This window comes from Diospyros lotus, chromosome 13 (assembly GCF_014633365.1).
Source record: "Diospyros lotus cultivar Yz01 chromosome 13, ASM1463336v1, whole genome shotgun sequence".
Classification (NCBI taxonomy): domain Eukaryota; kingdom Viridiplantae; phylum Streptophyta; class Magnoliopsida; order Ericales; family Ebenaceae; genus Diospyros; species Diospyros lotus.
The window spans coordinates 27,303,531-27,447,709 of NC_068350.1; the positions used below are offsets into that span (position 1 = coordinate 27,303,531).

Below are 144,179 nucleotides of genomic sequence, written 5' to 3' on the forward strand. Positions count from 1 at the left end.
GTTGTTCCATCTCTTCGAGGAGTGCGAAGTAAATCAAGTGAAGGATCATGAACGAGGAAACAAAGCATGCAACGGAAGCGTTTTAAAATCAAAAACGTTCCTCGTATTGATAAGAATCTAGGAGACTTACTTTTGCGGCGGATTACCGGACGGAATGGAGCGATGGGAGTTTCTTCGCGTTGTGGAGACGACGGCTGTCCTGCTAGCCTTCGACTTCGTCGCATCAGAACTCAAATGCACCCTTTCGATCTTCCGGAGTATGACTCGAACTCGTGGCCTTTCTTCGGTGAAGAAGAATGAAAAACGACTTAGATGAAAAAACAACTAAAGAGAGATATATATAGGGAGAACCCTAGGGTTAAAACCCTAGTGGGCCAAACCCTAATGGGCCAAGATCTTTTAATTAATTTTCTAATTGGGTTAGCCCAATTAATTAATTAAAAACCCTAATGAACTATTATTTTATTCTAGCCCAATGGACCATTCTGAATAAAATAATTCTCTCTCAATGTGATTCATCCAACAAGCCAAATGTATTAAAAAATACATGAGTTACATCGAGCTACCCCGGGGACCAAAAGACAAATTATTCACGGCTACTAAAATGACCAAAATATCCCTGCTACCTAGTAGCTATATTTTGTCATTCTAAGTGTTCCAATTATCACCATATGGTAACACTGACCCCACGAATAATTTTGCATATGCCATGTCTTTGACCTACTAGTGTAATGACGAAAATACCCCTCTGCGTAACACCCATCATTTAGAAAGGAATAATGTACTAACACCTTTCTAAATGACTTCTACCATCCTTAGATCACTAGTCCAATAATCCGTGACTACTCGAATGTACTTGCTTATCACTGGGAGCTACCCAGAAGCACACACTCTTAAGTCACGTTCCCAGGGCCCTGGATTATTCGATTATTCTTGGACAATCACAAGGGGGTGAATCACAGAAACTATCTTGTATTAGTCTGTCTTAGCTAATTAGAAACCATACTCCCAACTCAAAAGGATATTGATCTTTGACAGACCTCACCTACAATGAATCTAAGAATATAGCTCTAGGTTCACTAGACCACCAACTAATACTCAAGTATTAGAGTACTCGTCCACGTAGTAGCAGTGATAGACTAGCTCCATGATAATTAGTACTTTGTCATTAGCTTCTATCACAGGTCCACTCTACGCATTCCAAATGCGCTTGTACAATTAGAGTAAACGGACTGTTTACTGGCTAAGGCAAGCCATCCTCTATTAGGATCTATTGCACAATGATCTTATCATGATAGAATGCCCAGTTCTATCAAAAGATCAAGAGTTATATTTTCTTGCTTATTAAGTACCCATGATTCATGCTTAACTGTGAAGAACGACCCATCACATGAATCACTTACTTAATAGCATGGACACCTTTCCAACAATTAAATGCAAATAATATATGTGCCATAAACTGAATAAAAGAAACATCATTACCATAAATTAAACAAAACGTGTCTTTAGGGCATACATTTCCAACATCAAGTCCTGCGGAGCCAGAACTCTCACACCGATGCCCTAGCTCGTTTGGCGTCAGTTGGAGATGCAGATTCATTGGGGGCCATCCCCATAGAGTTTCTAACAACACCGAGCACAGAAGGGAAAACTGAGACGTTGACAATTGAGCTAAGGCCAGATTCATGGATGAAGCCAATCATTGACTATTTGCAAAGAGGGCAGTTGCCAAGCGACAAGCTAGAGGTACGACGTACTTGAGCCCGGGCGGCCAGATATTGTATTTGCGATGATGTACTATACAAGCGAGGGTTCTCAGTCCCATTACTTAGATGCATCGACGAGCCTGATTGCCAAGTGGTCCTCATTGAAATCCATGCCGGCCACTGCGGCAACATGCTGGGGGAATATCCTTGGCTCAAAAGGCATTTCTCTAGGGTTTTTACTGGCCTACCATAAAGCGAGACGCTACGGACCTAGTGAGAAAGTGCGACGGATGCCAAAGGTTTGCGAAAGTGCCACGAGCTCCCCCCCGCCTATCTTTAACAAATGAGCAGCCTTTGGCCTTTCGCCATATGGGGCATCGACCTGATCAGGCCAAACTTTCCCTGATTTTCCTAGGATTTCTCCACTTTATGCTACTGCTCGAGCTCCCCAATTTCCCCTCTATTTTTTTACTTGCATTATGCTAGAACTCCCACTGAAAATCGAGCTTAAATAGGAAAAAAGAAAGGTGGCTCAGCATTGGTCGCGTGGCAGCCAGTGGCTGCCCACCGCCTTATCAAAACGGCGTTGTTTTGGGGCGCCCTTAACTGGAAAATTCCAACAAAATTCCACAAATGCATGCGCACACGCCTGCAGGATTGAACTCTCGTCTCCCCAGTTGGCCTCCTTCGCGCACGACTGCCGCTACACGCCTTATTTAATATATATAGGCTTTTAATTAAATTTAAAGTGATTTCACGGCCGTTTCTGAAAATTGCACCTCAGCCCCAATATTTCCAAAAACAATACTCATCCCCCACTTTAATAATTTCACTTACACATTTTAATTTCTCATAATCTATCAATTACACCTTTTTTCATAGGAAAATTCTATCGACAGCCCAGTAAATTACTCTTCACAGCCCACTGTCCCATCGAATCTTACACTACTTTTAAAATATCTATTTTACGCTTCAGCTCACAGCCCACTCTCTCTCTCTTTCTCTCCCGCACATACTCTTTCTATCTCTATGAGATGGTCGCGAGGTGGGTCGACAATGGCAGCCAACCCGTACTCTCTTTCTCCCTCGAATACACAAACACACATACACACAAACACACATAGATATATATATATACACACACAAACACACCTACATATATATTTCCACACACACACAACGCATGGCTGCGGCCATGGCAGTCGCAACCATGGGCGTCCTATATATATATATATATATATACACACAAAAACACACAAATATATATATATTTACACACACACGCACTACCAAGGTTGTTAAAATCGGGATTTTAAGTGGGATCGAAAAAGTGTCCATAAAATCGGATCGTAAAATCGAATCGTAAAATCGTAAGATTTTAGAGATAATTAAAAATACCCTTCAATTTTTGTAAATATATGTTTATAATAACATAATTTTGCAGAAAATAAATTAATATCTTTTAATAACCTGATTATTCCTTATTATAGTTCAAAAGATGATACTTCCAAAATATAGTTCAAAAACTAGCAGGTTGGTATAGGCAATTTAGAGGCAAAATATAGGTAATTTAGAGGTAAAATATAGCTTAAAATTCTTTAGAGGATTCTTTCAACGTCTTCCATTAGATTTATGTTGCATTTTTTTTTTTGATTTAACATTGATTAAATCAAGTAAATCCCCAATTTGAGGTTTGGTGGTCCATTAATTAATTACTTGTTTGTCTTGATTTACTTATGCAATCAATGTTAAATCAAGTAAAAATTATAATTTAAATCAAGTAAATTGAAACTTATGCAATTAATGTTAGATGCTATGTGACATTGGAACTTATACAATCAATGTTAAATCAAGTTCCAATTTAAAGGCAAAATATAACAATTCATTGCATAAGTTCCAATGTCAGATGCTATGTGACATTGAGACGTTGGAAACATCCTCTAAATTGCAACTTAAATCAATGAAGATCTTTGAATCGTAAAATCGTTTGGGAATCTCTAAAGCGTAAAATCGTAAAATCGTATATGTAAAATCGAGATTTTATAGGATTTTATCCTAAATTGGATTTTACATGGGATTTGAATCGTTTAGGGGTCTTCGAATCGTAAAATCGTAAAATCGTACGCGTAAAATCGGGATTTTAACAACTATGCGCACTACATGGCCGCGGCCATGGAAACCTCCGCACCTCGCGATGCAGAGGATTCTCAAACCTCCGCACCTCACGATGCGGGGATTTCTCAAACCTCCACACCTCGCGGTGCGGAGGATTCTCAAACCTCCACATCGCAAGGTGCAGAGGTTCGAACCCAATTCGGGTTTTAGAAACCCGAACTAGTATTTATTAATGTATTTAATTTTTATTTTTTTTAATTTTGGGCCTTTTAAATTTTTTTACTCTTTTTTAAAAATATCATTGATTTCATATTATTCTCACACATATATTTAAAATGTGAAGTGTAAAAATATAATTAATATGAAAAATAACAAATATAATTAAATTTATGAGTCTTCTCATTTGTCTTATATATTTTAGACATAGTTGGTACATAGAAAAATTCAACTATCTTTTTTCTCCATCAATTTCTACTGAGTAATTAAAAATCTAAAAATAAGTAGCAATCAATAATAAAAAAAAATCAAAATTAACGCTAAAGCACTAAAGTATAATTTAATGAATAGAAAATTAAAAAAAAAGAAACATTACCTTTGAATTACAAAAAAAAAAAAAGAATCCTCCGCACCGTGAGGTGCAGAGGTTTGAAAAATCCCCGCACCTCGCGGTGCGGAGGTTTCCATGGCCGCAGCTGCCATGGGCGCGGCCATGCAGTACGTGTGTGTGTGTAAGTATATATGTATTTGTGTGTGAGTGCATGTATATATATATAGAACGCCCATGGCCATGGCCGCGGCCATGCGTTGTGTGTGTAAATATATATATAGAATGCTCATGGCCGAGGTCGCAGCCATGCGTTGTGTGTGTAAATATATATGTGTGTGTATATATATGTATATAGGTGTGCTTGTGTGTGTGTGTATATATATATATATATAATCATGCTAGATGTACATCATTTTTGTACATTTTGATTTACACAAAGGGGTATTATGATTAAAATATCCATCGCCTTCATGTACCTCATACGCCTATATGCGCTTTATGAATGATTTTTTTATCATTGATACACCTTTGTGTAGTCCAATATCTACACAAAGGTGTACCAATAACATTTTTCATATATATATATATATATCTGTGCGTGTTTGTATGTTTGTGTATTCAGGGGAGAAAGAAAGTGTGGGTCGGCTGCCATTGTTGACCCACCTCGCGGCTATCTCATAAAAAGAGAAAGAGTGTGTGCGGGAGAGAAAGATGGAGAGAAAGAGAGAGTGGGCTGTGAGCTGAAGGGTAAAATAGATATTTTAAAAGTAGTGTAAGATTTGATGAGACAGTGGGCTATGAAGAGCAATTTATTGGGCTGCCGATAGAATTTCCCTTTTCCATAATATGCTTAAATGCTTAAATAAAATATCGCATATTTACAATTCTATAAATGCCCTCAAATAAAATAATTGCTTATCTTAATTGCCCAACTCGCTACTTGGCGTTTCATTTCATAAAATTACAAATTCACATACCACATCGTCATTTTTCAGTAAAATTCACCGGCCCTAAAACTCCTCGACGAACTACTAAGGATCTCTCAATTAAATTATTTTCAATATTTATAATTACATATTATTTTTTTCTAAAATTACCGGAATGTTAGATGGATTATCTATCAGCTCTCGTGGCTAAGTCTTACATAAGGAGGAAAATTTGGTGTGACTCATGGATCATCAGCTCTTGAAGCCATGCATGCCAAGTAGATCTCGGAGGTAACCAGAGAGAGGGAGAGTTAATCTGAGTCTTCGTATCGTCACTCCAGTACAATGATCTTTGGTACAGTCAAAGCAAGAAATTTTTCCAAAGGTAAATGACTGGACTTCCAGGTGTTAGATTATTTTGACTTCTTATTTATTATTAGTATTACTATTATTATTATTGTCCATTTTGTTAATATTATTTTTCATATCAGCGAATAAGGTTATGTCTTTTAGCAATTTTGATCTGTTACTTTAATTTCAAAATTCTAATTTGTAATAAGTCTTGAGAGTAATTAGTTTTTTTTTTAATTCAGATTAAGAGTGGCAAATGGTATATTAATGTAGTATTTTTATGGGTTTTTCACTCAATTTGTATTTTTATATTTTAATTTGATTGAAATTAACTTATGGTATCTGCAGATGGTATAATTGGTAAATTGAGTAATTAATGCAAGTCCTCAGCAAACGACAGTGTCATTCATATTAAATTGAGGGTTTAAAAGAGGGCATGGGGGGCGTGTGGGGATGATAGCTAGGGCGGGTAAGCGGATTAGTGGGGGGCGGTGGGGGCTGAAATGAGATTTCCCTTTTTTTAGATTATGCTTTATTATTGGCGTTCTTAGCCACCCCACTCCTAAAAATACACTGAGAAAGTAAAATGAGAATACGCTCGAGTGATCAGGGTGGTAAACTTTGGCACCACTAATGTCACTCCCAAGATTTTCCCCCCAGAAGAAAGTATTCTACTTCTCCCAGAAATCGAACCCGCACTAAGAACCCTTAGACAAGTTTTCAGTTTCCCCTTTGTCACTCGCCTATGCCTTTTTTTGTATAGGTTTTGGATCAATTTAATGCATTAAGCTCTAAAATCTACATTCCAGACCCACCACCATCCCATACCAATTACACCAATGGTACGTGTTGTAAAAAATACAATGATTAAAATTTTAGTGATGTAAAAAAATTTGTGTGCATGATCAACAAGGATCATCTCCAAGAGAGTTGTCGTTGAATGGATTGTCACGAAGATAAGTGTTTCCGAGAGGGTTATCTCCTTAAATCTTCAAATTGTGCAACGAGCCTGGTCTCTTAGAGAAAAGAAGCATGTGTTGCTGAAGGGGTCTCCCAAAAAGGAAAGGGATTTCTTAGAAATGAGGCTTCCAAAAGAACTAGTGTCTCGAGTGATTAGATGGCTCGCAAAAAGAGTCTGGAACTCCTTTATGAGAGGACAATATCAACTTTTGGAAAGAGATTGGAGATTCTTTCAGGAAGGTGTTTTAATAATCTCGGAAAGGACTAGAATCCTTTCGAGGTGAAGAATGGGCTTCCAAAACAGGTTGCAAAGATGGAACAAAAGGTTAGAGGCTCACGGCAAAGGACCACCCGCGAATACCCACTAACACTCAAGTTAGTATTCAAAAGGAAAAGTGTTGTGGAAAGAAAATGGAAAGTGTTTCCAAAAGAAAAGCTAGAGCACTCTTTACCAGTGTTGGAAAAAAAAAAAAAAAATCCTTCTTCAACATTGTAGCATGGCATTTATAGCAACTCGGATCTTGAGGTCTTGAAGTGGGGACACGTGTCGAAGATCAAGGAAGGACACGTGCTCTCGGGAATTGGTCTCTCCAAAAGGATTATTTCGAAGGATCTCTCTGAGACATCCCTTTTGACTTTCTTCCCGAGTGACCATTTCTAGCCCCAATCGAAGGGATTCTCTTGGCGACACGTCCTTCCTGAGAGATGTCTCTCCGAGATAATCATCTTGGAGAGAGGTCGCACAACAGTACGAAAGACAATAAATTTAGAAGCCAGCTTCAAGTAAGTAGCAAGACCTGTAAAACACAACTGATGGCCAAAACGTATTACAACATTATTAAAGACACTAATCTACAAGAACAAGAGAGCACAAAAACCTTGCCTTGAGAATACAACAAAGCAGACACAAAGTTCTATCATTCTTCAAGTGACAGAAGAACATGCCAGTTGAAATTGCATTACACCTTCCCAATGACAAACACTGAGGCTACACCTAATTAAACTATAAGAAACCATTTCCAAAATCCTATATATACCAAGCAAAAATGAAGATTTTTTATGGGAAAGCAATTGGCAGAATGTACAAATGGCCTCCCCATTCGTTGAAACCCAGGCAACAGAGAACAAGCTACGAGCCACAGCAGCAGAGAGCTCGGCCTAGGGTCGGTCCAGTAGTATATCCTGTACTGTTCTTACTATGACGATGAAATTACAGCAGAGCATCCTTCCCACCACAATCAAATAGACAAAGGTGGGAAATCTTCATCCTTCAGATGGTATGATTTTGCAATAACCCTACATGTCCAAAATCAGAAGGGGGGCTTAAACATAATCCTTAACGCTTCCACCATGTTAGCAATAGATCATAGATAGTTTTCAGAAGGAATGAAATTCTCATACCTATCGTGGTTCGTACCAAGTACAGGTTTTGTTTCAAGCAATGCCAATTTAAGGTTCTGCATAGAAGTTTTGCTGAGTAAACAGGAAGATTTCATCTGCTGCCTGGTACTTTCTGGCAAGGGCATTCCAAAAGGAACATGCCCAACTGATCCACATTCAACAGAACTATTAACAAGGCTGTGCAACTTTCCACCAGGGGAGCCAGACTTGTTGAAATCTGAAGATGCATGATTTCCATGACCACAATCATAAAACTGTGTTTGAGAATGTTCGTGGCTGCTTCTGTCCTGAAATTTTGGCTGCACAGGTGTCACTACATGTCCATTGTTCTGAGGGAACCTCACAGGCCCATGATTCCTTCCCCTCCCACCAAAAGGCTTCAGGTATGGAGGTCGGTTCTGCAAAAAAACCTTACACATGAAAACACTGAAAAGGTTACAAGAATTACCACCTGAACAATGTAAGAAAAATTAGTATACCGCATTTGGGATGTACGTTCCCGTTCCTCGTGGTCTTGGCTGATCCGCACCAATTGTACCAGGTATTAGAAATGTGTTCGTGTGATAAAAAGATGGGTTTAGGATAAAGCCATTAGCATTAGAAAATCCATTCCGCTTGAGGTCGTAGAATTGCCAGATCCCATCCCATGACCCCTGAAACTGGGAGGGTAATACAGGAGGCAAGGGAAAAGCAGGCGGACTTGAAGAGTGCTCGTGCCACCACCAACCGCACTGCAAATTCTGAAACTGACTGTCAAAATCCCCACTGAGATCTGACAAGTTCCAATATTCAGGACATTCAGGATCACGTCCAGATGGTTTTTCCATGTGGCCAGGACTGGAACCTGCAGGGGAGCAAGCAACTTGATATGAGACCGAAGCAATACATTTAGATTCAACAGTGTGAGGACACTAAGATTACCAACTGACAAGTTTTTTCATTTCCATAAGAAACAAAAGTGCCCATTTCTTCATTAGGCACCTGCAGAAGCATAGTAGCCACTGTCTACAGGTAAGCCAGAATATTCTAGCAGGTTTATATCAGTTTCCATATCTCGGCTTCCAGTCAGCTCACACCCAGGCAGGAAAATAAAGAGAAGGGGTGTATGCTGGGCAACACCCAGTTGGAAAATACCTTCCTCATCACTTCGATGAACTGCATCAGAAGTATCATTAGAAACTTTAAGACCTCTGATTCTGGATGTTGCAAATTCTTCAGCATTTGAAGAAAAATAGTGTCCAATGACAGGAGTCCTGTTGACAGGGCCATCATTTTCTGGAAGCAAAGTGGGATCAATCACTTTAGTAGAACTTTTTTGATGTCCATTGATTACGACACCTACAGTCGTCTCTATCCCCAGTAACTCAATGTCATGACCTCCATTGTAGTATGATCCAACAGGATTTAACCTATATTCTTCATTTATGCCAACAGAATTAGCAGATTTTAAATCAGAAATTGACTTTCCTTCTAGCCCTGACCGAGTTTTGGAAAAAGAAAATGCAGGTATATAACCAATGTCCCCAGACTTAGGGATTGGATCTTGAACATCAGGCCTCTGTCTGCTTCCATGCCTGTGCAAAGTGTTTGAGAAAAATTTACAGAGTTCACCAGCTATGTGATCTTCGGGTTGTGCAAGGATTTGCCCAAGCTTCCGGGCCCCAAATGTGAAAGCACTCCGTATTCGACAGAAGTTTCCTGCACATAACAGACAGGTTACTATTTAGGATATAATAAAGAAATAACATACATAAATGAAGAGGTAGTTTGCTAAATTCCACATTTAGGTGTTCCAGGAACTGGCCAACCAGGCAATTTAGATTGATCTTAAGGTCCAAATAGTCATATTCAGAAAACGTGAATGAGGGGTCAACAAATTTCCATAAATCCTTAAAATTTAAGTAAATGGAAGTTTACATTCTTATGACTGTCATGTTTAACTAGATAAACATGTTTTACATTCTCAGTGAGAAAACCAACCAATATTTTTGTTGAAGGGATTGCCCGTCAAACAATGGCATCCCGTATGCAACAAAATTGTGCTCTGCAATATTCTAAATTATATATGAAATGTACCAGCACTGATTCATAATAAAAATAAATTGAGAAATAGGTTTATTTACAATGGCATTGAGAAAAAAAGAAAAGGCATTTCTACCTTTGCTGACACTGCGGCCGAGGTTGTTATTTTCTTTTAGTGGATCAATTATGTTTAAGTGCTTCTGGGGAAATGTTCGTGAATTTGTATCTAGTCTCCTTGAAGGAACTGAGAACATGCCCGTACAATAGGTCAGAAAATCGTTACCAAGTAATAGGTCACTCCCACCATTTTCTGGCTTCTCAGCTGCCAAAAAGAAGTTAACAGAAACAAACCTCAATCAAATTAGTACCCATACAAGCTGGCATTACCTTTAGTAAAATATTGCTCACCCACAATCTTTGGCAATGAGGATATATGGACTGGACCAGTCAAACTAACGCAGTAGTTATCCCAATCAAATTTGCTAAAGTAGTCCAAAAATCTATATAGTACCTGAATTCAGCAGCACAGTGATAAAGTTAATTTATACAATATATAATAACGAATACTGATAGTGATCCCCATTAGAACTCACAGCTAAAGGACCATTCAGTGTCGAATGGAAGAGATGGAAGATGTATAGAACCAGGGTCTCCAAAGCATATGTAGAAATTAACCCATGATGGGCACCAAGGATACGACTTTCATAATAGCACCACGCCTTCACCAATATGATACTTCGTTTAAATAGATGGTCTTTTCCTATGAGGCGATCAACCTGCAAAAGAAGAATCAGCGTAAATAGGAAACTCAACCCAGTAGCTTAAATCTTCATGCAACACCACAAGGCTTAATACAATTGTGTCTAGGATCCATGTTAAAAGATCTCTATTGGTTTTTACACTTGTTGTCTACCTAATGCAACCCTCCTTTATTCATTGCTGGGTTGATTCTTGTATCCAGACCTGCAGATATTGTGTTGCATTATGTAGATTTACGGATATTCAGCATTATGTTAGGACCCCCGTTATTCATACCTATCAAAGGCGTAAAAGGAGGGGGGAAGCAGGGGGGGAAAATCAAGGGTAGCCAAGAAAATTGACCAAGGAGCAGAAGAGTCCAAAGTTGGTTAGGGGAAGTGTTGAGAATCCGTGTGAGAAGATGAGGACATCAACAAGGCATGCAACTAGAGATAGAGATGAAGCCGAGACGATGCGGATAATGAAGCCAAGATATTGCGGATAAAGTTTCTAGATAAATTGGAGAAATTATAGGAGATAAAAGATAAGTTCCTAAATAATAGAGACAATAGTGTATATATCTTAGAATCTGAAAATATTTATAGTGTTGTAGCTAAGTAGAATTCTAACATAAGTAGGATACCTCCTGCACAAGAGATTTGCCTATGGTCTAATGCTTCTAACGAGGAATATTTTTCCTAAGTTCGATTCAACCTAAGTGTTTAAGCTTAGGTGTTCATTCTGTTCATGGTATCAAAGCTCGGTTGATCCGAGTCTGAGTTATCCAGCCGTATCCCTGCAGCAGCCATGGCTACTCCAACATCTACGGCATCTACAGAATCATCCCTAGATCCTAACCCTCAACCGATGGTGAATCAAGGACTGCACCTGTCATTCAAAAGCCAAAGCTTGCAGATCACTCAACACCGATTGAATGGCCTTAATTTCCGAGAGTGGTGTCAATTGGTCACATTAGTGATCAAAGGAAAAGGCAAGTATGGCTACTTATCTGGGGAGATTGTTGCACCACCAGAAACTTCTACTGATTACCAAAGATGGGAGGCCGAGAACGCGATTATAATGGCATGGCTCATCAACTCAATGGAGCCGAAAATTGGTCGCACATACCTCTTCTACAAGACAGCTAAGGAGGCGTAGGATGCCGTCCAAGAAACATACTCTGATCTCGAAAATACTACCCAATGTTTTGAGATAAGATCAGCCATTAGAACCACTAGGCAAGGTAATGTGAGTGTAACTGAATATTACAATACTTTGCTAGAGCTTTGGCAGGAGATTGATCTCTTTTATGATCTAAGCTGGGAGTGCACAACTGACAGTATGAAGTTTGGCAAGATGCTAGAGAAAGAAAGGATTTTCGACTTCCTCCAGGGTCTAAATTCCGATCTAGATGAAGTAAGAGGCCACCTACTTAGTGCAAAGCCTCTTCCTTCCCTCCGAGAGGTATTTGTCGAGGTAAGGAGGGAGGAAAGCAGAAAATGAGTTATGGTATCAGCAGGAGATCCAAGTGCAGGGTCGGCACTTGTCACAACCAAGAGGGAGGAATTTCCTAGGGATAAACCATGGTGCGAATATTGCAACAAGCCATATCACACCAAGGAGACCTGCTGGAAATTGCATGGAAAGCCAGCTAATTGGAAACCCAAGAATAGAAAAGAAAAAGAGAGAGCTTATACAACTTCAGTTACAACTCCTCCTATACCCGAGAAAGGTGTAAGTATGACTCTCACTAGTGACCAGATGCAGATTTTACAACAGTTACTGAACAACACTCAATTGACAAAGGATCTTGACACACCAGCAGCCAATACATCTGCATCATTGGCCCAAAGAGGTAACTTAAAGTACTCTCTAACTACTCGGAGAATGAATGAAAAATGGTGGATTGTTGATACTGGGGCATCCGATCACATGACCAGATCAACCCTATTTTTTGAGAAATTTTAGCCTCAAAATAAGAAGCTAACAGTGTTGATGGCAGATGGGAGTATGTCTATTATTAAGGGACATGGGAGTGTATGTGTGGCTGGACTGCAACTTAAAATAGTACTATATGTGCCAAATTTGACGTGCAATTTGTTATCTGTTAGCAAGTTAACAAGAGATATGGACTATGATGTGATTTTTCTTCCATCTCTTTGTATTTTTTAGGACCGAACCTCGAGAAAGATGATTGGCAGTGCTGAGGAAAAGAACAGGCTTTATTGGATATTAGACAACCCATCTCCCTCAAATCAGTTCATTCCTAATCAGTTTATTCCTAGACTCTTGTTTACTGTTCATTCTAATTCAAATATTTTGTTATGGCACAATAGGCTTGGCCATCCTAGTTTTTCTTACTTGAAACGCTTGTATCCAGATTTATTTTTCAATAAAGAGGGAGTAGTTCTTCAATGTGAAAGTTGCATTCTTGCAAAACAAACACATAGCACATATCAGTCTCATTCTTACTCTCCTTCTAAGCCTTTGTACTTGATTCATAGCGATATTTGGGGACCAGCAAGCATTGTTAAAATCCCGATTTTATGCGTACGATTTTACGATTCGAAGACCCCCAAACGATTCAAATCCCATGTAAAATCCAATTTGGGATAAAATCCTATAAAATCTCGATTTTACATGTACGATTTTACGTTTCAGAGATCCCCAAACGATTTTACGATTCAAAGACCTCCATTGATTTAAGTTGTAATTTAGAGAATGCTTCCAATGTCTCAATGTCACATAGCATCTGACATTGGAACTTATGCAATGAATTGTTATATTTTGCCTCTAAATTGGAACTTGATTTAACATTGATTGCATAAGTTCCAATGTCACATAACATCTAACATTAATTGCATAAGTTCCAATTTACTTGATTTAAATTATAATTTTTACTTGATTTAACATTGATTGCATAAGTAAATCAAGACAAACAAGTAATTAATTAATGGACCACCCAACTCCAAATCGGGATATTACTTTATTTAATCAATGTTAAATCAAGAAAAAATTGCAATCTAAATCTAATGGAAGACGTTGGAAGTATCCTCTAAAGAATTTTAAGCTATATTTTATCTCTAAATTACCTATATTTTGCCTTTAAATTGCCTATACCAACCTGCTAGTTTTTGAGCTATATTTTGGAAATATCATCTTTTGAATTATAATAAGGAATAATTAGGTTATTAAATGATATTAATTCATTTTCTACAAAATTGTGTTATTATAAACATATATTTACAAAAATTAAAGGGTATTTTTAATTATCTCTAAAATCTTACGATTTTACGATTCGATTTTACGATACGATTTTATGGACCCTTTGTCAATCCCACTTAAAATCCCGATTTTAACAACCTTGCTAGCAAGAATTCCAAACTTAATTGGTGCTAGATGGTTTGTCACCTTTATCGATGACCATACTAGAGTATGTTGGGTATATCTCATGAAGACAAATCCGAAGTAAATGCTATCTTTCAAGCCTTTCATAAATTGGTTCAAAATGTTTTTCAGTCCTCTATTTGCATCTTTAGGACTGACAATGGTCGTGAATACTTCTCTCAATCCCTCACCCAATACCTAACAAATCATGGGATCTTTCATCAAAGCACATGCCCCTATACTCCTCAGCAAAATGGGATAATGGAGAGAAAACCGTCATTTACTTGAAGTGGCTAGATCCCTAATGATTGCTAGTTCTACTCCTCATAGGTATTGGGGTGAGGCGATTTTAACAGCCTCTTATTTGATCAATAGGCTGCCATCCAAAGTGATAGATTACCAAATCCCATTGAAACATCTCTTGCATTATTATCTTCATACACGCATCCTTAACTCACTCTCTCCTAGAGTCTTTGGTTGTGTTGTATATGTTCACCAAACCGGGTCTAACCATCACAAACTCGAGCCAAGATCTTTTAAGAGCATATTCATTGGCTATTCTCCTACACAAAAAGGATATAAATGTTACTGCCCCTCATTACAAAAGTTCTTTGTCTCTTGTGATGTGACATTTATGGAAAATGAGTATTATTACTCCAACAGTAAGTTACAGCAGATTGAAACTCACTGGGATCCTATGGTATCTATCCCTCTTCCACCTTCCTTTCAAAACACTGATCTACCTCTCAAGGATACAAGCAATCCCTCTCAACCAATCCTCATGGAATCAGCCAAACTTGACTCATCCAATTCGCTGGTTCCCCAACAACCTGAGCCATTAATGACTAATTTAGGGGGAGAGAAGGCTGTCAAAGTATATTAAAGACGGTTCAAGTGTCCTGATCCTCATCCCAGCCAATTGTTAGAACCAGGGGGAGGTCCAACAAGAGATGAGAACCCTGCTAAAACTGCCGAACCAACCAGAGAGCATGATGCTGGCCACGGGAGTGATCTGGACATTCCCATTGCTATCCGAAAGGGGGTGAGATCATGTGTTAAGCATCCTATTTCTAATTATCTAACATATTCCAAGCTGTCTACACAATTTCAGGCTTTCACAACCACGGTTGATACAATAACAGTACTCCGGAATATCCAAGAAGCTCTAAGAAATCCTAAGTGGAAGGAAGTAGTGATGGAGGAAATTAAAGAACTGATTGGAAACCACACATGGGATGTTGTTGAAATTCCCAAAGACAAAAAGATTATCGGCTGCAAATGGGTATTTACTGTCAAGTATAGATCTGATGGCTGTGTTGATAGATACAAAGCAAGGTTAGTAGCCCAAGGATATTCTCAAACCTATGGAATAGACTATGAGGAGACATTTGCTCCTGTAGCAAAATTAAATTCCATACGGGTTCTATTATCTCTTGCTGTAAATTTGGATTGGAAATTGTTTCAGCTAGATATTAAAAACGCCTTCCTAAATGGGGAATTAGAAAAAGAAGTATACATGAGAATCCCACCTGGGTTTGAAGAAGAAGGGAAAACTGGCAAAGTGTGCAAACTACAAAGATCACTATGGGCTAAAGCAGTCACCACGAGCATGGTTCAAAAAATTCAGCACAACAATCACTAAATTTGGCTATACACAAGGAGAAGCAGATCATACACTTTTCACCAAGTGTACAACAAGCGGAAAAAGGTGTATCCTAATTGTATACGTGGACGACATAATTATAACCGGTGATGATACTTTAGAAATTGACACTTTGAAACAGAGATTGAAAGAAGAATTTGAGGTTAAAGACCTTGGAGAAATGAAATACTTCTTGGGAATGGAAGTGGCAAGAAGCAAGCAGGGCATACTAATCTCTCAAAGAAAATACACTCTAGACCTCCTAAAAAATACAGGTATGATAGGTTGTAAACCAAGGCACACCCCCTTGGAAAGAAATTGGAAATATCTCTTAAAAGATAATGATCCACCTGTTGATAAAGAAAGGTATCAAAGACTTGTTGGCAGAATGATCTATCTCTCACTCACACGTCCGGACATAGCATATGCAGTGAGCATTGTGAGCCAATTTATGCACTCACCTACTCAATAACACTTGGATGATGTACACCATATTTTGAGATACTTAAAGGGGACACCCGGAAAAGGTTTGTTATTCAAGAAGGGAGAGAATAGAGGAGCAGAAGGATTTGCTAACGCTGATTGGGCCGGATCAGTTACTGATAGCAGGTCCACTTCGGGTTTCTGCACTAAACTATGGGGAAATCTTGTCACTTAGAGGAGTAAGAAACAAACCGTAGTTGCAAGAAGCAATGCTGAAGCAGAATTCAGGGCGATAGCTCAAGGTATTTGTGAATTAATTTGGTTGACAAGGATGATGGAAGATATGAAAATGCCTCTAACATTGCCAACAAAGCTATATAGTGACAGCAAGTCGGCCATCAACATTGTCAATAATCCTATACAACATGATAGAATGAAGCATGTGAGAATTGATAGAAACTTCATACAAAGCGAAATTGAGGAAGGAGGATTCCAGCTAACTTATGTTCCTACTAAAACTTAAGAAGCAGATGTTCTTACAAAAGCTATGTCAAGACCATGATTTGAAGCTTTAATTGGCAAGCTGGGAATGAAAAATATATATTCACCAGCTTGAGGGGGGGTAATGAGAATCCGTGTGAGAAGATGAGGACATCAACAAGGCATGCAACTAGAGATAGAGATGAAGCCAAGATGATACGGATAATGAAGCCAAGATATTGCGGATAAAGTTTCTAGATAAACTGGAGAAATTATAGGAGATAAAAGATAAGTTCCTAAATAATAGAGATAATGGTGTATATATCTTAGAATCTGAAAATATTTACAGTGTTGTAGCTAAGTAGAATTCTAACATACGTAGGATACCTCCTGTATAAGAGATTTGCCTATGGTCTAATGCATTCTAACGAGGAATATTTTTCCTAAGTTCGATTCAACCTAAGTGTTTAAGCTTAGGTGTTCATTCTGTTTAGGAAGAATATTCATTCATGTGGCTGCAACAGAATGAAGAGAAGGTATATAAGGCGAGGGGAAAGGAGAGAGGAGGCAGGAAAATTCTGGACAACTGTCGTGGGGAGAGAGAAGGCCCTCTCGAATAGGCCGATTGGTTGTTATTAGCTTATACTCATCCTAGCAATTGTTGTAATCCTTGTAAACACTGATTTTTCTGTTGTTCTAGTATTGAATTCAATCCAAAAGAGTGAGTTTCTATCACTCTGGTATTAGAGCATTGATCCATGGGGATATCCGTTTCTGAGAGAGTGGGGGAGCTGGAAGGAAGGTTGGAGACTTATCAACGACAGATAGAAGGGTGAATGGAGGGATCGCAAGTCGGGTTGGATTTTATGAGGAATGAGTTCTAGAAGGTGCATAACATAAAGAAGAACATGACGATGATGTTGGACCAATTTAACTTACTAATAGAGAAGTGGGAGGCACATGAGAAGGATAGGAAGGGGAAACGAGGTGAGAACGTACCTATGGGTTCCTCTTTTACAGTGGACGAGACGCCGGGGGTGGGAGAAAGGGAGAGAGACGAAGGCGATGTGACCGAGGGCTTCAGAATATTGGAGACGAGAGGTCGACGCTTGGAGATGCATATATTTGAGGGAGACGACCCTAATGGTTGGGTCTTTAGGGCAAAGCGTTACTTCGCAGCGAATCGATTAACCGACGCATAGAAACTGGATTTGGTGGCGCTCTGTTTTGAAGGGGTTGCTCTTGCCTGGTTTTAATGGGAGAAACGATGACGTCGATTGAGGAGTTGGGAGGATCTCAAGGCGATCCTAGTAAGTCGATTCCAATTGACTCAAGAAGGCACCGCAGAGGACAAGTTCCTTGCGCTTAGGCAGTCGGGGTCTATCAAGGACTATCGCCTCTATTTTGAGACTCTAGCCTCGTCACTTGAAGGGTGGCCAAAAGAGTTTCTAGAGGGTTATTTTATAAATAGCATGAGGCCGAATATCCGGGCGAAGATGAGGATATTGCGGCCAACCGAACTAGAACAGATGCTGGAGTTGGCCTAATGGATTAAGGAGAGGAATCAGGTGGTCCATGGAGGATATTTTGGATCAGGCCCAACTCAGGAACCGACCCCTTCCACCCCAACAACAAACCCTCAACCAATGGTGATTCGGGCCCCTCAGCTAGCACCGCCGAAGTCAGTGACACCTAGCCTTGCCTTCTCCTATCGGCCACCAGCCGTTGGTAAGCGGAGCAACCCTCCTTTTAAATGGCTGAGTGAGAGTGAAAGGTCTGTGTTTTCGTTGCGATGAGAAGTACTCAGTGGGGCACAAGTGCAAGAACAGAGAGCTGCAGGTGATGGTAATCTATGAGAAGGAAAGGGAAGAGGGAGAAGAAGAAACAATGGATGCTGAAATAGGGGAGAATTCACAGGAAACAGAAGACACAGTCAAAATGGGGGAAGTGGTAGAGCTATCCCTAAATTCTGTAGTGGGGTTAACACCTCCACAAACCATGAACATCAAGGGAGAAATTGATAGCCAAGAAGTAGTGGTCCTAATCGAAAGTGGGGCTTCCCACAACTTCATAGTTGCTAAACTGGCACGGAAGCTGGGGTTGTTTCAGAGTCAAACAAGAGGTTATGGAGTGATCATGGGGTCAGGCATGGCTTTTCAAGGGGCTGGAGTGTGTAAGGGGGTTACTCTAATACTGCAAAATGTTGAGGTAGTTGAGGATTTCCTACCATTAGAGCTGGGAAGCTCAGATGTAATTCTCGGAATGAAGTGATTAGCCACGCTTGGGGAGACCCAAGTAGATTGGGGCTCATTAGTTATGAAGTTTAGATTGGGCGGTATGATGGTAACACTGCATGGGGACCCCAGCCTCAGCAAAGCATTGGTCACCTTGAAGTCGATGATGAAGGCGTTTCGAGAAAACGAAGGAGTGTTGTTGGAGTTGGGGAGTTTGATAGCTGAGGACAAAAAGGCGGAGGAAGTGGTTCCTAGGGATTTGCAGGAGCTATTGGCAGATTTTAAGGAGGTGTTTGAGGAGCCTTGTGGGCTGCCCCCGCGCTGGAAGAGGGATCACATGATTACATTGCAATCCGGAGTCCCTCCGATAAGCATACAGCCTTACCATTACCCCCATCTCTAGAAAAATGAGATTGAGAAGCTGGTTTGAGAAATGTTGGCGGCAAGTCTTATCAGGCCGAGTATCAGCCCATTTTCCAACCCTGTGTTGCTGGTCAAGAAAAAGGATGGTGGCTAGAGATTTTGTGTGGACTATAGGGCTTTAAACAAGGTAACAATTCCTGATAAATTTTCCATTCCTGTCATTGAAGAGTTATTGGTTGAACTACATGGGACTGTTGTTTTTTCTAAGCTGGACTTGAAATCGGGATATCATCAGATACAAATCACACCTGATGACATTCCAAAGATTGTTTTTCACACCCATGAGGGTCATTATGAATTCTTAGTCATGCTGTTTGGCTTAACAAATGCACCCGCCACTTTTCAATCCTGATGAATGAGATTTTTAAGGAGCACTCGAGACGGTTCGTTTTGGTATTTTTTGATGACATTCTGGTCTACAATAAGAATATGAGTGAACACAAGGAACATTTAAGGTGTGTATTAGGGGTCCTAACTGCTCACCAGCTGTACGCTAATGCTAAGAAATGTATGTTCGGGTAGCGGGAGATTGGGTATTTAGGGCACGTCATCTCCCAAGAAGGTATGGCTGCCGATAATGCTAAAGTTCAAGCGGTGTTGGAATGGCCCAGCCCCAAGTCACTAGAGAAATTCGAGGATCTTTAGGCCTTACGGGGTATTATCGGAGGTTCGTAGGAATTACGGCAAGCTTGCATGACCATTGACATATCGCCTCTAGAAGGATAATTTCTCTTGGGATGAGGAAACGGAGCAGGCTTTCCAATCTCTTAAAAGGGCGATGACAGAACTGCTGGTGTGGGCTTTACTAGACTTTTCGAAAGAATTCATCGTGGAGACAGATGCGTCGGGGCATGGATTGGGGGCAGTCCTGATGCAGAGGCAGCGGCCTATTGCTTTCTTTAGTCACACCCTAAATCCTAATGGTCGAAACAAGTTGGTGTATGAGCGGGAGTTGATGGCGACAGTTTTCACTGTGAAGAAGTGGAGGCATTATTTATTGGGACGAAGGTTTGTTATAAGAACCGATCAACAAAGCCATAATTCTTGATGGAACAGCGGGTAGTCAATTTGGAGTGCCAAAAGTGGGTTGTGAAACTGATGGGCTACGACTTTGAGATCTAATATCGCTCGGGGATGGAGAATCGAGCTGCAGATGCCCTGTACGGCCTCCATTCACCTGTCATGCTTATGACCCTCATCATTCCCCGAGTATTGCAGCTAGACCAGCTCAAAAAGGAGGTTGATGAAGATGACACACTTTAGGAAATTATTAGGGAAGTGCTGAAATATCCTATGAACAGACTCAAGCTTGCATGGGTGGATGGGCAGTTGTTGTATAAAGGGAAATTGTATCTCCCTAGGGGCTCCACTCTCGTTCCTCTGATGTTAAAGGAAGGACATGATGGACAAATTGGGGGCCACTCCGAGTTTCTCAAGACTTATAAGAGGATATCAGCTAATGTGTATTGAACGGGGATGAAGCAGGACATTCAATGATATGTTAGCCCTGTGTGCTAGCAAAATAAGTATGTGGTGCTGTCATCGGGAGGGTTGTTGCAGCCACTTCCAGTCCCTCATCAAATCTGGGAAGATGTTGTCACAGTGTGACAATGAGAACTACCTTGAATCAGTGAGATTCAAGGGAAGAACAGAGTAAGAGCAGAGGGAGAGAGAAAGAAAGAAGAACGCAAGAACAAAGAGAATGTAGAGGGAGTGTAATTGGGAAAAGTTCTATTCATTTCATACCTCTCCCACAAAGTTGGAAGAGTTAATATACTCGCTTGTATGGGTGGGTGCGGATGCAGCAGATCACGCCCCTTCCAGCGGTTACAACATATTCCTTTGTCCTTTTCCTAAATAGATTCTTTTGTCCTTTTCCTAAAGCCTCACACGTGGCCCTTTGATTCTAATCGACTGACAGTTGGAAATTGAAATACAAAAGCTAAAATAAGGAGTTCACAATGTAACAGGAAATAACGATGCTAACAATAAGCAGCAAAGCAAAGCAAAAAAAAATAAATTAAAATAGCATAGTCGTGACAGATGTATCCACGGATTTCATTGAAGGGTTGCCTAAATCAGTGGGGAGGGATTCTATCTTGGTGGTGGTGGATCGACTCAGTAAATATGGACATTTTATTGCTCTAAGGCACCCATTTATAGCAGCCAACATAGTAGGGGTCTTTGTGAAAGAGATTGTCCAGTTTCATGGAGTTCCAAACTCGATCGTTTCTAATAGAGATAAAATATTTATCAACCATTTTTAAGAACTATTCAGGTTGCAAGACACTCAGTTGAACAAAAACACCTTATACCACCCTCAGTCCGATGGTCAAATTGAGGTCCTAAATGGCACTTCGGAGACGTACCTCCAATGTTTTTCCTCCTCCAAAGCCAAGGCGTGGTGCAGTTGGCTTCCTTGGGCAGAATATTGGTAAAATACCTCTTATCATGTCTCCTCGAAACTAACTCTGTTTCAGATAGTCTATGGGCGTGAACCTCCCCCGTTGCTAAATTATGAGAAAGGGACCACACCGGTTTCAGCAATCAAGCAACAGTTGTTGGAGCGGGATGCAGTTTTGGAGGAGCTGTAGGCCCAATTGCGACGAGCGTAAACAAGAATGAAGGATTTAGCAGATAAAACGCGACGAGACGTGCACTTTGAGGTCGGTGAATTGGTTTATGTGAAAATCCACCCCTGCCGACATAAGACGTTGGTTGCTAGGGTGAACGAAAAACCGTCACCGAAATTTTATGGGCCCTTTGTTGTGGAGAAGGAGATCGGGAAGGTGGCATACAGGCTGTCCCTACCACCTTCCTGCACGATCCACCCTGTCTTCCATGTCTCCCAGTTTCGCAAGGCAGAAGGAGCAATGCAAGAGATGACAGAAATTCCAGACCAACTTGCAGTCGAGCTGGAGATGAAGGTGGAACTGGAATTCTTGTTGGGAGTAAGGCTGGGCACAAGGAAGAATTTGAGAAACCTTGATGTTCTAATCCAATGGAAGGGGATGCCACCCCTAAAGGAAACTTGGGAGCCCTACCATCAGATACAACAACAGTTCCCTGAATTCCACCTTGAGGACAAGGTGTCTCTTGGGCAAGGGTAATGTTAGGACCCTCGTCATACCTATCAGAGGCGTAAAAGAAGGGGGGGAAATCAAGGGTAGCCAAGGAAATTGACTAAGGGGCAGAAGAGTCCAAAGTTGGTTAAGGGAAGAATATTCATTCATGTGGCTGCAACAAAATGAAGATAAGGTATATGAGGCAAGGGGAAAATAGAAAGGAGGCAAGAAAATTCTCCACCTTGAAAACACTGATTTTTCTACTGTTGTAGTATTGAATTCAATCCAAAAGAGTGAGTTTCTATCACATTAATAACACAAATCTTCTCTATTTAGGCAATGTTTAGTTAGGGAATGTACAGTTAGGCAATCTTCTCTATTTTCCTTGTTTCCTTTTTGGTTGATTGATGATTTGTAGGGATTAGATGAGATTCCTTACTTGTATATATATGTATCTTCGATGTACAGCTATTGCTAAGAAAAGAAATCATCTCTTTCTTCATGGTATTAGAGTGGGTTTAGGGTTATTGTTCCTTTGTCTTCTCCAGCCTTAATCACCAGCATCCCTTCCGTCCCCGACAAAGATAAAGAAACTAGTCGGTCATAGAATGTTCCCCAGTCCATTGCTCATCTCTGGTGTCATCCACCATCGTTGTTCCTGTTCATTCTAGCTCTTGTCCAACATGCAAACTCCTTTGCTACAACCAATCTTCGAGCCACCTCTGAAATCCTATTGTTTGATAATAATATGGCCGCCGAGAAGGGTTCCTCATCATTAAAAATCATCTTAAGGTCTTTGTTTGGCCTTCTTGATCAGGGCTTTGGTAATCACTTGGAACAACTAAGTGATGATCACTATCAGAAGAGAGGTCTGAAGCAGTAGATGGAACATGATTAGGGGTAGAGTGATTACCTATTGGTTCTAGTGTCTTAAGAGGGATTAAGTCCAAACTAGGGAGAGTTGAACCTTGGTCACCAATCAATTGATTCTCCCCTTAGAGACCAAGGTTAGTAGGACTAAAGAAGGTTGAGATTCAACAAAGGTTACATCTTTCGAAACAAAAAATTTCCTAGTATAAGGTTGATAGCATTTGTAGCCTTTTTGGGTAGGAGAATAATCGAGGAAGAGACATCTAAGAGCCCTAGGGTCCAACTTGTCTCGAGCTTGCTGAGGGATGTGAACAAAGGCTACGTAGCCAAAAACTCTAAGAGGAAGGGGGTTATGCAAGCTGATGTAAGGAAAATAAGAAGAAAGACACTGGAAAGGACTGTGATGACCAAGGATTTTAGATGGCACCCAATTAATTAGGTAGGTAGTAGTGAGGACTGCCTCTCCCCAGAAATTTTTAGGAACATTATGATGATGAAGGAGAGTTTTAGTGACATTTAGGAGGTGTCTCATCTTCCTCTCAGCCACTCCATTTTGTTGTGGAGTGTTAATGCAGAAAGACTCATGGATAAGTCCCTTTTGCTGGAAAAAAATGGTGCAAGTGCTAATTGAAATAATCCCTTGCATTATCAGTCCTAAATTTCTGAATAAGGGAGCCAAATTGAGTAAATATCATTGAATAAAAGTGAGGCAAAACAGACTGACAGCAACCTTGTCCTTTAGAAGGAATACCCAAGTCATTGTAGTGCAATCATCTATAAAAAAAAATGAACCATCTAGGCCCAGAACAATTGAGAGTCCTAGATGGCCCCCAAACATCCGAATGGATTAGAGCAAAAGGGTGAGAAGACCTATTATTACTAACAGGATAGGAAACTCGATGATGTTTTGAAATTTCACATACATCACAATGTAAAGTACTAGGATCTACTTGCTTAAATAAATCAGGAAATATAGTTTTTAGTAAATGAAAATGTGGATGCCCTAGCCAGTAATGATGAAGCCAGATGTCAACATGGGATGAATGAGAATGAGAATGAGATGTGCAGGGTTGTTTAGGCTGAGTGCTGTTAGGCTATAAGATCTCCCTCTTTAGAACATACAACCCATTCTTCTCTTCAGCAGCACCAGTCATCCTCTAGGGGCCATTTCCTAAAATTCACAAGAGTGAGGGGAAAAAATAACGCAACAATTGAGATCCTTAGTGAGTTGGTGGATAGAAATCAAGTTAGTTGACAAGTTAGGAACATGTAAAACCTGTTTGATAGGAAGATTGGGGCCAAGAATAACCCTTCCCTAACCCTTGATAGGAATAGATGTCTCATTAGCAATAATAATCTGTTTTGTCTCAAGAGGCTTATAGGTGTCGAAAACAGTGGGGTTATGGGGCATGTGGTAAGTAACTCCCTAGTCTAGAATCCATATATCACCCCTATTGGTTTTTGAGGTTGTTAAAGAATTTGAATTAAAGCTATTACATGGCTACTTACCTTGTTAGGTAATGGAGTATGATCCATCCTGAATGGTTTTCAGGAACATCTTGAGTTTGCTGATTTCATCAGCATTTAGTTGGTTCAGCTCCGATTTAGTCACCGAGTCTGTCTTTTCCACAATCTCTTCTTGCTTATTGGAAAAATAGGCTTGATTCTTCGAGGATATGTTTCTAAATCCCCCTAGTTTCTATAACACAACCTCCTTCCCATGCAACTTAAAGTAGGTTTCTCGAGTATGCTTCGACTTTTTACAGTAAGAGCACCACAAACCTTCCTTCCCATGTGACTTAAACTGCCCATCAGTCCTTCCTTCTTGTGATTTGAACCTTGACCCTTCTCCTTTATTAGTTAACATGGTTGATCCTTCCGAATTGATTTCCCTCAACATTGCTATTCTCTTATTCTCCTCACTTCAAACAACTAAAAAAAACCTCATTGAGAGATGGAAGTTTTTCCCTTCCAAGAATTTGAACTCTTACCTAGTCATACTCAGTGTTGAGTTCGGCCAAAAACTCCACAATTCTATCTCTTTCAAGAATAGAATTGAGAGTGGCTACATCTTTACCACAAACCATTTTAGTGTCTTGGTAGTGATCAAGTTGCAGTCAATACCCATTCATTTTGTTATAGTACTTAGTGATTGTTAAGGCCCTTGTTTAGTGCTACTCAATTTCATCTTAACCTCAAAAATAACTTAAGCATCTTGGGCTTTAGAGTACGTACGCCTAACCGTCTCCCATATGTCCTTAGTAGTGGATAAAAACATGTAATTTTTACTAACCTCAGGCAGCATAGCATTCCACAACAATGACATAATCATGGAGTCCTCTATATCCCAAGTTGGGAACTTGAGATCTGATGCCTTGGGGCGTGGATCTGTCAAGTGACGTAGCTTCCCTCTCCCCTTTAGGAAAGTCTTTACCAACTGAGCCCACTGCAGGTAATTTCGTCCATCCAATCAATAGGATTGGTGCATCCCTGGTAGATCACCGGTAGGTAGGCCTCCCATTGGAGTATCAACTGTGTTGGTCCCCTCCTAAGTCATAGCTGGAGTCATCTAGAACATTTCAAACATGATTAGAGGAGTGGATGGAGTAGTCTATTGCAATTAAGGCAAAATAATGGGAAGGACTTTGAGGGCACCAATGGCCGGGGAATGGCGATAAAGGCCAGAAAGGTCCAGAGAGTGCTGAAAAGCAATGAAGGCTGGAATGATTTCCAAAGCAATGCTTTGATACCATGAAAACTTGAACAGAAAGCTTAAATGTTTTATTTACGTGCAGCCCTAGTTATAGGGTTGGATATTTATAGCTTTAGGAAAGATTACAATAAAACACATTAGGAAAATATCCTAATTTGAATTTAGGAAAGTATCCTAAACAAGATTTAGAAACTTTCTAAAACCTTCAGCATTCTAGAAGCAGCCACAGCTGGCTTCTTTCCTTTCTCTGGAATCTCCTTACGCCAACATAAGATGAAAACCTCTGCTTGGATTTGAATGTGTATGGAAGGAAGCAAGAGTTTCTAGTAGTATTTCTCAGTAAAGTTAAAAGAAACTAATATTTTCCTTGAAAAGACAGGTGAAAGCTACTAGCTTTTACAGCACTATGCACAAATAAGAACTATTTCTACACTTGTACAAATATGAAATATTTACAATATCAATGCCCTGGATCACAGATAATGATTAAAGCATTGTTGTAGATAAAATGTACGAGAAGAAGTGCTAAGAAATCCAAAACCACAAAGGATATCCGCTCATCATGGTAAGATTTGGTCCATTACTCTTGACATAGTGATGAAAAATGATATAAAGACTTGCGCTATCTTCACTAAATAAGAACCAGAATTATTAGAGCATCTCTCAAAAAATATATTCACGCACAAAGGATAAAACTATTGAATGATGTCAGCTACTTGTTCTTCTATCTTCTGTTCCTTCTTTTGATGGTAGAACAAACTACTTAACAGGTGGCATCAATTTAGTTTGAACATTTAAAGGGATACACAGCTACCTGCTCAAGGAAGCATAGTGTACAGAGCCCTCCTAACTGATTGAAGGAGATATCCACCACAATATTCTGTACAATGCATTTAACAAGCTTAACCTGCCAGCAGATAAACAAAATTTCAGATATACATACTCGTTATGCAAGTTTTTTACCATTGGGTACAAAAGACAAAAAATCGAATAAAATAAAAGCAACAAGACAGTAACTGAAAAAGAGAGTATGAGTTGTAGACAAAAAAATCATGTCAAAACACAAGTATCAAAACAGAAAAAATAAAAACTGAAACAGGTATAATACCTAATTGCATGACTTCAAGAACCCAAAAAGAGAAATGAAACATGATCTAGTGTATTTCTTGCCAAAAAAGGCTAATGGTACTTATCAAAGAAAACCAAAAAAAAAAGGTCATAGGCTTCCAAAAAACAATGGATTTCAATTGTGAATTAGTTATTTGTTTGTTGTGTGCGCAGGCACTTGCATCAGCCAGAGCTATCAGTGTGGTTTCATGCATGGCACATGATTGACGGCATGAGCTCTCCCTTCAAAAACTGTTCATGTTTCCATGACTACCTTCAACTAAGAGCTTGTCTCCATAACATAGTCAACAATAATAGTATATCATGACTTACCAATTGGTACTGCCCACCACATATTGTAGGACTTCTCTACCTGAGTACTGCCGACCACATATTGTTCCATTGGCCAGACCATTAGACCACACCACAAGTTCTCTCCGGGTTGCTCTGCCGAGTCACTTTACAAGCCACACCATATGCTTAGTTTAAAGGGCACTTAACTAGTTGCTCCTGCTTGCTGCTTTTGCAAGCATATTAGGAGCAGCCCCATTGGCACCTATTCAATGCCTCCAACAACTCTTAACAACTCCAGCAAAGTAGGCCAAGGTGAGGACTTGGATCTCCTCCATGTGAATCCTCGGCAACTTTGAGCAATGGAGGTAGAACTAAGGATTTGTCAAAGATGGATTCACCATTCTAGAGAATCCTTAGCTTGACCACTATACAAGAGAAAGAGAATCCAAAAACAAACATGCACAGCTTGTGTACGCCTTGGATCACGACTATTAGGTTCACAATCATAGGTGCCATTCCTCTACTACTAACATGCAGTCACTCCACATTTTTCCTGTCACAACCAAAATCCCATATTGGTAGTTTATTGGGGAGGTATGGGATATATATTATTTGGTCTCATAAATACAATAGTCAACTTTTAGTAGTACTTTTAGGTGAGGTGCCAAGGTGTTACAAGAATTAAAAAAGGGAAGTTCATCACAACTCAATCCCACATTAGTAGTTTACGAGGAAGGCCTTTAGTATATTACTTGGTCCACAAATGCAATAGTTATCTTCAGCTAGCAATTTTTGGTGAGGACCCATAGTGTTTGAAAAATAAATCGAGCGATACAACACTCTTAGGAGTCATCTGCTTGGGGACAGTACCATGCCCACGCCTCAGTCTGCTTTCTCTCACCTACAATATGTTTCTCCAGTTGTTACAACCCTTGGTTAGAACTCACCCTTAAAAGTTAGTTGTCAAGGAGACGATGCCCAAAAGGTTATAAATCCCACATTTAAGAGCCTAAACTTCCGATGTGGGACAAGTCACATACCTCGCAGTGGACCATAACATACCATCACACTCCGCAGTCCCAACGCCCATGCCAGCAAGCTGTGCACTAGCCACGGCTAGTCCCGGACGAACACTACAATACTGGTGTCACCTCCATCACCGCACAATTGCAATTGGGAGACATAGGGTCGACTTTGATACCACTGTTACAACCCTTAGGTAGAACTCACCCTCAAAAGCTAGCCATCAATGGAATGGTGCTCAAGAGGTTATAAACCCCACATCAAGAGACTAAACTTCTGATGTGGGACAAGTCTCATACCTTGTAGTGGTCCATAACAATGGTCTTGTCCTTTCCTGGGGTTAATTTGGAGCATTCATCCATGGTTGCACGTGGTCATGGGTGTGACACTGGCAAAGGCAAAGGTCATGATAGGCTATGTGTCTTTTGTGGTAAAAGAGGGCATACAGTGGATCGATGTTGGGATAAGCATGGCAAGCCTAATTGGGCTACCAAAGGTGCTAAGTTGTCCGATGCCTCTACAGCTATAGCTATTACTCTTCCTACTAGTGAACCCAGTTCCTCTACTATTGTTCCTAAGGATGTTATCTAGATCTCTACGGAGGAGTAGGATCGGTTACTACAATATCAACCACCTTCTGTTTCCTTCCATACCTTCTAATCAAGTACTAGGGCCCTTGCTGCCTCCTCTGGTAATTCTTGGCTAATTGATTCAGGTGCATCAAATCACATGACAAGTAACTCTTGTCAATTTACCAACTTTACCCCTTGTCAATCTCTCCCCTCCATTACTGTTACTGATGGCTCAGTTTCTCATATATCTGGCTTTGATACTGATTATACTTCTTCTCCTAGGCTCGACCGAGTCTTCTATGTTTCAAAGCTATCCTTTAATCTTCTTTTTGTTAATCAACTTACCACATCTTTAAATTGTTCAGTAACTTTCTTTCCTACTCACTATGTTATCTAGGATCTCTAGAGAAATACGATGATTGGACATGGCTCTAAGTCAGGGAGAATCTATCACCTCTCTCATGATTCTGTATCTACATAAGTTGCTATTGCTATTGGGGGCATGTCTCCTTATCAATGGTATTGTCGGTTGGGTCATCCTCCCTTTCTCGATTAAAGAATGTTTTATTTTTTAGTGAATCTATTTCTGAACTATATTGTGATGCGTGTCAATTAGGAAAACATCACATAGCGTATTTTCCTTTTAGAGAAAGTCAAAGTTTGCATCCTTTTGATTTATTGCATTCAGATGTGTGGGGTCCTTGTCATTATTTCCACTATGACTAGGTATAGGTATTTTATTACCTTTGTGGATGATTATTCTAGGATGACTTGGATTTACTTGTTGAAAGATCGATCATATGTTCTCGATATATTTCAAACCTTTCATAATGAAATAAATGCTTAGTTTTCTTCTAATATTTGTATGTTGCGATCTAACAATGCTTTAGAATATATGAAATCTTACTTCTCTAAATTATATTCTTCTCATGACATTATTCATCAAACCTCTTCAGCTCATACCCACAACAAAATGGTGTGGTTGAGCATAAAACCTGCCATCTTCTTGAGGTTGCTCGCACCATTATGCTTCAGATACATATGCTTAAATCTTTTTGGGGTGACGCTATCCTTACTGTTGGGTTTCTTATAAATAGGATGCACTTTTCTATTCTTGGAGGTGTCATTCCTTTTAAATATCTTTTTCTTGGTTCTCCTTTATTCACTCTTACTCCTCATATTGTTGGATGTGTGTGCTTTGTTCATCTCTTTGAGCCTGGTCTAGATAAACTTTCTCCTATCTACCCATTGTTCTTCAGAAAGATAAATGTTCTTGTACTCAACATCCTATTACTCATGTTCTCCTTTGATCACCTTGGTCCTCCTTTCGTCCTTTTGCTTTGTCTTTGTCCTCTATCTCTATTCCTAGGATTACCATGAGGCTATTGAAAGCCTAGATTGGCATAAGGCTATGTGTCACGTTCCTAGGGGCAGGGCAATAATTATGTTTTTTCTCTCATGCTTGATGTTTATACTTAGCGGTAGAAATGGTTGTGCTTTATCTGGTTCATACATTCTGGATAGTTGTATTGTTAAGGCTAGAAGGCTATAAATAAGTCACAGCTAGAGGATGGGGATTATCATGTGTTATGAATTGAATCCTTTCCCTCCACTTTTCTATTATATCTGTCTCTCGAACATTCTGCCTCCTTACTCTTGTTATTTTCCCTCCCTGTCAATCTGAGCCTCCCTCCAAATTCTCTCTAATTCTCAATTATACCGAAATCAACCCCTTATCAGATCCAAGGTGTAAAAGAACATAATGCTTGAGATTTCTTATGTTATGATGTTGATAATTGCAATGTTTATATATTGATGTTGTATTGTTATAAGCGATGGTTTTGTTGGTTAGGCTGTTGCTTAGGCGGTTTAGTTTGTTATAAATTGTAACAACAATCTGTTATTAAGACAAGCTGAGTATAAAACTCAATTGTGCCTTCTCCCTCCTGTAACTTTGATTACATTGCATTTTAGTAAAGTTGAGCGAGATCTTTTCTTCTTCCCTCTCGCTACTTTTCTTTTCATGCCCTAGGTTTCTGTTTCATGGTATCAAAGCCATAGACCTATGTTAATGGCGTCCAATCTAGATCTTAGTTCCTCCTCCTCTCCTCCACCTTGTTCTTCTTCTTCCTTGTCATCCGCCTCGCAATCTGATTTAACGGCGGTGGCAAAAGCCTTCAGTTTTATACCTATCAAGCTGGATTCTAGCAACTATATTTTCTGAAAAGCTCATATCCTAGCAACAATCCAAACATTTGATCTTCTGCCATTCCTCAACAAGTCTCCGCCTCCGGCAAAGTATGTGGCAGATCCGGCAGCTAGTGAGTCTGGATCTCCAGTGATCAATCTCAAGTACATGAATTGGATCAAATTTGATCAATTGCTACTTGGATGGCTGTTCTCTACAATCGATAAAGAAGTATTAGCGCAGGTGATTCATTGTGAATCATCTGCTGAGGTATGATCTTCTCTAGAAAACATTTAGTCTCGACAAACTATTGCTAAATCATTTCAAATAAAGCAGCAATTGAGATCAATTAAGGACTCATTATCTGTCAATGATTATATACTAAAAATCAAGACTATAGGTCATGCTCTTCCTGCTATCGACGAGCCTTTGAATGATAAAGACTTACCGCTTGCTATTCTTAATGGTTTAGATCACGATTATGAGACTGTTGTGAGTCTCATCACTTATCAAATGGACAAGATAGATTTAGAGAAGGTTCAATATTTGATGTTGATGCATGAATAGAGATTAGCTGCTAAAGAACTGTTAATTTTGAGTTTGGTAGGACAGCATAGATTTAGAGAAGGTTCAATATTTGTTGTTGATGCATGAATAGAGATTAGCTGCTAAAGATATGCCACAATCAACTGTTAATTTTGAGTTTGGTATGCCTTCATCTATGCATGTCAATATGGCTTCATATTTGCCAAGGAATGGTAGTGGATCTATGAACAATAGAGGCAGTTTTGTATCAAGAGGAGGTGGTTATATGACCAGAGGAGGAAGAGGTCGTGGTAAAACACCTGGTAGGAGGATTTATTGTTAGTTGTGTGGAAAACTAGGGCATTTTTTAGATAAGTATTATCACAGATTTGATAGGAATTTTCAATGAACACCTAGCCAAAATTTTGGGAAATCTACTACTGTTGCTCAACCAGATTCAAGAGCATATCTAGCCTCCCTTAGAGATTCTAATGAAGCCTTCATGAGTGAAGTAGGGTCAGTTCAAGGGGCTTATTATGGCCATTTCTCATAGCCATAAAAAAACCTATCCCGGTCTTCCTTACCAGAGAAGCAACAAACCATATCACTTCCAACCTCAACAATTTATCTTTGCATGCTCCATACAACGGTGTTGACAAAGTTGCCATTGGAAATGGTAAAAAACTCTCTATTTCTAATATTGGCCTTGGTCAATTATACACTCAAACCAATCCTACATCTATTATTTCACCACCTAATGTTCATGTTCCTAATATAAAGAAAAATCTAATTAGTGTCTCCCAGCTTACAAGAGACTATAATGTTGTTGCTGAATTTCACTATAATTCTTGTTTAATCAAAGACAAGGGTTCAAGGCTGGTGCTACTTCAAAGACACCTTAAGGATGGGCTTTATTAGCTGATTCCAGCATTTGGTCATGTTACTCACAGTAACTCGGCCCAATCCATCAAGCCTAATCAGTTGCTAGTAGTGATTTTTCTTTGAATAATTGTAAAAGACAGCATTCATTTTGTCATGAACTGTCTTCTAATGTCAATGTAGCCCAAACCGATAATGCATATCAGCAATGGCATGCAAGATTAGGGCATCCCTCTTTCAATGTACTACAATGGATTCTGAATAAAATTCATTTTCCTTGTTCTCGTTCAGCTCTTTCATTTTATGATTCTTGCAAAATTGGAAAACTACATCAACTTCCTTTTGCTGATTGTGAAATCAGGTCAAAGAAACCGTTAGAATTGATCTATTCAGATCTATGGAGTCCTCCTCTTGTTATTTCTACTAAAGGGTATAGATATTACATTATCTTTGTTGATACATACGCTAGATACACATGCCTATATCCTTTGTAGTGTTCTAAAACACGGCCAAGGCGGCCCTTGGCCACTGTGATTAAACCCTAATCGGCACCCCTAGGCACCTAACCACCTGGGTCGCCACTTGGGTCGGCACGACCTGCTGCTTGGGTCGAGCGCATCCTGGGCCGATTATCTTTCAGTTTCCCTTTCTCACTCTCGTCGCTTTCCCGTTGACTCTTTCTCGTTGGACTTGTCGCCGCCACCAATCTTGTCATTTATGTCTCTCTCGCCTCCGATCTCGTCGTCTCTCTCTCTCTCTCTCTCTCTCTCTCTCTCTCTCTCTCGCCGCCAATCGGGCTGTTCTCTCCCTATCGGTTCTTGCTCTTCTTCCTCCAATACATATGGCCATCTTCCTCCTTGCTACTTGCTACACCATCTTTGTCCTTGCTTGTTGCTAGCAGCAAGGAGGAAGTCCTTGCTCGTTGTTGTGGCTTGCTGCTTGCTGTAGCAGCAAGGAGCAAGTTACAATGCTGAGGAGCATCATCAAGAAGAGTGGGCATGAAATGGGTGCTCCATTATAACAGAAGCTTAGACAGACAGAAAAATGAGGAGCATCATGAACTTGTGTGTTAATTCTAACGTGGGTACTGCTTTTCTTTCTTCCAGAGAGTCTTCAGATGAAGCACATATAAGTAAACTCATCTTTGAGTATGTGGACAAGTGCATTGTGCAAGTTGGGCCACAAAATGTCATCCAAGTAATAACCCACAATGCTGCCAACAATATAAGAGTGGCAAAATTGTTGAAGGTGAAGAGGCCAAATATCTTTTGGACCTCATGTGCTACTCACACCATCAATTTGATGCTTGAAAGTATTGAAAAATTGTTGAGATATAAGAAAGTCATTGATCAGGCCAAGAGTTTGACAATCTTCATTTATGCACACCATAAGACCTTGTCCTTAATGAGGTCATTTACGAATAAGAGGAATATAGTGAGACCGGGAGTCACTAGATTCGCTGCTTCTTTCCTTACTCTACAGAGTTTGATGGAGAAAAAGGCCCAAATGAGGACAATGTTTACCAGTTCTGAATGGAATGAATGCAAATGGCCGAAAATTGTTAAAGGGAAAGTAGCCTATGCTACTGTGATGAGCATTTTTTTTTGGAATGGTGTGACTGTATGCTTTAAGGTTTTTACACCTTTGGTGAAGGTGTTTCGAATTGTTGATGCAGATAGAAAGCCTTTTATGGGTTTTTTATGCGGAGAGATTAGGCACGCAAAGGAAGAAATTAAGGAGGGCCTAAATAATCTTGAGAAGAACTATCATCATGTTATGGAGATTATTGAAGCAAGGGTTAGGGTAGATAGTCCACTGGATTTTGTAGCTTACCTTTTGAATCCCTACTACTTTTTCAAGAATATGAATATACAACTTGATAATGAAGTGATGGATGGGTTTTTTAACTGTGTGGAGATGTTTTATGATGGTGAATTGTAAGGCCATGTTATAAATGTTGTGTTGGCAAAGTATACTCGTAAAAATGGAGCTTTTGGAAAACTATGGGCAGCTCATGGGTGTGCGAAAAATTATGACAATTATAATCCAGGTATAAAATTCTTTTAATCCTTTCTATTGTATATTAGTGTATAAATTTATTTACTTTATACTTGTTTCACCTATGTAGTTACATGGTGGATGACTTATGGAAATCAAACTCTAAACTTATAACGAATGGCAAGAAGAATTCTCTCGTTAATCACCAGGTCATCTGCTTGTAAAAGAAATTGAAGCACTTTTGAAGGAGTTAGTGTATATTTTAAAATGTTTTTAATATTTTAATTTCATTATCTCTATGAATTATATTTATTTAATATCAATTAGTTATCCTTATCCACTTATCATTTATATTGATATTGCTTTTATTTTATTTATGTAGATACATACGAAGAAAAGAAATAAATTGGACGTGACTCGATTGAACAATATAGTCTATGTCTAATTTAATGCAAAATTGATGAACAAGCACAAAAGGGAGAAGGAAAGGAATGTTGATGTGCTGCTTGCTAGTGATGCTAGTAATGCACAACGATGGATCGTTGATGGAGGAGATGATGAAGAAGTTGAGCTTGGTACGGGGCTCACTTGGGAAGTGATTGGTGAGGCATTTGGAGCAGACGAGATGCTTCAACCTCGAAGAAGTTCTAGGGTGAGAGAGCTTCATGAAGATGATTTTCAATCAAAAGAAGAAGATGAGCAAGAAATCAATGAATTTGATTTTGAGCCCGATGAAGATCATGTGTTGGATGAATATGGAGAGGAAGAAGTCCAATTAAATAATTAGATTCTTCTGATATCGTTTATGTTGTATTATTGCTGCTTATGCGCCTTCTTAAACCTAAAACTAATCTAATAGTTTGTTTTCTCAGGGTTAATTTCATTATTTCACTTGTATTTCCAACTTTGATTTATTTGAAAATAGCATCAAATTACATCAAAAAGTTACAATTAAAAAAAAAAAAAAAAAACAACATTTTTCCTAGGCACGCTAGGCGCTAGGCCCCTATCTGGCACCCGACTATCGACTAGCGCCTAGCGCGTTTTAGAATATTGATCCTTAGAAACTAAAATCTGATGCATTGGTCACCTTTATGACTTTTCATAAATTTGCTGAGCTTTAATATCATACCAAACTTAAGGCTATACAAACTGATAAGGGGGGGAATTCAAAGCCTTTTTACCTTACCTTCATAGTCATGGCATACAGCCTCAATTTACCTACCCCTATACTCACCAACAAAATAGTGTAGCTGAAAGGAAACACCAACACATAGCTGAGATGGTTCTTACATTGTTAGCCCATGCTCACATGCCTCTAAAGTTTTGGGTAGAAGACTTCCAAATTGTTGTTCATACCATCAACTTGCTCCCAGCTTCTCCTCTCGAGTTTAATACTCCATTTGAGTTACTTTATCACAAACAACCTAATTACCTACTGTTGCAACCATTTGGATGTGCTTGCTTTCCTCACCTTAGACCCTATAACAAGCACAAATTTGATTTTCACTCCATCAAATGTGTGTTTCTTGGATATAGTCATGCTCAAGCTAGTTACAAGTATTTGCATTTATCAGGAAAGGTTTATATTTCTAGACATGTGCAGTTCAATCCTGATGAATATCCATTTTCTACTTTGTTTTCTTCCTCGTCCTCTTCTTCTTTTACACCTCAACCAGTTCCTAATGGTTTTTCCACTATGTTCTTTTAATCCCTCCCTTCACTCTCTTCCACTTCTTCTTCTTCTCCTCAAGTAGCACAGCCCTCGATTCCTGCCTTGTCAACACCTGTCTCTACTGATTCTTCTTCCTCACACACTAATCACTTGACTCCTATTCATGAAACATAGCCAATCCAACCTCAATCACCTAAACCTAAAGCACATTTAACTAAACCCAAAGCTACTCCAACTCCTTCCATTCACCCTATGCTTACCAAATCAAAGTCCAAGCATCTTTTAGTCAAATCTCTCCTCACGCCTTAGTGAGTTCCCTAGAACCTAATTCAATTCATGAGGCTCTTTTAGACTCACGATGGGTTAAGGCTATGGAGGAGGAATTTTTTGCTTTGCAACACAATCATACATGGAATCTTGTTCCCTTTTCTAAGGATAAGAATCTTATTGGCTGCAAATGGGTGTTTAGAGTTAAGTACAACTCTAATGGATCAATACTTAAACACAAGACCCGGTTAGTGGCTAAGGGGTTTCTTCAAACTCTAGGGATTGATTATGTTGAAACTTTTAGCCCTCTTATTAAGGCTCCTATTATTAGGGTGTTATTCTCATTGGCTGTTACTTTTGAATGGGATATTCAATAGGTGGATGTGACTAATGCTTTCCTCAACGGTGACCTAACTGAAGAGGTTTTTATGTCACAGCCAAAAGCCTTTGTAAATTCTCAGTTTCCCTCTCATGTGTAGGCTGAAAAAGTCTTTTTATGGCCTTAAACAAGCTCCTAGAGCTTGTTACACCAAACTGAGAGTTGCATTACAGACTTAGGGGTTTTCAGGGGCTATTTCTAATGCTTCTTTGTTCATTAAACGAACTGCTAAGTATGTGTTGTTCATTTTAGTGTATGTGTTGACATTTTTGTTACGAGGTCCGATTCTACAGCCCTACAAGCTTGCATTTAGGAATTGGATACTTACTTTTTCTTAAAACTCTAGGGTCTGTCAATTATTTCCTAGGTTTGAGACATATAGAGATAATAGTGGAATTTATCTCACTCAATCCAAGTATCTTTTGGAGTTGTTAAAGAAGGCTGCTATGTAAGATTGTAAACCTTGTGCCACACCCGTGAATTCGGGTGTCTCTTTAACTGATGAGGGTGAATCATTTTCCAATCTATCATTATATAGGACAATCATTGGTTCTTTACAGTACTTGACATATACTGTAACATCCCAGATTTTCAACTCAGATATGATGTAATACTTGGGGAAATAAAGCATTTCCTTGGTACGGTAGACAAGCGTGTAATTTTTGGGTAATTTTTGAGAAACAAATGAAAGATTTTCCAAAAAATCATGGAGACTAAAGCAAGGGGGCATCATCTTAAGAAATTCTAGGCCTCAAGTGTCATAAGTACAAAGAAGTTTTGGGCTAAAGAGTTATTTGTGAGAAACCTAAAATATCTTGTAACTAAGTGGTTAAGGAAACCAAATGAGCTAACTTATGGTTAGGAATGTAATCATGAGCAATGATGGAAATGTGGAAAATGTAATTTACCATGTGGGATGTAATGATGGGGAATCTTGAAATTCTAATTAAACATGTGGTGGCTCATATCTCAATGGACAATTGTCGCAAGGGTATGAAATGGCACAAATATCTAGGGACACGTGACGTGATCCTACGAAAACAATGATTGTATCTTATCCAAGTGACACATGGCACACCCGAATTGGCCAAGGATGCCTATAAATATTAAGCCTTCAAAAGGTACATTCTCACCATTAAACAAGAGAAAATGGGAGGTGAGTTTGAGAGGAGAAACTTTGCTAGGAAATAAGGTGGAAAAACACTTCGTCGGGAAAGTCGGGTAGCCACCGTAAAAGGAGTCAAACAGCATCAAAACAGTAAGGTAATTCAGATTTCTTTTCGTAGTTCGATAAAGAATTGAATAAGGATCGTGTGGGTTCAAACGGGAGTCAAATCGAAGTCCGAACGAGGGAGAACGAGCCGAAAAACTACAAGCGGTCAAAATGAGAGGGGGCAGCTCACGCCACCTTGCCTGCTACGCATGCAGCGCGTGGGGCTCCTTCCCCAAGCATGTGTGGGGCCCCCTTGGCCCAAAATTTTGCAGTGTTAGTCTTATATTTTATCCCTAGGACCCTATATAAAAATATTTTAAGGTTGAGTTACGAAAGTAGGTTATTTTCGCAGAAAAATATTCCCGAACCCTGTGAACAGTGCCTTAACACTTCCAAACTAGCAAGGTGAGTGCTTCTTGCATCCTTATGCTACATATCGAACATTTTGTATTCACACGGGTAAGGGTGATTACTTGCATAAGCATGACTTTCCTTTAAATCGAACATTTTCTCTTACTTTATCATGCATCACTTGGTGTGTGTGGCTAGTTGAAGTCAGGATCTCATGTTAGACTAGTGAAAAGTCATGGAGATGTGAGAACATGATAAATCAGCGGGGGTGATTGCAACACCTCGGTGTCACTACCACACGGGCAGTTTCATGTCATTTGCATAACTCATTTATATGCACGCTTTCCTTCTTTGATGCACTCACTTAGATGTCATTATCTAACTTGGGTTGATGCCCCTGGGACATTCAATGTCCCAGGTATATTAGCATGCTAGGTACCCCAGAGATAAGCAGAAGAAAAGGCTACGAGGAGGCCGATGTTTAGTTTAACTCCATGTTGTTTATGTGCTATGGATCTTATGTAACCTTTGGATTTGTTTGAGACTTGTGTATTGCAGTTGTATAAATAGGGTTATGTAAGGCTTGGATTTACCTTATATGTTGTTGAGGGTGTAAGTCGGGGTTACTATGTACTATGAACATGATAAGAGTTGTTTGTTGGATTTTGGAAGTTTTCGAATGATGCATCGTGAATAGCAGCTAGGATACTCAAGGTTGTAAGAAGTGTGTGTGTGCAGGTGTCCTGCAATTGTACCTTCAGTAATGTATTGTCTTTTGGAGTATTGGAGGTCGTGAGCATTTCTCATACTTGTAAAGGAACTATAGTGGAAACCCCCTTTATTTAGCTTTGATTAAGCTTTCAGGTTCGATCCAACGCTTCCATTGGCAAGGGTTTCCATAACGCCCTAGGTGATGTCTGCTTATATTTCACGTTGTTATATATTTAGAAAAGTGGGGCGTTACATATACAAGACCGGATATTACGTTTGTGGTTAACAACTTGAATCAATTTTGTCTACCCCTAAGCTATAGCACTGGTTAGCCTGCAAACGGCTACTTTAATATCTTAAGGGAACCATTGGTATGGGCCTATTGTTTTCTCCATCTTCTAGTGATTTGTCCTAGGACGTGTACACGGATGCTAACCATGCAGGCTGTAAGGTTACCAGGAGGTCAACCAGTGGATTATGTGTGTTTCTTGGCAATAATTTGATCGTTTGGGGCTTACGAAAACAGTCTGTGGTAGCTAGATCAGTTGGGGAAGCTGAATATAGGGCTATTGTACAAGGTGTTACAGAGGTCTTGAGGCTAAAATAATTGTTTTCTGAGTTGGGCTATCCATGTGTTTACATTCCAATTATATGGAGTGATAAACTAGCTGCCAAAAGTATTGCTAAAAATCTTGTTTTCCATTTACGTACTAAGAACATTGAGATTGATGTGCACTTTGTTCGAGAGAAGGTGGAGAATGGTGAAGTTGAGATTAGATATGTTCCTACGTCTCATCAGGTGGCTGACATTCTTACTAAAGGATTACCAAGGAACAAGTATCAGTATTTGTGTCACAAGCTTGGCCTTAACTTGTCACCAGTTCATCTAAGTACCAATGACTCTTCAGGCAGTCCAACGCTCAAAGTTTCTTCCTCTACCATGGAGTCTGATTTGAGGGGGAATGTGGAAGAACATAATGCTTGAGATTTCTTATATTATGATGTTGATAATTGTAATGTTTATATGTTGTTGTTGTACTGTTATAAGCGAAGGTTTTGTTAGTTAGGCAGTTGCTTAGGCGGTTTAGTTTGTTATAGATTGCAACAGCAATCTGTTATTTAGACAAGCTGAGTATAAAAATCAGTTGTGCCTTCTCCCTCTTGTAACTTTGATTACATTGCATTTCAGTAAAGTTGAGCGAGATCTTTTCTTCTTCTCTCTCGCTACTTTTCTTTTCGTGCCCTAGGTTTCTGTTTCACAAGGATCTGACAATTGGTATTAGAGCCAAGCAATCCCCAACCATTTGATTTTGATCAAGTTGACGATGAGCAACAAATCCAATCGATCGGAGCTCAATGCAACTGCGATCGAATCCCTCCACTGATCAGATCTAGTGAACTGTGGTAGTTATTTGATCGAAGGCTTGACTGGTGAATCGAGTGATGGCGGAAGGAACTAGAATGAAGCAATTGGAAATTCAATTGGATGCAATGGAGATCAGCCTTCAACAGAATTAGGAGCAACTAGAGAAGAGATTGGAGACAATGGAACTCGGCCTTCGCTAGACTCAAGAGGTGGTGAGTCGAGGTAGAGCTGAGATGATGGCATTGGAGAGAAATATGAGAGAAGACTACTCTAGCCTCAAAAAAGAATTCTTTGATTTTGGTCAGCAACTAAGCACCGTCTTAAGCCTATTCTCTAGAATACCTAACGCGAGCTTGCCGGCAGACTTCCCTCCAAGGACTAACACGGCTCCAATTCTTGCAGGATTTAGAGATAGACAATGTACTCTGGATCCTATAGAAACAAAGGAGTGGCCAAAGTTGGTGCTGAAATCGTCAACAAGAGGACTCTATACAAATCCATACCATCCTCCAATGCCAAGATTAGACATTCAAGTATTCGAAGAAGACAAACCAAGATGGTGGATACAGCAATGTGAACAATTCTTCTACCATTATAGAGTGGCGGAAGAACAGAAGATGAATTTGGCAGCTGCTTATCTCAATGACATAGTGGATGTATGGTTCCAAGGGTGAAGTGGGAGGATGATGAAATTGAGTTAGCCAGAGCTTGTGGAAGATTTTTGTATGCAATTCAGGGAAAGAACTATGATGAACGTCAATGAAGTATTCAATCAGCTAAAGCAAGAAGGTTCGGTGGATGAATATCAAATCAGGTTTGAGGAACTAAAGTCATTACTGATCATCTCTCATCCAACCTTAGACGAATCATATTTTGTGTCTAGCTTCATGAGTGGTTAAATGATGAGCTAAGACAGTGGTTAAAGTTTATCCTAACCCTAATGCAGCTAAATCATCTACTATGGAGCAGAGAAGAAAGTTAGGGTTATGCTTTAAATATGAGATAAATTCAATCCCCACCCACCAATTTCGAAGACTTTTACTGCACATGGAAGGATTAGATAAAGAAAAGGAAGAAGACGACAAAGGGGTTGTTCTCCAAGAAGAAACTGGTGAGAGCAAGGTGATCACTGGTAAAATGTTGTAAAAATTATTACAGAAAGGGGTTCCAAAGTCTCAGCTGCATTCCATATAAGCTGTCGAGTTCGAAGACAGAATTGAGGCGAAGGAAGAACATTCAATGGCTACGAACACTGCGACACTTCAACTCCTCAATGAGAAAAAGTAACGGAGAAAGAAAGAGAGAAGAATAAACCAGGCAGTGAAGGCAAGAATTGGTTGATCCATAGCCAGCTTTTGACATTTCTTGGGGATAAGCAATGTTTCAAGGGAAGGGGTATTTGTCACATTCTTAGGGGGGCAAGACAATAATTGTGTTTTTTCTCTCATGCTTGATGTTTGTACTTAGTTGTAGAAACGGGTGTGCTTTATTCGGTAATACATTCCAAATAGTTGTATTGCTAAGGCTATAAGGCTATAAACAAGCCATAGCTAGAGGATGGGAATTATCATGTGTAATGAATTGAATCATTTCCCTCCATTTTTTTGTTATCTCTCTCTCTTGAACATTTTGCCTCCATCTCTTGCTATTTTCCCTCCCTTTCAATCTAAGTCTCCCTCCAAGGATTTAACACTTGTCATGACCCTAGGAATTACCCAAGGATATATTAGTAAATATAATAGTAGAAGTTGGCATATAATATACAATAATTGTAATTTCTTTTCTTTCTTTCTGTTATAGTGTTTTGTCCTATTCTATAGGCAGTTAGACTAGTTGTTACATTGCACATGGGAGGCTGTTAGGCTATATATAAACCTCAGCTGTGGTTGGATGGATATGCTTGATTTGAATGAATTCTTAATTCTTATTTCTCTCTAAGACTCTCTCCAATCTCCCTCAAGTTATCCCCCTTTCTTTCAATATCTCTCCTTCTTTCTACTGATTTTCCCCTTCCTACAATTCTGATTTCTTCTCCCAATTCCTATCACAACCCTAACTAACCCTAGGGTTGTGACATCACTATGAAGGAGGAGATGTCTACCCTTCTTCCATGGCACCTGGGACTTGGTCCCATGACCCAAGAGGGTTCATCCAGTTGCATCCAGATGGGTCTTTAATGTTAAGTATCATCCCGATGGTTCTATTGAAAGGTATAAAGCACGACTGGTTGCCAAAGGGTAACACTCAAACCCTCGGTATTGACTTTTTTTTTAGACTCTCTTGTTGCTTATCTTAGCTCTGTTTGTGTGCTTGTGTCTGTGGCGGTCAATCTAGATTGGCCCATGTATCAACTAAATGTGAAGAATGCTTTTCTTTATGGTGACCTGATTGAGGAGATTTATATAAAGCAACCACTTGGATTTGTTGCTCAAGGGGAGACTCATCTAGTGTGTAAATTAAAGAAAGTTATTTATGGTTTGAAGCAAAGTCTTACACCTTGGTTTGACAAATTCAATCACATCGTTTTTGCTGTAGGATTTAGGTGAAGTCAGGCTTATCATTCAGTCTTTGTGCGACATAGTATTTGAATAATTAGATATATTGCATATTGTTGTTAGTGTTTTTATTTATTTATTTGTTATAACTATGTCTAATTAGGCTAAGCCCATAGGCTAAACCCGTAGATTAATAGGTCTGTTGTGCCTATTATAAATAACACACTAAAAGACTAATCTCTTAGGTTTTTCTCTCATAATTGTTTTCTCACATGGTATCAAAGCCATCAATGAGAAAAACCCTAGCCACCGCTGTGTATCTTTTTCCAACAACCTAAAAACCCTAGTTTTCTTTCTTCACCATCATTGTTCATGTAGAAAAAAAAAAACCCTAGTTTTCTTTCTTCACTGTCACTGTTCACATCGGAACATCACTGTCCGGCCGTCGTTTGCTGAAACCGACCCCACCCTAGGGTTCGCCGCCTTTAGGCCGAGTTGCTGCTGGAAAATCGCAGCCACACGCGCCAACGTGGAAGGCACGTCCACTGGCCGTTTTCTCCCGGCTTCTCCATATCAGCTCGCCTCCCTTCCCTAGGCCTATTCCCGGTGTCAAATCCTTGCTGTGTCAACCTTCAATGACGCAATTTCTGTTGGTGCTACTCCCGCAACTACACCTATTGCCCCTGCTGCCTCTCAGTCCTTTACTGTCTCTAATCTCGGAACAACCAATATCACCACTATCAAGTGTTATAACCCTAGGATTTGCCTAGGGTCTAGGAAGGAATTTGGTAAGAATTAGAGGTAGATAGGGCAAAAAGGGAGGAAAGAACAGAATGGACAGAACTGAGGAAGAAGAGAGACAAACGGGAGAGAGAACTAGGAGAATTGAGAGAGGGAAAATGAGAGAATTCAAATCATTCATTAAGCTAACTTCCTCTAACTACTCAAGCCTATTTATAGGCTTACAATGAAAGATGCAAACAATAATAACAAAAAATGCAACTAATAAGGAAAACACATAACATGTATTACTAATATATCTTTGGGGTTCCTTGGGGTCGTGACAATCCCCACGCCTTCAAACAATTCTTGTCCCCAAGAATTGACAGTTATTGACCCCATTCCTCAGCCGATTCCAACCTTAGCAATCTGGTTTCTTCTTTGCATTTTCTTGTGCTTATCTCGTATTCTCTTTTTCTTTTGCCTTTCCACATCTTTTTCTCCATTGACACATCTCCCAAACCAGATGGCAGTAACCTCCTCTTCCACAATATCAAAACTCCCAAACCAAATGGCAACAACCTTTTCTTTCTTCATCATCTAAATCTGGTCCACACCAGGTGAAATGACAGCAATACTGTCATACGGCTCGAGATCAAAATTGCTCAAAACGGCAAGGTTAGTTTCTTCGGCTGAAATTTCCTTGACCTACGACTCCTCAACAGTAATAGTACTATTACTTGCTGCAACACCAAATCCAGCCTTTGAAGCTCTTTCCTCATCTTTAGTAGGGACCTCCTCAAGTGGAGAGACTTTTACTTGCTGATTGCTGGAGTACCCCAAAGGCTCACTTTCAGCAGATTTTTCCTCAAGTGGAACCTCAATCTCTTCTTCAGCAATTACCCTTTCTTTCTTGTCATTCTGAATTGCCTGATCTAATTCAGGTTTTCCCTCATTCTTTGAGGCTACCATTCCCATTTTTACGACCTCATCAGCCTCATACTTCTCATCAGTTGCATGAACACCATTTTCCTCTTCCACTGCTACTTCATCAACTTCCTGTACTACTTGATTAGTAGCATTAGGAGTTCCTTCGATCTGTTGGTTGCTCTTAGGGTAACCTTTAGGCAGCAGCCCATGCTTTTGGTATATAGCTCCCAGCGCCAACTCTTACAGCCTAGCCTTCTCCACTGCTTGATGTACCGTGGCCAGAAACATCATTCTCACCATAGGCCTCAGCATATCATTAAGACCATTAATGAATCTTAATAAAAAATAAGACTCAGTCAAAGTTGGATGAAAATTGAGTACAAGTGCTTTCAATTTCTCAAACCTGACCAGGTATTCCATAACCAAGCCCTCTTGTTTCAGTTTGTTGAGCTCTTCTTTATAGCTCTCATCTCCGATCTGATTGAAGGAAGCAGAGTATTCCCTAGAAAAGCATTCTATCGGAATACTAACCTGAAATTTATGTGAAAATAGAATCAAAAAGTCATCCAACTGTCTACTGAGGTCCTTGATTCCTTCCCTTGTTGCAGCACATAGTCCTTCAGCCATCTCCTCCGTTCAATTCCTTGAAAATTCACTGTTGTAACAACCTCTTACTCAACTTCTAAGGATCTCTTTGGAAATTTATTCCGGTACTAAAATTCAGCAACCCAAGCCAACGCAATGGTTGCTTCCAATTCAGCAACCTTAATTCCTGCTGCTTAACAGCCTCCAAATCAATATTTTTTTTGAAATCTGATAGCAACTGCGATGGCTCCAATTACTCAGATTCACTTCTCACCACTTCTTGCTCAAGAATCAATGTCAGAGATTACCAAACCGAGATTCATCCATCTGAAATTAATAACTGAGGATCGTTGGCCAATTCTAATTCAGCAACCACCTTCCTGAATCGTCCCTGGCTTGTTTCTAAAACACTTCTGCTGCGCAACTCCTCTTCTTAAACCTGATCGAGTTTGTTTAGCCTTCCGGTTTGCCTACTCACAACTTCCAACTTCACCAGAATTCCATCATTATAACCTCGCAAAACAGCCTCAATCAGCCCTATCCTGATTTGCTTAACTCACAAGCAGCAATCGAGATCTGAATTTCTGCCCCCGACTGTGCCTGCCTTCTCGCCTCAACCACATGCGACGAGTTTGCCGAAATCAAAGTGATTCAAGGATCGCCTCCGTCTCACCCAATCACCAACCTATGCTTGGGATTCCCTTGAATTCTTGAATTGCCCACTATCTCCAGAATTCCTGGAATTTGCTTCTCTTGATTTGCCTTCTAATTCCACTCGATATCCCGTTGGAATTCTTTTGGCCTGCGTCGTCTTCACTCCCAGGGCTGAAGTTGCTTTGCTCAGCTTCACTTTTCAAATCCGAACTTGCTTTGCTCAACTACACCTTCCAATCCGTGTTCAATCCTGCCTTGCAACTGGTCACTGTGTTGGATTGCCTAGCCCGCTCAATTTCGGTTTGTCTCTTCTACCTTCGAGTCGACTTCTCCAAATTGACAACATGAGAATCGCCGCTAGCGGAAATCTGCTTCTGGACAATTTCGATCTCAATTGCTCAAGGCTTTGCTTCTCATTGTGACTTCCTTCTCACCGGATTCGGTGCCTCCTTCTCTTACCCGATCACCGTCCAAGGCCTGGAGAACCACTAGCTTTGCTACAATCTTCTTGGAGTCATTGTCACCATCCAATCACCGACCAAAGCTCCGTAACCACCAGAATTCCTTATCTCTGCCTTGGCTCAAAATCACAACACTCCGCTTCTAGATTACAGCTCTTGACTGACTCAAGTCAGAGATCACCTGGCCGTAATTTGCCAGAATTCCACCAACCTTTGTCCAGTCGTAATTGATAGATTCGCCTCAAGCTCCACTACCAATGCCAATGATCTGCTGTTATGAACTTAATCGTCACTTGCGAAAATCACACTGGACAGGATCGTTCACTATGAATCCACCGATTCTGGAAATTGTTTAGTTAGATACGATTTTGCTTTGCCTACAATTCGTCACCTGCTGGAGTTCGACAAACCTCAATTCCGAGCCGATTGTTTGATCTCGATCACTCGAAATTTGCCTTGGCTAATAGCTAAAGCTTCTGGATCACAGCCGAGAGCCGTCGGAATTACTTAACAGAGAGAACCTTCGAAGAGCGGTGGCTCTGATACCAAATGTTACGACCATAGGATTTGCCTAGGGTCTAGGAAGGAATTTGGTAAGAATTAAAGGTAGATAGGGCAGAAAGGGAGGGAAGAACATAATGGACAGAACTGAGGAAGAAGAGAGAAAGACGAGAGAGAGAACTAAGAGAATTGAGAGAGGGAAAATGAGAGAATTCAAATCATTCATTAAGCTAACTTCCTCTAACTACTCAAGCCTATTTATAGGCTTACAATGGAAGATGCTAACAACAATAACAGAAAATACAACTAATAAGGAAAACACATAACATGTATTACTAATATATCCTTGGGGTCGTGACATCAAGTTGATAGGGTCTGCCAATTATCTCTCATGGGCAGCCTCTGTCAAAATGTGGTTCAAAGGGCAAGGCCAAGCCGATCATCTTACCACAAAGGCTGAAAGTGTGCCGGAAGCCAATCAGGCTAGATGGGAACAAGTTGATGCCTAATTATGCAGTCTCCTATGACAGTCCATTGATCCATCCATCATGTAGCTTTTTCGACCATTTGAAACTTATGTTGACGTGTGGAAAGAAACTGAAGAATGTTATACGAATGACATCCAGCGTTTGTACACTGTGGTCTCTAATATCAAGAATCTGAAGCAAGAGTCATCCATGGAATCTTATTTGGGACAAGTTTGGGCTCTCATGCAAGAATTTGATGCTCTTCTTCCCATTACTATGACCAAGACCGAACAGGTTGCTCAAAGAGAAGTTTTTTATGGTTATTGCTCTTTCCGGTCTAAACCCAGAATTTAACGCCATCAAGCATCAAATCTTAACCAGCTCCACTAATCCTACCATGAAGGACTCTTTTAAAAGGTTGTTGAACATGACCGGTGCACATGGTATGTCCTCTTCTTCTCATGTTGTTCCTCCAACCGAATCTTCAGCTCTTGTGTCTCAGGCTTCTCACTCAGGAGGAAATAGAGGCCATAATAATAATTAGACACGTCCACAGTGTACCTTTTATAAGAAATTAGGTCATATTGAGGACAGGTGTTGGAAGAAACATGGTCGGCTCGCTGCTCCGCCTACATCATCTACCAGTGCAACTCATGCATTCTAGAGTGATCCTAGTTCTACCCAATCTACACCAGGTTCACAGTTGATACCTATGTCTGCAGCTGAGTATGATGTCTTTTTGAAGTTTCAGGCCACCCAGCAATCTCATCCTGGTAATCCTATTGCTTGCATTGCTAAAAGCCCATCTCTTGGCCCTTGGATTATAGACTCTGGCGCCACTGATCATATGTGTGGTAATGAACGTATTTTCTCTTCACTTACTTATTCTGATACCTTGCCTACAGTTACCCTGGCTGATGGCACCAAAACTGCAATTAAAGGGATAGGCAAACCACACCTACCTCGTCTTTATCTTTAAATTCGATTTTATATGTCCCTGGCAGTCCTTTCAATTTGATTTCAATTAGCCAGCTTACTAAAACCCTCAACTGCTCAGTCACTTTCACTCCTACCTCTGTTTGTGTACAGGACCAGGGTAGGGGGCAGACGATTGGCGTCGGGCATGAGTCACAGGGTCACTATCATCTTGTTGTGCCAATGGCTTGCACCGATGCTGCTTCCCCAAATCTCCTCCACTCTCGTCTTGATCATCCCAGCCTCTCCAAATTGAAGAAATTAGTTCTTAGTTTGTCATCGTTGTCTTTTTTTTATTATGAGTCATGTCAGCGTGGTAAACACGCACGTAGTTCTTTTTCCAGTCATGTCAATAATAGGGCTGAGGCTCTCTTTTCTCTTGTGCACTCTGATGTAAGGGGGCCCAATCGTGTCACTTCTACTCTTGGTTTCTCATATTTTGTTACTTTCATTAATGACTTTTCTCGTTGCACTTGGTTGTTTCTCATGAAGAGTCGGTCTAAGTTGTTTTCTGTCTTTTAGACATTCACTGCTGACATAAAAACATAGTTTGGAGTTTCTATACGTGTTTCACGTAGTGATAATGCCCCTGAGTACTTTTCTGCTCAATTTACTACTTCTATGACTACTTGTGGCATTCTACATTAATCTTGTCGTCCTTATACACCTCAACAAAATGGTGTTGCTGATCATAAAAATCATCTCATTGAAACTGCACGAACACTACTTTTACATGCCAATCTTCCCATCAAATTCTGGGGAGATGTTGTTCTTACTGCATGTTATCTGATCAATCGCATGACATCTTCAGTGTTAAAGGACAACATTCATCACTCTCTTTTGTTCCCCTCCCAGCCCCTTTATTCTATTTCCCTTCGTGTATTTGGATGTATCTGTTTTGTACATTCCTTTTCACCGGGACAAGATAAACTTGCTACCAAATCCCTCAAATGTATTTTCCTCGGTTACTCCCGGTTGCAAAAAGGCTATAAGTGTTACTCTCCTGAGTTGAACCGCTATCTTATGTCTACTGATGTAACATTCTTTGAACAACAGTCCTTCTTCTCGGTTGTTCAACCTGATTTACAGCGTCTTGACCAGGTATTACCTATTCCTTCTCTTCCGTTACACTTATCAGATCCGTTTATCTCCTCCTCGGTGGACCCTTCACTTCCATCTTTCGGTCCACACTCCCCGACTCCTCCACTTCTTACTTATCATCGTCATCCTCATCCTGCTCTTGGCACCGGCATTCCTCTTGACTGTGACTCTCCTGACTCATTCTCTCCATCAGTGGTCACTCTTGCCATGGATCCTCAGCCCGACAACCTTCCTATTGCACTCTGCAAAGGAACACGGTCTACTCGCAATCCACATCCTCTTTATAATTTTTTGTGTTATGACCGTTTGTCACCTGCTTATAGTGCTTTTGTTTCGTAAATTTCTTCTGTTTCTATTCCTAAAACCACAGGTGAAGCCATGTCCCATCCTGGTTGGCACCAGGCTATGTTAGATGAGATGGGTGCTTTGCATTCTACTGGCACTTGGGATTTGGTGCCTTTGCCACCAAGAAAGACTCCCGTTGGTTGTCGGTGGATGTTCACCCCTAAAGTGGGTCCCGACGAATAGGTGGAACGTCTTAAAACCCGCTTGGTTGCCAAAGGCTTTACACAGATCTATGGGTTGGATTACAGTGATACCTTCTCTCCAGTTGCTAAAATGGCCTATGTTCGCCTATTTCTCTCTATAGTTGCCACGCGTCATTGGCCGCTCTAGCAATTGGACATTAAGAATGCCTTTCTTCACAGTGATTTCCAAGAATAGATTTATATGGAGCAACCACCTGGTTTTATTGCTCAGGGGGAGTCCAATGTAGCCTGCAAACTCAAGAAGTCTTTCTATGGCCTGAAATAATCTCAACGAGTGTGGTTCGGCAAGTTCAACACTGTGGTTCAAGCCTTTGGTCTCACTCGAAGTGAAGCTGATCATTCAGTTTTCTATCGATATTCTTCTTCTTTATGTATCTATCTCGTCGTTTATGTAGATGACATTGTATCACAGGGAACGATCAAGTTGGTATACAAAATCTGAAGGAACATCTTCATCAGCACTTTCAGACTAAAGATCTAGGCAAACTTCGGTATTTCTTGGGTATTGAAGTTGCTCAATCAAGAGATGGGATCTCAATCTCAGAGGAAGTATGCACTTGACATCTTAGAAAAAACTGGTATGGTGAACTGCAAACCGATTGACACCCCAATGGACTCAAATGTCAAACTCTTGCCAGGACAGGGGGAGTCTTACTCAGATCCTGGAAGGTATAGAAAATTGGTAGGCAAACTGAACTATCTCACAGTCACTCGTCCCAACATTGCTTTTGTTGTGAGTGTGGTGAGTCAGTTTCTCAATTCTCCATGTAATTCTCATTGGGATGCTGTTATCTGGATTCTGAGATATATCAAACGAGCACCGGGTAAAAGGTTACTCTATGAGGATAAGGGGCACACAGATATTTGTTGTTATGCAGATGCAGATTGGGTTGGCTCTCCTTCTGATCGTCGGTCGACCTCTAAATATTGTGTTCTTGTGGGAGGAAATTTAATTTCTTGGAAAAGTAAGAAATAGAATGTAGTAGCTAAATCCAGTACAAAGATAGAGTATCGAGCTATGGCTAATGCAACTTGTGAGCTCATCTGGCTTAAGCAACTCTTAGAGGAACTCAAGTTTTGTGAAGTGTCCCCTATGAAGCTTGTTTGTGATAATCAGACTGCCTTGCACATTGCTTCCAATCCAGTGTTCTATGAGCGGACTAAGCATATTGAAATTGACTGACACTTTATTAGAGAAAACCTAGTTGAAGGTGTTATTGTTACAGAATTTGTTAACTCCAGTGATTAACTTGTCGATGTCTTCACCAAGTCTCTAAACGGTCCTCGGATAGAATATATCTATAACAAGCTTGGTGCATATGATATTTATGCTCTAGCTTGAGGGGGAGTATTAGAATTATTAGTATAATTAGATATATTGTATATTGTTGTTAGTGTTTTTATTTATTTATTTGTTATAACTATGTGTAATTAAGCTAAGTCTATAAGCTAAGCCCGTAAGTTAATAGGCCCATTGTGCCTATTATAAATAACACACTAAGAGACTAATCTCTTAGGTTTTTCTCCTATAATTGTTTTCTCACACATAGTTCATATGGTATTGTGGTATTGTATATGTTGATGATATATTGTTATCAGGTAGTGATATAACTAGTATTATAGAAACTAAGAAATACTTGCAGCAACAATTTGTTACAAAGATCTTGGTCAATTGAGGTATTTTCTTGGTATTGAGGTTACTTGTGTTAAACAAGGTGTAGTACTATCTCAAAGAAAGTATGCCACAGATCTTCTATAGGAAACGGGCTTATTAGGGGGCAAAACCAACAGAAGTTCCTAAGAAACCTAAACTTGACTTGTGGAAGGATGAAAACCTTAAGGACAATACACAATACAGATGACTAGTTGGGAAACTTATTTAACAGTGACTAAGCCAGATATTGTGCATGTTAAGGGGTTAATTAGCCAATTTATGGAAAAACCTAAGAAGATTCATTGAGAAGCTGCCAGCAATATTCTAAGGTATATTAAAAAATCTCCAAGAAAAGGACTATGGTTCAAAAAGAACAAACATATGGATTTAGTTGGTTTTTCAAATGCTAACTATGCTGGTGACAAGGGTGACAAAAAGTCAACATCGAATTACTGCACTTTTGTAAGAAGAAATCCAGTAACTTGGAAAAGCAAGAACCAAACCATTGTGTCCAGATCTAATGCTGAAACAAAATATCGTGCTATAGCTCATACCACATGTGAATTCATATGGTTAAGGGATTTGTTAGAAGATTTTGGTATTACATACACGACTATTCATATGCACTGTGATAATCAAGCAGCAATTCATATTGCAAGTAACCCTGTTTTTCACGAACCGACAGAGCATATTGAAGTTGATTGTCACTTTGTGAGAAATGTTGTTACTAGTAAGAAGATTTGTACTCCATTTACCCCTTCAAAGGATCAGGTTGCAGATATGTTCACCAAGGCCCTTAAGAAGGATGACTTCACCAAACTAAGTGACAAGCTTCACAAGATGGACATCTATGTTTCAGGCTTTCAGCTTGAGGAGGAGTGTTAGTAGCATATCCTAGGGATGTAATTAGCAGTACATTATGATAAGATATTAGCCGTAATTAGCTGTATAGAAAGTTTCTTATTCCTGTATAGTTTATTAATTTATTCTGTTTTCTAATCTAGGAATAGGCTGAATGTATATAAATGGCACATTCTCTTATTTTTACAAGGATGATATAAAGCTGGTTTCCCCAAGTGATTGGGGAAGTATTAAAGTGAGCAGAAAACAGAATAAGATCACATGTACTGATCCAGGTGACAAGGAAGATAGAAAACTGGCTCTGTTTGGGGAATGGATAGCACTTGTAGTAAAGCCTGAAATGAAACACTACAAATTTTTTATTTGAAATCAAGAATTTATATGAAGGACCATGAACAGATATAGTGAATAATTATTATTGAGTTCAAGATGTGTAGTGCAATAGACATGTGGCATACCCTGATAATTTGTATAACAGATTCCAAATGCTTGCCTTCATGGGGGCAAAGCAAAATTATTACATTGAATTCAACCCTTTTGTCATTCTATGTTATCAGATGACGTTCTCCCATAAATACCACATCCCTGTTCCTACTAAAATTTGCTTATCTGTGGTTATGTGGTGAAATTTTCATCCAAATAAACCAGGAAAAGATATGTGACCATGATTTATATGAGATATAAATATGATCAAACAAAGAATGTAGTCAAATCTTCACCACCATGCAGAAAGAAAAATGCCTACATTAATAAATGAAAGCTTCTACAATTTTTTATCTAAAGAAAACTTTTGCTTGCTCCAAAAATCAATTTACTTAATTTACGCACTGGTCAAATTATTATGTGCTATCCACGAAATGCGAATTTCAAGTATGACAAACACCCAGAAACAGGCAGATGTGGAAACAAAATAAATAATTAAAGTGAAAATATCCTCAATTTATATCTACCAAAACCTTCATAACATATATGGGGTCAAAGATAAAACCTCAGCCTGAATGATGTGGACATCCTTCACTATGAACTCAGCAGCCCTATTTTTATCTTCCGCTTCAAGTATAGATGCCACATCATTCACCAATGTGTCTTCAACACTAGTACCACCAAAGACTGTCAAATCAATATCTCCATCAGGAAGATATGTTTTTAATGGTGCTGACCCAAATGGGAAGACCTGAGCAAAGTTCAGACAGAAATTTTGTGAACATGATATGAACTAATTAAAAGAAAATTGAAGACAGTAGATTCAATCAAGATTTGGGTACAAATAGAAGTAACATAATTTAATGCAAGGCTAACATATTATCAGAAGTTATTGGAAATTTCATGGGGAAAGGATTGCTTCATCCATCTCACTGGTCACCCATTCCTCGTCAAAATTTAAGAAGAAACCAGACTGCAAAAACATTCGCAAGCCCTAAGATATTCCAAGGAAGTTATTGGTTGTTAGAATAGACAAGAATCAACCAATATCATTAGGTTTCCTAACCGTTATAGACCAAATAATCAGTAAGTTTAACTCATAGCCAAGCTATATTTGCAGGTGCAATATCCATTAAAAAACTTGTGTATATATAAAGAAATATAACCAAAAGGGGGCAAGTAACAGATAACTTGAACAAGTAATTCAAACGCAAATTAATACCCAACTCTCCTTAGTTTACTCTTCTATATAGTCCTCTAAAATCCAGGAAACTTAATTTGTATCACCAAATTACCTTTTAAACCTCAATAGAAACTCATATAGTTTCATTCAAACCCAGAAGGAATAAATTTTTATTTTTTTCTTGATAAAAGGAATAAATTTTGTATTTTTGTGTCTGATACACAACATTACGTCTTAATCTATTTATTGTTAGAAGCAACAATTAAAGCCCATTAAAATACAAGAGGTCAATTTATATACAATTTTAAGACCAATCTTGATCATAGAATCAAGCTAACCTATATGTTGTGTCATAGGCAAAAGCCCATTAAAATACCAAAAAAGCCCAAAAGCTCAAAATAACTCTTTGGGTTAAAAGGCATAAATATAACTCCGACATTCAAAAATCCCTCCAAATATTCCAAGAAAAAAATAAGCAATTTTCCATAAAAAATTCTAATTCTGAAAGGATTTTGAAATATTGGGATAAATATCATCCATAAGAATCCTAGTCCTAACAAGTTCCAAAATATAAGAATACTAATCCTAACGGATTACTTAAGATTACTTCATATCCCTGATAAATGAGCATGCACTCATTCCTAAAAGGGCACGCCTCTAATACTAGTTTCAATATAATCTTCATAATCTTCAGTGTCTGACTTAAATATCGGAGTATTTGCGTGAGAACCTTCCCGTATCCTCTAATTGTTTTCTTCTTTGTAGATTCTGGCAGCTTAACGACGACATTCCCAGTCTAATAAATTCATTATTGTATCTTGATGACAACAATTGACACTGTCTGTGGGAAGCACCAAAAAAGCCTAAAAATACTACAATGGCTCACACAATCTTAAGCCGTAGGAAGCCTAATCAAATCAATTGGGAAAGAAGATATTACACATATGTGATAATCTCATTAATGGTATGCTCCTTCGTTTAATATTTATGCACCTACCACCGTTTCATTTTTCAATTATTGCTTTGTACAAAAAGAGAACAAATTAAAAAAGAAGCCAAGAAGGCATTAGGTTATATATTTTATATAAACACTATAAAGCTTATCGTGGAAGCTATGGAAAAAAAAGGGGGGCATTATGTTGTATATTAAGAGAAGTTGTCGTGTACATATTATATTATACATTGTAAGAAGGTTCTAGATGAAGCTAGAAGAAGGTGAGAAACCCAAAAGGCCATGGAGGAAGAAGCAGGAGACAACAGCTGCAGGAGACCGACCATCAAAGCAATGCTAGAGAATGAAGCAACACCGGAGATCAGCGGTCGCGAGAAATCTAACAATGGCAGAAGGCCAAGACTAGTCACGAGATCGACGACGAGGCTCAGCCGTAGACGACTAGCGACAAAAAAGGTCTGACGGCGCCTGCAGGAGGCCAATGACGACCGACGCTAGGCCAAGCGACGCCGGCGATAGCAGTAGCGACCAACAAAGAAGGAAGGAGAAGCCGACGCAGAAGCAAGCAATGAGACCATTGATAGGAGAAGTCGATGCAGAACATGGTCACAAAGGAAGCAAGCAACGATGGCGATGAAAAGATCGGTGACGGTGATTGCTACGGGAGACCAATTCGACGACAAAGATGTCTTCGAGAGCCCATAATTGATTTCTAGGAGATGGATTCAATGGCCATGGAAGATTAGGAAAAGACAGAAAAGAAACTAGTTTTTGTCTAAGAATTTGACCGACTCGATAGGGGTTTTGGTTCGATCTTTGCCATAAATTCTGCAGGACGTTATCCGCCAGGGATTGGAGGCGGAGGCGGCCACGATGGCGATATAGCACAAATTATAAGTTCAAACCAAGGAACTTCCAACAATAATACATGCTAAGGAATCCAGCAAAAAATCATCAATAGTTTCAGAGCCAACAACAGCAGTGGCTAAGGAGGAACCAATTGGGGGTTGAATCAAGCATCGATGAAGCCACAAAAAATAAACAATTCAAGGAAACTGAAATCCTCACAAAGCTATGGATCTGAAGGGATAGCTAAAAATCAATGGCCAAAGGCTCTTCGAGAAATAGATCACCCACAAGGGAAGGCCAAACAATGAAGATCAAAAAGCACTCCTAAAGACCGACTACAAGCAGTGACGAAGCTCTGAGAGAATGTCGAAAAAGGCTAACCGCGAGCACGAAGAACGACAATGAACAAAGACTGAAAAGCAATCTCTGGGAGATCGTTTAGCAACCTCTGGGAGACTATTGGCCATAACAATAGGAATATCGGCAAAAGCGACGAAAAGAAGGCAAAAAATCACGAGAGGGTCACTATGAGAACGTATTGAAGACAAAAGAAGTCTGGGTGGCGAACACACTCTTCGGGAGTCCATTAGATGAATTCTGGAGAGGGAAAAGCAAGAAACTTCTAGAAAAAATACAATCACAAAAAAAAAACATCAAAAATTAATCACTCCCTGAAACAGTGAAACAACCTGGGAGGGAACAAAAATCACTTATGATAGAATTAAAAATGCATGTGCATCCCTTGAAGCCATTATGCCATTCACCAAACTGACTTTCAGCATTGGCACATCTTCTGGTTGCAAACGTAGGCTAAACGCCGAACTGCCCAAACAAAATGGTGATGTTCTCTAATTGGGACGTAGACGTTACACCAAACTGCAAAAATAAAATATGGATATTCTTTCTAATTGCGAACGTAGGCATTACGTTGAATCACAAAAACAAAATATAGATATTATTTCTAATTGCGGTCGTAGGCATTATATCGAACCACGAAAACAAAATATGTATATTCTTTCTAATTGTGAACATAGACGTTACGCCAAACCGCAAAAACAAAATATACAGATTATTTCTAATTGCGAACGTAGGTATTACACCAAACAGCAAAAACAAAATATGGATATTCTTTCTAATTGCAGACGTAAGAGTTATGTCGAACCACAAGAACAAAATATGGATAGACAATTCCATCAAACATATACACACGAAACTAGGGAGCCGTGACATTATGACAACAAAGGCCATTAAGATGTCTGAGGGTCAATAACGTCGACAAACAAAAAGACTCGCCTCAAACACATGCGGCAAAAGTTATTCTCAACGAAGGCTATTAAGATGTTCGAGCGTCAATAACGTCAACAAACAAAAAGACTCGCCTTGAACACACGCGACAAAAGCTATTACCAACAAGACCATTAAGATGCCCGGAGGTCAACAACGTCAACAGACAAAAGACTCGCCTCAGACACATGCGACAAAAGTTATTCTCAACAAAGGTTGTTCAAATGTTTGAGGGTCAATAACGTTGGGGTCAATAATATCAACGAACGAAAGACTCACCTCAGACATATGTGGCTAAACTACTAATGAAAAAACCGTTAAGATGTTCGAGGGTCACTTACAACAACGGACGAAGGACTTGCCTCGAGCACACGCGGATGTTTAAAAACCGAAACACAAATGTGCGAGAACGATTTAGAAACCGGAGCACAAAGGCTTGAGAACGGTCTAAAAACCAAAGCGCGAATGCATGAGAGAACGGTTTAAAAAATCAAAGCGCGAATGTGCGAGAACGGTTCAAAAAACAGAAGCGCAAATGCAAGAGAATGGCTAAAAAAAAAACACCGAAGCGCAAAGACGCAAGAGCATTCTAAATGCCAAAACGCAAAAGCATGAAAACGGTCTAAAAATCGAAAATACTAGAGTAATCTAATATCAATAACAATTGTCAAAATATAAGAGAAATAAAGGCAAATCACAACATAATGTACTCTTCCATTCGAGAAACTCAAATGAGAGAGTGGGGAGCAATTGTTGTGTCATAAGCAAAAGCTCATTAAAAGATCAAAAAAGTGCAAAAGCCTAAAATAACTCTTTGGACTAAAAGGTGTAAATTTCCCCATAACCCGAGGGGGGGTTCCCGCACAAACACGCAAGCTAGTAAATTTCCCCATAACTCTGTGTCATAATTCATTTTTTGTTGTCAGTGTTTTTTATTTTATTTTTAATTTTAATTCTGCTCAGTATTTAAGTTATTAGGTTTTAGATATTTTTGTTTATTAGCTATAGTAAATAGTCATGTGACAAGCATGTGACTATTAAAATAGATAGATTCCTAAGATTAGATGGATTCCTTTGTGATCAAGGATTAGGATTTATAGATGTAACCTAGCATAAATAATTTTTAAGAGACTTTATCGGTAGCCGTTTTATTCTATTTCAATTTTGAGGATTTCTTAAATGCTAATTTTAAGATCTCCATGATTGATCTTATGCTATCTTCACCCAAATTTGCACTTGTTTTTGTTGATCCTCCCTCCGAACTGCATCACTTATTCATCTGTAGCACAGTCTACCGATACTTCTCCTTCTCACCATGATATCTTTACTCTCACAGCAGCCCCAGAGTTTACTTCCTTCTTCATCCCAGCCTACATTGAAATCTAAACTTCATCCTAAACCTAAATTTGTTCATACTATGATTACTCGATCAAAGAGCAACAACTTTTATCTTCTTCTGTTCCTCAATCCACATCTTTCTCACCTATTGCCTTAGTGAATGAACTAAAACCTTGCTCAATTAAAGATGCTTTATTAGAGCCTAGATGGCTTAAGGCTATTGAAGAAGAATTTGCAGCCTGACAACATAATGTCAACTAGGAGCTTTTTCCACACTCTTCTAACATGAATTTCTAATTGGTTGTAAATGGGTATTTAGGGTCAAATATAATCTAGATGGTACTATTTTGAAGTACAAGGCTCGATTGGTTGCTAAGGGTTTTCATCAAACTCCTAGTATAGATTTTTCTGAATCATTTAGTCTAGTGGTTAAAGCTCCTACTATAAGGGTATTTACCTCTTTGGCACTCTTTTGGTTGGGATATGTAACAGATTGATGTTAACAATGGTTTTCTTAGTGGAGAATTAACAGAAGAGGTCAATATGTCACAACCTAAGGGGTTTGAAGATCCTAAGCATCCTTCTTATGTGTGTAGGCTTAAGAAGTCACTTTATGGTCTCAATCAATCACTCAAGGGCAGGTATATCAAACTTAAGACAGCTCTCAAGTCTTAGGGTTTTCATAATGCAATGTTTGATGCTTCTCTGTTCATTAAAAGGTGCAACCAGAAGTATTATTTCTTTTGGTCTATGTGGATGATATTCTGGTTTCTAAGTCAGATCCTAAGAGTCTTCAGTCCTTCATTCACGATCTTAATACTTCCTTCGCTCTAAAAACTCTTGGTTTAGTCAGCTATTTCTTGGGATGAAGCTTATTGTGACTCTATAAGCTTATATCTCACTCAAACCAAGTATGGAAAATTCTAAACCTTGTCCTACATCTTTTACAGTTGGTGCTCATTTTATTGATGAAGCTGATCTATTTTCCCAATCTTGCCTTGTATAGAAAGCTGATTGGTTCACTTCAATATCTGATCTATGCTAGGCCCATAGTTATCAAAGGCGCGCCTAGGCGCGAGGCGCCTCGCTTGGGCCGAGGCGAGGCGGTTTTGGCGAGGCCCTCGCCTTGCGCGCCCAGGCGCTGGGGCGTGAGGCGCGCCTCATGAAACTTAGGTCTTCTAACTAAATCTTGCAACCCAATCGCTCCTCACTCTTCCTGACTCTAGCATCCAGCCGCGCTTGCCTCCTCTCCAGCTCGCTGCTCGCCCAATCTTCCTCTTCCTCTATAGCCCCAGCCGCGCCTGCCTCCTCTCTTCCTCTCCTCTCCAGCTCGCCCAATCTTCTTCTTCCTCTCCTCTCCAGCCGCAACCCCCTCCTCTCTTCCTCTACAGCTCGCCCGATCTTCCTCTTCCTCTCTAGCCCCAGCCGCACCTGCCTCCTCTCTTCCTCTCTCCAGCTGCAACCCCCTCCTCTCTTCCTCTCCAGCTCGCCCGATCTTCCTCTTCCTCTCTAGCCCCAGCCACGCCCACCTCCTAGCGTGTTAATTTCCTCTCTAGCCGCGCCCTCTTCCTCTATTCTCCTCTGCCCACGGTCTTCTCCTTTCTTCCTCGCCTCTCTTCTCCTCTGCTCTTCAAGTTGAAGCTGTTAAGGCTGCCCACGGTCTTCTCCTATCTTGTAAGTTCTTTACTTGTTTTTTATTTGTTTATTTCTTGCATTCTTGCCTAATTTCTTTTGCTGGCAGCTGGTTGCTGATCTCTCTTTAAGTCTTTATAGTTTATTTCTATCATTAGGAGAATTTTGTGGAAGTTGGAACTGTGTTGCAACAGCCCAATAAATGTCGTCAACCACTTCCAAAAACTTCTTTATATTTATATCATTGATTAAAAAACTTCTTTATATTGATTGTGGACTTGTAGTGTTTATGTGTTTGTTTAGAACTTTGCATTATAATTGGTACTTGGTAAAGTTTGAGACTTTAAGTTTGAACTTTGATGATGTTTCTAGTTTAGAATTTGCATGATGAATGAATTAACTTTGATGTTGTTAGTTTATAAAATTTGAAGATAATGAATCCTGAATGATATGAATGTGTTATTATTGATAATTTGATAGTTGTTTATGATTTTACAAGATTTTGAGTTTTTTTCCTAAAAGGTGCGTCTCGCTTCGCAAAGGCGCGCCTTGCCTCGCGCCTCAGACTCCAGAACCTTTTGCGCCTCGCGCCTTTCAGAACTATGGCTAGGCCAAACATTGCTTTTACAATGAATAAGCTCAGTAAATTTCTTATGGTTCCAAAACAACAACATTGGCGGGCTTGTAAAAAACTACCAAGATATCTAAAAGGCATCCTTGGCTCGAGTCTTGTTTTCACTCCTTCACCTGCTTTGACTATTGAGGTATTTACAGAAGCAGATCATGTTAGTTGTAAAGTCACCAAAAAGTCTACCAGTGGGTTGTGTGTCTATTAGGGTATAATCTCCTTATTTAGAGTTCTAAGAAACAGTCTGTAGTAGCCAGATCAATTGAAGAAGTTGGATACAGAGCTTTAGCTCAAAGGGCTACATAAATCTTATGGCTGAAGTCTTTATTTACTGAGCTTGGATATTCTTTTTCTAGTTTACTAGTTCTTTAGTGTGATAATACAACAGCTAAGAGTATAGCTAAAAATCCTATTTTTCATTCTTGGAACAAGCATATCAAGATTGATATCGATTTTGTAAGAGAAAAGGTGGAGAATGATGATGTTGATATATGTATCCGCTAAGCTTCAGACAGCTATTATTTTTACAAAGGTTTTACCTAGAGATAAATTTTGATCCCTCTTGTCACAGTTGTGCTGTGATAGCTTCCGTCCTCCTAATTTAGTGTGAATTAGAAGGAATTGCTAGAGAACTGTAGAAAGAAAGGAGAAGAGATTGGAAGAGAGAGAGGGAGGAAGAGAGAAAACAGAAAGAATAGGAATCTGATTTTGGATAAATTGATTGATGTCGTTGCAGGAGGCTAACATAGTTTATATAGTAAACCCATGGGTGCTGCCACAACAGATCATCTCTCCTCTAACAGACTATTTTATCCTATTCTAGCCCCCCTTTACACCTAGCACAACTGCCTAACAAACTATAAGCTAGAAATTATAAAAGCTATAATTAATATTAGAAAGAGAATAGCTAAATCTACTCAACTCGGCAGCAAAATTGGCCCAAATTTCGGCCTTCCTCTCATTTTGTGACAATACCCCTTCCTTCAGCAATTTCTTGTCCTCAAGAAATGTTCAAAGAGGTTAGCTGCCCTTGGAAACTGTTGTAGTAGTTGAGGAAGGTATTTTCAGGTATCCTTTACCGAAGGCTCTCCTTGCCACCTAACCAACACTTGAATGAGAGGGGCTCCTTGGTGATAGACCACTCTTCATTCCAATATAGCCTCTAGCTCCTTTGCTCCTTCTTTCTCCTTAAGTAGCACTAGTAGCTCAGGGTTAACCCTCTCCTTGCCTGTGGTCCGCTTTAATAAGGACACATGGAAGATCGAATGGATTTTGGATCCTTCCAGCAGCTGCAATTGGTAAGCCACTTTGCCAATTCTGGCAGTCATGGGGAACGGTCCGAAGTACTTAGGGCTGAGTTTGGAAACTGGCCCTTGGGAGATGGACTTTAGATGTGGATGACTGAGTCTTAGGTAGACACTTTCCCCAACTTCGAACTCACGGTCACTTCTCCTTCTATCGGCGTATTGTTTCATCCAGTTTTGGGCTAATGCCAACTCCTGCTTGAGTTGCTGCAATACCTCTCTTCTCTACTGCAAGTACTCCTCCATGGCTGGGGCAGAGGCATGCCCTTTAGTGGCTGGTAGGGTCGGTGGTTTATACCCAAACATCGCTTCAAATGGTGTTCTCTTTATAGAAGTGTGGTATCTAGAATTGTACCACCACTATGCTAAAGCTAGTCACCTATGCCAACTCTTAGGCTGCAACAAACACATGCATTGGAGATAGGTTTCTAAGCTTTGGTTTACCCTTTCTGTTTGCCCATCGGATTGGGGATGATAGGTTGTTGAAAGGTTGAGTTTCGTGCTCATGTTCTTCATCAACTCCCTCCAGAAATGGCTTGTAAACACCTTATCTCGGTCAGATATAATGGACTTAGGGACCCCATGCATAGGTACTACTCGATCCATGAATGCCCTTGCTACTTCTTGGGCGGTGCAGGGATCAGTCAATCCTACAAAATGTGCATACTTAGTAAGTCTGTCTACCACCGCCATTACACAATCCTTCCCTTTGGATTTTGGCAGACCTTCGATGAAGTCCATGGACACACTTGTCCAAGACTATTCCGGTATTGGCAAGGATTGTAGCAGCCCTGGATATGCCACGTTTTCCTATTTACACCTTTTACATGTATCACACCCTAGCACAAAATCCCTTACTACCCTTCTAAGCTGCGGCCAATGGTACAATTGCCTCACCCTCAGATAAGTGTTTTGGATGCCCGAATGCCCCCCTAAAGGGGAGTCATGCATGGATTGTAAGATTTTCCTCTTGAGTTCCTCATCATGGCCCACTACAATTCTTCCTTTATACCTCAACAGCCCATCCACCATGGTGTAACCTTCTGCCTCCTCATTTCTCAAAGCCAATTTCTCCAACATGCCTCTTATGTGTTCATCTCCCTCACAGCTGTCCACCACTTCTTTGCACCACTTGAGGATCACAATAGTTATTGTGGCTACACTACCTTCTTCTTAACATCTCGACAGGGCATCCGCAACCAAGTTTTCCTTACCCTTCATATATTGTATGGAGTAATCTAGCCCCATTAACTTAGCCATTCCCTTCTTTTGCAATTGAGTTTGGAGCTTTTGCTTTAGCAAAAACTTCAAAGACTCATGATCAGTTTTGATCACAAACCTCCCCACCTCCAAGTAATGTCACCACTTCTCAACAACCATAAGAACAGCCAAAAACTCCTTTTCATATATACTCAGGCCTAAGTGTCTTGGACTAAGGGCTTGGCTTAAAAAAGCCAATGGTTTTCCATCCTGCATCAAAACGGCCCCAATCCCTACTCCACATGCATCCGTCTCAAGCACAAAAGGCTTGCTAAAGTCCAGCAGCCCTAATGTGGGAACCCTGCTCATTGCCACCTTTAATTTTTCAAAAGCATCTTCTGCTTGCTGCCCCCACTAGAAGTTCCCTTTCTTCAATAAGTTTGTAAGGGGTTTACTAATAGCTCCATATCCTTTAACAAACCTGCGGTAGTACCCGGTGAGTCCTAGGAAACCCCTAAGAGCCCTTATGGTAGTGGGCCTTGGCCAATTGAGCATAGCCTCCACCTTCCTTGGGAAGGTACTGACCACTTTCCCCAAGATTAAGTGCCCCAAGTATTCCACTTTTTCCCCAAGATTAAGTGCCCCAAGTATTCCACTTGGTCCTGGCCAAATGCACACTTAGACTTTTTGATGAACAATTCGTTGTTTCTAAGGACCTCAAAGGTGGTTCTTAGGTGGTTAAGATGTTGGTCCAAAGTTAGGCTATACTATAGACAAGGATGTCATCAAAAAACACAAGTATGAATTTCCTTAGGTAGGGTTCAAATACCTGGTTCATTAGGGATTGGAAGGTGGTCGGGGCATTGGTGAGCCCAAAGGGCATCACCAAGAACTCAAAATGGCCATGGTGAGTTTGGAAGGCAGTTTTGTGGATATCCTTGGGCTTCATCCTGATTTGGTGGTAGCCCGAGCGCAAATCAAGTTTGGAAAAGAATTTGGCTTTGTGTAGCTCGTCCATTAGGTCTTCAATAAGGGGTATGAGAAACTTATCTTTGATGGCTAGGGTGTTAAGTTAGCGATAATCTATACAAAAACGCCAAAAACCATCTTTTTTCTTAACCAACGGAACTGAGGGGCCAAAGAGACTCTGGCTCGATCTAATGAAGGTTTGGCTCATCATTTATTTCAGCATTCTTTCAATTTCAGTTTTTTGGATAGGGGTATAGCGGTAGGATCTGATATTGACTGGCTCAACATTCGGTTTTAGATTAATGGCATGGTCCAATGTTCGGTTAGGAGGAAGGGTATTTGGTTCCACAAAGAGGTCTTTAAATTCTACCAATAATTCATCAATAAGGGGTAATGTGCATACCTAGTCAGTACCTTTTTGTTGGTGGTTGACAGTTAGTTGTAGCTCCCCCAGCTCCTCTCCCTTAGGACTCTCTTCCACTTCCACAATGGAAAACAGCTTAGTGAGTTAACTCCACTTGCTCTTGAGGACCCTTTGCAGCCTCTTACCTGTAATCATCTTACAGGTAGCAGTCTCCCTCCCACTAGTAAGAGTCATTCTTCTTCCTTCTTTTTCAAAGGACACCTCCATCCAGTTGAAATCAAAGCATACAGAGCTCACCCCTTTCATCCAATCCACCCTAAAACGACATCACACCCTCCTAGTTGCAGTAGCCTGAGGTCTGCCGCGAATTTCTCTTCTTGCATTTCCCACACAAATCCCAGGCAAGCCGAGTTACTCACTACTCAGTTCCCATTAGCAACAATCACACTCAAAGGTGGTGTACTTGTGAGTTGACACTTTAGTTTCTTGGTAGTGCTATCATTGAGGAAGCTATGTGTGTTTTTGCTGTCAATTAGGATTGACAAACTGCCCTTTTTCACCTTTCCCTCAACCTTAATTATCTTGTTATTGGTGATTCCCTTGAGTGCATGGAGGGATATCTCTCCATTGTCCTCTACTCCCTCTTCATTTGTTCCTTCCACCTCCTTTTCTTCTTCATCTTCTACTTCTTCTTCTCCTCTGCCTTCTAATAATAGCAATTGACGTTTGCATTGGTGCCCCGGAAAATATCTATCTCCATATCTATAACATGCACCGGGTTGCCTTCTAGGACCATTAAGTCTCCCACCAAAATTGGTACCACCAAAATTCCTTCCTCCAGCATTACCTCTCACCAGCTCCTTGTTAACCCCTTTGTTGTTCCCTCCTTGTTGCCAATTCCCTATGTGTACATGTTAGCTCCCGAGGATCTGACTAGTTTACTCGATCAACTGGACGATCGAGAATGGTAGCCGCGCAGAATAAGAGAGAGAGAGAGAGAGAGAGCAATAGAGAGAATGAGAGAGAAGAGACAAGAGAGAATAGAAACTTCCGAGAATATTCATTAATCATGATGGAGAATGATCAACTCATATATATAGCTGATCCAATCATTCCCATATGCGGTAACAGATTACCGTTGCTGGGAATGTACCACCTCCCTAATGCAGCAACAAACAATTTATAGCTCCTTAAGGCATACTTTCTCATATACTACTTACTACCCTTTAATATCGCATAATTATACCTGCACCCTCTCCCTATCTCGTGATACATGACAATTACCCTTCCCTTCAAAATCTTCTTGTCCTCAAGAAATGCTGAGAAGGCTGACTACCTGAGGAAATTGCTTGAGAATATCTGGAAGATATTCCCAAGTATTGTTGTCGGGGTGTAGGTTAGACCATTGCACGAGCACTTGAATGATGGGAGCCACTTGTTTGTAGATGACCCTTCTGTCACTTATAGCCTTAGGTTCCTTTGGGATGCATCTGAATCTGGAAGGCGAGGTAAAATTGGACTGATGGATTGCTGCCCCACTACCTTTTTAAGGAGTGATACATGGAAGACTGGATGTATATTGGAGTTTTCTGGTAGTTGTAATCGATAGGTGACACTTCCTACACGAGCTAGCACTGCAAAAGGTCCATAATACCTCGGATTGAGCTTGGAACTTGGCTTCCCCAGTAAGGTTTTTAAGTGGCCCGGCGAAAGCTTCAAATATACCCAATCTCCACCTGGAATTCCCTTTCACTTCTTCGTCTATCCACGAACTGTTTCATACGATTCCTTGCGTTGGCCAACTCTGTTTTGAGTGTCTAGAAAGCCTACTGCCTCTATTGAAGGTATGCATCCAAGACTGCCACTATCGATGAGTTTCCCAGATCTGGCAATAGGGTTGGCTTGTATCCATATAGAGCTTCAAAAGGAGATCTCTTGATGGAGTTGTGGTAATTGGAATTATACCACCATTGCACCAATGCAAGCCACTTATGCCAAGCCTTTGGCTGTAGGAAACAAGCACAACATAAGTATGTCTCTAAGCATTGGTTTACCCTCTCGGTTTGACCATCAGATTCTAGATAATAGGCTGTTGACATGTTGAGTTGGATTCCAAATAAGCTCATCAACTCCTTCCATAATAGGCTAGTAAAGATTTTATCCCGATCCGATACTATAGCTTTAGGAATTCCGTATAGTTTCACCACTTGGTCCAGGAACACTTTAGCTATCTCTTGGGGTGTGTCAGTCCTATGAAGTGGGCATATTTTGTAAATCTATCCACTATCACCATAATGCAGTCTCGCCCTTTCGATTTGGGTAAGCCCTCCATGAAATCCGTCTCGCCCTTCCGATTTGGGTAAGCCCTCCATGAAATCCATTGAGATACTTTCCCAAGGTCCTCCTGGTATATCTAAGGGCTATAATAATCCCGGAGTAGCTACCGTTTCTGATTTGCACCTTTTGCAGACATCACAACTCAACACAAAATCCATCACATCCTTTTTTAACCCCGGCCATTGAAAAAGCTACTTGACCTTGTGATAGGTAGTGATTATGTCAGAGTGTCCTCCTATTGGTGAACTGTCCAGCGCCTCCACAATCTTCCTCTTCAAATTTTCATCCTTCCCTATCACCAACCTTCCTCTGTTCCGGATAAGGCCGTTGGTCAGGGTATTACCCTTGCTTAGGATTAGGATCTACCACTAGCTGTTGCAGAAACTCTTGAAGGCTCCCATCAGTTTCATAGCTCAAAACCACTTCACGGTACCAATTTGGTACCACCACTGTGAGGGCAACAGCGTGTCCTTCTTCATAGCACCTCGACAATGCATCAGCAACTAGGTTTTCTTTCCATTTTCGATATTGGATTACATAATCCAACCCCATTAACTTGGTCATTCCCTTACGTTGCAACTAAGTATGTAGTTTCTGCTGTAGTAAGAATTTCAGACTCTCATGGTCTGTTTTGATCACAAATTTGCTTCCCTTCAAGTAGTGTCTCCACTTATCTACAACCATTAGCACCGCCAGTAGTTCTTTCTCATATATACTTAATTCAAGATGTCGAGGGGCTAATGCCTTGCTGAGAAATGCCAGGGGTCTACCTTCTTGAACCAATATAGCCCCAACTCCAGAAGCACTGGCATCGGTCTCCAACACAAATCACTTGTCAAAATCCAGCAAACCTAGTGTTGGCACCTCACTCATAGCTTTTTTAAGTCTACCAAAAGCCTCCTCAGCCCTGTCATTCCACTAGAAGCCATCCTTCTTTAATAATTCTATTAGTGGCCGGCTGATTATTCCTTAATCTTGACAAACCAGCAATAATAACCTGTCAAGCCCAAAAATCCCCTTAATCCTTTAATATTTTGAGGCCTTGGCCACTCCACCATGGCTGCTACCTTGCTAGGGTCAGTGCTTACCCCTGCATTAAATATTATATGGCCCAAATACTCCACATAACTCCATGCAAAGGCACACTTGGACTCCTTAACATATAATTTATTGAGTCTAAGGACATCAAAAGTGGTTTTTAAGTGGTCTAAGTGCTTGGCAAATGAGGGGCTGTAAACCAGAATGTCATAAAAAAAAAACTAAAATAAATTCTCACAAGTAGGGCTCAAAGATTTGGTTCATCAATGCCTGAAAGGTAACTGGGGCGTTGGTGAGTCCGAAGGGCATTGCCTTGAATTCGTAATGCCCTTGGTGAGTTTTAAAAGCGGTTTTAGGAATATCTTGAGGTTCCATCCGGATTTGGTGGTAACCAGCTCTAAGGTCCAGCTTAGTGAAAACAGAAGCATGCTTCAACTCATCAAGCAAGTCTTCTACAATGGGTATGGGAAACTTGTCCTTGATGGTTATGGCATTGAGTTGTCGATAATCAACGCAAAATCTCCACGAACCATCCCTTTTTTTTACAAGTAACACGGGAGATGAGAAAGAACTATGGCTGGGTTGGATGATTGATTTTTGTAGCATGTCCTTGATGAGTCTTTCTATTTCAATTTTCTATTTAGGGGGATAATGGTAGGACATCACATTAATTGGTTCGGAGTTAGGCTTGAGATTGATGGTATGGTGATAGGATCTCCTAGGAGGAAGGGAATTGGGCTTGGAAAAGAGGTCCCTAAACTCAATTAATAGCATATTGAGGGAGTTAGTCTTGTGTACCTTCCACTGGTCATGTGATTGGCTGCTCACTATAATTGTCAATTTCCCTTCCTACTCTTGTCCTTCCTCGGTGACTTCCAAGGCCTTGATGGAGAACAGTTGCGCTACTTGAGAGAATTTGCTCTTGAGCATTCTCTAAAGCCTCTTTCTCATTATCATCTTGCACATTCCTACTTCTTGACTGCCCTTGAGTACCCTTCTCTTTCCTTCTTTCTCAAAGGTCTCCTCCATTTTGTTGAAATCAAAGCTAATAGGGCTCACTCCTCTCATCCAATCCATCTCAAGCACTACATCACAGCCTCCCAATTTCAACAATCTCAAGTTTGCCACGAATTCTTCCCCATTCATCTCCCAACAGAATCCAAAACACGAGGATTAGCTTAAAGCCTTGTTCCCATTTGCCACCGTCACTGAGAGGGGTTGAGAATTCGAGACCTCACACCCCAGTTTCTTTGCCATACTTTCATCCAGGAAGCTATGGGTACTTCCACTATCAATGAGTACCTTTAGTGGGCAGTGGCGAGCTCTCCCTTCCACTTTTATGATCTTGTTGTGTGCCAATCCCTTCAATGCATGTAGGGATATTTCTCCTTGATCTTCTCCTTCAACCTCCAAAATCTCATCTGCTAATTCTTCCTCATCTTCCCCTTCCAGTAACAAGATCTGGCATTTACATCTATGTCCGGGGAAATATCTATCCCCGCACCTACAACACAAGTTTGCTTGCCGTCTCTGTTCTATTAACCCCCCTCCATTTGTTGGATTCGGGGTTGCAGGAGGTAATGCCAGGACCCCCTTGCCACTGTGGCCCACCTCTCTTCCTAAAGTCCTGCTACCGGACTGCAATCCTCCGGAGATCACTCCTTTCACTTGGCTACGTTGCTTCTTTAACAGTGCCTTAATCGTCATTTCTTGCAACCCCGCACTCTCTGCAGCTTGCCTCACGGTCGTTGGTTGCATCATCTTCACCATGGGTCCCACCTCATCTCCAATGCCACTAATAAAACTCGATACAAAGTACTCTTCCGACAGGTGGGGATTGTACACCATCATTAAAGACCTTAGCTCCTCAAACTTGAGCTGGTAGGCCTGCACCAAACCCAATTGCTTAAGTTTGTTGAATTCCTCAATTATATCCCTCATACTCCCATCTCCAAACCTTTCACATAAGTTGTCCGCGAACTCACTCCACAAGCTGCCTTCTTTCACTGCGATCCATCCTTGGAACCACGAGTCACCCATATTGTTCTGGTAGGCAGAGGCCAAGATAACCTTCTGTTGTTCCTGTACTTGATATAGGGTGAACATACGCTCACACCTCCTTATCCACCATCTCGGATTTTCCCCATCGAAGAGTGGAATCTCCAGTTTGGGTACCGGGAAGCTCGGCTCGTAACGATTAGCCTGAGCTCCTGGTCTCCTTTCCCTTATGTTATCTCCTGTTCCATCCACTCAAATTCAAATTCTGACGTTCCTATTGGTCTGCACTCTGTTCCTACTCATTGAAGGATAGGTTCCAACTGCTCTCTCTGAGGAAACTTGGGGGGACAGCCTTACCGGCTACTGGAATGTGAACATCCGCATGATTCGATGCATCTGTTCCATCACCTACTCACGAAGTAGAGCATTCTGTTCCTGATTCTCACCCTGCCACCTTTCCATGGCTTGATCAATCCGTGCATCCACCCTTGCTCCAATCAAGGATTCCAGTGTTCCCATTCTTGTTTGCATTTCCGCCATCATTGTGGTCACTTGCTGCAATTGGGACTCCATCTGCTTCATCCTCGTTCCCTTAGCCATATTGATAATCTTCTACTACTCAGCCGATGCCTAAGACACCACTCTAATACCAAATGTCAGCTCCCAAGGATTTGACTGGTTTACTCAATCAACTGGACGATCGAGAATGGTAACCGCGCAGAATAAGAGAGAGAAAGAGAGAGAGAGAGCAATAGAGAGAATGAGAGAAGAGAGAGAATAGGAACTTCCGAGAATATTCATTAATCATGCTGGAGAATGATCAACTCATATATTTAACTGATCCAATCATTCCCATATGCGGTAACAGATTATCGTTGCTGGGAATGCACTAGCTCCTTAATGCAACAACAAACAATTTACAACTCCTTAAGGCATACTTTCTCATATACGACTTACTACCCTTTAATATCGCATAATTACACCTGCACCCTCTCCCTATCTCGCGATACATGACAGTACATCCCTTTGCTACTGCACCTTCTGCTTCTTTAACAATGCCTCCACCACCATCTCTTGCAACTTGGCACTCTCGGCTGCCTACTCAACTATTCTTGGCCTAATCATCTTCACCATAGGCCTAAAATCTTCACTCAGACCGCTGAGGAAACTAGAGACAAAATATGCCTCCGTTAGGTGAGGATCATAACTACTCATCAAGGATCTTAGCTCTTCAAACCTCCTTAAATATGACCCCACGTCACCCACCTACTTCAGCTTGTTGAACTCCTCAATGGTATCCGACATGCTCCTCTCTCCGAATCTCTCACACAACCTTTCAGAGAACTCTCTACAAGTATAGTTCTCCCTTACTCGCGTCCACCCCATCATCAAAGTAGGCAGCCGCCAAAGCTATTCTTCTTCCCATTGGCACATTGTACCACTCAAACAATTGCTCACATTTTCTAACCCACCATCTTGGATTAGTCCCTTCAAACACGGGTATTTCCATCTGGGGCTTGGGAAACCCCTATTGTGGTGGAATAGGGCATGTTGTGGTGGAATAGCCCGGTCCTCACGACCCCCTCCTATCAACGTCTTAGTGTCATCACCCTGCTTGACAACAATCTCATGGGCTCTATTTTCTTGATTCACTCTCTCATTCTGTAAAATGGGGTCATTCCTATGTCTATGAGGAAAGTCAGGAGATAACCTTACTTGATTCTGCCGGGTGAACATCAACATAAATTGCTGAAGTTGATTACCCATCTCCTCCCTCATCTGGTTGATATCGTCTCTCATTCGATTAAGTCCTCCTTCCATCTTGCGATCAACTGTCATAATTGCATCATGATTTTTTTAGTTGCTAACTTCCAGTCAGTCCACCCGGTCCTGGAATTCACCCATTGCCAAACTGAGTTGATGGAGCTGAGACTCCATGTTCTTCATGCGCATCCCTTCAGCCATCTTTTACGCCCCTAACACTCCTTGTCAGAACCGATGCTCTAATACCAAATGTCACAGTTGTGCTGTGACAGCTTTCGTCCTCCTAATTCAGTGTGAATTAGAAGGAATTGCTAGAGAACCGTAGAAAGAAAGGAGAAGAGATTGGAATAGAGAGAGTAAGGGAGGAAGTGAGAAAATAGAGAGAATAGGAATCTGATTTTGAATAAATTGATTGATGTTGTTGCAGGAGGCTGATATAGTTTATATAGTAAACCCACAGGTGCTACCACAGCAGATCACCTCTCCTCTAACAGACTATTTTATCCTATTCTAGCCCCCCTTTACACCTGGCACAACTGCCTAACAAACTACCAGCTGGAAATTATAAAAGCTATAATTAATATTGGAAAGAGAACAGCTAAATCTACTCAACTCTGCAGCAAAATTGGCCCAAATTTCGGCCTTCCTCTCGTTTTGTGACACCTCTTTAACAAATTGTGATTGAAGACTTCTCAATTTCTTTTAAAGAATTCTGCGACACAAGAGCAAGCAAGTAAAATGCTTCTATGCAAGAAAGTAGGTGTCATTTGAGGGGGAATGTTAAGGATAATCCTAGTCCTTGCTGTGTGTGAATAAGAAGAGAAGAAGAGAAGAGAAGATAGTGTCGTATTGTTATTAGCAGTCAACAGTTTTATTCCCGGTCTCTGTAAGACTAGTTAGTTTGGTTCAGCAGTTACTTGCTTAGTTTGTTACTGTCAGCTGTCAGAGAGGGTTTGTTAGAATATCTGTTGAGTAGTACATAAACTCAACAAACCTCATTGTATCATTTTTGAGATCTCATTTCAGAATTCTAGAATACAATTTTCTTTCAGTTTTCTCTCAATTTCTTTTTCCTTCTTTCTCACCAAAACTGGGAAATAACAAGTAATGCTTATAATGAAAGAAAAAAAACCTAACCATGTATTTCATCTTGCACAGGCCCACCATTTTGAAAAGTGCCAGAACAACCATTTTATTTAAATAGACAAAACAGATACAAACAAGTCTTGAGTTTTTCTTATTCTTCCAGTTAGTGGTAATCCTCTTTCAACTCAGTGCCATGAATCATACTGTTCTCCAGATCTGTTTTATCTCTTCCTCAGTTTTTCTTCATCATCTTGTTTTTTTAACTGCCAAGAATACACAACAGTAACATTAGTTTGGCAGTCTTTCTTGATGAAAAACCTGATCAAGGTAATTGCTTCCTAATTTGACCAGTCCACTTTGAGAATATTGGTTTTATATCCCCAATTTGTTTCTCTATGCCACTGATTCTTAAATATCAGAAATGTAGCCCATTAATAACCTCAACCAGCTAGCCTCTTGCCAATAATCACTCTCTCCATTTGAGTCAATTTGGCAGCCAACAATAAACTTATACGATGAAAACTTTGCATGAATGCAACATGAAAACACTTGCAACCCACAAAAAGTACAGAGATGTATTTACCATGTGCACATGCATGACAGATGTGCAACGCTCACAATAACACGAAAAACAAAACAATATGTTAATTTCAAAATAACAGTGACAAATTGTGTATATGTCTACTCAACGTGAAGCCTTTTGCTTCAAAGATACTGTAAACATCGTCAAATGAAACAAAAAATTGAAACCAATTAGTTCTAGTAGCAAGACAACAAACTCTTGTCCCAACATCATAAAACTGCATGCAAGGCAAATTTAAACATCTTTGGCCAAAATATAACCACAAAAGTAACAGTCTCAATTTATATAAATACTAGACCGCTGACACTTCTAACCAATGCCCAATAAATGATATACTCTATGGTATCAAAAAGCATTCCACCAACCAGTTAACCTACCATTTCTTTTCTTTTCTTTTTTCCTAGAAGCTAACCTACCATTAAGTTCAGTTCATTTTATTCCCATATCCACATACATTACTAGAAGCCCAAGAATAACAGAGAAAGTCCTATAAAATTCAGTTTAAAGAAAGCCAAGAATACCATAGTTGTCTCAGTGAATTAGCTTACAAGTTCTACCACGCCCAGTTCACCAGAGAATCAAAGCAAAAGATGGATTGGTACATTCAGTCAATGTACTGCATTTAACCAAAACAAGGGAAAGGTTTTCATGACGCTTCAACTAACCCATCACTACCATTGAACTAAACCAGCTCCATATCGACCTAAACAGAGAACTATCAAAATCCAGCATTTCATTTGAACCAGAATCACAAACCGGAAAAGAACTCATTTATCTACACATTTCACAATGTCTAACCAAGAACAAAAATGTTAACCTCACAACCAAGGCGCCCTCTAATTAACCTCTGAACGTAATCTATAACGGCTCTCCTCCTTTCCTCAGACAACCCAGTGGGCTGAATCTGACGTATAATCTTCTGGGTTGCTTCCTCTGCTCTGTCCCAGCGCTCCGCCCCAATCGACATTGGGCCCAGGATCGGAGACGGCGGTGGGGGCGGCAGATCCCGGAGATCGCCCATAAAGTCCCGGTAGTGAATTTGCAAGGGAGAACCAAAAGTACTCGTCAGAAACCGTCTATGGCATGAATCAAGAACACAATCATGTCTGTTTCTTGATCAGAGTCGGTTGGTTTCTGGATTGGCAAATGGAACTCGATCAGTAAGGGTTTTCCTTGATGGGTAGTTAAAAGGGCTACAAGAATGGCCAAATTTTCAATGAGAAGATTGGAAAGTTGTGTAAAGGGAAAGAGAAATAAAGAGAATAACGAAGACAGGGACGCTGTGTGAAATGGCCTGCGGGGACTACTGCAATAGGCCCAAATGTTCTGTGTGTACTTGAACCAGGACTGCTAGTGGGGATCGTTGAATTTAGCTCAAATACCCAAACTTGACTTCTTACGACTGATTCATCAGTACAATGCAGATCTATTTCCTGATATTTCACCACAAATTAACGGTTCTTCTGGTTGGTGGAAACATATCCGATTAGTTTTTCAGATTAGTCAAGAATTTACGGGAAAGTCAAACTATTCCCATTTCAGTACGACATGCAATTTATCTCGTGTCACAACCACAAATTAGTAGTGTCTGGTGGGGCTCAACATTAAATAGAAATCAAATGTTTTCAAGTTTAAAGACGAGTTATAATGATTCATAATTTTGTTCTTCAACTAAAAATATTATTTAGCACAATTATATATGAAGATTTGTTATCAAAAATTGATTCTAGAGTCGATCTCTGGGATCAACTCTTGTTGGAGAGTTAGCAATTAATCAAAAGTTAATTGTGAGATCAACTATAAAAAATAAAGGTGGTTTTTTTTTGTGTTTTACTTTTTAATTTTGAATTTATTTTTAATTTTGTGTTTTGAATGTCTGTATTAATATTGTTGAAAATACTTTTTTTTGTCATTTTAAAGAATTATTTCTCAAAACAAAAAATTAGAAAATATGTTTATTTTGAAATTTTTAGAAAAATATTTTATAATATTTTATTTAATAAATTTGATTCAAAACATTTATTAGTAAATTATAAATTTGATTCAAAGATTTTAAACTGTAATACAAAAGATAACTGATAATTCAACCATATGTATATAATATATTAAAATTGTAAAATGCTTTATAAAGCATGATAAATTTATTTTTGTTTATAAATTGTTAATTTCGAAATTTAGATATGCTGAATAAAAGAATTGCAAATCATAAATAATTGCGAGATCAACTGCCAAAAGTAAAATGTTCCAAAAATCCGCTGCATGTCAATTGCGATGGTTAATTGTCAAGTTCAACTATTGAAAGCTTCAAGAAGAATATTTCAAATTCTTTTTTTAAAAAAAAAAAAACCGAAATTGAGGGTCCATTTGTTGAGCATTATGAATGGAATTAAAGAAATTATTTTTAATATGTTGTTAGCTTGTTAATTGTGAATACTAGTTTAGGTGATTAACATTTATTTTAAGGTAAATTGTACAAAATACCCATAAGGTTTAGCGGAATTACATAAAATATATATATATATATTATGTTTTCAAAATAACAAAAATTGCCTTTCTATTTAATATGGCATTAGTTAGAGTGTAAATTGATACATTTTATAGAATCGCAAGAGTGCTCACTGCAACATATAAAATGTGCATGGAATAACCCTCTTATTTTAGTATTTCTACAAAATGCAACCTCTCATTTATAGGGGACAAAAAATGCAACCTCTCACGGCAAGAAATTAGACTTTTCATAATAAACTAATTTATCATAATAATTATAAAAATTTCTACAACATACTTATTAAAACGAAGTTGATTTGTCATCACGTTACTCACAATAAGTTTGTGTTTATTATTGTCTCAATAAACATACTGTGACAAAATTAATTTTTGTTACAATATCATTAGTATTATTGTGACAGAATATTTTGTCATTTAAACTAACTTATTGTGACAAACTATTTTGTTGTAAAAAAAATATTTTTGTCATAATAGATACTATTTGGTCACAATAAATCTAAATTTTATATACAAATTATATGTTTTATCATGATTAAGTGTATTTTTTTTAAAAAAAATTATTTTGTAAGAAATTAAAACGGCTACTAAACTATTTTCTAAAAATTTGAATACTGATAAAACTTATTTAACATAATTTTTAATGTAATAAAATAAATTTGATCACTTATTAACTAATCTGACAATAATTTTTTGTTGCACATTTTATAATGACAATTAATTTTGTCAATCATTTAATATTGCAACAAATAATTTTTTGACAAGATAAAAACAGTGACAAAATAATTTTTTCAAAATTTTTCAATAGTGATAAAATATTTTTGTCAATATCTTAATAGTGACAAAAACATGTGTCAATAACTCATAAAAGTGACAAATTTTTTTTAGTAAGAAAATTTTAGCAATGATGAAATTGGTTTTTCACAAAATCATAAAGTAACAAAAATATTTTTGTCAAAATTATCAAAGAGTGATAGATATTTGTCATATTTTTAATGGCAACAAAAATATTTATATCAATAATTTTAAAAAGTGATTTTTTTTTCTTAATGTTGTAATATGTGATTCAAAATTACATGTTAGTTGCTATATTTCAGCTGCATTTTATGTGAATGTCATTTGGCTTTAATTTCACCTTCATTTAGTTGTCATTACATTGGTATTTGGCTATCTCTTTATTAGCCGTTGATCTCGTCTCTAAGATTCGATCGTGCGGCTTACAATCTCTCTTCGCCTTGATATATAAGACTATTATCAGAAATGAAGTGTCACTTTTACATTTTTTTGCGATCAAGAAACTCTAAATCAGTGCATAGAGAAGAGACATAACTTGTGAATTCTCCAATCTATAAGAAACTACGGTGTACTGCTCTATCTCCGGTGTTAATCGTTTTGTCGTGGGAGGTAAGATTAAGAGGTAGTGGTAAGTACGGTGTTTGCTCGGTGTTGATGCATTCTTGTACTTGTTTTTTGGTTTTTGTCTTCTTGATGCAATACTATAAGTGTTTCGTTCTTTATTGAATCGATATAATCGATTTGTAATCTTTGATTTAGTGGATTGACTAGAGGTGTAAACCTCTACCGTGATTAGGATCTATTTACAGATTTGAACACGTATATTGTGTGTACTGTTTGTGTTGTGTTCTTGGTGCGATTGATTCATTTTCGATTTGATTTCTCTGCTTGGTTCTTGGTTACATCTTTGTCTAGTTAAATCGGTTATGAGATTAATAGTTAAAAAGTAGTAAAAGTGATGAAATAAAACAAAAATATGTAAGTCATTCAGTAATATAATTTATGAATATCAAATTGTAAAAAATATGCTCATTTGAAATGGCCAAACCAAGTAAATAAAGCTTGCTATGTGAACCAGTTGAAATTATTGTGCATAAAACTATTGACTTCAGGAAAGATTTGTGAATAAACAGCAAGTGATATAATAGTAAGCAGTGCGGATGCATTGAGGTGTTAAGGATTAAAATAGTAACCAAATCGTGATAAACTAAACTTTAACTTTAAATTCCACAGTTACACAAGTGACAGAGGCAAAGATCATATAACCAACAAGGCAATAACCTAGATGCAAAATTAATGCTAGCACAAGACTGACTGACTGACTATTGAAAAGGTGCTCGATGTTTACTCTACTACTAAGTTCTTGATCGAAAGTAGCAATATTACCACCAAAATAACATAAATGTTGTTGGGTGATCAATTTTTCATCGCAATGAATAAGTCGGCCCACCTCTGCTCGCCGGATGAACCCCTCATCAGCTTCGCATTCCAACCACTGACTATGAAATCGTAATCCTCCCGATGATCATTTCACACGCAGCAATCAATAAAATGTGCGAGTGACAATCAAAGTAATTGGGTGCAAACAAAAAAAAGAGATGGTGACTAAGCACGTATATATTAGTATTGTTTAATAATAAAAACATTGGTGATTCTTTGTAATTTTTGAAATGGTTGTTACGAAAGTTGACTTTTCGAAAGCGAAAGTCGACTATCATTGAATGGTATTCAATTGTCTAAGAATGATTCTCGATTGGATTGATTTTGTATAAAATGCTCTTGAATAGGTCAACTAAAGCTATGCTAAAGTCGACTATTGCCTTTCTAGGAGTCAACTCCTTCTCTTGGGAGTTGACTTTTGCACATTGAAAGTTGACTTTCACTGCAGAAAGTCGACTCTCAATCCGAACATTTGAATTATAGCGTTCCAAATTTGTAATGTTTAACATGGTTTTTAAATTTTAAAGTCATGTCTTTAATTTGAAGTGCTGTGACATTTTCAAAGAACAAGTCTATTATTAAAAGATATGATCTTTCAATTGGTTGTGTTCTTTTATTTATATGTCATTGGTAAGCACTTTTTCATTGTCTATAAATAATTTGGACATTTGGGGTGCAAAGTGTGAAAAATATATTAATATTCTTGTATACTTTTGATATCAACCATCTCTATATTTACTCTCTATTATTCTTAGTTGTTGGGTTTGAGTTCTTGGTAGTAGAAGAAATCAAAAGATACAATTTTGATTTCTTAAGTTAGACATTATATCCTGATCAGATTAGAATTTTCATAAAATCATTTGCACCTAGTGGAAAAATTACTATCCTAAAGATAGTTTTCTGAAAACATCTTATCTAACATATTCCATTTTATATTTTGTCTTTCCTCAATTGTATTGTTATCATTTTTCCCTTATATACTTCAAAGAAGTCTTGGATGAATGTTTAGCTTCTTGATGCTACAGAGCCGATCACCCTCTTCTGTCTCGGACCAAGTACCTACAAAAAAGGATTGGGACTCACTCCTCTGTTATCACTCTGACGCTCAAGTTAGTTCACAAGGTTATGAAAACTAGAGTATTTAGTTGAAGCTGAAGAAAAAAGATCCCTCTACCTATCTTGATCGCTTAAATTTATAAGGTGATTCGCCTCTTGTTAAGATAAAGACCTCTCCTTTTGAATTAGAGATCTCCTTGATGCGTCAAAGGAATTCTTGTTGGACCTTCCTCTATTGGCGAACCAGAAAACTGCCTTTTAAACTTTTGGGATAAGGATTTCATCCATTGTGGAGCCATGGTCTCGGTGGAATGGATATGGTGATCGGTTTCCGAGAGGCTCGGGATAATCCCTGTCTGCATGAACTTTAGAGTGATGGTTGAGGCCGAGGATGCCAGGAAATCCTCATTGAGCAAAAGTTAGGATTGCCAGTCATTCTGTTGGGACGAATCTACCATGTGTTTATCCTGGATTTGGGCTAAATGGCGACTTTAGCTTGGTTCTCTAGTGAACACGTGTCTTTGCCATCATTGGCTAATTTGTAGAGGTATTGGGGTAATTATGAGCCTGAGGAAATTTCCCTCATCACTTGCCCCCTACTTCTCGAACCATTTAGCTTCAATGGCTCAAGGAGTGTCGGAGTGGAGCTCAATCTATACCTTGGAAGTTCTTAAGTCTGTCATCCTGAAGGAGCTTGACTTCTGTTCTATCCTTAAAGTCTTTCCGAGGGTCAAGCATAATGCAATGATTATCTCCAAGGCCAAGCTTTCTTTCCCTCGGAAGGTTGAATTCTCATGAGGAGTTTTGTCCTTCCATCGAATTGCTGCCAATTTTCCTCGGGGTTGACATCGATCTTTTCTGGTGTTGTTCAAATTTTCTCTCTCGAGACGCATAATTCAGGGTAATCAATGCTCATCATTGTTTGTCTCTCTCGGTCTTTTCTGGTGTTGCTACGTGACTCTTGCCCTTCTGTTCATTCCTTCCCCCCGATTTCTTTTGCAATCTTGTTGCTCTGCTGGGTGTAGCTTTTCTTTCTCTTCTTGCCCCTCCCTTGTCTTTCCTTTATCGTTTCTCTTCCATGGTGATTACCGATCTGGAAGACCCAACTTAGTTGGCACATAGCTAATTAAGTGGGAAATTCACCTTGCCTCTTCCATTCCATGCCAATGGATGAGTGAGTTAGAATGCTGTCATTTTATAGAGAAGTACAACATTCCATAAAATTGGGAGGTCGAGTTTAACACGCATTTAAGGGTGTGTGTAAGGACCCGCTCCCACCTACGGGCGCTACCAATGAATAATCGATCGAATTACTCACACAATAAACCAACAACTAAAGGGTTGGACTATGTTTCTGAAGGAAATACCCTAGGTGGGCACTAGACTTCGTCATTCCGTTCGCTCCACTTGAGGAATTGGTCCCAAAACATAAAAAGAACCACAGCGAACGCGACCTAAAACCCGAGTGAGCTTCACTTTTCTTCAGCTCACCAACGAATAAACCAAAGGTGACTTAGGCATAAAACAACACAGTACAAATATGCTAAGTACTAGGGATTTATGGGAAATTCATTTCGATCCTTACTTGATTCGAAACTTGGCTCCACTATCTAAAGTTGTATACAACAAGCAATCTCCCAATCTCGTATACACTAGTGCTCAACAACATATATATTCACACACATGAATACCTATGTATATACAAGAGAATATACACAAACACATCTCAGGCAACAACGCTAGTCACCACTTCATCCTCCTAATGCCATCCCTACTTGCATCTGGACTCGCAACATCTATAACACGAGGTAAAACCTCATGAGTCATAAAGACTCAGTAAGGGTGCAAATGAATATAAACAAGATAATATACGCGATGCAATGATAAGTAAATATCCATGAATGGCAAGGCATTACTACCCTCTGAACCCACTTGTTCGAGGCACTTACCTCCCATATTACCCCTGGCATGTATCTAGTCTACCCCATGGCCATAGGACTCCACTAGATCACCTATAGAACATGCACAACCAGTACTGCAAACAACATATATTCAACAATATTACCAAACATTCGCGAGGCTGCCACCCTTGGGGCTGTCCCTTACTCGGTTCGAAACTTCATCTTTGCCACAGGCGAGAACGCCTGGCTGAACTTCGAACTTTTCTAGGATCATCGCCTCCTCGGTCGAACCTAGATGCAACCACACAACCCAATCACATCAGACATTAATCCAAGGCGTATATTTTTGCCACACACATAAAAAACCACCTATCGACAATCCAACCAACCCCAACTAAGGGTTTCATCCAATCAACAATTCACATTACATCATCTCACATAATGCAAATAACTAGAAAATAATTAAATTAATTTACCTTAACCATATGGAGGAGAATTCTGAAAAATACCCATACTAGTGTTGCTTCATGGGATGCCACTTTGCCCTCAAAACTCCAATTTTGAGCTTTTGGCATGGTCCTCGAGCCCCAAATTAATTTTCATAATTTTCTTCTTTTTTTCTGGAATTTTCTAGTATTTTTCCCAAATTTTCTTTTTTTTTTTTAGATTTCTTTTATTTCTTTTCTTTTATTTTTCCTCTCTTCTACTCCACTTCTTCCTCTGTTTTTCTCCTGCGCGCATCTGCTCCTTCTTTTTCCTTAGCGTCGACCACCCCTAGCCTTCGTCGGTGACCCACCGCTACCCAAGTTGCAGCTCATAGCTCATAACCGCTGATCGCCCCTAACAACAGTGCCACCGCCATCAGCTGCCTCCGCCTCGAGCAGCTATGGCTGAGCCTCCATGCGCACGCTGCAACTGCTGCGATCGACCGCTGCTTTTACCGTCGTCAGTCACCACCTCAACTGTTGCCCTTTGCGACCCCATCTGATGTTATACCCTTGTGTTTAGTTTTGATGATGAAAAACAATACCTTGTTTTATCTCTAAGTCATGAGTCAAGTCTATGGTTTTCAACAAAAATCAATTTCAAATGCTTTGTTAAAATGAAAACCAAAAAGATTTATCATTTTCTATATTAGTTGGAGATTTGCAAAGTCAAGTATTTAGTCTTAAAAGAATCTCCTAAAATAATTTTCAAATTATCTTTGAAGTCGTTGGTCAACATAGAGCTAAAATTGTTCTAAGGCAAAAGACCAACTAGAAATTCAAATGAAAGGTTTTCAGTATAAGTTTTTCATTTTGAAACATGCATGAAAGGTTTTGGCTTGAAACTTAATCGTATGAAAAATCCTTTAGTTCATGCATCATGTCTTGAAACTTATTTTGATATCGTTTCAATATTTTTCTAAGTCTGGAAAACTAGCACCTTATAAGGAGACATATATGAAAATATTTTCTTTTTAGAAAACTAACTCCCGGTAATTCAATAGCTAACATTCATTAGTGATAAAATGATTTTTAACGAATTTTTCAAGAAATAGAAAGTGTATATATTGGAGGTGGTAAAATCGCAAAATCCTAAGTTCCTACTAAAATCTAAATTCTACTTTTTTATTCTTATGAATTTTGATTTTTTAGATATTTTTATTGAATCCAAATAGGGGGTACTTTCTTATTTACATTTATGTATTAAAGTAAATGGAAGGTAAAATATAAATTAAACAAAATGTAAATATGTGGTGATGTTTTGTATTAATCAAGTGTGCTTCTCATGTTATCTGTTAAGTTTCCAGATTTTCCAAGAAGATAGTCGACTATGTTGTTTAGTGCTGTCGACTATGCATAAGGATAGTCGACTATGCTTGTTTAATCTGTCGACTATATATGGCCTCTGTCGACTATATTTCATTCTGTCGACTATTACGTAAGGATAGTCGACTATGCTATTTCATCTGTCGACTATGTTTGTTCATGAATTTTAAAATTTTCTTTGTAATTTTTGATTTGTCGACTATGTAAAAGGATCTGTCGACTATGAGATTTTTTGTGTTATAAGATAATCGACTATGCTTTTCTGTCTGTCGACTATGGCTAGTCTTATTTGATAAAATAGTCGACTAACCTATTTTCTCTGTCGACTATGTGTTTCGCAGAAAGCTTCCAACGGCTATTTTTTCAAATCCCAACGGCTCCAAACGGCTATATTTCTCTTCAACTTTGTGGGACACTTATATATATATGTCATGGATGATCAAGAGAAGGCTAATGGATGGAAACGAGATGATCTAAATATTACAAATCATTTTATTCGTGCTTACAGTGTTCTCTGTGCTTTCATTGTTATATTTTTCTATGCAAGGCTTTGTTCTATCATTGTAAATCTATTCTTAAGCCTAGTTTTCATTGTGAGAGAACTTGTAACTAAGAGTGTTAACTCTTAGCTTCTCTCTTTCATTTGTATCGTTGTTATTTTCCTAACTTGTGTAGCTAGAGGGCCCATTTGAGTGGGAGGTTGTAATTCCTAGTCTCGGACTAGAGGACCTACTCGGGTTGAGTAGGGGTTTTAGTGGATGGTTTGAAAAATCCTTAGTGAGGAGCTAAGGTAATGGATTAGGCTTGGTTAAGCCGAACCACTATAAATCCTTGTGTTTTCTTATGCTTGTGTTCTTTGATACATTTATCTTTCCAAGCATTTCATTATCCTCACGTGCATTGAGTTTTTTATTTTCAATCAAAAGGATTTCAAAGTTCTATCAATTAAGTTTTTTTTAAAATAACCAATTCACCCCCCCTCTTGATGTGTGCCATAAAACCTACTGTTCTAACACCATCGGCCATCTCCCTCTGCTACTGCTCCGCCTTGTTTCATCGACGGCCACGACAGCTTTCATCACGGCCAGCCATACCCGCTATCTGCCACTGTAATAGCCACGATCGTCGTTGCTGCCATGATCCCAGCTCCCTCACTCGATCTCTCATGATCTCTATCTCTCTCGCAATTTCTCCATGCTCGGCCAAGCTCCCATCAATCTCATCTCTCTTTCTCTGCCTCAGATTCCATTTTTTGAGAGAATGGGGCAATGTTGGAAGCTTAGGCATCCAATGTATATATATATCACCTTTAATACCCCCCAAAATCAATAATCTCACTAGAGAAATTATTAATTATACTTGGAGATTTTATAATTGCATTTGGACCCTCTAAGGCCTTAAATTAATTACCCTCAAACCACTAAAAATCTTGATTTCTTCAAAAATTAATAACTAACTTTACTCAATAAAGTCGATTTCGTACCTTTTCCTGCATGGGACCTTTACTCCACTGGAAAATGCTTCAGGGTTGCCTCACTCGCAAAACCGTATCACCCTTAGGGTCCCCTTAGCTTCTCGGAGGTCCCTTATGACTATTTGGTACTGGCATCCAATTGGGCTTATACAGAAATTATTCTGCAAACTATTCCTGGTCTAACTACTTCCAAGTCCCGGGGCATTCCCTGTTATCGATTCAATAAATTTTTATTAATTAAACTCTCAAAATTGACCTTTGGCCTTCTCGGACCACCCGAGGTCCTTTCAAAATAATCATAGATTATTCATTTCCCAATACCATGTAATACGAGGTATTACATTCCACCCCCTTAAAAGAATTTCGTCCTCGAAATTCACTTTACCCTACTCATCTGCTCAAGACAACTACATTCTCGAGCTATTTCTCAAATTCCCATACTTGAGATTCCCATAGCTCAACCATTGCACCATTTTCCTAGGGCTATCCCCACCTTGAGGTTTCACCTTAGCTTTTAGTCCTCTGACACTCGAGGACACTCTTCAACCGATGCCACTTTGGCCTGCTGCCAAATCGCACTACTGGTCGCTGGTCATGCCTACTACAACGATGTCCATCTCTTAATGGATTTCTACTGCTGATTAGTGATCAATTTTGTAAAATTTTATTATAATTTCACCCTTATTTTGATCTTAAAATGGTTTAAATTGAATATTATTATGCATTTTGTGATTTTGTGCATATTTAAAAATATTAATATAAAAAAATATATAAAATATATAAATATAAAAAAATAAATATAATATATATAATAATATAATATTTTGGATTCCAAGCCTTAAACAAGAAAGGCCCAGGCCCAAACCCAACACAAGGAAGGCCCAAGCCCAAAACAAGGAAGGCCCAAGCCCAAAACAAGAAAGGCTCAGGCCCAAGCCCAACACAAGGAAAAGCCCAAGTCCCACAAATTGATGACATCATCGCTTACATCATGGGTTGGAATGACATCATTGCTTACATCATGGGTTGGAATGACATCATCACTTACATCATGGGTTAGAATGATGTCATCGCTTACATCAAGTCACAAAGTTTCAAGAACTACACTTTGGCTCGGACTTTTTAAGTAATTAGATATTTTATTTATCTATGTATTTTTAAATTAGTTATTTTGTTTTTCTTTAGATATTTTGTATTATTAAATTATATAATTGAGTGGTCTCTATTGCATCTTTTAGCCTATAAATAGAGCACTTGGGGTGCATTTATAACCATTCAATTTTCCTATAATGAAAGCATAGTTGTGTTCTTAAGATTTCTCTCTCAAATTTTTCACTTTAGTTTCTATATAGTTTTGTTCTTAGAATTTCTCTCTTAAATCTTCAACCTTTGTTTGCATATAGTTGTATTATGTTATTCATATTGTCTTTTTATTATATACTGCCTATATGGTCGGTTAAAAAATGGTCTTTCAATTATTGTCATTTCATTATATACCGCCTATATGGTCAGTTAAAAAATAGTCTTTCAATTATTGTCTTCTCATTATATACCACCTATATGATCGGTTAAAAAATAGTCTTTCAATTATTGTCTTTTCATTATATACCGCCTATATGGTCGGTTAAAAAAATAGTCTTTTAAATATTGTCTTTTAATTCCCGTCATTTAAATTCCTGCCAATTTATTTTAAAAATGAAGATGAGTAGCTAAATCTAATCTTGGGTTAAGGTAAGGACAGTGTCCAACGCCAATTATTTTCAAAGAAAGCTGCGCTTCAAATGTGTAATATTAATCTGATTTAATTTGAGCAGTGTGCGTATAGTGTATCTTTGAGTTTGGATTGAAGCATAAGCCTAACTTGAATTTCCATGCCACGTATGGAGATTGCTAGACTTGGAAATGTTTTCATATCCAAGCCCAAATGATTAATCTGTACCTATAAATTCTGTCTGTGAGATATAATTCAATTTACGATAATTGCTTAACTTAGAATTTCCATGCCATGTATGGAGATTGCTTAAACAAGAATTATCATTATCTTGAACTAAAATTACTGACAGATCTGTAAAACTTAATTCAGATGAATATTATTGATCTTTTCTATTAAATTGAGAATTAATTAGTTTTGACACTGAAATTGTCTTAACCCAAGCTACTTAAATTCAGTGTTAATTTAGTTTTAATCCTTTCATTTAGATCATCTTAATCACCTCTTAAAATCAAATATTCAGTGATTCCTGTTTTCATCCAAAATAATCTCCCTATGAACCGACTCGGACTCACCAAATTATAAATTTAAAATTGTACTACACGCACACTCGCACACTAGCGAGTACAATATCCCTATACCTGCTTTAACAAGAGGATTAATGTTTGATAAATTTGGTTGTTGTTTTGATAAATAAATGTGCAGGATAACGTAGTAGTCAGTTTTTGGCGTCGTTCCCGGGGAGATTAATTGGTAACTTAGTGTGTTATTCTTATTGTTTTACTACTTTAAAAAAAAAACAAAATAAAAAATAAATATTTTAAAGATAAGAAAAAAATCTATATACTTAAAAAAAATATTAGGTAAATTTTAGTTACTAAACAGTGTATGAGACTTAGATCAGGTAGAGTGCTAGAACAAGAAGTCCATTCACAATCTCTAATGTCTTAACAAAATGATAACATGTCTGCTCAAGGGAGTGATCATCCTGATCAAGATCCCTTGGGAGCTGAAATGCTTCGAACTCTCAGGGACTATTTGCACCCTCCAAGGCAAACTACTCCCTCTTGCATTGTACTTCCAGTTAACCATCATAGATTCAACTTTAAACCGGGTACCATTCGGATGTTACCTATTTTTCACGGTATGGATTCAGAAAATCCATACACTCACATGAGAGAATTTGAAGAGGTCAGCGGCACTTGTGTCGACCAGAATGTCAATGAGGATACTATGAGGCTAAAATTGTTCCCATTTTCATTAAAAGACAAAGCTAAAATGTGGTTGAACACATTAGAGTCGAGATTAATAGGATCATGGAGAGAAATGCAAACTAAATTTTTAAAGAAATACTTTCCGGCCAATAGGACAGCATCCCTTCAAAGATAAATGATGAACTTTTCTTGTAAACCCACCGAGTCATTTGCTCAAGCCTGGGATCGTTTCAAAGATCTACTTCTTACTTGCTCACATCATGCTTTTGAGTAGTGGCGGGTGGTTGGTTTTTTTCATGATGCCTTGACCCCCAACCTTAAGATGTTAGTGTCGACCATGTGCAATGGTGAATTTTACGAGAAGACACCCGAAGAAGCTTTTCACTTTTTTGACACTTTAGCTGAGAATACTAGGAATCGGGAGGTAAGTCCATTGTCTTTGGAGGACTCAAGAGAGCATGTCAGTCCACAGCCTCAAGGAAAATTTCAAATAAGTGAAAGTGATAACATCAATGCCCGGTTAACAGCATTAACAAAGAAGATGGAAGAATTAGAATTAAAAAAAAAACAAGGCCGTCCATGAGGTGGAAGTCATTTGCGTGGTCTGTGAGACGAATGGCCATATGACAGAAGATTGTCCTACCATTCTTGCTTTTAAAGAGGTCTTATATGGCCAAGCGTCTGGAGCACAACCACGTCACACAGAGGGTAGGCCTTATTAGAATCAAAATCAGGGTGGGAACTACTCAGGGTATAATCCTAATTCCAATACATACCACCCCAACTCCCGTAATCACCCTAATTTTTCATGGAGAAATGATTCTGCCGCCCAACCCCATACACCATTCCCTTCACAGCCACAATCTTACCAACCAAACCAAGGGTCACTTGGTGCATATCAACCTCCTCATAGGAGATCTCTAAAGGGCACCTTATAACAATTCATGCAAGGTCAAATAGGAACTAATACCCAAGTAGCCAAGTTTCAAGAACAAACAAATAGGGCTTTAGAAGACATGAGAAGTCAGTTGACTAAGTTGACTCAGACCTTGAGTGTTAGAGAACCAGGGAAGTTTCCCTCACAACCAAGTCCAAACCCCATAGGTCAAGCCCATAGGGCCGAAGGGTCATTTAGTGAGAATCATGAACAAGCCCAGTCTGTCACTATCCTTAGGGGTGGGAAAGTAATTGAGAAACTTGAGGACCCTAGGACAGTGTGGCTTACCACTAGTAAAAAAAACCAAGGGCATTCTGAAATGAATGATGAGGAAGTGAATGAAGGAAGTAAAGAGGGTAAGAAGAAAGCCGAGGAGGAAGAAAGAGAGCAATAGAGAAAGCAAAAGGAAAAAGGGAAGGGTATTGAAGAGAAATCCAAATTTGAACCTCGACCACCCTTTCCTAAAAAATTAGCCCAATCAAAAAGAGATAAAACAAATGCAGACATATACGAAGTGTTCAAACAGGTAAGGATAAACATTCCTTTATTGGATGCAATTAAGCAAACACTTCGTATGTTAAGTTTTTGAAGGATCTCTGTACAGTCAAAAGAAAAATCAATGTGCGAGAAAAAGCATTCTTGATGGAACAAGTAAGTGCTATCCTTCAATTCAAGACCCCTCCAAAGTATAAGGACCCAGGATGTCCTACCATTACTTGCATAATTGGAAGCCAAAAAGTTGACCAAGCACTTCTTGACCTAGGGGCTAGTGTCAATCTGTTGCCTTTAGTGTCTATCAGCAGCTAGGGTTAGGAGAACTCAAGCCCACTAGGGTCACTCTTCAATTGGCTGACCGATCAGTAAAAGTTCCTCATGAGATTGTGGAGGATGTCCTAATCCAAGTGGACAAAATCTATTTCCCAGTGGACTTTATTGTCTTAGATACCTAGACCCACTAGGGTTCTCAGTCGCCTATTCCCGTTATCTTAGGGAGACCATTCCTTGCTACTTCGAATGCTATCATCAATTGTAGGAATGGGATCATGAAACTATCATTTGGGAATATGACGGTGGGGATGAATGTTTTCAAGGTAGTTAAGCAACCAAATGACGAAATGGAATTGGAGGAGGTTGATTTAATCCAGACCTTAAGTGAAGAATACTTTGAGAAGGCTCTTTATGAGCAGGTTATTTATAATTTAGAGAAGCAAACTTCGGAAGGGATAGAGCCTGACGTTAAGTCAGCCAGAGTGATCACACAATTGATCCTTGGCCCAGAGCCATTGAAATTACCTGGGAATGAAACCCCACCATCTTTGGTCTTCCCACCCCAACTTGAGAGAAAATCATTGTCGAATCACCTTAAGTACGCATTCTTAGGTGAAAGAGAGTCTTTACCAGTAGTGATTTCATTAAGTCTAGAACTGCATCAAGAGGAAGCAATACTAGATCTCCTTAGAATGCACAAAAAAGCTATAGGATGGTCCATCTCTGACCTACATGGCATTAGCCCCCTCACTTGCACCCATAGGATATTTTTATAGGAAAATGTGAAACCTGTAAGGCAAATGCAAAGGCGTTTAAACCCAAACATGAAAGAAGTTGTTCAGGGAGAGGTTCTTAAACTGTTAGATGTAGGTATCATCTACCCCATCTCAAATTCCAAATGGGTCAGTCCGACTCAAGTTGTACCTAAGAAGTCAGGAATCACTGTGATAGCAAATGAGAACAATGAGCTCATCCCTACGCGCATCCAGACTGGATGGCATATGTGCATTGATTATAGGAAGCTCAACTCTGTGACGAGGAAGGATCATTTTTCGCTTCCATTTCTAGATCAGGTCCTAGAGAGAATAGCGGGACATGCCTTCTACTGCTTCTTAGATGGGTACTCTGGGTATAATCAAATTGAAATCGCATTAGAGGATCAGGAGAAGACCACATTCACTTGTCCATTCGGGACATTTGCTTACATACGAATGCCATTCGGTCTATGTAATGCCCCTGTAACATTTCAAAGATGCGTGATGAGTATTTTCAGTGAATGAGTAGAGAATGTGGTGGAAGTCTTCATGGATGACTTCTCAGTGTATGGAGACAGCTTTAATAGTTGTTTGAAAAATTTAGTGAGAGTCTTGGAGCGGTGCAAGGAAACACATTTAGTGCTAAATTGGGAGAAGTGCCACTTCATGGTCACTCAAGGAAGTGTCTTAGGACACATTGTTTCTTCTAAGGGTATTGAGGTTGATCAGTTTAAGCTTGAATTAACTCAAAAATTACCCGCCCCGAAGAATGTGAGGGATGTTAGGTCTTTTCTTGGCCATGCTGGTTTTTATAGGCACTTTATTGCTTCATTCAGTGCCATAGCCAGACCTTTATGTCGTCTTTTAGCCTTAGACATGCCCTTTGAGTGGACCAATAAGTGTCAAATTGCTTTTGAGAAATTAAAAAACTCACTTGTTTCCGCACCCATCATTCAGTCCCCTAATTGGTCCCTACCATTTGAGCTGATGTGTGACGCTAGTGATTACGCGATAGGAGCCGTGTTAGGGCAAAGGAAAGATAAGAAACCTTATGTGATATATTACGCTAGCAAAACTCTTAATGAGGCCCAAAAGAACTACACCACGACAGAGAAAGAGTTGCTAGTAGTTGTCTACGCCCTAGACAAATTTCGGTCTTACCTCGTGGGGTCACTAGTGATTGTTTTTAGTGACCATGCTGCTCTTAAATATTTATTAACAAAGCAGGATGAAAAACCCCGTCTCCTTAGATGGATCTTATTGTTACAAGAATTCCATATTGAGATCAGAGACCAAAAAGGGGTAGAAAATGTGGTGGCCGATCACTTGTCTCGTCTACCATGCCAAAATCTTAATCAATTTGAAAACCCAATCCAAGATTCCTTTCTTGACGAACAATTGTTTCAAACAAACACTCAAATTGAACCACTCACCTTTCCATGGTACGCTAACATAGCAAATTATCTAGTCACTAGACAAATCCCAGATTATTGGTCCAAACTAGATAAACAAAAATTTTTCAAGAAGGTGGTGACATTTTTCTGGGATGACCCGTATCTGTTCAAGTGTTGTCCTAACCAAATCATTCGCAGATGTATCCCCGATCATGAACAACAAAGTGTCATTAATTTTTGTCACACTCTTGCTTGTGGAGGTCATTTTTCCATCAAGAAAACAATTGTAAAAATTCTACAAAGTGGATTTTATTAGCCAACACTATTTAAGGATGTGTACAGATTTTGTTCAAGTTGTGATCGATGTCAAAAACTAGGTAGTCTATCCAAGAGAAACATGATGCCATTACAACCAATCCAGGTGTTAGAAGTCTTTGACTGCTGGGGTATAGACTTTATGGGTTCATTTGTTAGTTTGTTTGAGCATGAGTATATCTTACTTGCTGTCGACTATGTGTCCAAATGGGTCGAGGCAATCCCGACAAGGAGCAATGACCATAGGATTGTGGTGAAATTTTTAAGGGAGAACATTTTCAGTCGGTTTGGGATGCCACGAGCGATCATTAGTGATGGGGGTTCCCATTTTTGTAACAAGGTCGTGGCAGGTCTCATGAAAAAATATAGTGTGTTGCACAAGATTTCCACGCCGTACCATCCCCAAACAAGTGGTCAGGCTGAGCTAGCTAATAGGGAGATTAAACATATCCTAGAAAAGACCGTTGCCACCAATCGCAAAGATTGGTCTTTGAGATTAGTGGACGCTCTTTGGGCATATAGGATTGCATATAAAACGATCTTGGGAATGTCTCCATATAGATTAGTGTATGGTAAACCGTGTCATCTACCTGTGGAAATTGAACATAGAGCATATTGGGCAATTCAAAGAGTTAACAAGAGTTTGACTGAAGCAGGCCTCTTTAGGAAGCTCCAATTAAATGAGCTTGATGAAATAAGAAACGATGCATTTGAAAATGCAAGACTGACCAAGCTTCACATGAAAGAGTTGCATGACCGACGCATCATTAGGATAAGCTTTCATGTCGGGCAACAGGTACTTTTGTATGATTCTCGATTACATTTATTCCCGGGATAATTAAAGTCAAGATGGGTTGGCCCCTACATAATCAAGTCCATCTCGGAATATGGGGCTTTCGAAATTGAAAATCAGGAGTCAGGGCAATGCCTTAAGGTCAATGGTCATAGGTTGAAACCTTATCAGTATAGTTATGAGGAAGACGAAGGAAGTGTGGATTTAGGGGATCCACTATCAAATGAGTAAAGGAGGTTTCGTATCGTCTGGGAATTTGACGTTAAAAAACCACATTTCCATTTAGGTTAAATGGATGTCTCTAGGTCCAGGACATTAATAACAACCCCTGTAGCTATTCAGGGTGAAGAAAACATCACATATTGATAACCGCCAGGTATGCCTATCCTCTATCTTTTCTATTACTGTCGATTGAGGACAATGCGCAATTCAAGTTGGGGGGTAAGGTGTACTTAAGGAATTGATTTGTGTGGTATATGTGATTTTATTGGGCCCTTTAAAAAAAAAACTAAAAAATCTTAAAAAAAATAAAAAAAATATATAATAAAATAAAATTTTTACTTTTTTTTTTAAAAAATATATATATAAAGATATAAGAGGGAGACAGACTTAACGCTGATGACAACCACTTTTTTTTTTTGGGGCAGAGCAATCACATTGCCCTATAAAGTAAACAACACGCTACCTTATAAAGAAAAAGAAACGCCAAGCGTTGAAAAATAAACGCCGAACGTTGAAAAAAGAGACGCCAGACGTGACCCTGCACTTATGGCATGCCTCGAGCCAAGTGTGGTTGTTGGAATGGTGACTTCCATAGCCCTATAAGAGACCCCGTATCTGCATGAGGCAAGCCACACTTCTTTGAGCTTAGTCTTCTCTCATTTGTGTTGTTCTCCGATCAGGTACTCTCGTTCCTTTTGTAAGATTCATTATTTTGTTTTACTTTTCTCTTACTATAGTTCTATTTTAAAAAATGGATCTTCAGCTCTTGAAAATTTGCAAGTACTATCCATCTCTCCCACAAAATGATTTGAAAAAGATTTATGCCACTAGGTGTGAAAGACTTAGGATGTTGATGTATAAAAACATCCCTGAGGATATTCGCTGGTTAATTGAAGAAAAAGTTCGATTTCTTGGCGAAACCTCACCTAGTTTTAAGCATTTTCCAGGCTTGGGAAAGAGTAGTTTTTTGAAAAAAAACTAAGAGCGAAAAGATTAAATGGTTGTCACAAATGTGCTCGATGGACTTGTAACACACGATGCAAATTTGTGGGGTTTACTTTCATAAATCGAGATGATAAAATTTGTTTCATAAAAGATGGGCTGAGTAAGGAGTCTTTGGATGATATCCGATTGACTCTTGAGACGCATTCGTGTGAAATAGTGCAACGAGAAATTCTTGCTTTATGGACCCAGTTTAGAAGTGACCACCAACGCTATAGTCTTGGGAATCTGATTATAATTGACCCTGTTTGCCAATGCATAAGAAAATTGGATGGGAAGCCTATCCCCACTTCATAGAAGGTGTTTAAACCGTTTCTGGATGTACAACCAGAGGAAGATGTGAGCCACAATCACAACTACTTGTATATACGCATGATTTTTGTTTATGTTTATTTATTGTTGAATTTCTATGTAGTTACTTTTGATTGCCAAACCTCTTTAACTAGTTCTACTTTCAGGGCATACATAAAGAACTAAGATAAATGGAAGGCCAGCCAGTTCGTCGAATCAATACCATTTGTGTACTATGTGGCTCTCAACTTGGGAGCAATATTTGTTACACACTTGCAGCAAACGAACTTGGCATAAAATTGGGAGAGAGAAAAATTAATTTGGTCTATGGAGGGGGAAGTCGTGGATTGAATGGATGCGTTTCACAGGCTGCACATCTTGGGCAATCATATGTGATAGGTATTATGCCAATCCCTTTGGTTGATCCACAAATTTTCGGGTATACATGAGGTTAACTTATAAGAATGACTTCTATGTCTGAGCGCATGGCTTGTAAGATTTATCAGTCAGATGCCTTCATTGCTTTGCCGGGAGGTTTTGGTACACTTGAAGAAATCTTTTGTATAATCTCCTGGTCTAAGAGCAATCTCCATACCAAACCCATTGGACTTTTAAATATCAACCATTTTTTTGATAGGTTGCTCTATTTTTTTGATCAGGCTGTGGAACAAAAGTTCATTTCTCTTTTTGCAAGAAATATTCTGATTTCCGCATCCTCCATTGATAAGCTGCTAGAGAAATTACACACTTATGTTCCACAGCACAATTCGTACGAGCCTCGGATAGATTGGTCTAAGGCAATTGGAAGCAAGCGTCAAAGGGGTCCGATTAATTTAGATTTATCCCTCTAAGGAGGGCGAGTCTAGGATAAGATGGCTAAGTAAGGAGTACTTTTCTGTACTCTTGAGACGCATCTCTTTATTATATGACTTGCATGTATTTTTCTTATTTTGGTGTGAAAAAAATATAAAAAAAATATGTAAGGTATTCTCACTTATTTGTTGAAGATTTAGCAGTTCACAGTAAACTTACAGACTTGTGGAGTTACAGGTATTCCTAAAAACCTTATTTTATTACTGCAATTCAAGTTGGGGGGGAGTAAGGTATATTTATGAACTATCTAGTCCATGTTTAACTTGTTAGTATAGGTGCTCTAGACCCAATCAGATTGGGCATGTTGTACACTGACAATTGTAATCATGTTTATTATTTGAATAAGGAGTTGTTCAAATTCACAAGAAGTCATTCTATTAGTTTTTTGTTATTATTATAATAACCGAATGAAACTAGATAGAAGTCCATATGATGTATACTGTGATTAATCTATAAAGATGTGAGATGTTGCATCACAGTTTCTAGACATCATTAAACGTCCCAAGTCATAGCAATGTCAAGAATAGACATTGAGAATTGCGGTAAGACTTGTATGTGCTATGTTTTTGCTATGTGATAGCAATGGGAGTCTCACACCCATAAGCATGGGGATGTCTAGACAAGTACATAGGTGACCAATGTTGGAGAACGTGTCATTGGACATGACTCGCCATGAGAATCCATTTTGGTTATATATTGATGGAATTCTCATACGAGATGGGTGTAACTAATCCTTGGACCTAAGATTGTCACGGTCATCTCATAAGAAGACCGGTATGCTTTGACATCGTTTCGATGGGCCTAGACAAAGGCTGCATGTGGGCGATCGTTGGGTATATCGTGAGACTTATGGAGATGGGTGCATAGCCAAGATGGGACTCGTTTATCCCTTGATAGAGGATGATGTATCTAAGACACCTTCGGTGGATATTCACTTTAAATCCATAGCCATGGTGAAAGAGATCAATAAGGAGTTATGGATTCACTTTCTATTATGTGAAGATATCTGGATGACTGAAGAAAACTTATGTGATTGTAATCAAGCAACACATCGCCAACTTGAGATCACATAGGATACATTGACGAGAGGATCGTATTACACGGTAACCATGCTCGTGAAAGGTTATTTGCGGATTATGAATCCTTCTGAATAATTGGTTTGGCATGATGCCTTGCTAAAGACCAATCTTGTCTTATATGTTTGTACCGACACATTGCCAACATATTTGGAAGCTTAATGAGTCATACGCAATAGGCACGGTCCCTGGCTTAAACCAGGAGAGTGGACGTATAGTTAAGTGGGGCACTTCGGCAAGAAGTTGTGCCGTCGTAGGTTCTCACGGAAAAAGAACAAATAGACGTAATGACGTCGATATGACGATGAGTCGTCATAATGGAAATAGTTTCCTAAAATGGCAATTGATTAAATTAGGAAGGAGTTTCTAATTTAATAATTTTCTATTTGTTGGAGTGGCAAATAGGAAATAAAATATATTTGGGCTTAAGTTAATATTTGGACTAAATTAAATTTGGGCCAAATATTAAATTAAATATTATATTTGGACTAAATTAGATTTGGGCCAAATATTAAAATAAATATTATATTTGGACCAAATTAGATTTGGGCTAAATATTAAATATTATATTTGGGATTGAATTAGATTTGGGCCAAAATATTTTATTTAAACCTATAAAAGGATTTGGGCCATTTAATTATATTTCTAGTTAGATTAGAATAAGCCCACTTAAGATTCTAATTAAATTAGAATTAATGGGATAGCCCAATCCATTAGTGTTTTAGAAACCCTAGGATATTTCTATATAAATATCCCTTTATAGGTTGCCCACAAGTGTAGTGAGTTTTGGTGTCATTTTTCAAGAGTTGGAAAACGTATTGCCGTTCACTTTTCTCGTTTCTTTTGGCATCAATACGAAATGAGGACATTCTTTTCCGTCCATACACAAGCCACGCAAAGGAGAAGGAGCTAGCACTCCTATTCCGCTTTCCTTGCCAACGGACGCGTGCCGCGTATCACGAGTTAGAGGCTGGACGCTTGGACGGCTCGAATCCGCGAACGACTCGATAATCTAAAGGTTAGATTTATTTATTTGTATGTGAATGATTTGATTTCGACGTTGATCCAATCGCTGGGATCGGGGTAAGTTCAAAAATTTTTGAACTACGCTATTTGCCTCGTAGCGATCTTGCTTTACTTTCATAACTGTGAATTTGTAACTCCATACTTGTAGTTTTAAGTGAATTATTTACTTTTATCTACTCCTATTAAAAATTAAAAAGAATGTGTGTGCTTTAAATAATGCTATCCCTAAAGCTTTGGAGTTATATATTGATAGCCAGTTGAATTTGCAGTATGAATCATGAATGCATTAATTTCTTATTTGAAAACGTAGATGTATGAGATTAGAATAAGTGATTTGCATCCATCGGGTATTCAATAATTAGAAATTGGTTTGTCGGTCATAAAGTCAAAGGCAATGGTAATTAGTTAATTAGCACACTGCATGATCCCTCAACAGAAGTGGAGACTATTACCCGAGTAAGTGTTTGAGCCTAATAATCATTAATTTTGAGTGAAATAACACTTATTTTGAATGCGCTTTATTGTTGATCTCATATTTTCAATAGTTTCGAAACATTAATTTGCTTTGAATGTCTAGTATGATAGCAAATGAATTTGGCTGGTTTCAAACTCTGAATTAGTTGACTGAGTAACATCGTTTTGTAGAAGCATGATAGGGGATCAATTTCTTTCAATTTGGGCCTATTAACCTTTTTCTTTCTTTACATTAACCCCCTTACTAGCCCATTTAAGCTGTTCTTAGCATAATTACTTTCATTACCCTCGTCTAACCTATAACCATATGAAGCTTGTCCAACTTGGTGTGTTTTTAGGAATCAGTCTATCTTGGTACTTTCATATTAAAAAAAAGAAACAAAAAAGCAAAAAAAGAAATGAAAAAAAAAATGGAAGTGCTCTTAGCTTTTCAGCACGAGTGTTTCAAAATAAATGCTAAAGAAAACAATATGTCCAATTTGATATTAGTGTCAAAAAAAAAAAAAAAGAGAGAGAAAAAAATCCTGACACACCCTTTGCACACTTTACCCTTTTCTTTGACAACCTGTATTAACCTCATAGCCCCATTACAATCCAGTCTGGTCCCTTTTGATGCTATAAATCATGTGATATCAAGATTCGAGTTAGGAGTAAGGAATTCTATTCAAATTCAGAAGTTATTTATCTATGGCATTATTCCAGTCATGAAGCTATGTTAGATTCCCTGTTCTTTCATGAAAATACGTTCTTTGTATTTGGGATGACATCGAGTTTGAATTTGTTTTGTATTTACTCTTCAAACGGTGCACCCCTTTGTGTGTACACCAAAGGAATCATTTTTTTTTTTTTGGAGGGAAAATTCATAGTAAGGTTTGAAGTCGAAACTTTGAGGGAGTAAGTTTGTGTGTTAGTCATCCTGATTGTCGTTCCTAAGATTGTATGACCTTTGACCAAAATCTGATTTAGAATATTAGACTGTATGACAGAGAGCTTGTTTTGTTCTATGTATTTCGGTTTCGAATTTGAAATTTTTATATTTATGCGATTATTGTGAATAAATACTGGCCAGTGTAAAGTCTAATTGCTATGGGACTAGCAATGTTTAAGTTGGGGGGTGTGATTAGTGATCAATTTTGTAAAAAAATTGTTATAATTTCACTCTTATTTTGATCTTAAAATTGTTTAAATTGAATATTATTATGCATTTTGTGATTTTGTGCATGTTTAAAAATACTAATATAAAAATATATATAAAATATATAAAAATAAATATAATATATATAATAATATAATATTACGGATTCCAAGCCCAAAACAAGAAAGGCCCAGGCCCAAGCCCAACACAAGGAAGGCCCAAGCCCAAAACAAGAAAGGCTCAGATCCAAGCCCAACACAAGGAAAAGCCCAAGTCCCACAAATTGATGACATCATCGCTTATATCATGGGTTGGAATGACATCATTGCTTACATCATGGGTTGGAATGACATCATCGCTTACATTATGGGTTGGAATGATGTCATCGCTTACATCAAGTCACAAAGTTTTAAGAACTACACTTTGGCCCAGACTTTTTAAGTAATTATATATTTTATTTATCTTTGTATTTTTAAATTAGTTATTTTATTTTTCTTTAGATATTTTGTATTATTAAATTATATAATTGACTGGTCTCTATTGCATCTTTTAGCCTATAAATGGAGCACTTGGGGTGCATTTATAACCATTCAATTTTTCTATAATGAAAACATAGTTGTGTTCTTAAGATTTCTCTCTCAAATTTTTCACTTTAGTTTCTATATAGTTTTATTCTTAGAATTTCTCTCTTAAATCTTCAACCTTTGTTTGCATATAGTTGTATTATGTTATTCATATTATCCTTTTATTATATACTGCCTATATGGTCGGTTAAAAAATAGTCTTTCAATTATTGTCTTTTCATTATATACCGCTTATATGGTCGGTTAAAAAATAGTCTTTCAATTATTGTCTTTTCATTATATACCGCCTATATGGTCGGTTAAAAAATAGTTTTTCAATTATTGTCTTTTCATTATATACCGCCTATATGGTCGGTTAAAAAAATAGTCTTTTAAATACTGTCTTTTAATTCCCGTCATTTAAATTCCTGCCAATTTATTTTAAAAATGAAGATGAGTAGCTAAATCTAATCTTGGGTTAAGGCAAGGATAGTGTCTAATGCCAATGATTCCCAAAGAAAGCTGCGCTTCAAATGTGTAATATTAATCTGATTTAATTTGAGTAGTGTGCGTATAGTGTATCTTTGAGTTTGGATTGGAGCATAAGCCTAACTTAGAATTTCCATGCCACGTATGGAGATTGCTAGACTTGGAAATGTTTTCATATCCAAGCCCAAATGATTAATCTGTACTTATAAATTATGTCTGTGAGATATAATTCAATTTACGATAATTGCTTAACTTAGAATTTCCATGCCATGTATGGAGATTGCTTAAACAAGAATTATCATTATCTTAAACTAAAATTATTGACAGATCTGTAAAACTTAATTCAGATGAATATTATTGATCTTTTCTATTAAATTGGGAATTAATTAGTTTTGACAATGAAATTGTCTTGACCCAAGGTACTTAAATTCAGTGTTAATTTAGTTTTAATCTTTTCCTTTAGATCATCTTAATCACCTTTTAAAATCAAATATTCAGTGATTTCTGTTTTCATCCAAAATAATCTCCCTGTAAACTGACTCAGACTCACCAAATTATAAATTTAAAATTGTACTACACGCACACTTGCACACTGGCAAGTATAATTGCCCTATACCTGCTTTAACAAGAGGATTAATGTTTGATAAATTTGGTTGTTGTTTTAATAAATAAATGTGTAAGGTAGCGTAGCAGTCAATTGTCTCAAAAGCATGACTTTGCAGTCAACTTCCCATTTCCCACACCAAGCCAAAATCAACACAACAATGCCAATCAACTCTACACATTGCATTACTGATCGTCAACAATGATTTTACACCGATCACACACGACCACGATTTTTCGCTGATTAAACATAGTAACGTCTTAGCACTGATTAATCACAGCAATGTCACTTCTAATGCCCATCAGGCACGCTGACACCCATGCATCCATGACATTTCATCGTCAACCACATACATGCATAGCTTGAGTCGATCCTCATGGCAACTTCTCATTACTGGTCGACTATAACCACGCTAGCATAATATGGGAAGCAACCATCTGGCTCTTTTAGCCGTACTCGACCGTTTCTCATATGGTCTACTACCTTGACCAGCCGACCTTCACTTATTGCTGACTACGCATAACCCACTTACCCATATCTCATAGTGGGTAACTTCATGTTTCAGCTAATAACATGCACTACTCGAGTCCACACCTCGATTTTAACGATACACGTACCCTAACATTCTCCCAACTAGGGATTCTTTCCATGCTCAACAAAGATGTAAGTTAAGCAAGATCGCTACGGGGCAAGCAGCGTAGTTCAAAATTTTTAAACCTTACCCCGATCCCAGCGATTGGATCAACGTCGAAATCAAACAATCACATACATAATAAAGTAAATCTAACCTTTAGATTTTTAAGTCGTTTGCGGATTCAAGCCGTCCAAGTGTCCGGCCTCTAACTTGTGATACGCGGCGCGCGTCCGTTGGCGAGGAGAGCAGAATGGGAGTGCTAGCTCCTTCTCCTAACAAGGCTTATGAATGGACGGGAAAATAATTGATTTTCAACTCTTGAAATCCAACAAAATAAGAGGCATAATTTAGGCATCCCATAAAGGGCTATTTATAAATAAGCAACCTCCTAGGGTTTTCCCAAACCCTAGGGGACATGGATTGGGCTAGCCCATTAATCCTAGTCCAACTAGAAATTAAAGTGGCCCAAATTCATTTATAAATATGTGGCCCAAATCTAATTCAAGCCCAAATAATTAATATTTAATATTTGGCCCAAATCTTATTGAGCCCAAATATAATATTTATTATTTAATATTTGACCCAAATCTAATTTAGCTCAAATATTTAATTTAATTTAATATTTGGCCCAAATACTTTATTTGGCCCAAGTATTAAATTAAGCCCAAATTATTAAATTAGAAACTTCTTTCTAATTTAATCATTAAGTTAGAAACTACTTTCTAATTTAATCAATTGCTATTTTAGGAAACTTTTTCCTTTATGACGACCCCTCGTCATATCGACGTCATTACGTCTGTTTGTTCTTTTCCCGTGAGAACCTACGACGGCACAACTTCTTGCCGAAGTGTCTCACTTAACCATACGTCCGCTTTCCTAGTTTAAACCAGGGACCGTGCCTATTGCGTATGACTCATTAGGCTTCCGAATATGTTGGCAATGTGCCGGTACGAACACATAAGACAAGATTGGCCTCTAGCAAGGCGTCATGCCTACCCAATTATTCAGAAGGATTCATAATCCGCAAATAACCTTTCACGAGCATGGTTACCGTGTAATTCGATCCTCTCGTCAAAGTATCCTATGTGATCTCAAGTTTGCAATGTGTTGCTTGATTATGATCACATAAGTCTTTCTTCGGTTATCCGGATATCTTCATTTAATAGAAAGTGAATCAATAACTCCTTATTGATCTCTTTCACCATGGCCATGGATTTAAAGTGAATATCTACCGAAGGCGCCTTAGATACATCATCCTCTATCAAGGGATAGACGAGTCCCATCTTAGTTATGCACCCATCTCCATAAGCCTCATGATATGCCCAACGATCGCCCACGTGCAGCCTTTATCTAGGCCCATCGAAACGATGTCAAAGCATATCGGTCTTCTTATGAGATGGCCGTGACAACCTCAGGTCCAAGGATTAGTTACACCCATCTCGTATGAGAATTCCATCAACATTTAACCAAAATGGATTCTCATGGCGAGTCATGTCCAGTGACATGTTCTCCAACATTAGTCACTTATGTACTTGTCTAGGCATCCCCATGCCTATAGGTGTGAGTCCCCCATTGCTATCACATAGCAAAAACATAGCACATACAAGTCTTACCGTAATTGTCAATGTCCATTCTTGACATTGCTACGACTTGGGACATTTGACGATGTCAAGAAACTGTGATACATCATCTCATATCTTTATAGATTAATCACAGTATACATCATATGGACTTCTATCTAGTTTCATCCGATCATTACATTAATAACAAGAAACTAATATAATGACTTCTTGTAGAATTAAATAACTCTTTATTCAATATGAAATATGATTAAAAATGTCAGCGTACAATTTGCCCAATCTAATTGGGTCTAGAGCACCTACACTAACAATCTCCCACTTGCACTAGAGCCAATCACTCATGTATCTCATACCTGATGATCGAACATGACTTTCATGTTTCTCCTGGGACAGAGCTTTAGTTAAGGGATCTGCGACATTGTCATCCGTCGGTACTTTCTCTATACGCATGTCACCCCGGCTGATAACTTCTCTTATCAGATGGTAACGCCGCAATACATGTCTAGTCCGTTGATGAGACTGTGGTTCCTTCGCTTGCGCGATGGCTCCATTGTTGTCACAATACACTGTTATTAGGGCAACAATGCTGGGCACCACTCCAAGTTCACCAATGAACTTACGGATCCATACAACCTCCTTAGCTGCTTCGGCGGCTGCTATGTACTCGGCTTCGATTGTTGAATCTGCAACTGTTTCCTGTTTGGAACTCTTCCAACAAACGGCCCCGCCGTTCAGGCAGAATATAAATCCCGACTGTGATTTAAAATCATCATGGTCGGACTGGAAACTGGCATCCGTGAACCCCTTCACAGTAAGCTCTCCTTCTCCATATACTAAGAACATCTCTTTAGTCCTTCTCAAGTACTTAAGAATGTTCTTCACTGCAATCCAGTGTTTCTCACCTGGATCAGCTTGATATCTACTACATATGCTAAAAGCATATGCGACATCAAGCCTCGTACATAACATGGCATACATAATCGAGCCAATGGCTGATGCATATGGTGCTCGACTCATTCTATCTCTTTCATCTTGTGTCTTCGGACACATAGTCTTGGAAAGATGTATTCCATGTGACATGGGAAGATTTCCCCTCTTAGAATCTTCCATGCTAAACCTCTTTAGCACCTTGTCAATGTACGTGCTTTGGGAGAGTCCTAGCAACCTCCTAGATCTATCTCTATAGATCCTTATTCCCAGAATATAGGTTGCTTCTCCCAAATCCTTCATGGAGAAATTTTCTGAAAGCTATTTTTTAACTGATTGCAACATGGGAACATCATTCCCTATGAGCAATATATCGTCTACATAGAGGATTAAAAAGACCACCGCGCTCCCACTAATCTTCTTGTAAACACAAGGATCATCTTCGTTTTGTGAAAAATCAAACTCTTTGATTGTCTCATCAAAACGTTGATTCCAACTCCGGGATGCTTGCTTTAGACCATAAATGGCCCTTTGTAACTTACAAATCTTATTTGCATGTTCTTGGATGACAAAACCATCGGGTTGTGTCATATACACATCCTCAATCAGGTTTCCATTGAGGAAAGCTGTTTTGATATCCATCTGCCAAATCTCATAGTCATGATAGGCAGCTGTTTTGAATCCGAATGGATTTTATCATTGCTACAGGCGAGAAGGTTTCATCATAGTCAACTCCTTGTCTTTGACTGAAACCTTTAGCCACGAGCCTGGCTTTGTATGTCTGTACGTTACCTTCCATGTTAATCTTCTTTTTGAAGACCCACTTACACCCAATGGGTCTAATACCCTCAGGTGGATCAACCAAAGTCCATACTTGGTTAGTGTACATGGAATCCATTTCGGATTTCATGGCATCAAGCCATTTCCTAGAGTCAATGTCTGACATTGCTTCGTCATAGGTATTTGGTTCGTCATTCTCAACCAGAAGCACATCTCCATGTGTCGAGATGAGAAATCCATATCTCTTAGGCTCATGACGAACTCTCGTTGACCTACGAAGTCCTTGTGTGGAAGATTGGGGAATTGACACAACATCTTGTGTCTGATCTTCCTCGGGTTCCTGGAGGGGAGTATCTATTTGTGGACCACCTCGAATCTCATCGAGTATAACATTCCTCCCACTAACCACAGCATCTAAGAATTCCTTCTCAAGGAATACCGCATGCTTAGCAACAAACACCTTTTGTTCCTGTGGGTGGTAAAAGTAATATCCATTTGTTTCTTTTGGATATCCCACAAACAAACATCTCATTGATTTAGGTTCTAGCTTATTACTATCAACACGCTTGACATAAGCTTCACAACCCCAAATCTTAAGGAAAGATAAACTTGGCTTCTTTCCTTTCCATATCTCATATGGAGTCTGAGTAACTGATTTACTTGGAACCCTATTCAAAATAAAGATCGCGGTGAGGAGTGCGTATCCCCAAAATGAAATGGGGAGTTCAGTGCGACTCATCATGGATCGAACCATGTCTAACAAGGTCCTATTCCTCCTTTCAGACACACCATTCATCTCTGGTGTTCCAGGTGGAGTCCATTGTGAGAGAATCCCATTCTGCTTCAGATGATCTAGAAACTCACTGTTCACGTATTCACCACCTCGATCTGATCGAAGTACTTTGATACTTTTCCCAGTTTGTTTCTCTACTTCAAATCTGAATTCCTTGAACTTTTCAAAAGCTTCAGATTTGTGTTTCATGAGATACACATAACCAAAACGTGATCTATCATCAGTAAAGGTTATGAAGTAGATATACCCACCTCGAGCCTGGGTGGACATGGGTCCACACACATCAGTGTGCACAAGCTCTAGCACTTCTGTGGCCCTCTCTCCCTTTCCTTTAAAAGGAGATTTAGTCATCTTACCAAGTAAACAAGATTCGCAAGCACCATATGATTCATAATTAAATGTGCTAAGGTATCCATTTTTATACAAATTGGATATGCGAGTCTCATTTATATGGCCAAGGCGACAATGCCATAAATAAGTGCTATTTAAATCACCTGATTTCAGTCGCTTAATATTTATGTTATTAATAGGAGTATCAACATCAAGAATATACAAGCCGTTACATATTGTTGCTTTACCATAAAACAACTCATTTTTATAAAATGAACAACTATTGTTCTGAAATAAAAATGAAAATCCATCTTTGTCCAAACAAGAAATAGAAATAATATTCCTAGTCAAACTAGGAATAAAGTAACAGTTATGTAAATCTAACACAAGCCCAGAGAGCAATGTTAATGAAAAAGTCCCTACAACTAATGGAACAACTCTTGATCCATTGCCGACGCGTAGGTCCACCTCTCCTGGAGTCAATCGTCTCGTACCTCTAAGCCCCTGCACAGAAGTGCAAATGTGAGCACTAGATCCAGTATCTAATACCCATGTGGATTGATCAGAAGTAGATAAATTAACTTCAATAACATAAATACCTGAAGTACTCGAAATAGAACTCTTCTTCTTCTGCACCTCTGCAATGTATTCCTTACAGTTCCGTTTCCAATGGCCCGGCTTGTTACAATGGAAATAGACCGCATCCTCCTTGCCCTTACGGGCTTTAGTCTTCTGGACTCCTCCAGATGGCGCTGTGGAAGAACTCTTCTTCTGTTTGGCTTTCTTACTCTTTGGCTTGCCCTTGCGCCCCTTGGGACCTCCAACTAAGAGAACACTTCCCTTAGCCTTCTTGTTTATCTCGGGCTCAGCCTCCCGCAACATGGACAGTAACTCTCCAAGAGTTTTATCCATATTCATCATATTGAAATTCATGATGAACTGTCCATAACAATCAGGAAGGGACTGTAGCACAAAATCAAGGGTAAGTTCTGCATCCATACCCACACCAAGCTCTGACAATCTGTCAATATAGCCTATCATCTCGGTGACATGCTTTTCAACAGATGATCCCTCAGCCATACGGCACCTGAAGAGCTTTTTGGCAACGTCATAACGTTCATGCCTAGTTCGCTCCTCATAGAGATCCTTGAGCCTAGCCATGATCTCATAGGCGGTATAACCCTTATGCTGACGCCTATGTTCGGGGGTCATGGCTGCCAGGATGATACACTGAGCAGTGATCATATCACCCTTGTGTGTCTTCCAGGCCTCATGTGCTATGACATCCTCGAGTGATGGTTCGGGAGGAAGAGGTGTCTCTATCGTATAGAGGATTTTCTCATGAGTGAGGACTATCCTCACATTCATCTCCCAATCGAGGAAATTCGTCCCATTGAAGGTATTATTGCCATCGAGTATCGATCTTATCGACACGTTTCCAGACATTTTGGATCAACAACCTGAATTATAGAGATAAATGTTATAATCATATTTAATTACGAAATCATAAATCGCAAGAAGTAACATTTTATGATTGCTTCCACTATTTTCTACGAGTTTGCCACCCTCAAGACATAACTCGGGAAATCCCGTTGGAAGATTTCCTAGTGGACTAGGATCCCATCTCCCCTCGCACAACCTTGAGTGACTCAACAAATTGTGTTAGGATCGATTAGGTAGGTACTTGCTACCAATTGCATCTCCATGCAACTCCTAGATTCATTGGGTTGACAACTCCTTGCTAAGCACATCTTATGTGACTCCCAATCTTTGCCTCTATACTCAGTAAGGCCTTGAGTGACTCAACAAACCCCACCTTTCTAGTTAAGTCGGACCCATCATTCAGGGACATCTCATGGCCCATGAAGCATAGGAATCATAGGTGACACATGACCTTGAGTGACTCAACAAATCAAGTGTCAGCTAGAAACCTGATGCTTCATAATGATGGAAGGCAAGTTGGCTTAATATTAATGAGGGATTTATTATTTATTTATTTAGGTCTCATCACATGCAATTAATCAAATTAATAATGCATAATAAACGACTCAAACCGGTGTATGGTATGGATAACTACGACTAGTCCCCTCGAGCCATAGAAGGGAAGCTAGCGGGTCAAACCTAGGTGAAGAATCACATCTTGCTTCATAAGCACATTCTTCAAGCCTTCATTGGTTTTCGAATCTTATCTTCAATTTGGCTCCATCTCTTGCTCTTCATACAAACTATAACTATCACTACTTTATTCTATTCTACATACATTACATAGAATCAGAAACCCCGAGTTACATTCGGGGGGAGTGAGATGAGAAGAGAATGTACATCAGAGTATAAGAGAGGCAGGACACGCAGGCCCTATTTCAAAAACCAAATTTACAAGCATTCATTCCCAACATAAAATAAATGGTCGACTCGATCCATACCATACACCCATGCAATCAATCACATTGATTCATTTAGATTATGTTAATTAATTGTCGCATCTATTTCAAACTTAATGAAACGCTTTCAATAAATTGAAAATTTGTATAATTTTGGAAAAACAAAATTGTTTTAATTGTGTTGGGCTTGGGCTCCATCCATTAGTCTAACTAACAAGGCTCAACAGGCTTTGGATCAACCAATGTATGTCAAACATACACTAGCAGCCCAATAATTAAAAATAAACCAATTAACGGCCCTAACCCAATTTTAATCACGGCCCATAAGTGTCATACACTCATGGATCGGATAAAAATAATAAGAATAGCCAAACAACTTGGCTAGGCCCCACCAAAAGGGAACGGAACGCACTGGGCCACCGAAGTGTCGGCCCGGGTGCTTCACGGGGACCCCCGGGAACGGTCAAACCGAAGCCCGAGGGAGCGGGAGGGGCCGGGAGGTGGCTGGGTAGCATGTCATACATGCTGCCAGCCCAAACAGGGCCAAAGGCCGCGGCTGGCGTGCGCGGCAAGGGCCGCGTGGCGGCAAGCGCGGGCCATTGGGGCTGCGCGCGGGCGCGTAAGGGTCGCGGGTCGTCCGCGGCCGCGCGGCCGCGCGTGGGCGTGCCTTGCGCGCGCGTTGCAGCGCCTGGGGCCGCCTGCGCGCGCACGGCCGCGCCTGTGAGCGCCATGCGCGCGCGCGGCCGCACCCCAGCGCGCAAGGCCGCGCCCCAGCGGCCCCTGTGCGCGCCCAAGCCGTGCCCAGCGCGCGCGGGCCCCGCTCGGCCGCGTCTTTCGATGCTCCGGTGCATCCGTGTGCACCCCGAACCCCGTTTCGCCCTTTTTCGTGTCATACATGATCTTTTTCCCTTCACCCAAAAACGTTTTGCAATCCAAAAAATTACAAACGCAACAATTATTTAATTATTTCATAAATAACAACATAACCAAATCCGCCAGTGGCAAAATCGTAAATACTGAAGTCGGGTAAAAGTGTAATTTACCTAAAATCTTAGGGTGCTAAGTGTAATTTATCCATTTTATGGGGACCAAAAAGTGCAATTAAAAATGACCCGAGGACCAAGTTGCAAGGGCCTAAGTGCAAATTATCTGAAAAGTTCAGGCTAATGTGTAGTTCTTGAAACCTTAAAAATATCATCCATGGGCAAATCATGAATGGCCAAGTGTTCCCCCAAGGTGTCACAATTGGATTGGTTGAAATCTTATAATTATGGGTGTAATGATTATGGGTGTAATGATTATAGGTGTAATGATGAGCATAGTGTGAACACTCAAAACAAATGGAGCTTTAGATTCCAAACTCTATTAAATTCAATTAAGAGACGAGGGGTGCATTTGGGTTGGATGCACATGGGAGAAATGATGAAGCCTTACCTTCAATGACACATGGCAATCAACCATTGGGTTACTTGGAAGTTAAGTTAAAGTCACATGATGGCTCATAATGACCTTTTGAGGTGGCATTGCATGATTGGTTAAGGAAAAGCTTACTTAGCTTCCAAGTTTGCAAAAGTCTCCAAACATTATCTCTAAGGACATGTGGCAAGCATTCATTGGCCACTTGGAGATAGGATTTGAAGTGTAATGATGAGAAATGTGGAAAATGCAATTAACCATGTGGGATTTAGTTGTTAATTAAAGGTGTAATGATGGGAAATGTAGAAAATGAATTAACCATGTGGGATGTAATGATGGGGAATCTTGAAAATCAAATTAAACATGTGATGGTTCATATCTCAAGGGAGACTTGTCGTAAGGGAATGAAAATGCACAAATCTTTAGGGACACATGGCATATTTTAATTGGATGCACATTGATGGAATGCTGACGCGACACGTGGCGCGATTTGGTTCGTCAAAGTTTCCTATAAATAAGGGCTTTGGGGTTATTCATTTTGGGCACCAAGAAAATAGGAAAAGGAAGGGAGTTTGAGAGAGGAAATATTACCAAAAGAAGGGAGAAAGTTGATGGAGAATAAGCCTTGACAGAATTTTTGGGTCTTTCTCGAAGTTCGTGCCAAGCAGTAAGAAAAACTACGAGAAAACCCATTCCACTCATTGTAAACCGTGCTTCCTAAGGTAACCGATCAAGGTGAGTGATTCCTGCATGTTTTGTGGCATTTTGAGCATTTGTTGCTTCACTTGTGTGTTGGCTTGCACATCATGCCTTTGTGGCTTATATGTCATATTTTCCCTTATTTATGCATATTCCTTCTGCTTTGTCATATATCATGTTTGTATTGGTGACTGTGGCTAGTTGTTGGGACATCATGGAAGACCTCGTGCTCTGGTGATGAGCTAGGAGTGACTATGATGACCGCGGAGGTTATTGCAACACCTTGGCATTGCTACCACGGGGGTGGATTTCATAATGGCATTACTGCATTTGCACGCATGTACTTACCTTTTCTGAGTGACTCACTTAGATGTATATCTAACTTGGGTTGATACCCCTGGAATGTTCCACTTTCCAGGTATGTTGGAAGTATCAGGTGTTTCAGGTACCAGTTCGAGTGTGAGCAAGGAGATGATGCTTGGCTAGTTTTGGGGTTTTTTTTGAGTTATTTCGTACCCATGTAATTGTACCACAATGATGTATTGTAATAGCAACTAGGGTATTCAAGGTTGTAAGAGGTGTGCGTATGTGGGTGTCCTACAACCTTACCTACGGCTTAAGTGTTGAGTCATTTTTAGAGTATTGGAAGTCATGAGCATTTCTTGCACTTGTAAAGGAAATACAGTGGAAACCTCATTTCTTTAGCTTTGGTTAAGCTTTCAGGTTCGATCCAACGCTTCCGTTGGTAAGGGTTTCCATAATGCCCGTGGTGATGTTAGCTTATATTTTACATCGTTGTGTATTTGGAAAAGTGGGGCGTTACAAGTAATATAGTGCAAATGTGGATATCCAAAGGGGTAGTCCAAACAATGAAATTCTTAGATCATAAAATCACTAAAACCAAAACGTGGTTTTTAAATGAAGTGCATCAAGAGTTATCAAATCATTTGATCTAAATGAAGTAAAATTCAAGGGACTGGTTTTATAGATGGGTGCTCAAAACTAAAATGTGAATTTTAAATGTACATATGTGCATGAGGGCCATAATAGGAAGCAAATGATATATGGATAGTGGATGCTCACGACACATAACCGGTGAGAGAGATCTATTTATTGATCTCACACCCAAGGATGGAGGATTTGTCACATTTGATGGCAATGCCAAATGTAAAGTGGTTGGAATTGGTATGGTTGGCCAACCACATTTCACTACTATTAGAAATGTTCTTTTAGTAGATGGTTTAAAGCATAATCTGTTAGTGATAGTGCCCTAGATGCTAGATTTACATTAGATGATGTATGTGAATGACATTGTTGATTGTTCTTGATATTTATAAAAGGTCATATCTTCATTCATATCTCTCCATCTCATCTATATGAATGAGTCCTTAGATTTCCTAATAGAGTTCCTACTCTCAGGGTGTTGATATTATGTGACTTGGTTCTCTAGTTCAGGATTTCTAAAAAGTATTCTTAGTTCTTAGACTTATCAGAAGGGGACTATAATTTGTTAATTAGTGGACCAGCACATGGGCTACTAACATTGTTAGCATGGGATGCTAATGGGAATGGGGTGGTGAGTCACACACCACATTACATGTGATGCATATAGTAAACATGTGAGTGGGTGTTGGTAGAACATCCACTAAATGTGATGCTTGTGATAAATCACATGATTTGGAGATTAATGATCTGGTATTAGCTCTCGATTGTGTATCTGATCCTCAGACCAAAGGTGACATAATGTCTTGTGCACTTGTGTTAGGGATTTGCTGTTGAGTAGTGTTAGTGATAGTGCCCTAGATGCTAGATTTATATTACATGGGATGCATGTTAATGGAGCTATTGATTGTTCTTGATATTTATAAAAGGTCATATCTCCATTCATATCTCTCATTCTCTTCTTTATGAATGAGTCCCTAGATTTCTTGATAGACTTTCTACTCTCAAGGTGTTCAGACTTTGTGACTTGGATCTCTACTCCAGGATTTCTTAAAGGTATTACCAGTCCTTAGACTTATCAAAAAGAACTATGATTAGTCGATTAGTACACTAACACATAAGCTACTACCATTGTTTAACATGGAGATTCTAATGAGATGGGGTGGTGAGTCACATGCTACATTGCATGGGATGCATATAGTAAATATATGGGTGGATGTTGGAAGAACATCCACTGAATGTGACGTATGCGACAGATCACATGGCTTAAGGATTAATGATCTGTCGCTGGCTCTCGATTGTGTATTTGGTCCTTTGACTAGAGGCGACAATGTCTTGTGCACTGGTGTCAGGGATTTGTCATTGAGCATGACCATCCAATGTAAAAGATGGGAATGCTCTCTGTGCAGTCTTTGTGCAGTGGTATATAGAGGCAGATGTTCGTCAATGGGATCCATTGACCTTCATTTGTTAGGGGCGAACATCCTATGTAATCCATGTAAGTGAGTGTGTTTGGAAATCCCCTAGCCAGGGTGAGCATGAGATTGGAAAGAGTTCCAATATCAGATTGGATATGACATGCTATGTAATACCTCATTTCGACATAAGGTTGCCATGTAATTTAAGTGAGATTAAAATATCAAAAATTGGCTTGATAGTAAACATAAGTCGCTGAATCGACCGCATAGAGTGCCCTAGAACCTTGATGTTGTTGGACCGAGAGGTGTTATGGCACATACCAAGAGGGGGGGTGAATTGGTTATTTTAAAACTTGACAGAAGTTTGAAATCCTTTTGATGGAAATGCTAGCAATGATAAACAAACTAAATAACACAAGCACAAGAGAAGAACACAAATGATTTATAGTGGTTCGGCTTAACCCAAGCCTAATCCACTACCTTAGCTCCTCACTAAGGATTTTTCAAACTATCCACTAAAATCCCCTACTTAAACCAAGTAGGTCGTTTAGTCCAAGACTAGGAATTATAACCTCTTGCTTATACAAGCAAGCCCTTTAGCACCTAGCTAGGTATTACAACCCCTTGCTTCAACAAACAAGTCCTCTAGCACAACAAGCTAGGAAAATAAGAGTGATACAAATGAAATAGAGAAGCTAAGAGTTAACACTCTTAGTTACAAGTTCTCTCACAATGAAAGAAAGGCTTGAATGAATTAATACAAGTTAAAATCAAAGCCTTGAAGAGAGAAAAAAATGAAGCACAATCACTGTAAATACAAACGAGAGTAACAGTAAGCTCAAATTATTTCATTCCCATCCATTAGCCGTCTCTTGATCCTCCTTGAGTTGTATATATAGGCTTCCCAAAAGATTGAAGAGAAATGTAGCCATTTGTGACCATTGGGATTTGAAAAACTATTCGTTGGAAGCTTTTTGCGAAAAGAGATAGTCGACAGAAGACAATAGATAGTCAACAGATTCATAAATAAAATAAGGCATAATCGATAGACAATAAGACCTAGTTGACTATTGTCTAACAAAAACTTCTCATAGTCGACTATCACATTCACATAGTCGACAGATTCAAAAATATGAAATTTTTTTGAATATCATATACATACATAGTCGACAGAAGAAAAACCATAGTAGACTATCCTTGCTTAATAGTCGACAGAGTAGAATATAGTTGATAGAAGCCATACATAGTCGATAGAACATCAAGCATAGTCGACTATCCTTAGGAATATAGTCGACTATTTATGGGCATAGTCGACAGATTGAAGCACATAGTCGACAGATGAAGAAGATAGTCAACATAATGAAGCTTGAAAACATTACAACATATTTACCTTACATTTAATTTACATTTTACCTTCCATTTACTTTAATACATAAATGTAAATAAGAAAGTACCCCCCATTTGGATTCAATAAAAATATCTAGAAAATCAAAATCCATAAGAATAAGAAAATAGAATTTGGGTTTTAGTACAAACTTAGGATTTTACGATTTTATCACCTCTAAGATATACACTTTCTATTTCTTGAAAAATTCGTTAAAAATCATTTTATCACTAATGAATGTTAGCTATTGAAATACCGGGAGTTAGTTTTCTAAAAAGAAAACATTTTCATGTATGTCTCCTTATAAGATGCTAACCTTCCAGACTTAGAAAAAAATGACTTTGAAATCTCGATAGTTGAAATTCATTTGGTTTTCATTCTCACAAAGTAATACTTGATATTGAAATTGGTTTATGTTGAAAACCACAACCTTGATTCATGACTTAGGGATTAAATAAAATATTATTTTTCATCATCAAAACTAAGTATACAAAAGTAAAACAACAGATGTCTAAGAAAAATGATATGGAATCGATGAACATTCTGAGATAAGATTTATGGTATTAAAAGAAATCAGAATTGAAATTATTTTCAATATAGCTGCGATTCAAGCTAAAAAATTGAATTGTCTTAGGGGACTTCTAGAAAGTCAATGGAACCCAGAGAGGGCTCCGATTTTATGTAAGGATCAACCTTAAAGTGGTTTCGAGATGAAACAAATGTCTTGTGAGAACACTAGGACGAAATTGTACTTATGGAGTAACTTAAAATTATTAATTTTGGATTTTAAGTGTCTCTATGATTATTAACTCGATATTTGAGGGTGTAATAGTGTAATACCTGGTATTACATGGTGTTGAAAATAAATAATTTTTGATTATTTTGAAAGGACCTCGGGTGGTCCGGGAAGCCCAAAGGTCAATATCGAGAAATTAATTAATAAAATTACTGAATTGACCGCAGGGAGTGCCTTGGGACTTGGATGTCCAGGGAAGAGGACAAGAGATTGATGAGCGTCTTGAGATGAGGCTAATGACGCTGGTGTCGATCCGACTGGGGATAATTTTTAGAATAAATTCTGTATAATCCCGAGTGGGTGCCAATACCGAATGGTTGTAGGGGACCTCCTAGAAGCTGAGGGGACCCTAGGGGTGGTTCGGTTTTCTGAGTAAGACAACCCTTAAGTGTTTTCGGGTCGAATAAAGGTTCTGTGCGGGCCCAGGGAGAAATCGATATTATCGAGTAAGCGTCGATAATTAATTATGGAGAAATCAAGATTTAGTGGGACTTGATATAAATTAAGGAAGGCCTGGGAGGGCTAAATGTAAAAAAATAAATTCCTCAAATGGAATTAATAATATTAAAGGGGTTAATGTGTAAGTTAAATATATATATATGTATATATTTTTATGTGTGCGTGTAAAGGGGAGAGGAAGCTTCCTTGAAGCTTCCTCATGTGTTATCTCTAGAAGCTTGAAACAGAGTGAGGCTGAGAAAGTCAAGAGGGCTCAGGAGATGCTCGCGGCTGAGAGAGGCTGAGAGATCGAGACCGAGCGAGGAAGAGAGTGATTGCGAGAGTGAGAGAGAGAGAGAGAGAGAGAGCGAGAGAGATGGACATCCGATCGGCCATGGCCGACGAAGAAGCTCGGCAGCAGCAAAGCGGCCGAATGCTGGTGGCGGAGCAGCTGCGGTGGAAAGCGACCGATGGTGGCCGTGCGAGCACCAGCTGAGGCAAGGGTCGGCATCGGCGGAAGCTTTAGCGGCCGTCAATGGCCGCTGGTTGCAGCAGCGGCTGACCGCGCGCAAGCGGTGGCGTGCGTCGATGCTGGTCGCGGTGATGGTGGCCGATGGCGGTGGAAGCGGGGCCGACAGCAGTGGCTCGAGCAGCAGCGACGACCGGCGGTCCAGGCGGCAGTGGGCGGCGGCCATGGATGGTAGCCCTGCGCGCGTGCAGTGAAGAAGAAGAAGAACTGTAGCGCGCGCGGGAAGGAAAGAAAATAAAGAGAAAAGAAAGAGAAAAATAGAAAAGAAAATAAAAAGAAAAATATGGAAAAAATAGGAAAAATTTCCAGAAAAATGAGGGAAAGTTTTGGAAATTAGTTTGGGGCTTGAAGAGCTTGTCGGAAGCTCAAAAAATGGAATTTTGGGCGTGAGCAGTAGCTCGGGAGGCAACGTCGGCGTGGGCGTTTCCGAATTTTTCTCCTTCAAATTAGTTGAGGTAAATTAATTTAATTGTTATCCAGTTATTTTCATTATGTGAGATAATGAATTGTGTTGCATTGGTTGGATTAAACCCTAGGTCGGGGTGTTTGGAAATTATTAAACGGCTAATGTATGCCGTGGTTGGTTGTTTGGGAATAGTGTTGATGGTGATTTTGCAATGTGTGGCGAAGTTGAGGGCATTAGGTTAATGTCGAATTGTAATGGAGTTGGGTTTTGTGTGTTTGCCTCTAGGTTCGACCGAGAAGGCGGTAATCCTAGAAGAGCTCGGAGTTCGGGCTAGAGTTCGTGCTGAAGCAGATATGAGGCTTCGAGCAAGGTAAGGGACGGCCCCATGTGGAGGTGGCCTTGCAAGTTGGTAAATATGTCTGATAATGTTTTTATGTCGCATTGGCATGTAGTGGTTATATCTTGTGCGATGCAAGATCTAGTGTACCTGTAGCCATAAGGAGGACTAGTGTTGTGAGGGATGATAGGTTAATGCCTCAAACCTTGGAGGGTTGTGAGGATGAGTGGGCCTATCCTCATTTGCATGCATTGGCATACATAAACATGATTATATTCATATTTACATGCATTGCACCCTTACTGAGTCTTTATGACTCATGAGGTTTTACCTCATGTGTAGATGTTTCAAGTCCAGATGCAAGCAGGGATGGTGCCGGGAGGCTGTTGTGGCAATTAGCTTGTTGCCTGAGATGTGTTGTGGTGTAATCTCCTGTAATTTTTTTTTTTTTTGTATTCATGTAATTGAATATATGTGTTATTGAGCATAGATGTATTTAATTGTTGTAATCATCATAGTGCGATAGATGATTGTGAACCTGCGTGATTTATATGTGGCTTGAGTTGTTGAAGCCAAGTTTCGGACCGAGTCAAGATCAGCAAGGTATGTTTTCATAAATCTCCAATACTCAGCGAAGTGTTTGTATGCTAGCTTTGTGCCTGGGTCACCTCTGGCTTGCTATGGGGTGAGCTGAAGAGAGGTGAAGCTCACTCGGGTTTCGGGTCTTGGTCCGCTGGATTTTTCTTATTTGAGATTGGACCGATTCCTGAGTGGAGCGAAGGGAAGGACGAAGCCTAGTTCCCACCTAGGGCGTTTCCTGTTGAAACATAGTCCAACCCTTCAGTTGTGGTTTGTCGGGTGAGTAATCCGGTCGATTATTTATCGGTGGCACCCGTAAGTGGGAGCGGGTCGTTACAAATAGCAATTGTGCAAAGTCTAAAATTGGATTATGAAATTAATTAAGATTAATTGAGAGGGTGTGGTGAGGTGATGTGAGGTATGGTTGGTATGGTGATATATGGTGAGGTGATGTGAGGTATGGTGGGTATGGTGAAGTGATGTGAGGTATGGTGAGTTGAGGTGATGTGAGGTGTGGTGGGTATGGTGAGATGATGTGAGGTATGGTGAGGAAAAAGGTGAAGTTAGTAAAGGTTATGATTGTGGATCTCAAAAATCATTCCAATGGAGCTTTGGATCACTTTGGAATCCAAGCCTATAAATAGATCCATGGGATTGTTCTCAAAATCATTCCAAACAAGTTTGAGAGCTTAGGCTAAGAGAGGAAATGAGAGAGAGAAGGGAGATCGATGGAGAGATGGCCAGCTATAGCAACGGAGGAGCAGGATGATAGTAGTGGTCGACGAGGTAGATGGCGGCCGGTGATGGACGTGGAGGTGATGTTCGCGCTCAAGAGGTAGGGAGAAAGAAGAAGGAAGAGGAAGATGAAAGAAAAAGAAAGAAAAATAGGAAAAATATGGGAAAAATAGGAGGAAGCCTCCAAAAATTCTAAGGAATTAATTAGGGGCTTGAGGAGCATGCTAGAGGCCAAAAAATTATTCAAGCATGCGTTTCGAGGTCAAGACACACATACCAAGGAAGTCTGAAAGGCTAAGTTAAGGTGAGTGATTTTTCTCAAAAATTATTTTATGAATTTGTCATGACCCGAAATCTGATATGTCATGACCGACACTAATCCCTAGGCCCAGCGGCCCCACAATGGACTAGTAAGCCTCTTCTCTAGCTCGATTTGAATAAGACAATACTACTGATAAGATATAGAACATGAATAAAATACCAATTCACCTTCTAACATAATATCTCAATATTCCATATACAGCAGCTGTACAAAATATCTATCACACTGCTGTCATAAATACATATCTGTTCCCGTACCTCGGGCCCTTGCCACAATTATGTGCCAACAAAAATAAAAGACAAAACATCAGACTCTACAACACGTGTATGTCTCCACAGAGCATCCTATAATACATCCGGAATCAAAAGAGGGTATGATATCATACCAGAAGATCTGCTGGACCAATAATCAAAAGGAAAATTCCCTGAAAATATTTTTAATAAAACGAGGTGAGTCTTGTGGACTCACGAGTATAAGGTATGTCATGCCCACTAGGAGAGTATACAATAAAAATGCTAAGATGATCATTATGAGTATAATAACGTAATAACAGTATAAACAGTGGAAATATGAACCGTAAGTTTAAATAATTTGAGGTTTCAAAGGAAAACATAGTGTAGGAAAAATAGGTGCTTAAAGACAACCCCCATAAGTTGTTCCCTAACCACCTAAGTCCCCTATACTTTTGTATGAGATGCATGCACTGATTTTGAGGACACACTAGTAGAAACTGGCCTAACGCCTATATACACATGCACATAAGTATATATATCGGCACATACATCATCATCACACAATATCATCATAAAGGCCCACGTGATAGCAGTGCTGAAACATACTATCCGTGTCTCTCATGGCCTTGGCATGCCAAGCCTCACAGTACCATGATCTTTTCCTGCTGTGAGTCACCAGGGAATCTACTAGATAGTCCTCTAATAATAATGCAAATGATACCCTAATTTATGCACAAGTCATAATCATTTATCATTTAATGTGGTGCCTAAAATACACCATATCATTCAATATTTCACATTTTCAAAATAAGAAATCAGTTAGGGTATCTTTCTATTTATGTCTCTCCTAGTAGAATGAAAATATTTCATGCAATTTAGGAACATTTAAAAGAGAATATTTTATATGATTCGCATATAGAAATCATTCACAAGTTATGCATAGAACAATTTATATACGTGCATAAAAATATGGTAAACATAACATATCCTGTCTACTCGCCTGGGAAACGATGACTCAAGTCTAAGTCTGGGGAGAAGATCGAACAAAATCTTGAGAATCTGAGCCTACAATAAATAGAATGGGGTGGTCACATTTAGGTAATAAGAATAACGATGAAATGAAATTACCGAAAACCCTAATCATTACCTAACACCCTGAATTGATTATTTTATACCTTGGCCCACGCAATATTCAAATCTGGCGTCATGGAATTCGTCGAGCTAAGCCATCGACTACGTCATCATGCCTCGCCTTGCATGCTACGCGTAAGTGTATAGTGGAACTACACACCCACTTATAGGCTGCAATATCATAATATATATATATATTTACCCATAAACTAGTTTTCTTTTAATATAAATAATATATTTTTTTATCTAAATTCCTCCTTTATCAAAAATACATACATATATATATTTATAACTAAATTGATAAATTTTCTTAAAAACTTAATAATTAATTAATAATTTAATAAATGGTTTAAAAGGAATAAATTGCAATATTCTAGCCTCAAAATAAAAGGAATTCATCAGAAATCAGGATTTGAAATAAACCCACGTCATCATCATAGGCTAGCCTAGAACGCACTCGGGGTCAGTCTTGCTCGGCCTCGAGTCATCTAATAGGGCTTCGTCCTTAGGACTCCGATCAACAAAATGACTCGCCAATCATATCGCCAATTCTAGGAGACCTAAAGAGAACCCAAATTAGATCAACCTCGATATCCTGAATAGGACCAACCTAACCAAGTCATCCCAGGTCCACGGACAAGCAACAAGGGAGAACAAGCCGAGTGGGCCAGCCCAAGGGCTGCCACAATTGGGTCAGTCATGCCCAACACATTGGGCCTTCCTAAAACCCAATCGGGCCCCGCCATCCTAGGCCAAAACCTAACCCGACATGCCCAACCCCAAAAGCCCTCATTTCCTTTTTCCTTATATTTTATTTATTTTTATTTTCTTTCCTTTTATTCTTTTTTTTCTTTTCTTTTCTTTCTTTCTTTCTTTTTCTTTTCTTTCTTTTCCTTCCCAGCAAACTGCCACCGCCGGCGATCGCCGCCGGTTGGCTAAAAACGGCCGACCAATATACCAATACGAAGCCCTCGCCACGAATAACAACATATATTAAAATGAAACCCATCGGACGGTCAGATCTTAATAGATCTGAAAATTAATTTTCGGTCGAAAATAGGGGCAAATCTGGCCTTCACCGTTCGCCGGCCGCCGGCCATTTTTTTCGACGATCAGAAACTACCCCGAGGTGCACAACACTAAGGAGAGCAACATACCCAAAAATGAGAAAGATTGGACGGCTAGATCTTTGTAGATCTAGAGTCAAAGTCTCGGCTAAAATGGGACAAAATACTACCAACGTCGCCGGCCACCGTGGCCGGCGATCTCTGGCGATCCAAGACCGCCACCCAACCCTCTTAAGCAAACCGACCATCATATCCAAGAATCACAAAAATCCAACGGTTGGATCTTCGTAGATCTAACCTCAAACATTCGGCCAACAAACCCCATCGCGCCTCAACCCACATTCCATGAAAACAAGAAAAATAGAAAAGATGAAGCCAAAGCACTTACCTCTTTGTAGATCGGGGGCACTTTAACGGTGAAAACGAAGTTGGATCGACGATCGAACGGCCGGATCGCTTAGAATCGAAGAAAATTCGAGAGGGAGTAAGAGAGAAAATAAAAGAGAGAGAGAGAGAGAGATTCTGATTTGGGGGGGGGGGGCTGCCGAGCGCCTCCCCCTTTCCTTTTTATATTTTCATTTTTTTTATTAATTATTATATATATAATTTAATTAAATTAATTAATTTAGTTTTTTATTTTTTTTTTTGGATCTTTACAGAATTGTGGTAGTGAGAAGATTGAGAAAATGTTTGAGGAATTATTTAGTATGAAATTATTGAGAAAAAATAGGGAGAAAATGAGGAGAAATTATGAGAAAATTATGGGAAAAATATATATTGATATTATTTTGAATAAATATGATGTCTAGGGATCGTTGAGGCTCAAGGATAAGCATCAGTACGATTACTTGAGGATTGGTGTGAAAATCGAGGTTGGCACGAGAATCGAGATGTTTGAGATAAGTTCGAGGTGAGTAGTTTACTACTAAAACTTGGCTTGTTTATACAAATGGTTTGATTTGTAAGAGTTCTTACCCCAAATTTGGTTTATTGTGAGTGTTCTTACTCAAAAACTTGGTTTAGTTTGGGTAGTTTGACCTATACTTGATTTGTTTTATACAAATGATTTGATCTGTGATAGGTTGTTTGCATATGGATGGTTCATCCAAAGTGGTTATTTACATGTGCATTAAATTTTGTACTTTAAATTATGTGCATGGAAATGTTGATTTTTATATGATGCATGGTTATATGTTGCGGCATTGGCATGTTTATGTGATTGTTCATGTGGGATATGGGTTGTCAACTTGTGTTGTGGCACTGACTGCTACACTACCCTGCACATTTATTTATCAAAACTACAACCAAATTCATCCGACGTCAATCCTCTTATTAAAGCAGGTGTAGGGCGATTATACTCGCCAGTGTGCGAGTGTGCGTGTAGTACAATTTTAAATTTATATTTCGGTGAGTCCGAGTCGATTCACAGGGAGATTATTTATTGATGAAAATGAAGATCACAAAATATTTGATTTTAAGAGGTAATTAAGATGATCTAAAGACAATAATTAAAGCTAAACTAATACTGAATTTAAGTAGCTTGGGTCAAGGCAATTTCAGTGTCAAAACCAATTAATTCCCAATTTGATAGAAAAGATCAGCAATATTCATCTGAATTAAGTTTTACAGCTCTGTTAGTAAATTTAGTTCAAGATAATGGTAATTCTTGTTTAAGCAATATCCATACATGGCATGGAAATTCTAAGTTAAGCAATTACCATAAATTGAACTATATTCCATAGACAGAATTTATAGATATAGATTAATCATTTAGGCTTGGGTATGAAAACGTTTCCAGATCTAGCAATCTCCATACGTGGCATGAAAATTCTAAGTTAGGCTTATGCTTCAATCCAAACTTAAAGATACACTATACGCACACTGCTCAAATTGAATCAGATTAATATTACATATTTTAAGCGCAGCTTTCTTTGGGAATCATTGGCGTTGGACACTGTCCTTGCCTTAACCCAAGAATGGATTTAGCTACTCATCTTCATTTTAAAATAAATTGGCAGGAATTTAAATAACGGGAATTAAAAGACAGTATTTAAAAGACTATTTTTTAACCGACCATATAGGCGGTATGTAATTGAAAGACAATAATTGAAAGACTATTTTGAACCGACCATATAGGCGGTATGTAATTGAAAGACAATAATTGAAAGACTATTTTGAACCGACCATATAGGCGGTATGTAATTGAAAGACAATAATTGAAAGACTATTTTGAACCGACCATATAGGCGGTATATAATAAAAAGACAATATGAATAACATAATACAACTATATGGAAACAAAGGTTAAAGATTTAAGAGAAAAATTCTAAGAACAAAACTATATAGAAACTAAAGTTGAAAATTTAAGAGAGAAATCTAAAGATCACAATTATACTTTCATTATAAGAAAATCCAATCCTTACAAATGCACCCTAAGTGCTCTATTTATAGGCTAGAAAATGTAATGGAAACTATTCAATTATATAATTTAATAATACAAAATATCTAATTAATGATGTAAGCGATGATGTAATTCCAACTCATGATGTAAGCGATGATGTCACTCCAACCCATGATGTAAGCGATGATGTCACTCCAACCCATGATGTAAGCGATGATGTCATCAATTTGTGAGACTTGGGCTTTTCATATTGTTGGGCTTGGGCCTTGCTTGTGTTGGGCTTGGGCTTGGGCCTTCCTTGTGTTGGGCTTGGGCTTGGGCCTTACTTGTGTTGGGCTTGGGCCTGGGCTTTCCATATTTTTTATATTATTATATTATTATATATATTATATTTATTTTTTTTATATTTTATATATTTTATATATATTTTTATATTAATATTTTAAACATGCACAAAATCACAAAATGCATAATAATATTCAATTTAAACTATTTTAAGATCAAAATAAGGGTGAAATTATAATAAAATTTTTACAAAATTGATCACTAATCACACCCCCAACTTAAACATTGCTAGTCCCATAGCAATTAGACTTTACACTAGCCAGTATTTATTCACAATAATCACATGAATAAAAAAAAAAAATTTCAAATTCGAAACCGAAATACATAGAATAGAACAAGCTATCTATCATACAGTCGAATATTCTAAATCAGATTTCGGTCAAAGGTCATACAATCTTAGGAACAACAATTAGAATGACCATCATTTTACCTTACTCCCTCGAAGTTTCGATTTAAACCTTACTATGGATTTTCCCTCAAATAAAAAAATGATTCCTCGGGTGTACACACAAAGGGGTGCACCGTTTTAAGAGTAAATGTAAAACAAGTTCAAACTCGGTGTCATCCCAAATACAAAGAACGTATTTTCATGAAAGAATAGGGAATTTAACATAGCTTCATGACTGGAATAATGCCGTAGATATATAACTTCTGAATTTAAACAGAATTCTTTACTCTGAACTCGAATCCTAAGATCACATGATTTATAGCATCAAGAGGGATCAGACCGGGTTGTAATGGGGCTATGAGGTTAATACGAGTTGCCAAAGAAAAGGGTAAAGTGTGCAAAGGGTGTGTTGGGATTTTTTTTTTTGACACTAATATCAAATTAAACATATTTTTTCTTCAGCATTTATTTTGAAACACTCGTGCTGAAAAGCTAAGAGAACTTCCATTTTTTCTTTTTTTCTTTTTTTTTTTTCTTTTCTTTCTTTCTTTTTTTTTTTTTTGTTTCTTTTTAATATGAAAGTACCGAGATAGACTGATTCCTAAAAACACACCAGGTTGGATAAACTTCATATGGTTCTAGGTTAGACGAGGGTAATGAAAGGAATTATGCTAAGAACAGCTCAAATGGGCTAGCAAGGGGGTTAATGTGAAGAAAGAAAAAGGTTAATAGGTCCAAATTGAAAGAAATTGATCCCCTATCATGCTTCTATAAAACGATGTTACTCAGTCAACTAATTCAGAGTTTGAAATCAGCCAAATTCATCCGCCATCATACTAGACATTCAAAGCAAATTGATGTTTTGAAGCTATTGAAAATATGAGATCAACAATAAAACGCATTTAGAATAAGTGTTATTTCACTCAGAATTAATGATCATTAGGCTCAAACACTCACTCGGGTAATAGTCTCCACTTCTGTTAAGGGATCATGCAGTGTGCTAATTACCATTGCCTTTGACTTTATGACCGATAAACCAATTTCTAATTATTGAACACCCGATGCATGCAAATCACTTATTCTAATCCCACATATCTACGGTTTCAAATAAGAAATTAATGCATTCATGATTCATACTGCAAATTCAACTGGCTATCAGTTTATAACTCCAAAGCTTTAGGGATAGCATTATTTAAAGCACGCACAATTTTTTGATTTTTAATAGGAGTAGATAAAAGTAAATAATTCATATAAAATTACAAGCATGCAGTTACAAATTCACAGTTAAACATGGACTAGATAGTTCATAAATATACCTTACTCCCTCCAACTTGAATTGCAGTAATAAAATAGGGTTTGTTAGGAATACCTGTAACTCTACGAGTCTGTAAGTTTATTGTGAACTGCTAAATCTTCAACAAACAAGTGAGAATACTCTACATATATTTTTTTATATATTTTTTTTATTTTATTTTTTTTTTTCACACTGAAATAAGAAAAATTCATGCAAGTCATATAATAAAGAAATGCGTCTCAAGAGTACAAAAAGTACTCCTTACTCAGCCATCTTATCATAGACTTGCCTAACAACATTCCATAATTTTTTAAAACAAAACATAAAATAAATTCATGCAAGTCAAAATAAACAGATGCGTCTCAAGAGTACAAAAAAAGTACTCCTTACTCAGCCATGTTATCATAGACTTGCTCTCCTTAGAGGGATAAATCTAAATTAATCGGACCCCTTTTGCGCTTGCTTCCAATTACCTTAGACCAGTCTATCCGAGGCTCGTAAGGATCATGCTGTGGAACATAAGTGTGTAATTTCTCTAGTAGCTCCTCAATGGTGGATGCAGAAATGAGAATATTTCTTGCAGAAAGAGAAATGAACTTTTGTTCCACAGCCTGATCAAGAAAAGAGAGCAACCCATCAAAAAAATGGTTAATATTTAAAAGTCCAATGGGTTTGGTATGGAGATTGCTCTTGGCCCAGGAGATTATACAAAAGATTTCTTCAAGTGTACCAAAACCTCCTGGCAAAGCAATGAAGGCGTCTGACTGATAAATCTTACAAGCCATGCGCTCAGACATAGAAGTCGTTCTTATAAGTTGACCTCGTGTGTACCCGGAAATCTGTGGATCAGCCAAAGGGATTGGCATAATACCTACCACATATGATTGCCCAAGATGTGCAGCCTGTGAAACACATCCATTCAATCCACGACTTCCCCCTCCATAGACCAAATTAATTTTTCTCTCTCCCAATTTTATGCCAAGTTCGCTTGCTGCAAGTGTGTAACAAATATCGCTCCCAGGTTGAGAGCCACATAGTACACATATGGTATTGATTCGACGAACTGGTTGGCCTTCCATTTATGTTAGTTCTTTATGTATGCCCTGAAAGTAGAACTGGTTAAAGAGGTTTGGCAATCAAAAGTAACTACATAGAAATTCAACAATAAATAAACATAAACAAAAATCATGCGTATATACAAGTAGTTGTGATTGTGGCTCACATCTTCCTCTGGTTTTACGTCCAGAAACGGCTTAAACACCTTCTATGAAGCGGGGATAGGCTTCCCATCCAATTTTCTTATAGATTGGCAAACAGGGTCAATTATAGTCAGATTCCCAAGACTATAGCGTTGGTGGTCACTTCTAAATTGGGTCCATAAAGCAAGAATTTCTCGCTGCACTATTCCACACGGATGCGTCTCAAGAGTCAATCGGATATCATCCAAAGACTCCTTACTCAGCCCATCCTTTATGAAACAAATTTTATCATCTCGATTTATGGAAGTAAACCCCACAGATTTGCATCGTGTGTTACAAGTCCATCGAGCACATTTGTGACAACCATTTAATCTTTTCGCTCTTCTTTTTTTCGAAAAACTACTCTTTCCCAATCCTGGAAAATGCTTAAAACTAGGTGAGGTTTCGCCAAGAAATCGAACTTTTGCTTCAATTAACCAGCGAATATCCTCAGGGATATTTTTATACATCAACATTCGAAGTCTTTCACACCTAGTGGCATAAATCTTTCTTAAATCATTTTGTGGGAGAGATGGATAGTACTTGCGAATTTTCAAGAGCTGAAGATCCATTTTTTTTTAAAACAGAACTATAGTAAAAGAGAAATAAAACAAAATTATGAATCTTACAAAAGGAACGAGAGTACCTGATCGGAGAACAACACAAAGGAGAGAAGACTGAGCTCAAAGAAGTGTGGCTTGCCTCATGCAGATACAGGTCTCTTATAGGGCTGTGCTAGTCACCATTCCAACAACCACACTTGGCTCGAGGCGTGCCACAAGTGCAGGGTCACGTCTGGCGTCTCCTTTTTTCAACGTTCAGCATCTCCTTTTACAACTTTCGGCGTCTCCTTTTTCAACTTTCGGCGTTTATTTTTCAACGCTAGATGTTTCTTTTTCTTTATAGGGTATTGTGTCCTTTTTCTTTATAGGGCAGTGTGATTGCACTGCCCCAGAAAAGTGGTTGCCGTCAGCGATATGTCTGTCTCCCTCTTTTCTCTATCTTTTTTTTCTTTTGTGTATATATATATATTTATATTTATTTATTACAAAAACAAATTTTATTTTATTATATATTTTTAAATATTTTTTAAGAGTTTTTTTCTTTTCTTCCAGTTAAGAATCAAATAAGTGGTTGCCCACCTATTCGTATAATAACTCCCATTCATTACACCACGTTTAAAGTTATTTTCAAAATTATGTAAATTGATTTTTCTCATAAATGCACATACATATTTTGAAAATATGTCATCCGGAGGTGTTGGCTTTATTACATCAGAGTACGACACATCAATTCGCACAAACACTTCACACATGTCTGGTTTAATTTGATCCCCAATAATATAGACTAGCCTAAAAGACATAAATTTAGGCTCAAGTTTGGCTAGGCCCATGGTATCTTCACATTTGGGCTCTTGGGTTTTATCCTTTTCTTTCTCCCAGGCTTCTTCTTTTCTCACATCATTTTGGCCCAATTTTTCTTCTATGATTGCTCGTACCATCCTAGGGTCATCAAGTCTCTCAATTGATTCATCATTCCTAGGGATGGGTATAGATTGGACTGACTCTTGACCTATGGGTGCATTGAATGACGATTCCTCCCCAAGACATTGACCTATGGAATTTTGATTAGGTTGGTTTGGAAACTTGCCAAGTTCACTCACGCTCAAGGTCTGTGTAAACTCGGTCAATTGTTCTAAAATGTCACCTATGGCTCTAGTGGTTTGGTCTTGAAGTTCGACCACTTGTGCATTAAAACTCATTTGACCTTGCATAAACTCCTGAAGGGTGTCCTCTAGAAAATTTTCATCCTGAGGTTGATAAGCATCAGATCTAACATCTTGTTCTAACTCAAATTGGTGAGGTGGTGGAGGAAAAGGCTCATGAGATTGGAACACAGAGTCATTGTTCCAAGGATAATTCCAATGATCACAGGAATTGGGGTAATCAGTGTAAAGATCTGGGTTGTAGCCCGACATATAAGAATTCTCCCTCTGACTCTGGTCAAAAGAAAACCTCCCCTCACTGGGATCGGGATGGCCAAATGCATTAGAAGTCACAGACATGCTAAAATACTGAGACATAGAGAATATGGAATGACAATTCAACGGCAGATAATGATGCTAATGAATCAATTAATGTTTCAATAATCATACCTGACCGTAATCTCTTGCACTGTTTAGTAACTAAAAGTTATCTAAATTTTTTTTTTTTAAAATTTAATTTTTTAAATTATTTTTAATTTATATTTTTTTATTATTTTTTAATTTATATTTTTTTATTATTTTTTAATTTATATTTTTTTATTATTTTATTATTTTTTTTAGTATTTTTTTCAAATATATATTTTATATATATATTTTTTGAAAATATTTTTTTTAACTATTTTTTTTTAATATTTTTTTTAAACAACAAAATTCAACCAAATTTAATCTCCCCGGCAACGGCGCCAAAAACTGACTGCTACACTACCCTGCACATTTATTTATCAAAACTACAACCAAATTCATCCGACGTCAATCCTCTTATTAAAGTAGGTGTAGGGCGATTATACTCGCCAGTGTGCGAGTGTGCGTGTAGTACAATTTTAAATTTATATTTCGGTGAGTCCGAGTCGATTCACAGGGAGATTATTTATTGATGAAAATGAAGATCACAAAATATTTGATTTTAAGAGGTAATTAAGATGATCTAAAGACAATAATTAAAGCTAAACTAATACTGAATTTAAGTAGCTTGGGTCAAGGCAATTTCAGTGTCAAAACCAATTAATTCCCAATTTGATAGAAAAGATCAGCAATATTCATCTGAATTAAGTTTTACAGCTCTGTTAGTAAATTTAGTTCAAGATAATGGTAATTCTTGTTTAAGCAATATCCATACATGGCATGGAAATTCTAAGTTAAGCAATTACCATAAATTGAACTATATTCCATAGACAGAATTTATAGATATAGATTAATCATTTAGGCTTGGGTATGAAAACGTTTCCAGATCTAGCAATCTCCATACGTGGCATGAAAATTCTAAGTTAGGCTTATGCTTCAATCCAAACTTAAAGATACACTATACGCACACTGCTCAAATTGAATCAGATTAATATTACATATTTTAAGCGCAGCTTTCTTTGGGAATCATTGGCGTTGGACACTGTCCTTGCCTTAACCCAAGAATGGATTTAGCTACTCATCTTCATTTTAAAATAAATTGGCAGGAATTTAAATAACGGGAATTAAAAGACAGTATTTAAAAGACTATTTTTTAACCGACCATATAGGCGGTATGTAATTGAAAGACAATAATTGAAAGACTATTTTGAACCGACCATATAGGCGGTATATAATAAAAAGACAATATGAATAACATAATACAACTATATGGAAACAAAGGTTAAAGATTTAAGAGAAAAATTCTAAGAACAAAACTATATAGAAACTAAAGTTGAAAATTTAAGAGAGAAATCTAAAGATCACAATTATACTTTCATTATAAGAAAATCCAATCCTTACAAATGCACCCTAAGTGCTCTATTTATAGGCTAGAAAATGTAATGGAAACTATTCAATTATATAATTTAATAATACAAAATATCTAATTAATGATGTAAGCGATGATGTAATTCCAACTCATGATGTAAGCGATGATGTCACTCCAACCCATGATGTAAGCGATGATGTCACTCCAACCCATGATGTAAGCGATGATGTCATCAATTTGTGAGACTTGGGCTTTTCATATTGTTGGGCTTGGGCCTTGCTTGTGTTGGGCTTGGGCTTGGGCCTTCCTTGTGTTGGGCTTGGGCTTGGGCCTTACTTGTGTTGGGCTTGGGCCTGGGCTTTCCATATTTTTTATATTATTATATTATTATATATATTATATTTATTTTTTTTATATTTTATATATTTTATATATATTTTTATATTAATATTTTAAACATGCACAAAATCACAAAATGCATAATAATATTCAATTTAAACTATTTTAAGATCAAAATAAGGGTGAAATTATAATAAAATTTTTACAAAATTGATCACTAATCAGGCACTTGAGTGATAGCACTCGGGATGCGTGCCAAGGATTAATGCTATGTGACCCATTTGGGATGAGGCTGAGATGGACTTCATTCTATGGTACTCAAGTGGCGGGGCTGAGAGTGGACACCATCTCGAAAGTTGGCTCATGTGGCGGGGCTGAGAGTGGACACCACCCCAAGTTCTTTTGAGAAACAACATTACTGCCAAGGTGACGTTGATTCTGGGGATACTGCTGATGTGATCCTCTTATAGCCAGGGTTGTGTTCAGATTTGGAATGCTTTTGAGTGGAGGCGTGATGCCTAACATGATATAGGGGTGATACCCGAGTTCATGAGTGGTTGTTGCCCCTCCTAAGTAGGATTGTGTTATGTCATTGTGTCAATGTGGTTGTGTTGCCTTTAGAGAGATTGCATTTTCCCTGGTTAGAGTTAAGTACAATGTGGAATTCTCTTGGGCTGGGACATGTTGAGATTTGTCGGTTTATTCATGGTTTTGCATATATTTATGAAAATATTTTTGAACTCTCACTTAGATGATTCAACATCTAATTTGGACGATGTCCCTAGAATATTCAAACGTTCCAGGTGAAAGCAACGTCGTTAAAGGAAAAGGGGTTATCGAGATGTAGGTATCATTTACGCTGGTAATCTTTAGAGTATATTTTATCTATGTTTAAGGTGTTTAGTAGTTGTTGAGAGATGTGTCTCTATGTATTTTGTTTTGAAGATGTCATGTTAAATGATGGTTCGAATTCTATATTATGAATAAAGGAATTATGGTTATGTATATTCGAGGTTTCAATTCTACTTCCATTGATGTGATGATATTACTTGTATTAGCTTGGGGTCGGGGAGGATGCCATTGTGATGCTTGGGGCATGGGAGATGAGGGATGAATAAACCCTCATTGTGATGCTTGGGGTCGGGGAGGACGCCTAAGATCACTAAATTCTAGTTGGGGTGATGATGAGGTCACCTAATGAAGGGTATGAACGAGTTGTGTGGGTCGAGGGCAGCGATAGGAAAGATTGTGGCAACTGAACATCCATGGGTTGTGCACGTGAAGGAAATGCCAACTAAAGATGCCCGAGTAGGCTAGGGTGTGGCGAGTGATCTAGATGCTCCAGGTTGTAATTCCAAAGTCTTGGGAGCCCGAGTAAGGCGTGTTGGAAGGCTGAGTTGAGTGTAGTGACTTAATGCATACATGAGTATGCAATGGGAGACTCAAGTTCTTGACTCACCTGGAGGGTGACAGTATGTGCTCTGGACAATGGATGTCGGAACTTGAGGTAGACTCAACATGAGGGTTGTGGGTTAAGAGATCGATGCTAGTTGGGTTGTTAAAAGATGGATGGGCTTAACCTTTAGCTTATTCTTGCTTATAAAGCCTAGTAGATCTGTTGGTAAACGTCCCATTGAAGGAAAGATAATCAAGCTTGGGGATGAGCTTGGTGGCTAAGTGATTTATGATGGATTTAGATCCACTGTTACGAAAAGTTGGAACTTTTAGATTTTGGTTGAAAGGCTATGAGGTATGACCTTGTGGGGTAAGATCATGAGGCTTTAGGAGTTGGAATGATTTGAGATTCTCTTAAGTTATAAGAGATATAAAGTCTTGACAAATGAGGCTCATGGTGTGAGCCTGAGGTTATCAGGGCAAGGACAACCTAATGAGGTTGCTTTGGTTAAATGGAGGTAGAACCCTCGTAGCTCGTGGAGGCTTTATTGGGACATTAATGCTATGGGTGAAAGGCTCGTAGTGACGGATTTGATACTATAGACCATGTGGCAGAGGACTAATGAGTATGCTCTCGGTAAGGGTAGGTGACCCATTGGCAGGAGCAACATAGTGAACTATATGTGACGATCAGATGCCAAAGATATGGAGTAGTGCCACAGGAATTATGTCTGGTAAAGGTCTATGTTTTGAAGAATTGATAATTTTCTGTGAAGGTTCAAGTAACCAAGGGGCGAGGGTAGCACGGTGAATGATAATGACTGTGTACCGAGATGATTGACACTTAGTGTTAAAAAGCAAGCTCAGTTGAGTTGGGAATTGAATTGGTTATATGTATAGGATGATGTAGTTATCTATGTGAGTAAAGAATGCCTAGAAACTAGTTCGATAAAAGATGTAGAGCCTGTGGGGACATGGTGATGAACCATGATGAGAAGGGACACCAAACTTATGGGGGATGAGTTGGGTAAGTGCATAAAGGCCAAGTTGGGCAAAGTGCACTAAGGCCCAAGTAGGGGTAAACCCTTTGTTTCAGTGAAGCGGTGATGAGATGGTTTGACGACTGTTGAGGTCGTATGGTGGCTCGAGATGTCTAGAGAATGGAACCCAAGGAATAAGGGGCCTTAGCATGGAAATGACGCTACAGGTGCGATATACCAATGATGAATCTAATGCTAGGGACCACTGAATGCAGATGGGCAGATGGCCAATGGGTTAGCTCTCGATGAGGGACTATAACCCTTTATAGATGATTAAACATTAAAGACCTAGAGCGCACTGTAGGTTATGTTTGGGCTAGGCCTGAGTTCCATGGGGACTGAAGTGTCATGGTAGTGCCACTAGCTTGTCATGGTGGTTTGAAAGCTTGTTAGGCGGTTGAGTGATATCTTGTGGTATGATGACAAGATACGTGATGATGCTCCTTGTTAAAGGATCATAACGCATTTGTGGCTAGAGTTGATCATGATTGATCTAGTAAATTGGGATGATGGACCCAAAGTGACCTTGTGGCAATGTGGAAAAAATAAGGTTGATTGGAAGAGTTGCTAAATGACCCCAGGATGTTGTGTGAAGTAAGTGTTGTGAAGGGCGAGACTTATGATAGGAAAAACAACCATTAAATGGGAATACTGAAATGTGTGAGGGCTTCAGGTATAGGGATCTCTAAACATTTGATGTCTGAACATGTGGCTATGGCACGATTACGGAATCTTTAAAGGGTCACAGTTGCACAGTTGAATGTAAATCCTAAATGTGTCGATCTGAAAATGAGGAGGCATCCTCATGTAGCACTGGATGGATTTCCAGTTGGTGACACATGATCAATTGTCAAGTGCATGTAATGGCAATGTTGGGAGCGTGAGGCTTAAGGACTATGAATGTAAAGCCTTGTTGATTGTAGTGTATGCCACTAATATGAGGGTTCAGTGAGATCTAGGGGTCAAATCGGTCGAATTTGAGAAAGAGATCCAAAGTTTCAAAAAATGGTTGGTTAGAGCAGGGATGTACAACTCGAATGAGTGTTGCTTCGAAGTGAGAGTCAAGGATGGTAGTTTCAAGTGTGGCCTAGGGTAGAACTTGAGATGTTCTCCTAAAAAAAGATGAGCATGAGGCAACAACACTGGATGAACTTCCTAAAGGACTACAACTACAACATGATGTATCAACCAGGAAAAGCCAACGTGATGGCAAATGCCTAAGTAGGAGGATGAGTCCTACGATATTGATTAGAAGCGTGAGTTCCACAACGATGGCTAGGGTGATTTCGAGTGAGTGGGGATTAATTCCAATGATAGTCGATGCTTGCTAGTGTAGTACCTAAAGAATGTTGTCTTGGTTGTGAACCTGATAATTTAGCTAGATCTAATCGAGTGGATTAGATGGATGTTGAGGGTGAATTTCAGATTTGGCCAATGGGTAATGAAAGCTCAAATGAGTATGTTATGGGATGAGATTGGTTTCCATGAATGGGGTTAGGGTGATAATTAGGTCACCTGATAGCTGTGAGTGATACAGTTAGGGGGATGCCCTAGTGTGTGGGTAATTGATGAGAATTAACCTTATGGCTAAAGGTTAATGGTCATGAAAGAAAGCAACTGGTGGGGCTTTGGTGGCATTAGAGCCAATGTGATTGCTAACAAAATGATGTGAGCCCAATTGAAGTGAAAGGTATAAGAGGGATCTGAGAGAAGCTAGAGTTTCTCAAGGATTAGTAAGTTATTCAAAGAATGGCAAGTAATGGGGGAAAGGCTAATCCAAGATTGAGATCATGCAGGTTAAGATGATTTGTGAGATTTAAGATGCAACGACCTTGGAAAGAGACTTGTTGCTGTCATGGTGATGACTTTGTCGAGGAGGGTAAAGATATCCATTGGGTAGGGTAGAACCTCAAAATCAAGTGTCAATTGTGAATTGAGAAAGAAACTAATTTGGGATGGCTATGAAGTCTCATGCCTGTGAGGGTGAGACTAAGGCGAGGAATTGTAGAATTCAAAAATGTTCCAATGAGATTGAAACTAGGCTGGTAAACTTGGCTCGAAAACCGTTACAAGGGTGGTGGTGTAACCTTGATGGCTTGAGATAGTGGAGGTGGGACCCGAATGCCCAGAGTCATACTAAGGGTACTATGCAATCAGTAACGGACCTTAGCCATGCTGCTGGGAACTGGTGTTAGACCCCGATGTGACTGTATGAGAGCAACAAAGTTGTGAGGACTGGGTGTTGGCTTGCTTAATGCATAGGGCAACATAGTGATTATGCAAGTGGTCAGGGGCCGAAGATCTATGGCATGCATAGTAAGGGTGACGTGGGTTGTGGTTAAAGGTTCCACGACCCTAAAGCAAAATGGTAGGATCACTCACTCGTAGGGTTTGACTGCTGGAGTAAGGCCTAGCATGGGACAGAGTTGTGGAAAATTGAGGTATGGGTGCAGAACATTTAACAGGGGTTACCAAATGAGAGTTCCCAGATGTGGGTAAGTGACCCTTGTTAGCGAGTAGTATTGGCCAATAAGCTAAGCCTCATTATTTTTGGTTGAATATGGAAAGAATCCCTAGTTGGGAGAGTGTTATGGTGCGTGCATCGTTAAACTCGAGGTGTGGACTAAGGTAGTGCACGTTGTTGGCTAAAGCATGGAAATTACCCACTACGATGCATTGGTATGTGGGTTATGCTTAAGTTATAACAATAAGTAAAGGTCAGTTGGTCAAGGTAGCAGACCATGTGATGAATGGTTGATTATGGCTAAAAGAGCCAGATGGTTGCTTCCCATATAGTGCTAGCATGGTTATAGTTGATCGGTGATGAGATGTTGCCATGAGGATTGACTCAAGCTATGGAAGTATATGATTGAGGATGAAATGCCATTGTTGAATGGGCATTAGAAGTGACATTGTTGCAGTTGATCAATGCTAAGACGTTGCCATGTTTGATCAGCGTAAAAATTGTGGCCATGTGTGATCGGTAAGGGAAACATTGCTATGTTTGATCAGCGTAAAAATCGTTGTTGACTGATAAATGATGCAATGTTATTTGATTGGCATTGTCATGTTTTGGTTTTGGTTGATGTGGAAAATGGGAAGTTGGCTGCAAAATGATGCTTAGAGGTAGTTGAAATCCATTAAGAAGGTGGACATTATTGCGGTAGTCATGTGTCATGACTAGCAACTAGTTATGGGATTTGGCGGGAGGCTAAAGTGGCATCGGTGATGAATATCCTCAAGAGTCAGAGGACTAGTAGCCTCGAGGTTGGGATAGCTCGAGGGAAAGGTGAGCAATGGCTAGGTTATGAGATTCTCGAGTATGGGAATTTGAGGAATAACTTGAGAAAGTGATTGTCTTGGCCAGAGGAGTAAGGTAAAGAGAATTTTGAGGACGAAATTCATTTAAGAGGAGTTGGATGTAATACTCTGTATTACATGGTGTTGGAAAAGATAAAATTTCTAGTGATTTTAAAGGGCCTTGAGTGGTCCGAAGAGCCCAAAGTTTAGTTTTGAGAAATTAATTAATAAAATTGTTGAATCAACTGTAGTGAATGCCTCTGGACTTGAATGTCAAGGAACAAGGGCACTAGGTTGGTGAGCGTCTCGAGGCGAGACTAATGACACTAAAAGCAATTACATCAGGAATAGTTTTCAGAATAATTTATGTATAAGCCCGAATTATTGACTGAATCGAATGGTAATATGGGACCTTCGGGAAGTCGAGGGAACCCTTGGGGTGGTCCAGTTTTGTGTATGAGTCAACCCTAAAGTATTTTTGAGCTAGGAAAAGGTCCTCTATGGGTATAGGGATGAAATCGGTCTTTTTGAGTAAATGTTAGTCCTTAATTTTGAAGAAATCAAGATTTTGAGTGGCTTAAGGGTAATTAATTCAAAGATTTGAGGATGACTTGCAATATTAATTGACCTTGGAGGGTCAATTTGCAATTTAGCAATTCCTCTAATGGAATTAATGAATTTTGGGAGGTTAAATGTGTAAATTACGTATATATCTATAGTCGTGAGCTTGCTGCCCAAGCTTTTTACAGTAAATCTGAGATTAAAATGAGAGTGAGAGTGAGAGCAAAGAGAGAGCTTGGCGGAGATTGAAGAAGAGAGAGAGAGAGAGAGAGAGAGAGAGAGGGAGATATGGGATCGATGGTGGCCGGTTGCAACGACGACGATTCCGGTGACCTGAAAAAGCAAGGGTAGCGGTATTGGAAGCCGCGGGGATTGACGATGGAAGCCTGACAGAGCAACAATAGAGGTAACCATGGTTGTGCTATGTGGTGTCTTGAGGGGCGGCCGGTGGTGTGGTCATGGCGAGTTGAGGTGGTGATGGTGGCCTGAGGTTGCACGCAAAGGAGGCCGGGTCATGGCTAAGGCGGCCGGTGACAGCTATTACGAAGCTGTCGATGGTGGTTGTTAGTGGCGGAGCCAACAACAACGGTGGTTGGCAGTGTGGCTGCGTGCAAGTGGTCGTGCATCGTGAGGAAGAAGAAGATAGGAGAAAAAAGAAAGAAAAAGAAAAGAAATAAAGAAAAAGGAAAAAATATGGAAAAAAAAGGGAGAAAAATGGGGAAACAAATGCGGAAAAATTCCAAAAAAATTGGAAAAAAATTTTAAAAATTAATTTGGGGCTTAAGGAGCATGTCAAAGGCTTGAAAATGGAATCTGGGCGTAAGGTGGCAGCCAACGAGGCAACGCTGGTGTGGGCATTTTGTCTGATTTCTCCTCCAGATTGGTTGAGGTAAATTAATTAATTCTTTTTGAGTTATTTACATTATGTGAGATAATGTAGAATAAGTGTTGGTTGGATTAAACCCTCGATTTGGGTTGTTTGAAAATTGTTGATGGGTGGTTTTTGCGATGTATGGAAAAAGCTTAGGCCCTAGTGTAATTCCTAATAGTTGGGTTTCTTTGTGTTTGCATCTAGGTTCTATCGAGGAGGCGGTGATCCTAGAAGGGGTTGGAGTTCAAGCTGGCATTCTCGATCTTGGCAGAAGAGGCTTTGAGCCAGGTAAGGGATGACCCCAAGGGCGATTGCCTTGCAAATGTTTGGTAAAATCGATAAATATATGTTGTGTGCAATTGCATGTTGTGCATGTTCTATAGGTGGTCTAGTGGAGTCCTATGGCCATGGGAGAGACTAGATGCATGATAGGGGTAATATGGGAGGTTAATGTCTCGAACATGTGGGTTTGGAAGGTAGTGATGCCTCGCCATTCATGCATACTTACTTGTCATTGCATCTCATATATTATCTTGTTTACATTCATTTACACCCTTACTGAGTCATTGTGACTCATGAGGTTTTACCTCATGTTGTAGATGTTGCAAGTCCAGATGAAAACAAGGATGATGTCGAGAGGATGATGTGGCGACTAGCACTGTTGCCCGAGTTTTGTATGTTGTATTTATCCCTATATATATACATGTGTGTTGAATGTATATGTTATTGGTGATAGTTGGTTTCTAGTTGGTTACAATCAGCATAGTGTATATGTGATTGTGAGATTTCATTTTGTATGTGGCTTTAGTTTGGTGGAGGCCATTTTTTGGATTGTGTAAGGTTCGATATGGAATTTCCTGTAAATCCCTAGTACTCAGCAGATTTGTAATATGATATTTTGTGCTTGGGTCACATTGGGCTTGTTGTGAGACAAGCTAAAGAAAGGTGAAGCTCACTCGGGTTTTGAGTTTCGTTTCACTGTGCTTCTTTTTATGTTTTGGGACTGATTCCCGGAGTAGAGCGAAGAGGACGTAACCTAGTCCCCACCTAGAGCATTTCTTGTTGAAACGTAATCCGTCCCTTCATTAATGGTTTGATGTGTGAGTAATCCGGTCGATTATTCACTGGTGGTGCTTGTGGGTGGGAGTGGGTCGTCGTAGTATGCATACACGACCATACTCTTAAAAATATTCCCACACATGCTCATACATGGCTATGAAATAAACTCATTATCAAGCTCATGAATGTACTTTTACCCCTATTATGGGTAATAAGAGGAAGCGCCATGTTGTGGCCTAGGGACCCTCCATGTGGAGGTGGAGCAGCTATACCTGAGTGACTTACACTCGGGGGTGGCAAAGGCCTTACCCCCAAGTGACCTGCACTCGAGTGTCAAGCTGCACGGGGAACCTCTTTGGGCCACGCCACAAGGCACCGTGGCATGGGTATAATACCCCATATTTTCGTGAAGATACCACGTATTTTAAGAGAGTTTAAAATATTGAAAAATATGTTTGAAATGACAACAAGTGATCGAATCGGTCATAGGGAGTGCCTTGGAGCTTAGATACCAAAGGTCAAATGTATATTTTTGACGAGCGTCTCGAGGTGAGATTTATGACGTTGAAAGATATCAAATCAGAGACGGTTTTTTGGTTACGCAAAGTTATAGCCTAAAAAGACCGAATGATGGTAAGGGCTTCCCAAAAATCGTACATATCAAGTAATTTTGAGTTATTAATTTTGAGATCTTAGGTATCTTGATAAATTTGATGTTTGGGGGTGTAATTGTAATTAGAGAATTATTCAAATGAAATAAGGATGAAATTATAAGCTCATGTGGTAAAATATTAAAGTTGAGAACTTGAAATAAGGGCCAAAATGTCATTTGGAAGAAGTTTGGGAATTAGCTTGGATTTCAAAAATTAAATTCATTATAGTTTTGGATTTGAAAGGCCATTCAAATATATCTTTGAGTTTTTGGAGTCCATGGCTTAGATTGTGACAAGTGGCATAATGTGATTGGTTGAAGAAATCTATAAATAGGCACCATGAGTTGTTCTCAAATCATTCCAAGCAAGTTTGAAAGTTGAGACACTCTAAGAGGAGGAGCTTGCTCTAGAGAGAGAGGAGGAAGTTCGGCAAGAAGGCGGGAAGAAATTGAAGGAGAAGCTAGGGAGAACGAGACTCGTCGGTGTTACGAGCCTTGGCCGAAGTTTTCCAAAATCAGTTAGAAAAAAAGTGAGGTAAGTCCCTTTTTTTATAATCTTGTAGAGGGGGAAGAGAGGGTTGCGTAGGTTCAAATAGGGGTCGAATCGGAGTTAAAACGAGGGAGATATGGCCGAAATACGAAAACGACGCAATGCTGTCCTAATCTAGTAGGCAACGCGTGAGATACATGCGCCGGAAGTGGCTGCACGTGAAGGTGCGTGGGCCACCTTCCCTGGGCGCGTGAAGTTTCCTTTTTCTATGAAATTTTCCAGTTATACCCCTACTTTAATACCCTTCAACTCTATGTAAAAATATTTGAGGTTAGGTTTACCAAAACGAGTGTTTTCTGCAGTAACCTAGGTTGTTTGCCATGAAATTATACTATCCAAGAGATAAACCAACAAGGTGAGACTCCTATACTCCAAATCTTATTTTTTATTCTCTTATGAGAGACTTCTATTGCATGAGACGTGTTTCGTAAAGTTCTTATACGTAAACTCTTATTATTCTCTTACGTGAAATCATGTTGCATATATGAAATGTATTTTTCTGAAAGATATATGCTGTTGCATTTATAAAATTCGTGTGGCCATACTGTTGTAACTATTTGTTGTTGGCCGAGGGAAAAAGTCGGATATCCCCCGAGAGGCGCTATGCGTGCGCCATCGAAAAAGCTCTCATCGGGAAGACCGTGAGCCTAAGGGACAATGGATGTGGTGCTTGCATGAGTTCTATGAGGTCGGGCCAAGGTGACATGGTTAAGGACCTCCCGAGAGGCGCTATGCGTGTGCCATTGAGAAAGCTCTCGTTGGAGGAGGCTGACATGTTCATGAGGCACTTCGGAGTAGTTCTCGTTGTCTTCTCATATATTTTATACCTGATCATGCGTTGATATGAGCTATTCTTTGGAGTTTCTCACTGGAACATTCATCTTCTAATTGGACTATGTCCCTAGAATATTCAAACGTTCCAGGTTCGACAAGCGGCTTTAAGGAAAATGAGGTAGCTGAAGAATAAATTTAATTTGTTGTCTGTAGCATGTTTAGAATATCTTCATTTATGTGCGAGCTTATGTATGTCTTGGATATGTTTAAGACGTTCAGTTATCACTTACGAGAGATGATGTCCTTATAATACCTTTTGTAGACGTATTGAACAATTTTATGATAAATAAAGCATTATGGTTGTGAACCACATCAGATTCGATCTAGCTTCCGCATTTGAAATGTTAACGCTTGTCTTAACTATTCGATTATTGGGTTTGTTAAGTTGAGAAGGTAAAAATTAGGGTTTTTGGGATATTGTGTGATGTATGACGGTTATTATTGTTAGAACAGGTAGGTTCTATGGCACACACCAAGAGGGGGGGTGAATTGGTTATTTTAAAAACTTAAATGATAGAACATTAATATAAAAACTTTTTGATACAGATTGAGGATTTAGAGTTTTAAAGCATAAACCATAAAAATGACAAATGAACAAAGATAAATATGAGAACCGAGGAGGAATAATGAAATGCTTTGAAAGATAAATATATCAAAGAACACAAGCATAAGAAAACACAAGGATTTATAGTGGTTCGGCTTAACCAAGCCTAATCCACTACCTTAGCTCCTCATTAAGGATTTTTCAAACCATCCACTAAAACCCCCTACTTAAACCAAGTAGGTCCTCTAGTCCAAGACTAGGAATTACAACCTCTTGCTTATATAAGCAAGCCCTCTAGCACTTAGCTAGGAATTACAACCACTTGCTTTAACGAGCAAGTCTTCTAGCACAAAGCTAGGAAAGTAAGAGTGATACAAATGTAAACGAGATGCTAAGAGTGGGCACTCTTAGTTACAAATTCTCTCACAATAAAAACAAGGCTTGAATGAATTAATACAAGTTAAAATCAAAGCCTTGAAGAGAGAAAAAAAATTGAAGCACAATCATTGTAAATACAAACGAGTAACAGTAAGCTCAAATTAATTCATTCCCGTCCATTAGCCTTCTCTTGATCTCCTTGATATGTATATATAAGCTTCCCACAAGATTGAAGAGAAATGAAGCCGTTTGTGAACGTTGGAGAATGAGAAACTAGCCGTTGGAGATTGAAAAACTAGCCGTTGTAAGTTTCTGTGAAACACATAGTCGACAGAGAAAATGGGTTAGTCGACTATTTTATCAAATAAAGCTAAGCATAGTCGACAGACAGAAAGAGATAGTCGACTATCTTTTAATACAAAAAACCCATAGTCGACAGATGCAAGTGAATAGTCGACAGATGAGAAAATGTGAAGAAAATTTTGAATTTACAGAACAAAAATAGTCGACAGATGAAATAACATAGTCGACTATCCTTTCACAATAGTCGACAGACACAAAAATAGTCGACAGATGCAAGATATAGTCTACAGATTGAAGAAGCATAGTCGACTATCCTTATGCATAGTCGACAGATTGAAGCACACAATCGACAGATGAAGAAGATTTTCAATAGAATGATTTTTGAAAACATTACAACATATTTACATAAATGTAAATAAGAAAGTACCCCCCATTTGGATTCAATAAAAATATCTAAAAAATCAAAATCCATAAGAATAAAAAAGTAGAATTTGGATTTTAGTAGGAACTTAGGATTTTGCGATTTTACCACCTCCAAGATATACACTTTCTATTTCTTGAAAAATTCGTTAAAAATCATTTTATCACTAATGAATGTTAGCTATTGAATTACCGGGAGTTAGTTTTCTAAAAAAGAAACATTTTCATATATGTCTCCTTATAAGGTGCTAGTCTTCCAGACTTAGAAAAATATTGAAGCGTTATCAAAACGAGTTTCAAGACATGATGCATGAACTAAAGGATTTTTTCGTACGATTAAGTTTCAAACCAAAACCTTTCATGCATGCTTCAAAATATGAAAGCTTATTCTAAAGAATGAGATTAACATAAATGATTTTTCATACTTAAGATTGAATTTTCATCAAACACATTTATGTTCAAGTTGGTCATTTGCCTTAGAACAATTTTAGCTCTATGTTGACCAACGACTTCAAAGCTAATTTGAAAATCATTTTAGGAGATTCTTTTAAGACTAAAAACTTGACTTTGCAAATCTCTAACTAAAATAGAAAATCATAAATCTTTTTGGTTTTCATTTTAACAATACACTTGAAATTGATTTTTTTTGAAAACCACCACCTTGATTCATGACTTAGGGATTTAATAACATATGTTTTTCATCATCAAAACTAAACACAAGGGTAGAACATCAATTGTGATATGAAAAATTTTTATATTCCCGAAATCCTAAGTTATAATACGCTCAAGAAATTTGGGGTGTTACAGTTGGTATCAGAGCGAACCTAAGGAAAAGTTCGCATGTGGTTAGATGTGTAAAGCCACCGTAAGTTTTGGGAATTAGGTTAGGATTTTTTTTTGAAATATTTAGTGGCATACTCTTGTTTCTTATTCAATTTGAATTGAACCATACCGTGATGATTTAATAGATCACCTTGTCTTCTTGCTAGATGGTGAATAGAAGAAGGAACATGCGTGAGAGAGGCAATGGTGAAGAAAGCAACACCAACCCGCACCCAGGAGGTGGTGTGGGACGTCAAAGAGATGCACAAGCTGACCTCGGTGAAGGCTGAATTGATAGGATAGAAAGAATCCCAGAAGGCATGGCTGGGCGAATTTTGGAGTTGCAGCCTGAGCAAAGAAGAGTAGATGACTTGGAGAGGTATCTACGACAAAACCCACCAGTGTTTCGAGGAAAACAGGCAAATGACGTCGCAATCAGTGAATACTGGTTGGACCAGACCGAGAAGATCCTACAAAGATTGAGAATCTTGAATGAGGACAAGGTCGAGTGTGCGACCTATATGCTAGAAGAGGAAGTGGCCTAATGGTGGAGGTCTATGCAGCGAGCGATACCTAACCGGACAGGATCTCTGGGGTCGGCAACAGATGTAGAATTGGGGAAGGCACCCCAGATGTTATGGGAACGGTTTAAGGAATTGTTCAACGAGAAATGATTTCCCACTTACTAGAAGTTAGCTAGAGCTCAAGAGTTTATGAACTTATGCCAAGGGCCAAATATGTTTGTGGCCCAATACGAGGCTGAATTTTTGCAGCTAATCAAGTATATGCCACTATTTGGGATCGACGATGTGGAGAAGGGACGAAAATTCTTACAAGGCTTGCAAATCAAATTTCAACAGTTTATAAGCTTGGTCCACGTGGATTCTTATATAGATATAGTTTTCAAAGCTATGACGGATGAGGAGAATATGACGCGGGTGACAGAACTAAAGGCCACGACTGTTCAAACTGGAGGACAATCAGAGAAATCCCACTCAACTATGGGACCTCAGGATGGGAAGATCGTGAAAAAGGGAAAGACATGTTTTAAATTCAAGAAAAGGCACCCGGGAAAGAGGTGTGATGGCCAAAGCATTGTCTGTTACACCTGTGGATAGCCCGGGTATACTTCTAGAAATTACTCGAAAGGAATGGTCCAAGAAGGTAAAGCTATAGAAGTAACACCAGTGAGAGTGATCTGCTACAATTGCAACCAACACGGGCACATCTCGAGGAATTACTCGAAGAAGAAAGAGCAGCAGCCAAAGATTGAAGAGGGAAAGGGGACCAGACAGGGGCGAGTCTATAATTTGACTAAGGAGGACGTAGAAGAAAATCCTACAGTTATCCTAGGTACTCTCTTCATTTTGGATACTCTTGTGCATGCATTGATAGATCCAGGGTCTACTCATTTTTTTATATCGCATGCTTTAGATGGGAGTTTAAGAGTAGAAATTGAGTCTATGGGGTGTCTTATGGTGATTTCGACACCTATGGGTAAAAGTATGAAGTCCTCAGAAATGGTGAGGGGATGCGAAATTAGCCTAAGTAATGTTCGATTCTAGGATGATCTAATTCTGCTAGAAGTATATGACTTCGACGTAATCTTAGGGATGAACTTCTTGTCTAAGTACGACGCCAATATAGACTGTCGTAGGTGTTGGAAATGTATGCCCTAAAGACACGTTTTGTTTAATTTATGGTAATGATGTTTCTTTTAGTCAGTTTGTGGCACATATATTATTTGCATTTAATTGTTGGAAAAGTGTCAATGCTATTAAGTAAGTGATTCATGTGATGGGTCGTTCTTCACAGTTAGGCATGAATCATGGGTACTTAAAAGCAAGAAAATATTACTCTTGATCTTTTGATAGAACTGGGCATTCTATCATGATAAGATCATTGTACAATAGATCCTAATGGAGGATGGCTTGCCTTAGCCAGTAAACAGTTCATTTACTCTAATTGTACAAGCGCATTTGGAATGCGTAGAGTGGACCTGTGATAGAAGCTAATGACAAAGTACTAATTATCATGGAGCTAGTCTATCACT

At 39.0% G+C, this 144,179-nt stretch overlaps 1 protein-coding gene across 1 annotated transcript; it reads right to left on the minus strand.

Moving 5' to 3' along the window:
- Positions 1 to 7,383: 7,383 nt before the first annotated feature.
- LOC127788633 (uncharacterized) lies at positions 7,384 to 74,871 on the minus strand. Its single transcript, XM_052317139.1, has 10 exons — positions 74,253 to 74,871; positions 53,492 to 53,677; positions 26,818 to 26,910; positions 10,622 to 10,804; positions 10,437 to 10,539; positions 10,165 to 10,350; positions 9,141 to 9,704; positions 8,486 to 8,850; positions 8,007 to 8,404; positions 7,384 to 7,901 (listed from the first exon to the last, which is right to left on the minus strand). Exons 1-10 carry the CDS (start codon positions 74,454 to 74,456, stop codon positions 7,844 to 7,846), a joined length of 2,340 nt encoding a protein of 779 aa, XP_052173099.1. The 5' UTR covers positions 74,457 to 74,871; the 3' UTR covers positions 7,384 to 7,843.
- Between the last annotated feature and the right edge of the window lie 69,308 nt (positions 74,872 to 144,179).

Bases quoted from the DNA above. Each gene is read 5' to 3' on its own strand.
- LOC127788633 (XM_052317139.1), bottom strand. From the start codon at position 74,456: ATGGGCGATCTCCGGGATCTGCCGCCCCCACCGCCGTCTCCGATCCTG. The intron at 9,705-10,164 runs GTAGAAATGCCT...TGTTATGTGCAG, and splicing joins CGGCCGCAGTGTCAGCAAAG to GAAACTTCTGTCGAATACGG. The intron at 7,902-8,006 runs GTATGAGAATTT...TTGGACATGTAG, and splicing joins CTTGGTACGAACCACGATAG to GGTTATTGCAAAATCATACC.